This window comes from Gorilla gorilla, chromosome 20, assembly GCF_029281585.2.
Source record: "Gorilla gorilla gorilla isolate KB3781 chromosome 20, NHGRI_mGorGor1-v2.1_pri, whole genome shotgun sequence".
Taxonomy (NCBI): domain Eukaryota; kingdom Metazoa; phylum Chordata; class Mammalia; order Primates; family Hominidae; genus Gorilla; species Gorilla gorilla.
Window position 1 is genome coordinate 38672883 of NC_073244.2, and position 144179 is coordinate 38817061.

General features: G+C 40.5%; 1 protein-coding gene and 1 long non-coding RNA gene across 3 annotated transcripts; both read left to right on the forward strand.

Annotated features, from left to right (window-relative positions):
- Positions 1-4249: 4249 nt before the first annotated feature.
- Positions 4250-71409, forward strand: LOC101128828 (cyclin-Y-like protein 2). The gene is made up of 9 exons (XM_063701184.1): positions 4250-4428; positions 4507-4612; positions 5345-5423; positions 41754-41828; positions 48852-48952; positions 55979-56098; positions 60272-60438; positions 68962-69124; positions 70194-71409. The coding sequence occupies exons 6-9, from the start codon at positions 55988-55990 to the stop codon at positions 70302-70304; spliced, it is 552 nt and encodes a 183-aa protein (XP_063557254.1). The 5' UTR covers positions 4250-4428; positions 4507-4612; positions 5345-5423; positions 41754-41828; positions 48852-48952; positions 55979-55987; the 3' UTR covers positions 70305-71409.
- A 2490-nt stretch (positions 71410-73899) lies between these two features.
- On the forward strand, positions 73900-109712 carry LOC109024150 (uncharacterized). Of its 2 annotated transcripts, XR_010131940.1 has the most exons (4): positions 73900-74077; positions 91482-91533; positions 94008-94142; positions 109614-109712. It is a non-coding gene; the product is annotated as an uncharacterized lncRNA (long non-coding RNA). The 2 variants fall into 2 exon arrangements; XR_002003593.3 differs by lacking the exons at positions 73900-74077; positions 109614-109712 and adding an exon at positions 87735-87813 and having other exon boundaries at positions 94008-94365.
- The last annotated feature ends 34467 nt before the right edge of the window (positions 109713-144179 follow it).

The following is a 144179-nucleotide window of genomic DNA, read 5'->3' on the forward strand; positions in this document are numbered from 1 at the left end:
CAAAGGGATATTAAGGAATGCATTGAAGCCTATGGTGAAAAAGGAAATATCTTCAGAGAAAATCTAGAAAGAAGCTTTCTGAGAAACTGCTTTGTGAAGTGTGCATTCTTCTCACAGAGTTAAACCTTTCCTTTGATTAAGCAGTTTGGAAACACTGCATTGGTAGTATCTGCGAAGGGATATTTGGGAGCACTTTGGGGCCTATGGTGGAAAAGGAAATATCTTCAGATAAAAACTAGCAAGAACCTTTCTGAGAAACTGCTTTGTGATGTGTGCATTCATGTCACAGATTTAAACCTTTCCTTTCTTTGAGGAGTTTGGAAAAACTCTTTTGGTAGAATCTGCGAACGGATATTTAGGAGCACATTGAGGGCTATGGTTAAAAAAGAAATACCTTCAGATAAAATCTAGGAAGACAGTTTCTGAGAAACTGCTTTGTGTTGTGTGTACTCATCTCACATAATTAAACCTTTCTTTTGATTGTGCATTTTGGAACCATGGTTATGGGAGTATTGCAAAAAAGATATTTGGAGCACATTGAGGATGATGGTGAAAAACGATATATCTTCAGATAAGAACTAGAAAGCAGCTTTGTCAGAAACCACATTGGATGTGTGCATTCTTCTCACAGAATTAAATGTTTCTTTTGATTGTGCCGTTTCAAAAGTCTGTTTTGGTAGCATCTGCAAAGGAATATTTGGGAGTGCTTTGAGGCCTATGGTGAAAGACAAAATATCTTCAGATAAAAGCTAGAAAACAGATTCCTGATAAACTGCTTGGTGATGAGTGAATTCACCTCACAGAATTAAACTTTTCTTTTGATTAAGCAGGTTGGAAACACTGTTTTGGTAGAATTTGCAAAGGGATATTTGGGAGTGCATTGGGGCCTATGGTGAAAAAGTTAATATCTTCACATAGATACTATAAAGAAGCTTTCTCTGAAACTGCTTTGTGATGTGTACCTTCTTCTCACAGAGTTAAACTTTTCTTTTGATTCAGGCTTTGGAATCACTGTTTTTGTAGAAACTGTGAAAGGATATTTGGGAGTACATGAGGCCTATGGTGAAATAAGTTATAGCTTCAGATAAAAACTACAAAGAAGCTTTCTCAGAAACAGCTTTGTGTTATGCACATTCTTCTCACAGAGTTAAACCTTTTTTTGGATTGAATAGTTTGGAAACACAGATTTAGTAGAATCTGCAAATTTATATTTGGGAGCACATTGAGGCTTATGGTGAAAAAGAAAACATCTGCAGATAAATACTAGAAAGAACCTTTTTCAGAAACCAGAAACTGCTTTGTGACATGTGCATTTTTCTCAGACAGTTAAGCCCTTTTTTTGATTGAGCAATTTGGAAAGACTGTTTTTGTAGAATCTGTGAAGGGATATTTTGGAACCCATTGAGGCCTACGGTTAAAAAGGAAATAATTTCAGAGAAAAAATAGAAAAACCTTTCTGAGAACCTGTTTTGTGATGTGGGAATTCTTCTCACAGAGCTAAACCCTTCTTCTGATTCAGCAGTTTGTAAACAGTTTTGGTAGAATCTGGGAAGGGATATTTGGGAGCGTATTGAGGCCAATGGTAAAAATGGAAATATCTTCAGATAAAAACTAGAAAGAAGCTTTCTTAGAATCCACTTTGGGATGAGTGCATTCATCTCACAGAGTTAAACCTTTCTTTTGATTGAGCAGTTTGTCACACTGTTTTTGTGGAATCTTGAAAGGGATATTTGGCTGTGGTTTGAGGCCTACGGTGAAAAATGAATTACTTTCAGTTAAAAACTAGAAAGAGGCATTCTGGGTAACTGCCTTGTGGTGTGTGTATTCATCTCACAGAGTTAAACCTTTCCTTTGACTGAGCAGTTTCACAACAGTTTTTTTGTAGAACCTGAGATGGGATATTTAGGAGAAGTATGAGGCCTATGGTGAAAAATGAAATATCTCCAGATAAAACAAGAAAGAAGCTTTCTGGGAAACTACTTTGTGAAGTGTGCATTCATCTCACAGAGTTCAACCTTTCTTTTGATTGAGCAGTTTGGAACACTGTTTTGATAGAATCAGGAAAGGGAAATTTGGGAGTGCATTCAGGCCTATGGTGAAAAAGGAAATATCTTCAGATAACAACTAGAAAGAAGCTTTCTCAGAGGCCATTTTGTGATCTGTTCATTCTTCTCACAGAGTTAAACCTTTTCTTGGTTGATCACTCTGGAAAAACTCTATTGGTAGAATTTTTGAAGAGATATTTTTGAGTCCATTGAGCCCTATGGTGAAAAAGGAAATATCTTCAGATAAAAAATAGAAAGAAGCTTTCTGGGAAACTGCTTTGTGATGTTTTCATCCTTCTCACAGAGTTAAACCTTTCTTTTGATTGAGCAGGCTGGAAACACTGTTTTTGTAAAATCTGCAAAGAGATATTTGATATTTGATATTTGATATTTCATATGATCCCTTGATTCCATTCCTACCCAGTGACTTCCCCTGTGTGGGAAAGATTTCCAAAGATTAATCAAGGAATAATACATAACTTTCTTTTGAATTATTTTGCCTGGGTTTTTTGAGCTTGAATCTTCAAAAATAAATTATTTATATAATGTATATTATTTAGATACTTTGTAGCTGCAATTTGGCATGCAAAACTATTTTTAAGAGGTATAATTTTCTAAGTATGTTAAATAGAAAATATTCATTTGTAGATACAGCATTTGTGCATATTAAAAGCTGTTTACTGAAGAAAATAAAATTCATAATTCTATTTATATGGGGTACCTAGAATGGGCAAATTCATAGAGGTAAAAACAGAATAGAATTTACTGGAGGTAGAAGCAAGAGTTGTTTAGTGAGTACAGAATTTCTGTTGGGGAAGACAAAAAAGTTTGGGGTTTAGGTAGTGGTGATAGGTACATAGCATTGTAATTGCATTTAATGCCACTGGATTGTACACTTACAAATGGTTAAGATGATAAATATGGCATGTATATATACAATGAAAACCTGTAACTTCTAAGAAGATATATATATATACACACATATATTATACATACATACATGTATACATATACATGTGTACATGCATCCATAGGCTTCAGATTAAATTTGCCTCTTCTCCCTAATTTATTATAGAATGCCATGTTAGGTAGGGAAGGAAAAGTAGATTAATTTGGTCTTGGGAATTTTTTTGTTTTTGAATTTTATTTGGCTTACCACTGAGAGTAGAAACTCAATTTGAATGTGTGTGCCACTCTTCTTTATAATTCAGAAAATATTTCACTATTTTGTTTATTTGCTATAAGGGCAAGGACTCTATGATTTTTTTCATTATGGTACAAGGATATTTTTAGGACTGAATAGTTATCGGATGCAGAGGAAGGTAATCTTGAAGCTCAATTCCCAAATTAAAGTGTTTTGTATACAATTTCTTACATTTTTGCAGTGTTGACCTTAGGGAATTTTCTAAGCTCACCTATTTGATTTCACTGAACTATAATATAATGTGCAGTTTCTTTTCTTATAGGCCGAGAAGTAGCCACGTGAACAGTTGGGATTTGCTTCCATAAAATTCCTCTCTAGTCAAATAAACAGGTCAGAGAATAAACTAAAAATAAATTTGTGGAAGTCAGCATTCATTTGTGACTAACAAAGAAGAGAAAAATTCCATGAGAAATAGCAAGTGCAGAGCTGCTTCCTTAATAAAAATCTACCAATCTATTTCAAATTTAAACCCAGCTGTTAATTAAAAGGGACAGATAAAATACATTGGCATTAAAATAACCTCAGAAAAAGGAAACCTGTTATCACCTCTCTCTTTGAACATCATTCTTGAAGTGCTAGCCCATGCAGACAGGGGAGAACTGAATAAGTGTGTATATAAGAAAGAAAATGAAAAACTTGACATTTTTGGATGATATAATTGTCCACCATGGAAGCCCAGAAGAGTCAACAGCAACTTAGAACTAGTAAGAGGTTGGTTACAATTGGAATTCATTTATAAAAGTCAGGTAGATGGGCATGTCTTCTACCTGCAGGTCTGGGAATATATCAGTGAGGGAGGTGGAACACAGGTTCTAGCTGGGTCTTCGGAAAGTGAGGAGGAAGCACGTGGACAAGGCAGGGCTCCAGAGGCACCAGAGGGCTCATGGCTTCTCTTTGTTCTCGCCACCACTTTCACTGGGGCCCAGGAGCTGAGTTCCAAGACTTGGGGAATAGTGGACTTCTGGGGCAAAGTGGATGCACCAAAACATCTTTTAAAGAACAGATAAAGAACAGAAGCGTACCTGGGAGAGCTGGCTGAAACCAGGACACAGTGGGACCATTGGAAAGGACTCTAAACCACAGCAGCAGAAGGAGAGCTAGACTTTCAGGGACCCAGGCTCCACACTAGGGACCTCGACCTTGTCCTGCAGGGAGTGGAGACCCATGAATGGATGTTAGGTGGGTTTGGTTTGCACATAGCCTTGGTGTATGTTGATAGCGTTGTAACTGATGACTAACCAGGCCTCACATTTGCAGCCCACAGTCCCTTGCATACAGGAGATCATCATTCTTCTGGTCCTATGCCATGTGATTGTTACTGAGGAGGATGGAGATGACATCATCTACCACGCCTCCTCCCCAGGTGAGGGCTGTGGTGAGATGCACCCTGCCAGACCCTCCTCAGGAGACAAGGGTATTGGCAGTTATTCATGAATGATGCAATGGTGCCACCTCTGCCACAGACTCAGCTGTCTGCCCCTGCCCTCATACCATGACCAGCCTGTGACTACAGGTGTTAGAGCTGTAGAGAACTGGGACTGTGCTCTCCCGACTCTCCTAACGCTGACAGCAGAGGGAGGACCCAGGCTGTCTTGCATTTCCCAGCAGAGGCTATTGGGCGGAGTAAGTCTCTGAAGAGAGAGCAGGGCCAGCTTCTGTCATCCCCTAGCCCCCAGGAGTTTTCCAACTGCTGTGGAAGCTGTGTATGAAGCACTCTCCCCACTTTGTGTGGCTCTGACAGTCCCACAGCACACGACTAAACATGGCCTTGCTCAGAGATGACATTTGGTCAGAAAGTTGTGGGAATACTACTTAGGTTAGTTAGAGAGAACTTGCCCGTGAAAGTAGCAGGAATGTAAATCACTTTTCTGGTGAATTAGCTCTAGGTCCATGTGCTCCCATTTAACAGAAGCGCTTATTTCAGGACCATGGTGGTAGGAAGAGTGAGTGCTGCTATACCCTGAGTCCTTACTACTGTGCAGATAATGCCAGGCCTCTTTAACTAGAGTGAGTTTTGCTAATTTGAAAAATGACACTAAACAGAATTTTACCATTATGAGTGATTGTCAAAGTTTCACCAACTCTTTATTGACAGATGAAGCTGCTTTGGTGGAAGGTGCTAAAAAGCTGGGCTTTGTACAGTGAGAACACCATATTCGGTCATCATAGAAGTAGTAAGTGGCAAACTTGTGCACATTTTAGAACAGCTACTTTCTTGAGGATTGTGTATTGGACATAGCATGTCTATTGCAAGAATGATAGCTAAATGTTTATTTTTCTATCTGTGAAAAAACAGAACTGTTGAAAAGTTGTTAATGTAATTATATTATTAGTGTTATTTGCATTACAATACTTGTTTGCTCTTTAAGATGCTTCCCCACACATCTTTTTACATTGGTGTGAAAATATTAGTAGCAAAAAACTTCAAAAGTCTAGTTTTCATTCTACAGTAGTTGGAAAATTAATTTTTTGTTGCACATAAGGGCATATTCTATGCCTCTTGTAGCCTCAGCACCTAAGATTTCTTACATAGTGAAGCCTCACAGTCCTCTGGGCTTCTGTCTGGCTGGCTGAGAGAGAAGGGGTCAAAGCTTAATATCCCTAATCTATATAGGAGGGTTCTTCTTCACTAAAGTAAAGGGAGGTCATGCATTTTCTGATTTTTTTTTTTTTTGGTTTTGCTCCCTATGGTCCAGAGGAAGAAATTTAGTGATAGAAAAAAGGTTATATCAAGAATAAGATCAAATAGGGACCCTTGAGATGGGCAACAGGGTAAAATGATGATGAGGATAAGCAGGGCAGGGGAGTTTGTCATGATGACCAGTTAGAAGGGCTATAGTGCATTCAAAGTTCACTTCCAAGGGGTATATTAGCATGATATTGTTTCTGACTGTTTCGTACTGTAGTCAGTTTTTGCCTTTGCTTCTATGCAAAACCTGTGAAATATCAGACCTTGTACAAATTGCTTATTTCTTAGCATCTGCAGTTTCCTTTATGGAGTACAAAGATCAGATTATGTTTATTTTTATTTTAACCAACAGAGGGAATTTAGCTTAGGGAAGTGTGCAAAAATAGAACAAAGTACTGATTGAGTATAGTATTTCCTTTAGAGAAGCTTTTTAAAAATGAGGCTTTTCCCTCTTGCGTTTGAGGAGGCTTCTAACCTTAACTGGAGAACTTTCAATCGCATGGGTGCTTGGGTGCTGCAACATTTATCTGCATTGCAAAAATGGAGGTTGGGGGTAGTGGGCATGGACTAGTCAATCAGAAGTGGGAGAGACAGACAAGAACAGCTGCTTCTGCCTCACTCACATGCCAAAGAAAGACGAGCATCTAGAGAGCCTGTTGATACCGTCCTCTTGGTGTTAGATGCCAGATTGGTACCACTTTGTTATTTCATTGAAATTTTTTGGTCATATTTCTGGGAGTAAAAAAGAATACCCTATTCATTAGGACTTGCAAATAATCATAATAAATATAATCCTATTAAACCATTAATACTGGGGTGACGTGGAACCACAGATTGTCAAATTAGATACCAGGTATTTACCAGGTATTATGATGACCTTGCTAGTCATCGTAAGAGCTGAGTCCATGGGTGCACTTGGAGGTGGTTGATGTAACCATCGTACCGAGAGATGTGGCTCCTGGGAATGGAAGCCCTGCTGTTAGACAGTGGATATTATAGCATTCCTCAGCCTGAGGAGAAAGGGAACTGGTGGATCCAGAGAGAGCTGAATAAAGATGGGTGAAGGCTGCATGAAGGAGATTATTAGTTGTATTTTAGGATGCAGTGAGGAGTAAAGAGTTGTGGAGATGATTATTCAGTCATGTACTTGGTCATTCAGATACATTACTTCACTGATTATTTCTCTCACCCCAAGAGGTGAGTGCTATCACTATTCATCAGTAAGTCAAACACTTAGTGGAAGAAACTGAATTTAAATTCACATCTACTGGGCTCCAAAGGCTACATTCTTTCTACTGTGATGTGTTATGGAAATACCAGATTAGATTAAAAAGTTTGAAAGCAGGCCAAGTATGGTGGCTCACACCTGTAATGCCAGAAATTGGGAGGCAGGAGGATCACTTGAACCCAGGAGTTCAAGACCAGCCTGGGCAATGCAGAGAGACCCCATCTCTCAAAAAACAATTTTGAAATAGCTGGGTGTAGTGGTGCACACGTGTAGTGCCAGCTACCTGAGAGGATCGCTTGAGCCCAGGTGGTTGATGCTGCTATGAGATGTGATTGCACCACTGCACTCCAGCGTGGGCAACAGAGTGAGACCCTGTCTAAAAACAAAAACAAAAACTTTTAGAAACAGCATACACACCATCTGGGATTTTGTAGATGGAAAGAAATTGTGATTCTTGACTTCTAACTTGAAAGAACCCAAAGAAGAATAGCATTTGATTAATTGCCCTAAAACCAGGTGCAGAGTTACCATCTCTTATCTGCACCAAGATCCAAAAGCCTTTGAATTCCAAAAGTTTTGTCCTAAGTTTGGGGAATAGTCATTTGGCAGCAAAATCTAATCAGAACTGACATGAGGCTATTATAATCTTTATGAATCTCACTGCATGACTTTCATACAATTTTCTGCAGAAAGTAGATATGTTATAGCAAACAGTGTTACCCCAGACCATGCAGGGAGCATTACGATAAATGGTCTAGAATGTGCATATACCTATATAAAATTGGAAAATCCTGAATTCAGAAGCATAACTAGCCCCAAGATTTCTGATGGACCCATGCAGCTTTGTGTTCTTTATCTTCATTTCTTGGAGGTAGTTACACCAGCCAATTGTTAAGACAGCCATGTCACTGAAGAAAAACGAGAAGCTTTTACCAGAAGAGCAAGCTATGACCCCAGAAGACTTGTCAGAAAATAGTACATGTTGCAAGAGGCTAGAGGGTGGGAAGGGGAGAGAAAGCAGAAGAGATGGGGGCAGAGAGAGATAGAAAGAGAGTGGGTTTATGAGTGGGAGAAAATTGCTTTGAGATTTTAATACTTACACTTTTAATAGGTAAGAGCCTATTTATTTTTTCCTTTAGATGGCACAGGAACAGACATTAGGAATCCTTATAGTCCTGGAATTTTCTAGGCCTGTATCTCTTTTATACACTTATAATATGTTTTAGGTGTATGAAGGAGTTTATGAAAGTTAAAGTGTATGAAAGTTTTTAAATATATCTTTTTAAAAGCTTTATCTCAGTTCATTTGTATGATTGTATGGCATGACTCAATATAGTACTTAAGTATTAAATATAGTAAACATCTCTCCAAATCTTCTTCTCCTTGGAATTTGAGACTTTTATTAAAGAAAATGAAGTAAGTTATTTTCTTTGTTTTAGTCAACAGAAGTAAAGTTTCATGTGCTCCTTTTCTTTACACTTCTACAGTTTGATGTTCTTGCATCAGCAGCTGCAGAGCAGTCCGAATAGTTTATACGTGTGATGAGGGCATTATTTTCATTGGCATTTCCCACGTCCTATGAGGTCTTTCTCCTAGCTCCATCTGAGCGTGCCTCTGGAGATCTGAGAAAGTGACAAATGATGACAGATGAGATAAATTCATCTCATTAGAGGCTTGGTCCATGTAGGACAGTTCTACTGCGCATGTGTGTAAGCATTTTTCCCCAGAGCAGTTTTGAAAATTAAGACTCATAAACATTTGTTAAATTATCTTATTCCCCTAGGATATTTATACTTTGTTTTAAGAAAACGCATCTTAATTTTTTTTTGTTTTTGCCTCTTTAACATTGAATGGTCAATGCTAAAACCAGGTTCTGTTGCTATCTGAATTGCATCTTTTCCTGTTATTAAAGTTAGGGGAGTTTTTCTGTAACGTTTGTTAAATGATTCATGAATTGTTTGCTCTGTCTGCTTTATAAGCTATTGGATAAAGGTCGGCACTGCATTCGCTTGTAGGAAATACCTTCCAGATCTAGTCTTTAGGTTTGCAAGTGTGAACTTTGGCGAGACAACAACCCTTGGGGTTACATATTTAACGAGAGAGATTGGGGGTGGTTGATGACTGTGATAGCTCATGGAGTGGGTGGTGATGGTGCTCTGGGTATGGAGGTGAGGGACGTGTTAGGCAGCTCTCCAGACTTTTTTATGCCCATCTCTTGTTGGAGACTGTCCATTACTTTCTAGTTGCATTAACTAGGACCAGCAGTTAATGGACAAGCAAGAAGGGAGTTAGATAAAAATGGGTGAATATGGATTAAGATGTGAAGATTAATTTTATTATTATTATTATTATTATCATTATTATTATTTGAGATGGAGTTTTGCTCTTTTTGCCCAAGCTAGAGTGCAATGGCACGATCTCCGTTCACTGCAACCTCCACCTCCTAGGTTCAAGCAATTCTCTTGCCTCAGCCTCCCGAGTAGCTGGGATTACAGGCGCGTGCCAACACGCCCAGCTAATTTTTTGTAGAAACAGGGTTTCACCATGTTACCAGGCTGGTCTCGAATTCCTGACCTCAGGTGATCTGCCTGCCTCAGCCTCCCAAAGTGCTGGGATTACAGGCATAAGCCACCTCACCCAGCCGATTAATTTTAAATTATATGGGAGAATAAGAAAGAACAGGTCATCTGTGGTTATAGTTGTGGTCCTAGGTCTTTTTAATTAATCTTTTACCTGACATTACTTAATCTTTTTTTTTGAGATGGAGACTCACTCTGTCACCCAGGCTTGAGTGCAGTGGTGTCATCTCGGCTCACTACAACCTCCTCATCCCAAGTTCAAGTGATTCTCCTGCCTCTGCCTCATGAGTAGCTGGGATTACAGGCTCCTGCCACCATGCCCGCCTACTTTTTGTGTTTTTAGTAGACACGGGGTTTCACCATGTTGGCGAGGCTGGTCTTGAACTTCTGACCTCGTGATCCACCTGCTTTGGCCTCCCAAAGTGCTGGGATTACAGGCATGAACCACCGTGCCCAGCCTCACTTAATCTTGATAACACTCTTTTCAAGCAGTTGCTTTACATATTGAGAAACTAAGACATGAATTTGTTTTTTTGTTGTTGTTTTTTGTTTTTTGATACGGAGCTTCACTCTTGTTGCCCAGACTAGAGTGCAGTGGCATGATCTTGGCTCACTGAAACCTCTGCCTCTTGGGTTCAAGCAATTCTCTTGCCTCAGGCTCCCAAGTAGCTGGGATTACAGGTATGCGCCACCATGCCCGGCTAATTTTGTGTTTTTAGTAGAGATGGGGTTTCACCATGTTGGTCAGGTTGGTCTCAAACTCCTGGCCTCAGGTGATCCACCCACCTCAGCTTCCTAAAGTACTGGGATTATAGACATGAGCCACTACGCCTGGCCTCACTTAATTTTGATAACACTCTTTTCAAGCAGTCGCTTTACATATTGAGAACCTAAGACATGGATTTGATATCTTTGGTAAGCGCACACAACCACTAGGTAGTTGAGAGAGAATGCAGGAATTTATCCAGAGCTGAGGAGAGACTATCCTCACTCAGGCATTTAAAGTTGATTGGGAAAGACCAAACTGAAGAGCCACAGAGATGGGTGGTCTGGGCTGCTATAGTTGAGGTGTGTCTCAGAAGGATAACATGTTGACATAGGCAAGGATTGGAATGTACAGAAAAGGAGAATGGTGAGGCTTGTGTGTGCTTGAAGTCTGGAGGTTGCACATGGAAGGATGAGTGGGAGATGAAAGGAGGCTGCACAAGTGGGTGGAGAGCAGTAAGAAGAATTTATGGGTGATTGGGACTCACGAAAGCCTTGGTGGGTGAGGGTGGACCATGATGAAAGATGTGTAAGGAACTATAGATGCTTTGGTGAGGAAAGGAGAGAGGAAGAGTTTATTGGTGCTGAATTGGGAATGTTCTAGAGGTTTGTAATTTTTTTCTACTCCAGTTTAAAGATGAAACAGTGAGGAGCTTTTGAGTCAAATGGATCTATACTGAATCTCCCAGTTTGCTACCTAAAGATCAAGTTACTTGATAATTCTGAGCTAAAAAAGTAAAGAATACTTTGAGAGAGTAGATCCAGAAGTCAATCACATACACAGCCAGTGCTAGAATTCTCTTTTTCTTTTTTTCCTACTGCAAATAGCTTTGCTAGTATATTTTTGTGGCAGGGGAATAAATAGGTTTATGTCCATTAGATGTAAATGAAAAGACTAGGAGATACACAGTTACGTTCAACTTTGAGGAAAAAGGTAGGGAAAGATACAGCTTGACTGTTCTTTAGGAGTGTCAGGCCACCTTTTGTTTTTATTGGTGTTTAGCTGTAGGACACACATTCTATCAACAGAGCAATGGTGACCTTTCATTTTTTACTCTCCCAGTGACAGAAAAAGGATGTAATTGTTCAAAGTCTTTCAGTGCAACTTTAACTCTACTGTAAATGGGCTGTAAGTATCGGTGCAGTGTTCTGCATAGCAGAGAGTTCTTGGCAACCACTTTGTCAATCAGCTCCTTTTCCTAACTGTGGTCCTCATCATTTCCTTATTGTTTGCCCAAAGTTGAAAGGTTCTTTCAGGTAGGTTGTCAAGTTGACTTAGGAGTGAAAGCCCATGGATGATAATGGTGGTTCAAGGCAGAATGGCACAGATGGTCAGTTTTAGCCAATAGTTGTTTCAGAAACAGCAACTCAGTGTGTCAGGCAAAATCCTTGGAGTATGAATTCCGATTCCAGTTTTACCAGCATTGTGTTGTGACTTTGGGAAGATAAAGAATTTTGGTTGGCCTGTGATGATCTTCTTTAAATGCTCTGATATGTAGATATATGTTCTCTAGCAGCTATTCTTCTCAATTGTTGTGGTTAATTTTTTTTTCATCACCAAGAGCTGTGTTGTGGGGACAAGGGCAGTGTCCATCTGTGGCTGCATTATTGCTGCTCCTTTTGGTCAGGCTTTTCGTCCTGTCTGCTTCCTAGTACCCAAATCTAAATGTATTCTCTAAGGAATCTGTGAATCTTATTTTTTTTATTTTATGTATTCCCTAAGGAATTTGTGAATCTTATTTGTTAAATCGTGATGTTATATATTGAGGAAAATAATTATTAAGCTTATTTTATTTGACTGTCAAAAATATAAAGCTATTCTAGGATTACTGATTAGTTGAAAATCTTAGTAATCATTACCAATTGTGGGAAGAATGGTGGTTTCATATGAATACAGTATGACTAGCGGTTTTTAAAAATGAGGAATACATGGGAATTCTCAGGGCATTATATTTTACCCATGAAATAATTCTGTTTTTAGTAATAGCTACTTAAATTAATTTCATCTAGGTTTTGTTCTCACATGATCTGTTTCTTAAACTTTTTGTTTATTTAACATTATATTTTACACATGAAATAATTATGTTTTGAGTAATAGCTACTTAAATTAATTTCATCTAGGTTTTGTTCTCACGTGATCTGTTTCTTAAACTTTTTGTTGATTTGACATCAAATTCTAAGTACTACAGAAAGTACAAAAGGCATCAATGTGAGGCAGTGGAGAGAGGAAGGCTGTAAATATAGAACAGTGTCCGTATGAAAACACCACAGAGGCATATTCTATTTGTATAGGAGTATTTTATTTTTACAGGATTTTATTTTTTCCAAAATTCAAGCTAGGTTCTTCTACTTTTTTTATAAAAAAGCATCCTAAAACTATGTACTTTATAGCATATTGGATTATCTGTGGAATCCAGTACCCTAGCCCTGTCTGTCATCATGGAAATACTCACAGGGCAATGAGCTGTGTACACCCACATGTTTCTGGGCAGAAATGGATTGGCTGCCTACTGGGTTGTGTCTTACCTGATTAGGAGCTTCTTCAGTATCAGGGAGCAAAGTTGTACTTGAGCAATTTAGGATGTGCATTTTACCCTTTCCACTTCTGCACAAAAATATAAATGTTGGGATATGAGTTTTACAGAGTTGGGTGCATGTAGGCACTGATGTTTCTCTGATGACTCTCCTGGCAACTTTGGCTCTCCCCAGTGTTGTTTTTGTTTGACTTTTATGTACAGAACAGATTTTAGTCTTGTTTGGGCACATCTATACCCAATTTGTTTTCCAAAGCTCATGCCTGAGACCAACCGAAGGCTGTATTCCTATTTGACCACTCAGTATTCTCATGGACACTGGAAAAACAATAATACAAAGCCATGCGAAGCATGCTGGCTACAAAGTTTATTGAAAGGTTTTCCAGCCACAGTGTTTCCGTATTTTTATAGGATAGTGTATTTTGTGAGACACTTTTAAAAGTATCAAAATACATGGAGGAAACATTATGCCATCTGGATATTTTGCCACAGAAGGTAAGTGAAATGCGAAAATGCTATTTTTGACCATTGGAGTTGTACTTTCTGGCATGTTGGCTGGCTTCACAGGAGCATATTCTTCTACTGCCTGCCCCTTTTCCCTCCCACCTACTCCTCCTGTGCCCATGGCAGGGACTAGATGTGTGGCCAAATCCAAAGTCAATTACCTGTATAGCCCTCCATAACTCATCACCAGTAGTGCAGAAAGAGGAGGCATCCCATGTAGAATCAACTTTAGTTACTGGTCTCTTTCTTAGAAAACTCAAACATTGTCATAACTGTCATAAGAAAACAGTGTTTTCTTATCCCTCTCTTATCCTTATGACATTGGTTGATCTATGACTTGAACAAAAAATTCATGGAACCCATTGTGAGCAGGAAAGGAGTTATCTGAAAGGCTTTAAACAACCCTGATGTCAGGTTTTCCTGCCAGTAATGATAGCTGGAGATATGCTCAGATGCTGGCTGCTTTCTTACCTTAGTGTGTTCCACTGAATGCATGATGCATGCACTTGTGAATACATGCAGATACATGGGTGTAGCTGCTTGAAAGACTGGATCTTTCATGGGACAGCACATTAGGCTTTTTTTTTTTTTTTTTCCAAACAAGGTCTCATAATGTCATCCAGGCTGGAGTACAGTGGTGTGATTATGGCTTACCGTAGCCTCAAACCTCTGGGCTCAAGCAGTTGTCCCACCTTAATCTCCCAAGCAGCTAGGATCACAGGTACATGCCACCAAGGCTGGTTTTTTTTTATATTTATTTTGTAGAGAAGAAGTCTCCCTATGTTGCCCAGGCTGGTCTCAAACTCCTGAGCTCAAGGCACACTGGGCATTATGTTGCTATGTTGAAACATACTTCCTGCTTCCTCATATTGATACCTGCTTACTGTACATGTACACATGGATAATGCACAGGTCCTGTGTCTCTCTGCTGTGGGGAATTAACTCATGCAACTTACTGTGCACTCTCCATCTTGCGGTAGAAGTGGTTTAGTTAGAAAAGGGGAGAACTGTTTTTAAATATCCCTTTGGAACTGTGTAAATGTTGAATTAAAGTGTCCTTAAAAAGCAGTGGTTTCTTTAACTTTTGAGCGTGTGTGATGTCCCCTATGAGGTAAAACACTCTGCTTGCTTCCATTCACCAGTGGCTGATTTGCAGGCTTGTGCACTCTGTGGCTTACGCTGTTCTCTCTGAGGATGATTATGAGGAGTGGCTGAAAGGCTATCAAGAAGCCAGCACCACATTGAAAAATGGAGCTCAGTGGTTGGAAGAGTGTGGTCAGATCATTGAGAAGTTAACCACACATGATAGTCTTTACACGTCCAAGAAGGACTTAAGCAGCTACCGAACAAAATCTTTGAACAGGCATCCTTCTACTATATAGTGATGTTTTCTTGTTCTGTTTCTTGCTCTTTTCCTATTCTCTTGTCTTGTTCTCTGAGACATTTCTTTATTTGCTTTAAGAAGCACTTAATTTTCGTGGCTATCTGAAATATCTAGCCACCCTCAACTGAGAATGACAGCTTAAGAACTCTCAGGCCAAAAACAGCATCAGTGACTTTCTGCCTTTGCTTACGATTAGGCTTAATGAGATTAGCTCACCGTGTTGAGTTACATGAACAATCAGAACGCTGTGGGCTGATTAGACAATGTACACACTAAGCATTCTCACACTTACTTGTGGTAATAATATTTAAGTTTTGCCATTGCTACTCTGTATTGCCTACTTCATTTTGTTGTTGTTATGGTGGCTGTCTTCACTCTATCCCAAGGCATTAGGTAGCTTTCTTTTTATGGGAGTCCCTCAAGTCTGAGAGCTGGATTTCAACTTTTTCTGTTTTATGTCAGCAACCATTAGACCATCCATTTTCCAATTTCTATAACTTTGAAGCCATCACCTGTTTGCTTTTTTCATTTCTTTATTTTTTAATTCCTTTTAGTTTTTTATGCTCAGTTTTCATGTTTCTTATTCAATTGTTTATATTCAGTCATTTTGATGGAATTTGGGTAGGAATAGAACTGAATTCAAGTGTTCATTTGCCTTGATTTAGTGGAATTATCCAAAATTACTTTTAGAATCTGAAAACAGTGATTATATAGACTGGGTAATTTACAAAAAGAAAGAGGCTTATTGGACTTACAGTTCCATGTGGCTGGGGAGGCCTCACAATTGTGGCAGAAGGTGAAAGGCACATTTCACATGGCAGCAGACAAGAAAAGAGAGCTTGTGCAGGGAAATTCCCCGTTTTAAAAGCATCAGATAATGTGAGACTTATTCGCTATCACGAGAACAGCACAGGAAAGACCTGCCCCCATGATTCAATTACCTCCCACCAACTCACTCCCATGACATGTGAGAATTCAAGATGAGATTTGGATGGGGACACAATCAAACCATGTCAACATTTTACTTGCAAATTATATTTGAAATTATATTAAGTTACTATGTTGCTAGTCATTCACAAAACATTTAAACAAATTGCGATGCCAGAACTCATATATTGACATGCAGTGACCCCTGGAAATCAGTAGAGAAATGTATTAGAAAAAAAGTTCTGGCAAAGACCTGGCTGATTGTTGACCTTATCACACAACCTCAGGCATTGGTCACATTAGCTCACAGAGCTAAGAAAAACCAAGTACTAACCTTGTTACTCAATACTTTAGGTACTATTGATTTAGATAGATAAAAGATTTATTACAAAGTTATCCTGAAGAATATGTCCCTCATGCAGAGGACCCAGGAGGTTATGATGACCCCAGAAAGCCTGACCAGCAGTAACAGTAAAAGTTACATGGGGACATGAGTGCAGAAATATTATCTCTACTGAAAATAAGTTTTATACTAGGCAAGAGTTACAGGGTATATGTAGAACTTTAGCACACGGGGTCAAACCAGATGTATAAGTTCTATATGATTTATGGGTTAACAATGGTAAATCCATTATGCTTATGAGAAGTGAATTAGCACAAATGATTGGAATAGCAAATAACTCCAGGGTTCATGATGAATTAATTGCTAGAGCACAAAATAACCAAGACCTCTCTGACTTGTGATGGGGATGGGTAACAGCAGTTTGGATGAGACAATACTCAAACATCATTCCCAGGTTAATCTAAACTAAAAAATGGAAGACTTTAGAAGGAGCCATTAAAATACTCAAGAATATGGAAGATTATTATTAATGTCTGATGGGACAGTACTTTATAGAACACCTGGGAAATTTCCCATCAAAAATGACTTTTTAAAAAGTCAAGTTAATATATCCAAGATAAATCCAATTACTCACAATATGCACATAATATACCATAATGAGGTGGGAAATTGAAGAAAAATAAATTTGAAAAGAAAGAGAAATAAGCTTTCCTGTATTAGGCTGACTTGTCCCAGAGGCACAAACTGGCACATCCCAGACCCAAGTAAAGTCTTGATAATATTATCTAATGTACTCTGGAGACTCTCCCAGCACTCCCTCAACATAGGGAGAAGAAAAATTTTCCTTTGTTTTAGGGTATGAGTTTATAGATTCTTGTTCTGTGTAACCAGTAACTTCAAGTATTCTGTTTTATCTAAAAAGCACAGCAAAGGTCACGAGAAGCCTGAGCAGGCCTGAACTACAGCTGTCTAGACACCATAGTGAAGGTTATGGGATAAGCCCGTGCCTAGGCAAACCTAGATAATGGACATCTGGGTTGCATAGCAACAGTTATGTGCAATCCTGAGTTATGAACCTGTTACAATTAGATTAACTGTCTTTGTCCTGCCTCTGTATCCTGCTTTCATGCCACTGTAAGCTTGCTTCAAGCTAGCCTACCCCCTTTTGTAAAGTGTGTATAAAAGTCAAGTGCTGTCTTTGTTTCAGGCCCAGTCTTTGGATGTGAGTCTGCTGGGCCTGAGTGCACTCAATAAAAGATTCTCCTGTTTTAACCTGAGGTCTCTCTTGTCCTCCTAAATCCTGCAACAATATAAGACTGATCTTTTGACTGCCGTAAAATCTTTCTTGCCTCTAAACCAACACTTCATTCTACAGTTTAATCTTCTTTCCACTTTTTCTGTTCTCTTAGCTTAAGGAAAGATTATGACAAACTTTGTATGTTTTTCATATGTACTTGCAAAAGATTGTACAATTTTGTTTTGATTATTCTTACTTTAGGCTGAAACTTCCCTATTCTTCCCTTAGAGATTGTGGCATATCATGCTAGTTTCCTTTTCATATCCAATTGTTTCTTCTGCATTTATCACCCTAGCTATGTGATTATATTTTCTGAGCTTCCCTGCAGCTTGTTATAGCTATTTGACTAAGCCAGTGATTTGTAAGCACTGTGCTATGTGTACCTTCTATAAATCCTTCCTCCTTCTTCTATTCATCTACCGAGCAGTCTGGAATGAAAATACAATAGCTGGACATCAGTAGCCCTCCTAGGCAATGCAGGCAGGAGTGAAGGGCAACACAGTCTATTAACTTCTTTACTAGAAGATAAGTTTCAGAACAATAAGAATCTTGTTTATGTTGGTCAAAGCAATATCCCCAGCGCTCACACAAAGTGTATGGCATGTGCTAAGGGCTCAGGTATCAAATGGGTATTGAATGAATGAATAAATTAATTAGTTCACTCTGGAGTCATGAGTAAACAAGGTCTCAGCTTATTTCACATAATCAAACTCCTGATCAAATCACATTACTCTATTTTTTTATCTTTACTGCCTCAGCCTTGCCAATGTTATAGAAAGATAAGATTTTTTGAAATGTACATCAATATTCCTTTCCATTAAAGTGTTTTAAAAGCTGTTTTTATAACAGTGCTTTCCAATATTTTCCTGCTTAGCAAGTTCAAAATTCTAGGACTTCAGACAATATTATTCTTAACACAGAATGCAGCCACTGGATCCTGAGGATTTCACTAGATGTTAGTTACTGAAACTGAACTTTCTTGAATTCTTTTCCTTCCACTGTGGTCTCCCACATTTCAACATATCACCTATACTTGTCCTCAAACTTTATTTAAATTTTTCAACAGAAATAAATTAAATATTAATCATTACTCCTTCCCCATTTTTTGAAGTGATCCTTTTCTTCCTATGGTAACAATTCCTCTGGACCCTTTTCATGGCCACTTTTATGGTTATATGGTTTGTAAATACATTTTTTGCAAATGCATATAATTTTCTTAATTATTTTTTACTCTTCCTCCAAAGTTGTTGCTATTTAACTCTTCATGAGAAAAATTAAACTCATGTTTTACTTTTGTTATATACTTATTTATACTTGAGCTCCTTGATTTTTGCTCAAATTGCTTTTCAAGTTACCTGCCTTTTAGAGAAGACATTATTTGGTTTTCTTTAGGTGTATCAAGCTTTTCTTGATAGGTGTATCAACAAGTGTAGACTTCTCTATACAGAATTTTCTTTTTCCACAGTAGTTTTCTGAAAAGTCTATTACAACAGAGAAAAATACAGGTCTTCGAAAGAGCTCTTCCTAAACCTCCCCTCTACCAGAAATATTTCTATAGTCACATGGTCCTTTCTCCCTTCTTGCTTTTGTCTGAGTCCAAAACTAATCTCTCCTTGATCTGGACTGCATGCACTTGTGCCTTCTCAGGGCCCTTTTGTGTTTTTTCTTCTCTCTTGATTTCAAAAATGAGGTTTCTGTACTGGCTGTTACCCTTTAACATAGAAGTATACGCACCCTTTTTAAAAATCTCAGAATAAAAAGGCTTGCTTTACCATGTATCTCCTTTACTACCTCATCTCTCTTCTCAGTGAAATATTTGGGAAGAGAAGCCCTCAGTTTGTGTCATTGTTTTCTCACCTCCAGTTCACTTTCCCCACTGCCTGACATCCAGCTTACTCATGCACATCCCTTGTCACTAAGTTGCCATAGACAACGTTTAGCTTTCCTGCCCTCCTGGCAAAATTTGACTCTGTGCATTGGGATAATATGTATTCAGCACCTATTGACCAGGCACTGTGTTAGGTCCTGCTGTTATAGAAATGAGAAGCAGACATCCTCTCCATTCTGATAAGACTCAGTGGAGCAGCTATTCCTGATTCATATGCAGGTCACTTGACTTGGCCTAGCTTTTGCAGGCTTCACTTAATGCCATGTAAATCTCCCTATTCTCCAAGTCTTTCTTTCCAATTCCTCTTACTGTACACAACTTCTCAAGGCAATTGTCTCCATGCTCATGGCTTCAGTTGCCTTCTCTATTCTTTGAGGACAAAACAATTATAAATGTTTCCATTTAATAGCTTTATTTTATACAAGATGCCTCATTTGCTATAAACATAGATTCAAAGTTGCTCCATAAAAGTAATCGCTAAAATATGGTGACATTTTCAGCATGTAAATTTTAGGGAATTTCCCCAATTACTCTTAATGGTTTGATTTAGTATGTGTATTATTTTTGAAAATATATGTTGGGATGTCACAAATGGACTTAGTCTACAGAGATTTATAACCAACTCTTGACTAGAGAGCTCCATTTTAATGTGATGCTGAGACTAAAAACCTATCTTTTCCTTCTTACCTATTTTTCTTCCTACATTCTCTGCTAGGAGAAAGGCACCACTGTTTCCCCAGTCCCCCACACCAGAGCCTTAGCAGCTCTGTTTTCCCTGTATCTCCCCTCTTCTTAACATATAATTACCAAGCACTACCTATTCTATCTCCCAAATGATCACAAAACTTTTCCCTTTGCTTTAATCACTGCCACTGCCTTTAACATTACTCTTCTTTAAGATGAAGCCTGTTAGTTGGTCCTGTTGTTTCCTGCAATCCTTTGTTATTGTTCAGAGTGACCACACTGCACACACATCTGACAGTGATGCCTCACCTTTGTATGGTTCAAAGATTCTCATGTTTTCAGAATAAAATTAAAACCACCCCAGCACCAAATTTGGAATCAAATAGACCTGGGTTTGTATCCCAGGTTCATGCACTGTCCAGAAGTGTGGTCTCAGAAAACTGAACTTTCTAAGCCTTTGTTTGCTTATCTGCCTAAACTCTCTGAGAGTGGGGACTGTTTCATATATGCAGTGCCTGGCACGTAGAAGGGACTTAATTATTATTATGCCAAAGGATAATTTAGAGACACAAACAGGAAGACACACAAAATGGAGGATCCAATGCCAGCCTGGAAGAATGAGATGAGACAGCAAGAACTGGGCATTTAGGTAGGGAGGAAAGAAATTGACTGGACCCTGTGGGGAAAGACTAAGGGGTGGGAATGCAAGGCAGAGCCAGTCTTTGGTCCTGGTGCCCAGCCCTGGGAAAGCTGGCTACAGGCCGATGTGGAGGATACCTCCCAGGGGACCCTGGGGACAGTGTCAGCCACTGAATGAAGAATGAAGGGTAGACATTTTTAAATCGACATGAAAAAATTGTTGTTCTTTCAAAAATTATACTAACCTACAATATCACTTCCTCTAAAAGATCGACTTCCACCTTCACTTTCTGATAATCAGGCTGGGGGAATTGGGGAATATAGACTACCTGGAATCAAATCCTGGCTACCCCTGAGCAGTCATGTGACTTTGAGGAGCTTACTTACTTCTTCATCTCAATTTATTCTGTAAAATTTGTAAAATGAGATTATTTCTGAGGGTTAAATGAGCATACCACAGTTGGAACACTGTCAGGCACATGCTGTTTGCCAGTTGTTGACTATTCATCTTTATTGAATTAGGACTATGGTACTCTACTTTATGGTTCTCAAGTTTGTATGAGAAAATCATGCTTAGTGCATTGATAATCAAAGAAACAAAATCAGAAAAACCCTGCCATGGAAGGAAAAAACAGAGGGGAAAAAAGGGAGTAGGCTAGTTTCAGTATTTCAGAGCTTGTGGGGACAAGTTAGTTCCCTATTTTATAAACAAGGAAGTGGAGGCAGGATGTGTCCTGGGATCTCATGCAAGATACACAGTGATAACTCCTTACTGAGAGTAGAACTAGGGTCCCAGGAATTGCTATGGACAAAGTTCTGACAAAAATTACCCCTTGGAAAACAGGAGGAGAGTGTTTAGATACAAAAACATTCAACAATTTAGGCATATCTAAATTCAGTGAGCAAATGAAAAATGTAGTACTTGGCAAAACAAACTTGCTAATGGGACCCATTCTACTAACTGGGACTTCCTGCAGAACTTATAGAGGAGGATGGCTTCAACTAACAAATCGGCCTGTGCTTTCCTCAGGACCTAAAAGCTCAGAAAGCCTGTGATGAATGAAAGCATCAGTCCCAATAGCACTGCACAAGGGGCCAGGAAAGCAGCAGCATCATAAGTGACGGGGTGGGGTAGCCCAGTCTGGGACACTGTGAGCTGTGGGGCAGGGCAGCAGCTGGGCAGGGCATTGTGAACTGTGGGATAGGGCAGCCGGGTGGGGCATTGTGAGCCACATGCCTGGGATCCCCTGGGTCAGTGGGCTTCAGTCTGGAGGTGATTGCAGAAGGAGGAACAGCTCCCTTTGTAGTCTCTTCAGGCAGTTGTTGTGTCTCTTCAGCGTTTGTTGTTGGGTTCACAACCTATTTAAAAGCCAGCTGGTCTTCACCCTCCCAGACAAGTCAGCTCAAGGGAGGCGGTGGGGTGCGGGCCTTGGCCTGAGCCCCACCCAAGGCTGAGCTGTGGGGCAGGCAGGCAGGAGAGCAGCAGGCAAGACCATCTCTGCAGGCGCAGTGAAGCCCTGGCCTAGAGCAGCAGGTGTGAGAGGCCAAACCTGCAAGCTAAGGCACAGGTAGTGGCAGAGAGGAGTAGAGGCCCCCCATGGGGAACACACTGAACTGTTGTGTGTGCCCCAAGTGGGGCTGGCACCGGGGGTGTGTGTGGCCCTGTGAGCCTGAGATCTGTGAGGCAGTAACTGGGAACACAACGCCAGTAGCACCAGTGCCTGCTGCTGTAGAGCCTACTGAATTTGCTTTTGAAGCTGTTGAGAGCCTCCATGTACACCACATCCATGACCAAGAGATGCCAGAAGGTAAGGAGGTGATGGATGCCATCTGCTCTTGGCACACCTTTGGCTGCCACTGTCCCCAGGGTCCCCTGGGAGGTATCCTCTACATAGGTCTCCTTCATGCCTGTAGCCAGCTTTCCCAGGGCTGGGCACCAGGCACAAAGACTGGCTCTGCCTTGCATTCCCGCCCCTTAGTGTTTCCCCACAGGGTCCAGTGAATTTTTTTTCCTCTCTACCTAAATGCCTAGTTCTTGCTGTCTCATCTTATTCTTCCAGGCTGGCATTGGATCCTCCACTTTGTGCCTCTTCCTGCTTGTGTCTCTATTTATTATCCTTTGGCATAAGAAGCATTATTTGAGGCTTTTTTTTTTATTTGGTATATTCTCTCCTGCTTCTAAATAATATCTCAAATACCCAAGCATTCCAGTACCTATCCCATTCTCTCTCTTTACCTGTCCATATGGTGCCTAAGTAAAGGAACCAGGTAAGTGCCCAAGTGTTCCCTTCCTTCCATTTATTAGAGTATGGAAGAAATAATACTAATACTAATACTCAGGACAATTCATACCCAAATATTTTGGAATTTCTTATTTAAATTCAAAATAGAGGTTGCCATGGTATTCTTAATAGGTTGTTTTAAGTCACCTTGATAGAAGCTGCTAATTCCTTCTAACTATAATTTGAACACAGAAGGAAAGAAAATGGAGCGTGCTTAAAATAATTGGGAAAGATGTGAAGTGTTACTGCCAGGGCTGCAGAAAAATTAACATGTTTTCCCCCCAAAGGAATTTACCCATGAAGTTCTGTTTACTTTAAAATTCCCAGTTTACGCTGGGCAGGGTGGCTCAGGCCTGTAATCCGAGCACTTTGGGAGGCCTAGGCAGGTGGATCACCTGAGGTCCAGAGTTTGAGACCAGCCTGGCCAACATGACAAAACCACGTCTCTACTAAAAATAAATAAATAAATAAATAAATAAATAAATAAATAAATAAATAAATAAATATTAGCCAGGCATGGTGGTGGGCCCCTGTAATCCCAGCTACTTGGGAGGCTGAGGCAGGAGAATCGCTTGAACCCGGGAGGCAGAGGTTGCAGGGAGCCAAGATGTGTCATTGGACTCTAGCCTGGGAGACAGAGCGAGACTCCGTCTCGAAAAAAAAAAGAAAGAAAGAAAATTCCCAGTTTAACACAAAATGGGTCTCCACATTTATTCCGGTGACTTAACAGACTTCATTTACCTCCTTGTTCTAAAAGAGAGGTGGGGCGGTTCATGATCAAAAGCTTCAACGAGAAGAAACATAAGTTTGGACTTCAATTTGTAATGTAAAGATTGAAAGTCAAAATGCCAGACCTTAACTATGCAAGAGTGTTTGTTGCCGTGGTTCCTCTTTCCCCCTCCTGCCAGTAGCATCTTGTTCAAAGATAAGAGAGTTGGAGTTCTTCAGACTTTAAACTTCTGGGAGAGGCAGGGGGATGGGAAGAGGTAGAAAAGAGGAAACATTTAAAATTTTGCCTCTAAAATTTTGGAAAGAGATAAATCTAGGTAAAAATAATTCTGGGTAACAATATGTCTTGAATAAAAAGTAAATCTTCCAAAATAGAAAACACTGTATTGTAAAGATATTTAAATCCAGTTGGTTCATTGGTTTCATTTAAATGTCAGAGATTTCATTAATTTAGAGGGAATGTCTTGTAGCTCTTCTATATAAACTTTGGTTGGGCTCTTAAGTTTTTAAAAAGGTAGAATAGTTAAGACTCAGGATGAATGTGACTTTGTAACTGGGATGTACTATACTCACTTTTCAGGATATTTCAGAATTGTCTTAGAATAAATAAATACGTTATGTGAATTAATTGATTATACCTTTATCCACAAAGCATGTAAGTACTTGTGTAAACTTCTGCTTTGCTTGGAAGTGTAAGGTAAGACTCTGAGTGATTTTATACATGAGTTAGTAGACGAGTAGTTTTGGATGACAGCCCAAAATAGACTCTTTATTGTCATTCTTCAGGATTTACAACACTTTTTTCACTTTTTTTTTTTTTTTTTTTTTTTGAGACGGAGTCTCACTTTGTTGCCAGGCTGGAGTGCAGTGGTGCGATCTCCTCTCACTGCAACCTCCACCTCCTGGGTTCAAGCGATTCTCCTGCCTCAGCCTTCTGAGTAGCTGGGACTACAGGCACACGCCAACACACCCAGCTAATTTTTGTATTTTTAGTAGAGACAGGGTTTCACCATGTTGGCCAGGATGGTCTCAATCTCTTGACCTCGTGATCCGTCCACCTCGGCCTCCCAAAGGCCTGGGATTACAAGCGTGAGCCACCTCGCTCGGCCTACAACACATTTTATGTATGTCTCATTTGGCCCCTCCAAATACAGATAAGGCCTCTGTATGTTCTCCCTATATTGCTAATGAAGAAACAAAAAGAGATCTTAAATGACTAGTAAGACAGCTACTAAACAGAACTAAGGTTTTTAAGTCCTCAGAATGACATGGAAATGATAGATATGCTGAATTTAGTTCTTTAAAGTTTTTAAAACTCCAGAATACATCTTATATTTTACCTGTAAAGTAGATCTGTCTTTTAAAATGATTTTTAAATGATTTTTAAAATTATTTATTCCATTTAAAGTTCATTTTACACAACTCAAAGGCAACATTTACCTCTTCATTTTTTTTCTAAATAAAGGAGAGTCTGACTACGTTACCCATGCTGGCCTCAAATTGCTGGCCTGGGCTCAATAGACTTTTCCACCACAACCTCCTGAGTTGCTGGGACTACAGGCATCTGCCATCTTGCCTGGCCCTATCTCATGTCTATACATTTATTTCAATGGATAAGAATAAAAGTAGAGGTAGTGAAATAGCTCAGGTTTGTCATTCAAATAAACAAGTTGATAAATTCTAAAGAATTTCTCTTGGTTACTGTGAATTGAAGCTGAGAGTGTGTGGGACAGGAGAAGGTGGCAAGAGGCAGGTAAGGAACCAGGCATTAAGCATAGGGTGATAAGGAGTGTTACAGCAGAATAGCTTTAAAAAAAAGTTTGTGAGCACAGAATTTCTCATTTTGTGTTGATTACCATGACCATTAAATTTTTATTTCAATTTGTCTTTTTAATTGTATTTGTGTGGAATTCAATAAAACAATAAGCAAAATCTCAATTTCATCATTTGCCTATTAACTTTTCATAGGAACACAGCAGAGCACCAAATGATAAAAGTATAGACACATTGAAAGTTTGCTTTTAAAATCTTTATTTGAGACAATTTATTGGTACTCCTGGAAACTGAGACATTTCTACTTAGATGTGAAACATTTTGGTTTTTTTTCAATGAGGAATTAAATTATTTCGGTTGTTTAGAAAAAATTAGACACAAGTTATGCTTTACTTTTGTCTTCTCTCCTGAAACATTTCAGAAGAACGAGATTTATTTAAGGCATTTCAGAAAGCTGTTTCTAAGAACCTGGAATAGATTTCAGATTACTCAAAAGTGTTTTTTACTACCTTACCTTCATTTAGCAGCCTAGCTAATGTAACTCAAGGTAGTAACTGTAACACAAAATAAGGTACTGTGATCTTATTATCCAGTTTCACTGTTACTCACCAATTTTTCATGCAGCCTTTTATGTTCTGACTTTAGAAGCTTTACTAATTTGGGAGGTAAAGGTGCTCTCCAGTGACCCGTTTCTTTCCCCTACCCTAGCGGTGAGGGAAGGAAAGAATGGACAATATGAAGTGAAAAAGCCTCTGAGCAACAGACTTGTCCTCTTTTCAGTAGCTATTTTAAGCCCTCCTTTCCAATGTGTTTAATGGAAAACATACAGAAAATACAGAAAAGTAATTTGTTATACTCAGAATACTCAAAGCTAATATTCATTATGATTCTGGTATTGATTCTTTCTTAATCTTTATGCATGTGAATATAACATTTCTTCAAAAACAAGATTACTGTATATGTGCTGCTTCCTAACTTTTACCTAACACAGTGAAATAATGACATAAGTTCCTGAAACAGTGCTTGACATCTAGAGAGCACTCCAGGATGTCTTTCCATGCCTGTGCACCTGCACCCTGTTCTACCTCATGCCTTCTAATAGAATCTTGGTATACCATGGACTGGTTGGAGCATTACTTATTTACCCGTCATTTATGATTGTATATCTTTTATAGTAACATCATACACAGTTCCATTTTGTTTGATCATGGGGACACAGATAAAAAATGTACTTTGATAACTGATGCATTGTACCTCCCTATAAAATTCAGATGGTATATTTTTGTCTCAGAACATAAATCAATGGGATGAGTCATTTTGTAGTTAGGGTAGTTTAGTATTAAATGTTCCTTTGCCAAACTGAAGTTAATCATTGACTATTCACTGGACATTAGCATTTCTCATTAAAGTTTTTGTGATTCTTGGTAGCTCTTTTGTGGTTCCTGGCAGTTCTGAATAGCTGCCCCTTTAAGAGTTCTGATGCTGTCTTAGATGACCAATCAGGAGACAGCACTAGAAGAAATCTTAGAAGATGTGGGAAAACTGGGAGAACTTAACTAGTTTTAGGTATACTGAAACATATGTAATGAGCATATGTGTTCCAGACGCAGGGCAAATGGTACTACACAAGACAGACTGCCCATCCTAACTCTGAACCTTACATTCTAGAGGGAGCTAGGGATCAATAGCGCTTGAATAATCAAGAATGTGAGGTGGTGAAATGTTTAGAAGAAAGTAAAACAGAGCAATGGATTGAAGAGGAGGGCAGTTTTACAGTAGGGAAGGAGGCAGAAGTTGGCTGTTTCCTTAGGTGACATGTGAGCAGTTCTAAAAGTGAGGGGAAACTTGTGAGGATGTGGAGAGCTTCCACACAGAGGAATAGCTGCTTTTGAGTTCCTTAAATGGAAGCAAACTTGGTTTGACCAAAGGACAAAAAACACAAGGGTGGCTGCAGCAGATTGAAAGAAAGGCCAGGTGGTTAAGACCTTACAGAAAGACACAAGGATGGCTGCAGCGGAGTGAAAGGCAGACCAGGTGGGTTAAGACCTTGTATGCAATATGAGCCTTGACAAAGATTATAGACTTTGTGATGAGAAGCCATTGGAGGAATATAGCCCAGGGAATACTGATAGTTCTTTAAGAAAAAGACTAGATTAGCTGCTCTGTGAGAATATGCTGGGATGCAGGTGAGGGTGGAAGGAGGCAGACCAGCTAGGAAGCTGATGGAGTGGTTCAGATGAGAGTCAACAGTGAACAGAAAAATAAGAAGGACCTGAAATAGGCTGACTTGAAGAAATTAAGTGAATCTGGAAGTAGGTAACAAAGTGATCAATAGACAAGTCACAAAAAATGCAGATGATCTTTAAACACATCTTAACACATAAGAGAAAGGCAAATGAAAACTATGCTGCAGTTTCTCTCTTATTGGGAGAAATTTCAAAAACTTTCCAATACATTCTTTGGTATGGCTGTGAAGGAAGTTGTGTCCATATGTTGCTGGTGGAAATGCAAAGTGGCTCAGCTCCATAAAGAAAACTTTGACATAATCTTACAGCATTGTAAATGCATTTATTTATTTATTTTGTTATACTTTAAGTTCGAAGGTACATGTGCCCATATGCAGGTTTGATACGTAGGTATACATGTACCATGTTGCTTTGCTGCACCCATCAACTCGTCATTTACTTTAGGTATTTCTCCTAATGCTATCCCTCTCCCAGGCCCCCACCCCCCAACAGGCGCTGGTGTGTGATGTTCCCCATCCTGTGTCCAAGTGTTCTCATTGTTCAATTCCCACGTATGAGTGAGAACATGCGGTGTTCGGTTTTTTGTCCTTGCAATAGTTTGCTGAGAATGATGGTTTCCAGCTTCATCCATGTCCCTACAAAGGACATGAACTCATCCTTTTTTATGGCTGCATAATACTTCATGGTGTATATGTACTGTATTTTCTTAATTCAATCTATCATTGATGGACATTTGGGTTGGTTCCAAGTCCTTGCTATTGTGAATAGTGCTGCAATAAACATATGTGTGCATGTGTTTTTATAGTAGAATGATTTATAATCCTTTGGGTATATACCCAGTAATGGGATTGCTGGGCCAAATGGTATTTCTAGTTCTAGATCCTTGAGGAATCGCCACACTGTCTTCCACAATGGTTGAACTGGTTTACAGTCCCACCAACAGTATAAAAGTGTTCCTATTTCTCCGCATCCTCTCCAGCATCTGTTGTTTCCTGAATTTTTAATGATCACCATTCTAACTGGCATGAGATGGTATCTCATGGTTTTGAGTTGCATTTCTCAGATGACCAGTGATGATGAGCATTTTTTCATGTGTCTGTTGGCTGCATAAATGTCTTCTTTTGAGAAGTGTCTGTTTATATCCTTTGCCCACTTTTTGATGGGGTCGTTTGTTTTTTCTTGTAAATTTGTTTCAGTTCTTTGTAGATTCTGGATATTAGCCCTTTGCCAGATGGGTAGATTGCAAAAATTTTCTCCTATTCTGTAGGTTGCCTGTTCACTCTGATGGTAGTTTCTTTTGCTGTGCAGAAGCTCTTTAGTTTAATTATATCCCATTTGTCAATTCTGGCTTTTGTTGCCATTGCTTTTGGTGTTTTAGTCATGAAGTCCTTGCCCATGCCTACGTCCTGAATGGTATTGCCTAGGTTTTCTTCTAGGGTTTTTATGGTTTTAGGTCTAACATTTAAGTCTTTAATCCATCTTGAATTAACTTTTGTGTAAGGTGTAAGGAAGGGATCCAGTTTCAGTTTTCTGCATATGGCTAGCCAGTTTTCCCAGCACCACTTATTAAATAGGAAATCCTTTCCCCATTTCTCGTTTTTGGCAGGTTTGTCAAAAATCAGATGACTGTAGATGTGTGGTGTTATTTCTGAGGCCTCTGTTCTGTTCCATTGGTCTATATATCTGTTTTGGTACCAGTGCCATGCTGTGTTGGTTACTGTAGCCTTGTGGTATAGTTTAAAGCCAGGTAGTATGATGCCTCCAGCTTTATTCTTTTTGCTTAGGGTTGTCTTGGCAATGTGGGCTCTTTTTTGGTTCCATATGAACTTAAAAGTAGTTTTTTCCAATTCTGTAAAGAAAGTCATTGGTAGCTTGATGGGGATGGCATTGAATCTATAGATTACTTTGTGCAGTATGGCCATTTTCACTATATTGATTTTTCCTATCCATGAGCATGGATTGTTCTTCTGTTGCAGGAAGTCAGGGACCCCGAATGGAGGGACAGGCTGGAGCCATGGCAGAACAACATAAATTGTGAAGATTTCGTCTTAATATGGAAGTTTATCTGTTCCCAAATAATACTTTTATAATTTCTTATGCCTGTCTGCACTTTAATCTCTTAATCCTGTTATCTTTGTAAGTTGAGGATGTACGTCACCTCAGGACCACTGTGATAATTGTGTTAACTGTAAAAACTGATTGCAAAACGTGTATTTGCTGTAGTCCCAGCTACTTGGAAGGCTGACGCAGGAGAATGGTGTCAACCCAGGAGGTGGAGCTTGCAGTGAGCCAAGATCGCACCACTGCACTCTAGCTTGGGCAACACAGCAAGACTCCGTCTCAAAAAAAAAAAAAAAAAAAAACATGTGTGTTTGAATAATATGAAATCAGTGCACCTTGGAAAAGAACAGAATAACAGTGATTTTTATGGAACAAGGGAAGACAACCATAAGGTCTGACTGCCTGTGGGGTCGGGCAAAAAGAGCCATATTTTTCTTGTTGCAGAGAGCCTATAAACGGACGTGCAAGTAGGAAACATATTGCTAAATTCTTTCCTAGCAAGGAATATTAATATTAATACCCTGGGAAAGGAATGCATTCTGAGGGGGAGGTCTATAAATGGCCGCTCTGGGAATGTCTGTCTTGTGCAGTTGAGATAAGGACTGAGATACGCCCTGGTCTCCTGCAGAACGCTCAGGCTTACTAGGGTTGGGAAAACTCTGCCCTGGTAAATTTGTGATCAGACCAGTTCTCTGCTCTCGAACCCTGTTTTGTGTTGTTTAAGATGTTTATCAAGACAATACATGCACCACTGAACACAGACCCTTATCAGTGGTTCTCCTTTTGCCCTTTGTCCTGTTCCTTCAGAAGCATGTGATCTTTGTTGGACCCTTATCAGTGGTTCTGCTTTTTGCGTGTTGAAGCATGTGATCTTTGTACCTACTCCCTGTTCTTACACCCCGTACCCTTTTGAAACCTTTAATAAAAACTTGCTGGTCTGAGACTCAGGCGGGCATCATGGTCCTACCAATATGTGATGTCACCCCTGGCAGCCCAGCTGTAAAATTCCTCTCTTTGTACTGTCTCTCTTTATTTCTCAGCCGGTCAACACTTACAGAGAATAGAAAGGACCTACGTTAAAATATTGGGGGTAGGTTCCCCCAGTATTCTTCCATTTGTTTGTGTCCTCTTTTATTTCATTGAGCAGTGGTTTGTAGTTCTCCTTGAAGAGGTCCTTCACGTCCTTTGTAAGTTGGATTCCTAGGTATTTTATTCTCTTTGTAGCAATTGTGAATGGGAGTTCACTAATGATTTGGCTTTCTGTCTGTTATTGGTGTATAGGAATGCTTGTGATTTTTGCACATTGATTTTGTATCCTGAGACTTTGCTGAAGCTGCTTATCAGCTTAAGGAGATTTTGGGTTGAGATGATGAGGTTTTCTAAATATATAATCGTGTCATCTGCAAACAGGGACAATTTGACTTCCTCTTTTCCTAATTGAATACCCTTTATTTCTTTCTCTTGCCTGATTGCCCTGGCCAGAATTTCCAACACTGTGTTGAATAGGAATGGTGAGAGAGGGCATCCTTGTCTTGTGCTGATTTTCAAAGGGAATGCTTCCAGTTTTTGCCTATTCAGTATGATATTGGCTGTGGGTTTGTCATAAATACCTCTTATTATTTTGAGATATGTTCCATCAATATCTCATTTATTGAGAGTTCTTAGCATGAAGGGCTATTGAATTTTGTCAAAGGCCTTTTCTGGATCTATTGGGATAATCATATGGTTTTTGTCATTGGTTCTGTTTATGTGATGGATTACATTTATTGATTTGCATAAGTTGAACCAGCCTTGCATCCCAGGGATGAAGCCAGCTTGATCGTGGTGGATAAGCTTTTTGATGTGCTGCTGGATTTGGTTTGCCAGTATTTTATTGAGGATTTTCACATCCATGTTCATCAGGGATATTGGTGTGAAATTCTCTTTTTCTGTTGTGTCTCTGCCAGGCTTTGGTATCAGGATGATGCTGGCCTCATGAGTTATGGAGGACTGCCTCCTTTTCTATTGATTAGAATAGTTTCAGAAGGAATGGTACCACCTCCTCTTTGTACCTCTGGTAGAATTTGGCTGTGAATCCGTATGGTCCTGGACTATTTTTATCGGTAGACTATTAGTTATTGCCTCAATTTCAGAGCCTGTTATCGGTCTATTCAGAGATTCAATTTCTTCCTGGTTTAGTCTTGGGAGGGTGTATGTGTCAAGAAATTTATCCATTTCTTCTAGATTTTTTAGTTTGTTTGCATAGAGGTGTTTCTAGTATTCTCTGATGGCAGTTTGTATTTCTGTGGGATCAGTGGTCATATCCCCTTTATCATTTTTTATTGCATCTATTTTATTCTTCTCTCTTTTCTTCTTTACTAGTCTTGCTAGTGGTCTATTAATTTTGTTGATCTTTTCAAAAAACCAGCTCCTAGATTCATTGATTTTTTCAAGGGTTTTTCATATCTCTATCTCTTTCAGTTCTCCTCTGATCTTAGTTATTTCTTGCCTTCTGCTAGCTTATGAATTTGTTTGCTCTTGCTTCTCTAGTTCTTGATGTTAGGGTGTTGATTTTAGAGCTTTCCTGCTTTCTCTTGTGGGGATTTAGTGCTATAAATTTCCCTCTACACACTGCTTTAAACATGTCCCTGATATTCTGGTACATTGTGTCTCTGTTCTCATTGGTTTCAAAGAACATCTTTATTTCTGCCTTCATTTTGTTATTTACTCAGTAGTCATTCAGGAGCAGTTTCTTCAGTTTCCATGTAGTTGTGCAGTTTTGAGTGAGTTTCTCAATCCTGAGTTCTAATTTGATTGCACTGTGGTGTGAAAGACAGTTTGTTGTGATTTCTGTTCTTTTACATTTGCTGAGGAATGCTTTACTTCCAATTATCAGGTCAATTTTAGAATAAGTGCCATGTGGTGCTCAGGATGTATATTCTGTTGATTTGGGGTGGAAAGTTCTGTAGATGTCTGTTAGGTCTGCTTGGTGCAGAGCTGAGTTCAATTCCTGGATATCCTTGTTAACCTTCTGTCTTGTTGATCTGTCTAATATTGACAGTGGGCTTTTAAAGTCTCCCATTATAATTGTGTGGGAGTCTAAGTCTCTTTGTAGGTCTCTAAGGACTTGCTTTATGAATCTGGGTGCTCCTGTATTGGGTGCATATATAGGATAGTTAGCTCTTCTTGTTGAATTGATCCCTTTACCATTATGTGATGGCCTTCTTTGTCTCTTTTGATCTTTGTTGGTTTAAAGTCTGTTTTATCAGAGACTAGGATTGCAACCGCTGCTTTTTTTGCTTTCCATTTCCTTAGTAGATCTTCCTCCATCCCTTTATTTTGATCCTTTGTGTGTCTCTGCACATGAGATGGGTTTCCTGGATACAGCACACTGATGGGTCTTGACTCTTTATCCAATTTGCCAGTCTGTGTCTTTTAATTGGGGCATTTAGCCTATTTACATTTAAGGTTAATATTGTTATGTGTGAATTTGTTCCTGTCATTATGATGTTAGCTGGTTTATTTTGCATCATTAGTTGATGCAGTTTCTTCATAGCATCAATGGTCTTTACAATTGGCATGTTTTTGTGGTAGCTGGTACTGGTTAATTCTTTCCATGTTTAGTGCTTTCTTCAGGAGCTCTTGTAAGGCAGGCTGGATGGTGACAATCTCTCTCAGCATTTGCTTGTCTGTAAAGGATTTTATTTCTCCTTCACTTATGAAGCTTAGTTTGGCTGGATATGAAATTCTGGGTTGAAAATTCTTTTCTTTAAGAATGTTGAATATTGGCCCCCACTCTCTTCTGGCTTGTACAGTTTCTGCTGAGAGATCAGCTGTTAGTCTGATGGGCTTCCCTTTGTGGGTAACCTGACCTTTCTCTCTGGCTGCCCTTAACATTTTTTCCTTCATTTCAACTTTGGTGAATCTGGCAATTATGTGTCTTGGAGTTGCTCTTCTCGAAGATATCTTTGTGGCATTTTCTGTATTTCCTGAATTTGAATGTTGGCCTGCCTTGCTAGGTTGGGGAAGTTCTCATGGATGATATCCTGAAGAATGTTTTCCAGCTTGGTTCCTTCTCCCTGTCACTTTCAGGTACACCAATCAAACATAGATTTGGTCTCTTCACATAGTCCCATATTTCTTGAAGGCTTTGTTCATTTCTTTTTACTCTTTTTTCTCTAACCTTGTCTTCTCTCTCTATTTCATTAATTTGATCTTCAGTCACTGATACCCTCCCATCCTCTTGATCGAATTGGCTATTGGAGCTTGTGCATGCATCACTAAGTTCTCGTGCCATAGTTTTCGACCCCATCAGGTCATTTAAGGTCTTCTCTACACTTAGCCATTTGTCTAACCTTTTTTCAAGGTTTTTAGCTTCCTTGCAATGGGTTTGAACATGCTCCTTTAGCTCAGAGAAGTTTGTTATTACTGACCTTCTGAAGCCTACTTCCGTCAATTCGTCAAAGTCATTCTCTGTCCAGCTTTGTCCCATTGCTGGCAAGGAGCAGCAATCTTTTGGAAGATAAGAGGCACTCTGGTTTTTAGAATTTTCAGCTTTTCTGTTCTGGTTTCTCCCCATCTTTTTGGTTTTATCTTCCTTTGGTGTTTGATGCTGGTGACCTACAGGTAGGGGTTTGGTGTAGATGTCCTTTTTGTTTATGTTGGTGCTATTCCTTTCTCTGTGTTAGTTTTCCTTCTAATAGTCAGTTCCCTCAGCTGCAGGTCTGTTGGAGTTTGCTGGAGGTCCACTCCAGACCCTGTTTGCCTGGATATCACCAGTGGAGGCTGCAGAACAACAAATATTGCAGAGCAGCAAATATTGCTGCCTAATCGTTCCTCTGGAAGCTTTGTCTCAGAGGGGCACCTGGCTGTATGAGGTGTCAGTCAGCCCCTACTGGGAGGGGTCTCCAAGTTAGGCTACACAGGGGTCAGGGACCCACTTGAGGAGGCAGTCTGTCTGTTCTCAGAGCACAAACGTCGTGCTGGGAGAACCACTGCTCTCTTCAGAGCTGTCAGACAGAGACATTTAAGCCTGCAGAAGCTGTCTGCTGCCTTTTGTTCAGCTATGCCCTGCCCACAGAGGTGGAGTCTATAAAGGCAGTAGGCCTTACTGAGCTGAAGTGGGCTCCACCCAGTTCAAGCTTCCAGCCACTTTATTTACCTACTCAAGCCTCAGCAATGGCAGATGCCCTTCCCCAGCCATGCTGCTGCCTCACAGTTTTATCTCAGACTGCTGTGTTAGCAGTGAGCAAGGCTCCCTGGGTGTGGGACCCACCAAGCCAGGCATGGGAGAGAATCTCCTTGTCTGCCAGTTGCTAAGACCTTGGGAAAAGCACAGTATTTGGGCAGGAGTGTCCCATTTTTCCAGGTACAGTCTGTCATGGCTTCCCTTGGCTTGGAAAGGGAAATACCCTGGCCCCTTGAGCTTCCTGGATGAGGTGATGCCCCGCCCTGCTTTGGCCCACCCTCTGTGAGCTGCACCCACTGTCCAACCAGTGCCAATGAGATGAACCAGGTACCTCAGTTGGAAATGCAGAAATCACCCATCTTCTGCGTCGATCATGCTGGGAGCTGCAGCCCAGAGCTGTTCCTATTTGACCATCTTGGAACAGATCCCCTGTAAATGCATTTAATCCAGAAATTCTACTGTGAATAATTTATCCTGAAGGTGTATCCATGAATATAAAATAACATAAACACAAAATTTTTGTTCTATTATTTTCAATAGCAAAATATTGGAAATAACTCAAATGTCTAGAAAGGGACTGGTAAAATAAACTGATACAACAATGCAAAGGAGAACTATGGAGTTGTAAAAGGAATGAAATCTCTCTTTACTGCTGTGGAGTGATTTCCAGGTTATATTATGTTAAAAAAAGCAATGAGGGGCTGGGTGCAGTGGCTCACACCTGTAATCCTGCACTTTGGGAGGCCAAGGTGGGCAGATCATGAGGTTAGGAGATCGAGACCATCATGGCTAATACAGTGAAACCTCATCTCTACTAAAAATACAAAAAATTAGCCAGACCTGGTGGCAGGCACCTGTAGTCCCAGCTAATTGGGAGGCTGAGGCAGGAGAATGGCGTGAACCCGATAGGTGGAGCTTGCAGTGAGCTGAGATTGCACCACTGCACTCCAGCCTGGGCAACAGAGCAAGACTCCATCTCAAAAAAAAAAAAAAGCAAGGAGGAGAATGTACATTAATATACATAAAAGAAGGCAGGGGAAACATGTACTTGCTTACTGTAAAAAAAAACAAAAACAACACTGGAAGGGATTCTTGATGATGATGTGTGACAGTTTTTCCCTTAACTTCAGTGGGTAGACAAAGTGCATATTTGCTCAAGATGTTATTTTGGCATTGGTTTTCCAGTGAATGCTAACCATTCATTTTTTGCTTTTGAGTTAATTTGTGAAAGCTTTTCTTTGTAATTTATTGTTCATTTTTTAGCATATACATTGCTCTTGCATTTCATTTGATCCTCATAATATTTTGAATTTGTTGATATAAGAATTATACTTGTTTTACATGTGAGGACAAGGCCTCTGAGAAGTACAAATTAGGTTTTTCAAGGTTTGGATATATAAGACTTGGTAAACTGAGAGTGTAACTTCTACATAAGACTAGAATTTATAGAATGATTCATGAGATTATTTGAATACCCTTTTTATTTTACTTTCTTAAAGTTTATTAAAGTAATTAGGCTTTAGAGTTAAAACTGTAATAGTCAATGGTGAGAAATGAAAAGGAGGTACTTATAACCCAGAAGTATTCTTTTTCTTTTAAAGACAGACTATTGCTCTCACTCAGGCTGGAGTGTAGTGGCATGACTGTAGCTCACTGCAGCCTTGAACTCCTGGGCTCAAGCAATTCTCCCATCTCAGAGCATCTGAAGTAGCTATGACTATAAGCGTGTACCACTATGCCTGGCTAATTTTCAAAATATGTTTTGTAGAGATGAGGGTCTCACTGTGTTGTCCTGCCTGGTCTCAAACTCCTGGTGTCAAGTAATTCTCCCACATTAACCTCCCAAAGTGTTGGGATTAGAGGCATGAGTCACCACAGCTGGTTCAGAAATGTTCTTAAAAGCCTAAGAAGTAGAGTTAAGTGCTCTTAAGACATATATAAGCCAGGCGCAGTGGCTCACGCCTGTAATCCCAGCACTTTAGGAGGCCGAGGTGGGTGGATCACGAGGTCAGGAGATCGAGACCATCCTGGCTAACAAGGTGAAACCCCATCTCTACTAAAAATACAAAAAATTAGCCAGGCGTGGTGGAGGGCACCTGTAGTCCCAGCTACTCGGGAGGCTGAGGCAGAAGAATGGCGTGAACCTGGGAGGTGGAGCTTGCAGTGAGCTGAGATCACGCCACTGCACTCCAGCATGGGTGAAAGTGCAAGACTCTGTCAAAAAAAAAAAAGAAACATATAAAGGGGGAAGTATACTACCTAATGTGAAATGTCACAGCTCAGTCACAGTCACTAAAACAGATCGAGGAGTTAAAAAGTTATGGCAAGACTGAGAACTGACATGGAGGAACAGCAGTGGTTAGGAAGCCCAAGGTGGGGTTGTCCGACCTGGGAAAGCAAAACCAAGGCATGAGTGAGCCTGAGATGGGCACAAAGGAGCTCCACGTGTGCCCTCAGGTGATACAGGCAGGCCAGCTCAAGGCTATCAGGTAGGTAGCATCTGATGTGTGAAAAGTCTGGCCTTAGATAAAATCTCAAACTGCATCATAATTGAGAGACTTGGAATGTTTTTATGGGCCATAAAACTAATACCAGGTACAGTATAGGGATGATAGAGCAGGTCAGTAAATGCAGTAAGTCTTTACATAAACAGATGCTCAGCAGTTGGCTCAGAAAGTGTTGACGTATTTTATTTAATTGGGATATTTGAAAGTAATATGTTGAAATTAATCTCTTTCTCTGAATATGCTCCTTCTGTCAGTTAATTCCTTCATTACTGCCCTCTCCCTTTTAATATTTTGACAGGAAAAATTATTTCTTGCATAATTTTACAAGTTTTACATAAGTTTACAGTTGCATAACTTTAATACCTTTGGCCTTTAATAATGCATCTTACTTATTCTAAATTGCATACATTGTTTTGTTACGTTTTTAACATCTTTACAATTGAGATAGATCTTACCACTAATAGAATCTTAGAGAAAAACCGGTATTCAGTGTCAGCGAGTCTACAGATTCCTTCCTCTGAGGGATGTTTACATTTAGACCTGAGCATAACTGTTTTTTAAGTCATACGTTTCCCCATCATTCTATTATGCTGCCAGATCACGTTGTAACTTAAATTGATAATACAAAAACACTGGGTCTTAAAATACAGTGACAGTTATAACCCCTAATCATGAGATCAAAATTATTTTCCTAGTTTTCTAGTTTCAAACATTTTAGGAGGTTACAAAAATAATTTTGAAGGCATTCACATAAAGTTGTGTAGTTATTGTGTTTTTATCCTCTGAATGTCTCTAAATCTCTGCATGTGCCTGTTTATGGGGCCTAATATTTTATTTAATAGTTGGCAGTCTTTTGTGACAATGAAAAAAGAGTAGTGTGATTTCTCAGAGTCTCCTTAGGCTCTTGGGAAAAGAGTTAATGGAGAATGCAGAAATAACAGTGTATGTATTTAAGTTTCTGTCTAATGGCTTAAGTGTCCATTCTATAAAATAGCAATATGTGGTATTTGTCATCAGCAGAAATTACAAGTTATATAGAAAATTGTGGTAGGCTATAGACATAAAATGAATATTTTCTGAAAGCCCCATGCAAATAAACACTAGTAAATTCCTAGTGAATTCAGTACATACAGTATGTACAAATGATATGAAACTCATCAAAGTGGAAATAATATTGTTAACTATGGAAAAAAGGTCAAAGTGTATAATCTAATAAACAAATATAAGTTAGAGCCTCAATAGTGTTCCTCCTTCACATCAGTAGGAATTTTTTTAAGTATCCAAAGCTGAACTAGAAGCTAAAACTGGTGTGATCTGAAGCACTGTGCCCTAATATGCCCATATCTTCTTTAGAAAGCAACTTAGCCCTATATATTGATTCATGAAAACAATCTCACCTTTGTTCTAGTCATTCCACTTTTGAAAATCTTTCCTAGGGATCTCTAAGAAAAAGTACAAGATACTATACATGAAGGTTTTCCTCATAAGAACAAAACTTTGTAAATGCCTAAATCACTGACAATAGGGCATTGGCTAAGTAAAGTATAGGAATAACACTTGATGAGCCAATATTTTCCAAAGGGGTCAAGGTCATTTGTAAGAAAATAAAACATAAATGGTGTACTGCTTAGAGCTATTTTTTTTTTTACCATGCATAAGGAAAACAAAAAGTAATGGTTGTGAGTTTTAAACAAGGTATTATTTTGGCTCTTGCAAATTTCTGTTCTTGATAAGACATTTCTTAAAGAAGTAAGCAAGAGACTTTTACCTATTCCTGCCTTTAGTGTAATCATCAGTACTATCAGTAGTGCTGACTAACCAAGTCTCTTACAGTTGCCAGTTGAAGAAAATCTACCTCAAAATAGTTAAAAATGTTTATTGAAAAATTAACTTGCATAGCCAGGGAGTTAACAGGAGTCAGTGAGGCACTGCTTGACCAAGGAATCAAATGATATCCCCAGAACCTATCTCGGTTACGCTCTTCTCTGTTGATCTCTCCTGAAAATACCCTTCTCTTGATGGCAATGGGAGCCACTGGCAACTCCTGGTCAGCTACCAGTCCTGTGAGCCAGTTCATCCTTTCTCCTCTAGTTCTTGGGAAGTCCCAGATGAACTGCGATTGACTGGCCAACCCCTTGGTCAGATGCCTAAAACCCCAGGAATGGGAGAGTGACAGCTTGTTACTTGGGCTGATCTTGTTTTATTTCCTGTATGTTTTCATTTCTTCTTGATTTTTGTATTGAAATACACAATAGCACATCTTGGTTTTATGTGTGGGGTATATGTGTATGGGCGTAAGCCTGCTACTTTTTGAATCTTGTACATAATTTTCCTGGGCTTCCATGGAAAATTCCAAATTAAACATTATGACACAGGTACTGAAACATTATATGAGTTCTGCAAACATTACTTGTTATGTTTCACACTCAAATGATAATATATTTGCTTTTTTGATACAAAGTAGTCATGGACTTTTTCAGAAGCTTTAGGTTAGGGACGGCTATACAAGTCTCTTCCTGTCATGTTGTGCACAAACAATTTTATTTTTCCACATAGCTAACATTATATCATCAAATTTTCAAATATGTGGGAAAAAACTTGAAAATGACTTTTGTGTAAGTTTTTTACATAACAATAGTTTTCTCCCAGTGAACTTCAAATCATGGAGAAAAAGCAGATTTTTTAGCTATGTAATATTCTAGTGAGATGGCAGTATTATTAAAATGGATGATTCGGATTTCTGCTAGATCAGAAACTCCTAAATTATTTTTATACTAGATTCTAACCACTTTAGTTGGAGGGAAGAAAAGGATCCTGGGTAGATAAATTTGTGAAATGCTGAGTTGGACAGTATTCACTAACAGGCTGATTAGTTTTTACTGTACCACTGTGCACTTTGATTTTGTATAAGCAAGGGATAGAGTGGATTGTGATTTGCCCACTAAACCCCTTTTTAAAAAGTAGAACAGTTACTAATATGTGATTTGGAAAATATTGCCTTAATTATTACTCTGAGTGGATCTTCACCTAGTTTCTTACAAGATTGCTTAAGATAAGTGGGTTGAGATGGACAGTGCTGAGGAGTGTCATAGGTTTTTATTGTTTTCCCTTATTACAACTTTTATTATATGATGACAAAGTTTGTGTAATAAAAATTCAAGAATATTATTTTTGGTCTTGCTTAAATGGATTATCTCACTTTGGTGCAAGGTGGACTGTAATCAGACCTACCTGACATACATAGGGCCAACATTTTTTAGAAGAAGGTCTAAGTAAGATCTGTTTCAAAAGTCCCAAATGAACCACGTGTTGGAAAGAAGTGAGATTTTAGCTTTGGAAATGGAGGGCAAAAGTTAAAAATCATTTTCTGACATGAAAGTGTCCTTATAGATTAGAGCATTGAACTTTTTATGCAGTCCACTTAAATCTGCCATGATGAATTGCCCCCGAATAAATCACAGATAAGTAAATGAATTAGCCATGTTATTTTCTGAGGGATAGTGGCCAAAAAACAGCTCTTTATTTTAGCATGTTTGATATATTGAGCTAGTGTCTGACAGTAATTTCCCACAGCATCAGTTGCTGCTTGAGCCTATTCCTAAAATGTGCTGCGAATATCAGTAGAGAGGCAAGTGATTATATTTTTACTTGATAAGTAGAAGTGGTAGATGCAGGAGGCAGATGAGGGGGAGGGTGTCCGGAGAATCTGTGACCTGCCTGTGCACTGGGAGAATGGGGTGGGGTCACGGGAAGTTTGCATCTTGTGCAGTGGGGAGGAGCCTGGCCTCTTCAGCTTGTGTGTAGTGGCCTGGTATTCAGTCTGTGAGTTGGGAGCCCGCTGGAAGGATCCCCTCTCGCTTTTCTGGGATTTTTTGTTCCTTTTTGCCAAATAAATTCTGTTCTACTCACCCTTCAATGTGTCCTTGAGCCTAATCTTTCTTGGTTGTGTGACAAGAACCTGGTTTTAGCTGAACTAAGGAGCAGAGTTTTGCAGCAGAAGGAGCAGGGCATGTATATGACTCCTCTTTTGCATTAGATTATTTAGTTTTAGTCTCTTTGAAAGTCCTTGACATAGCCCAGTTTTATTCCATATGTATACAGAGAGGCTATAATTTTGCATTCCCAAGTAGAATTATTATATTTTTGCCTTTATTTCCTTCATATTTATTACTAGAAACTTTTTTCAGGACTATTTAAAGTGATTGAAATGAATGTGTAGCTACTTTAAAAATCATTTTTTCTATTCGCATAAATTATCACATTTTTTTTTCTCTGTAGATAGAGCTTTGGAGCCAAACCCTTCTGATGATCCAAGGGCAAGCACAATCTTCTTGCAAAAATCTCAAACAGATGGTGAGACGACACTGTTTTTTCCACCAAGAAGATGACTGAAAACTCTCTGTCATAATGAGTGTATTATAGAAAGTATTTAGAGAAACTTACATTGGTTTAAAATTTTCAACTTTTCATATATTCACTTGTCCTATTTTAATGTGTGAAATACTTCTCTTTAGTTGTTACTGTGTGAGTGAAAACATGTAAACTTTCTGTTTATACATTTTGCTACCTTTTGGCAACACCATTTGCCATGTGATTTAAGAGTAGTCATAGATTTATCTTTATTCATAATTTTTTATTCATATTTTTTGTCTTTCGCCCTTTTTCCCTGGCTCCAAAGAGTTCATTTTAATGATGAATGATAGAATGTAGGCTTCAGCTTGGTCTTTATTTAAACAAATAAAAAAATCATTTGTTCATCAATGGGGATTGAATTTGTGATTTCAGCCTCCTCTTATACAGTGCTTTAACCATATAAGCTTATCACATCCAAGTTTATGCTACTCAAAACTTTTAAGCTATTAAACTTTTCCTGTTAATGTAATATAAATTTAAACATCCAGTACTCCTCCTTATATTTTAAATGTTATGTTAATCCTAGTTTATTTGATTAAAAAGCCATATACAACCAAGTTTTTTAGTTGATTTCAACAGCAAGAATATAAATGAGGGTTCTATAATAATATTTGAAGTAATGCAGCACAATAAAATTTGGGTTTCTAATTGTGCTTTTATGGTTTGTGTGGATTTTGCCTGCCTTAAGTCAGTCATCTCTGGTCAGGACTTGTGTTTGTTCATTTTTGCATTGCTATAAAGAAATACCTGAGTCTGGGTAATTTATTTTTTAAAAAAGTTTAATTGGCTCCTAGTTCCGCAGGCTTTATGAACATAGCTTCAACACCTGCTTCTGCTGAGGGCCTCAGCAAGCTTACAATCATAATGGAAGGCAAAGGGAGAGTAGGTGGTTTCACATGAGAGAGGGAGCAAGAGAGAGGGGAAGGGGGAAGGTGCCACACTCTTAACTAGCTCTTATGTAAATTACCAGAAGGAGAATTTGCTCATTATTGTAAGGATGGCACCAAGCCATTCATAAGGAATCCACCACCATTACCCAAACACCTCCCAGGAGGCCCTGTCTCCAACATTGAGGGTCACATTCTCATATGACATCTGGAGGGGGCGAAATATCTAAACCATATCAGAATTGTATTTATCAGTTCCTTCACAGAGTGTGTGGAAGCAGTGAAGGCTATTTCCTGTCCATCAGGTCTTCAGTGGTAGGAATGTTTGCCTTCAAGGCCTTCCAGCATCAAAGGAGGAGGCAATGTAGGAAACAAAGCATGGCCCAAGTCCCTCTTGGAGCTTTTATTGTCTGGCCTTTGTTAGAAAAAAAAATGATTTTGTTTGCTGCAGATACTATGTCCAATTAAGTTTGCATACTCATTTTAAAATTTAAATGTAAGATAGGTTACTTTCCCGTTGTGCAAAGACACATTTTTTTGTTAGTGACATATTAGTAGATGACCAATAAGTGGTTTGAGATGCTTACAGGGATTCTGGTGCATCTACAGATTTGTACCTTGCCAGGAACTAGTTCTTAGAGCTGCTAGCTCTTAGATTCTAGTAATTAAAGTAAGCCATGTGTAAACGCAGAGTGAGAAAATACCAATGAATCATGGCTCATATATGCAACAGTTAAACTTATTTATTAGCTAAATTTCTCATCTGGCTTAATTTGTTATGCCCCTTTTTTTGTACATGAGGATTCTTTCATTTGACTGTAATAGAATAGATGATAGATGATAGATAGATGATAGATAGATAGATGATAGATAGATAGATAGATAGATAGATAGATAGATAGATAGGTAGATAGATGATAGATAGACAGATAGATAGATAGAAATTTTTTTTACCCCGAGATGGAGTCTTGCTCTGTCGCCCACAGCTGGAGTGCAATGGTGCGATCTTGGCTCACTGCAACCTCCGCCTCCTGGTTCAAGCAATTCTCCTGCCTCAGCCTCTCAAGTAGCTGGGATAACAGGTGCATGCCACCATGCCTGGTTATGAATGTAATAGAATATCTGTTAGGACAAAAAGTAAAGCCAAGTTTTTAGATTTTACTTTATAAGATTTATTAGGCCCTATAATTTAAGTTATAAATAGTTGGAAATTATTTTTAAATGGAATTTTGTCTCATTTACATAGAGATAATCAATCAGATGTTAGCAACTATTTTATTTTATATTTGTATCAGAACTGATTTTTTTATTCTTAGTTCAAGAAAAGAGAAAGAGCAACCACATGAACCATGTAAGTAAATAGTCACAAAGTTAAGAAATTCATAGTTTGAAGTAAAATATGTCTATCTTGATTCCTTAAAAATAAAATGAGGACCCAGTGCTATTAGCATGGAACTCTCTTTGTGGACTTTGTAAATCTCTTCTATCTTTCCAAGTATCAGATTTATGCAGAAAATTCTTTAGCTTAGTGTGTCCACCTTTTAAAGGATCTGACATGCAAGTTAAATTTTAAGAATGTGGTTGGTATAAAGATCTTTATTTAATCTTAAAATAAATCAAACAACAAAATTAGAACAGCTAAGTTAATTTTCCACACTGTCTATTGACTTTCTGGTATAGCAGGTAAAAGCACAGCTTTCTAGGTATACCATGACATTATTTTTTTCCCACTGTTTTGTCCAATTGTAGCACATTTTTATTAAATCAGTAATATTTACATGATTCTGCTTATGCCAGTATTATTTACTGCTGAGTCATACGGTGTTTCAGCTGTGCATCTTCATTATGTATCCTTCATTCTTTTAAACAGTTCTGGCATCTGAGCACTTCTTCACTTCTCCCAGATAATCCTTTTCCTGGCCTATGTTAGTTTACCCAGCCAAATGCAGTACGTAGCCATTGGCTGGTCTCTCTGCTTTCACATCCTATAATTTTTAGCATAGAATTAATTGTCTGACTATATTCATTTGCCTGTTCTCTAACAGTTATTCTTACCCCAAGTGTTGTAACATTTGTCACATGCATATCAAAAATATTCATCAGCTCAAATACATCTGTTTTATATTTCTCTTGGGGCAATTTTCCTTGGCCTTTTGTCATCCTAGTTCAGTGTAGAGTGGCTTTCCTAGATGTGCTACATGGTTGCTTTTCTAAGCTATCTGTTGAAAGTCTTCTGAGATCTCATTTAACTGCCCTCTTCTGTGAGATTCCCTGAGTCCTAGTTTCTGTGTTTCCTTCTGCCTTGTTATCTTCTCTAGTTGTACTAGAGCACATTTTCCTGGGAAAGGGCACATGGGAACATGTTTAGAGACCCAGCCAGTCTTAAAACCCTTCTTCTTTGATACAGTATAAAATTTTAGGTTGAAAACAACTAAAATGCATACTAATAGAAATAACTCAATTTATAACAATATAGTTAGAATTAATACCAAGTTAATTTCAGTAGTATATAAAATCTTGCTTCTAAATAGCTCTGTTCTCTACCCTCTTCTTTGTGTTATTGTTATACAAATTACTTCTGAATACACTATTAGCCAAAACAAAAAAATTTAGGTTGAAACTAAATGTTACGGTTCTAAAGGTATTTTGTAATTGTGTTCTCATTATACTATTGTTTTTTAATCTGTTGCCATTGTGTGATACATTATTTGTAACCGGGTTCTACATATCTCTAGAAGCTTTTTAGGACCTTCTTTCTCTCTGGGATTCTGAAATTTTATAATGCAGCTTGGTGTGGGGATCTTTTTCCTTTATTGGGGCTACTAAGTCTTCAGATTATCTCTTCTAGAGAATTTCTTTTCTTCTCTATTTTCTCTGTTAATTTTTTCTGATATTCTTGTTATTCAGATGCTGGGCTGCTTAGACTCCTGTATCTGCATTGGATTTCAATCCCCCCACCCCCTCCTATTTTCCAGTTTGTCTTTTCATTCTACTTCTTGGATATTTTTTATTTTATAGTTTAATATTTCTCATGTTTCTCTTGTTGAGGGTATTTTTTTAAAGTTTTGCTCCAAAATTTTTACTGGTCCCATGAATTATTTTTTCCTGTTGTTTTGATCTCTCTTGAATGGTGGTCCTTGGCTTTCACTGGAAGCAGGACTTCTGTTCACTAAGGAGACTCACTGTGAGGTTTTGAAAATGAAGCCAGCATTTCATCTGGGGACTTCAGTGTATTATCTGGGGATCTTTACTCTGGGACCATTCCATTCCTTCTGAGAAGGCTCTCCCAATTTTCTGCCTGGGATGTAAAAGCATGGCCACTTGCTTTCCAGAAGCAGAGGTGGAGTTCTGCTTCTTGCTGTACAGTTTTTTTTCCATCTCTCAGGTTTCAGCTATGGTATCTCTGAGCCCAGAAATTTCAGGTTTTATATATCCAGAGAACACACATTTAAATTCCTTGTAAGATGGAAGGACAGGTAGACTTGGGGATCTAACCACAGATTTTCAACTGACCTTGCTGGCTTTTATTTTATGTCTCACCCTACTTTCAGAGATGCCATTTCCCTCTAAGTTGAAGTCTGCCTTGGGTTCTGGAAGACAAACTGGCCTGCTTGTTTCTGTTCCAGTCACTTCTTATAGGCACCAAAGTTGTGCTACCATGCCAGTTACCACTCCATTATCTACTTTTTATAATTCAGCATTTATTAAAAATCATCAGTGTCAATCTTCCCTATTGGTCCTGCATATAACTTGAGTTATATGAGTAATTCTAATGAAATTTCAGGAGAGAGGGAATAAATTTATGGTCAATCTATTATATTTAACCCAAATTTATGACCTATATTTAAAGTGTAAATTATAATTTAATTTCAATATAATTAATATTAATCCAGAGAATTTTACTTATATATTTATAATAAACTTATTATACTTTTCTACCAGGGCCTTTTTAAATTTTCTTTTTATTTCTGAGACAAGGTCTCACTCTATCATTCAGGCTGGAGTGCAGTGGTACAATCTCACCTCACTGCAATCTCCATGTCCCAGGTTCAAGCGATTCTCCCACCTCAGCCTCCTGAGTAACTGGGATTACAGGCGCCCACCACTGTACCTGGCTAAATTTTAGTAGAGACAGGGTTTCACCATGTTGGCCAGGCAGGTCTCAAACTCCTGACCTCAAGTGATCTGCCTGCCTTGGTCTCTCAAAGTGCTGGGATTATAGGTGTGAGCCACTGTGGCCAGCCCTTGTTTAGTATTCCTATTCAAATTTTATACCCTACCATATTGTTCCATTACTTCACACTATAAATGGAGCTGTTTTCATTAATGCCCAAAGTGTTAGAAGTATTAAATTAAAATGTGTTCATTTTTAGCATGGTCAACATAGCAAGACTGCATCTCTACAAAAACATTAAAAAACAAATTAGCCAGGCATGGTGGCATGTCCCTGTTGTCTCACCTACTCAGCAGGCTAAGGCAGCAGATTACTTGAGCCCAGGAGTTTGAGGCTGCTGTTAGCTCTGATTGTGCCATTGCACTCCAGCCTAGGCAGCAAAGTGAGACTCTGTCTCAAAAAAAAAGTTAATTCTTTGAAAAATACCTAAAATTTGTCCTCCCAAAAAGGAGAGAGACAGAAGTAAACTTTAGAATTTTCAATGGGCTAAAACAAAAGGCAGCAGGTACAATGAAAAAAAGTCAGTATAGGAGTTCAACAGATACTGGACCTTTGATGGTAATGTTTTGGTTTTGGCTTACTAAACTATGAGGTATGATGATTTTCTAGTCTTCATTATTCAACCTTAAGAATACTAAGTAACACCTTCCATTTCATGTTAAAGTTTGTAAAATTTTATATTCTTGGTATTTATGCTGACTGAATGAAGATAATTTGTTCCTTTCTAGTTTTGACTACCTGAAATAATACCTATAAATGGTAAATTGTTACTGCATTTGATATAATTAAATATAGTAAGATTTATCTTCCAAATTGGAACTGATTTAATTAATTTGTCAAGCATTTATTGAACTTTTAAACTTGTCCAAAATTCTGTGCTCAGCATCTCCAGGTAGAGAAGAAAGGACTCTCCCTTCCTTGGAAAGACCTACTTTCTTATGAGGGGAATACTCTGTAAGAATTGGTATCATGTGACAAGTTGTGAATTAGACTGACTAGTTTACAAAAATGGAAATATTTTGTGGTGTGGTTGCTGGCAAAGGAATCCCAGAGGGTAAATGGGTCAAGTTTGCTGGGACAAAGAAAAAGAATCCTAAGCAGAGAGCAGCAGGAAACTGTGTGGCAGGAAAATGCCTATGCGCAGGTCAAATGACTTGTAGAATAAAATGAATCAACTTTGGAAATGAATGGAAAGTATTCTCCGAGAGTCTCATTTGAGTGATGTCCTGGCAGTCTTATTGAAACATGAAGTGAAAGTTAAATTCGTAGAGTTGTCTTTGTTATCTGTTTTCAGGATGTAAGAGAATATTAAAGTGATAGTCTTTTTATCTTCTATGTAAGAAAACAGGACTAGAGAATGCTATGGCTTTCTCTGTTGTTGGTTATGGAGCAGCCCTGGCGCACAGAGCCTCTGAATCTAAAACACTTGTTTTGTCCCACTGTCTCCTGGAATATTACATTTAGGATTAGTAACTTAGTAATGTAGCATTAGTCTTCATTCATTGCAATAAAATGCTCTTGTGCCAATATTATTTAATGCATTACAGCTTATTGCGGTAAGTAAATAATAGAAAATCTCAGCTGCTTTATATTGCTTTAAAAACACTGACATCTTAAACATTTCTCATTTATAAAGGGGAATTCACAATAGACGCTTGCCAGGTCTGATGATAGGTACCATATTAAGAGCAGCCTTTTATAACCCATTTCTCAAACATCCTCTATTGAATTTAAGAGCCTCCAATGGGTTTCCCATGGAGTGCACATGAGTCCACACTCAGTTCACGAAGTGTAAGAAGTACCTTAGTACTTTGTCATTTGACATTTTAACCAATGGGAAAAAATACACTTTTACAGGTTTAACTTACTGTGATGTTTTCTTCTATTTCCCTTCCCCTTCAGGTATCTACTAAGCATTTTACTAAAAAGTACAGCTCGTGTTCAACCATATACCTAGATGACAGCACAGCCAACCAGCCTCATCTTACAATCATAGTAAAATTGTGAGTACACCTATGATGTCAAGGGACACAGCCCCTTATTCTAAGATCATCCTAGCCATCCTCAGTTATTTCAGCCGTTTGATTGTCCTTTTGGGCAATCAGTTTAAGAAACTGGTGTCAACTATATATTGATTTCTGATTCTATATATTAGTTTTCAAAAAAATACTAATTTTCAGTTTCTCCTTTAACTTTAGACTTCACATTGGAAGGGGAAATTAGTTAGCAAATAATCAATCCCTGGAAAAGTATAGTTATTTATTTGATGCTTTTATGCCTTATGACAATGTTGAATACAATGAATAAGATAGGTGTCCTTTACAGGATGTTTTCCCCCCAAAAAAAGGTTTCTTATGAGTTACAGGCCTAAATCAATCAATGTGTACTAGTTTTGACATTAATCTTGGAAGAAGGAACAACTTTTTCTCTACTGGCACCGCAGTGTATCTGCATTTGACTTCCCTTCATTTTGCATGAACACCTCATAGGGCACAAGTGAAGATGCACTTTTAGAACAACCTAAGACAAGCCTTTCAAGTTTATTTTAAAAGCAACAACAACACCACCAGCTGTGTTGGGGTTGTCTAGAGAACATCATTATCATCTGCTTGGATTATGAGCGTTTAATTTTTGGAACACAGTTTTAGAACACAGTTTGGAAAGTGCTAATTTAGAATATTAATATCTTTATCTTTCATTGTACTTCTTTTTCTTCACAAGAGGATGGTTGTCAGTTTTACTTTTCATTCTATAAACATAGCTAGCTTATAAACAATTTTGTTTCTAATGCACTAGCTTTCCTAGCCAAACCAATTGTCAGTAACTTCTATTTTAATTAAAAGTAGGAAGTTTACACTCATGATAATGTCACTTTTCTACCTCACTTCTAACAGTGGTTGAGATAAAATTGTGTTTCAGCAAAAACTTGACTCAAACTCTGTCTAAAGTCTTAAGCTTTGTGACCTATTAAGTAATCCCTAAACTTCTGTATTCAACCCTTGGGAAAAAAAATTATTGTACTTTGGCTAGAGTCCCTGGCTTCTATTCAAAAGATTGTAATATGTTAGTATACAATTCAAAAGTAGTTTTAAAGATTAATCTTGCTCAAACAAGTATTCATAAAGTTTATGTTTTTTCCTCCATCATTCTAAATTTTTAGAATTCTACTTTTGGAAGTGTAGTAAGTTTTAATTTTCTGTCAGCAAGTTTGAGAAATGATCACTTGGTATATTCACTATTGGTAACATAAAGGCTTATTGAGCAAATTAATAGGGCAAAATGGGTTTATGAACAGATTTTGGAAAATGTTTTATATAGGTGAGTAGAGCATTGTTCTCAATGGAATGCATGGACCACATTTGATTACTTACACAAGTTTTCTTAAAATATATGTCTGCAATCACATGCCTCTTCCTACCTCCACCTCTCCTTCAACTCTAGGCACTCAGAAGACTTTTAAGAAAATAGGGATGGATGTGAGGCATTCTTATATGGATAAAAGCATCTCAGAAGATTCTGCTTTGAACCCCAACTCAATCATTCGGAAACCCTGCTGTACATTGGAATCACTTGGGAAATTTTAACAGCCACCCTGATGTTCAAAGTTATACACAATGCTAATTAAATCAAAATGTCTCATGTTAAAAAGAAGGCAGTTTTTAAAGCTCTTCAGGTGATTCCAACGTGCAGCAAAGTTTGAGAGCTACTGCCTGATTTGAATTTAGGACAACAAGCTGCTCCTATTTGGTGGGACCTTGGGCAAGTCAATTTTAAACATTCTTTTTCTTATCTGTAAAATGGTGTTGGATTCAATGTCATTTAGATCATTGGTCCTTTTCAGCAGGTAACTTCACATTCTGTGATTTTAAAATTATTTTAGAGATTAAAAACTTCTTGAAGCACTATAGACATAGCCATCTTAGATACTAATGTTACAGGCTTTTAAAAACATGCTAATATTATATAGACCTATTGTTAAATTCAGATTTGCCTTCCCTCAATTATTTGAGCCTCATTTTAGATGCTGTGGGCACATGGAAAAACATAACTTATGTTTCCTAATACACAGTGTCTGTAGACAACTTAAGAATACAGTAACATATATCTGAAGAGTTTTACTTGTTCATAAATATTTCATTTAAACTAATTGAAAGTACCTGCCCTTAATATTATACTGTGTAGTGTTATGCTGCATTATCGTTAGCACTGCTTATTTTCAGAAAGCTGTCACTGATTTTGTGTGTACCTAGGTTTACTAACATGAATTATGCAAAAGTTATTGTAAATGATTTAATTTGGTATAAAACACTTTTATCATTAATTTTTAGGAAATAATAAAACACGGATGGGTAGGAGATAGTTAATTAAATCAACTAAAGTGCAGGGCCTAACAACTTAAAAAAAACACTACTGTATGTCTTAAATTTAAGCATATGTACACATAGGTATAAACTGCATGGGATGAAAGGTTTTGTGGGTAGAAGAGCATCTAACAGGGAAACATGTTATTTTTATATATTATAATCATCAACAGAAACATGTCTTCTAACAGTGTATTGCCTAGCATTTTGATCCTCGTATTTTTGTTAAAAGACAAAAAACTAAAACAAGAATATAGTGCCCTAATGGTACTGTTCTGAAGTAGAAGATTTAAATTTCAGGGCCACTGGGATAATTTCTTCCTCCCCCCTTTTAAAAAAAGTTTTTAGACCCAACAAATGATAAAATCCATTGTTATGATTTTTTCTCTTTCCGTAGTATGGCCTTAGCAATATATTATCACATGAAGAAAAGGTGAGCTCTTTTAAAACCTTTCCTGTTATTCCAACTCATTCCTTTTTATAATATCAATCTCAGTGTTAGTTCATAGCTATAGACACCATAAGCTGTATTGTGCCTACTAAAATATTGAAGCATATTATTTGTGTTTTCTTTCACCCTTGAGACTCTTTAAGTCCTAACTTATTGAGAATCCTAAAGAATCTGTGTTTATATACTGTGTAAGAAATTAAAATTGAGATTTTTTAAAAATCTGCTTCTGGCTTGGATTTTGCTACCTCAGCACTATTGATACTTTGAGCTAGATAATGCTTTGTTGTGAGGAAATAAATGCTTTGTTGGTGCATTACAGGAAGTTTAGCAGCATTGATGGCCTTTACCCACTAGATGTCAGTAGTAAGCAATAACCCAGGTTGTGACAACAAAAATATTTTCTGAAAGCTATATCGTTAACATAAATAGCATTTTTTAAAGAAAAATAACTTCTCTACAATAAAAAGTTGAGTAAAAAGTGTGTCATGCATTAATATTATTGTAAACCTCTAAAGTTTGGCATAATAGAAGACAGATGGATTCCCTTCACAATATTTTTAGAGAAGCAATAAGATGATCAAGCTTTTTGCAAATATGTACTTATTAAAAGGTGTATCTTTAATGCTTTTAGATAATTGTGAGTGTTCTTTAATACTACCTCAAAATTCCCCTGTAACTAGTTTCTTAGTTACAGGGGAATTTTGCATATCAATACATTTATTCCATCAATACTCACTGATTTTTCTTGTGTAGTAAATGGGTCTTTCCCCCATGCTTCCTTGTGTAATAGTATTCATTGGTTATTTGGGAAATAATGGTTTATGTTTTGTTGTGTCAAAAACTCACTTTTGTTAGTATCACCATGTCTTATTAAGAGCTCTTTAAGTATTGAGAAGCTGTCGAGTTTACAGTAGGAGTGCGTTTTCCAAAGTTCTGGGTTTTAGCCTGAAAGCTTGACTATTATCATTGAGAAGAGTTATTCTCTTTTTTTGTTTAACTTTTATATTAAGTTCATGGGTATATGTGCAGGTTTGTTACATAGGTGAACTTGTGTCATGGGGATTTGTTGTACATATTATTTCTTTGCCCGGGTATTAAGCCTAGTACCCATTAGTTATTTTTTCTGATCCTCTTCCTCTTCTCACCATCTACCCTCCAAAAGATTTCAGTGTGGGTTGTTCCCTTCCATGTGTTAATGTGTTCCCATCATTTAGCTCTCACTTACCAATGAGAACATGTGATATTTGGTTTTCTATTCTTGTGTTAGTTTGCTAAGGATGATGGCCTCCAGTTCCATTCATATTCCTGCAAAGGACATGATCTTGTTCTTTTTATGACTGCGTAGTATTCCATGGTATATATGTACCACATTTTCTTTATACAGTCTAACATTGATGGGCATTTATGTTGATTTCATATCTTTGCTTTTGTGAATAGTGCTACAGTAAGCCTATGTGTGCATGTGACTTTATGATAGAATGATTTATATTCTTTTAGGTATATAGACAGTAATGGGATTGATCGGTTGAATGGTAATTCTGTCTGTAGGTCTTTGGGGAATCTCCAGACTGTCTTCCACAATGGTTGAACTAATTTACACTTTCACCAATAGGGGAACACTTATTTTTCATTGATGTAAAAGGCTTACTTTATTCACTTTTGAGAATGATAGTCAGTTGTACTTTTAAATAAAAACAATATTTTATTTAAAAAAGTGATTATTCAGTTTACATTTAAATCATTGTTTCTTTTTCTTAACACAACCATACTGCAGTAAGAAGAAGTGCTTCTTGTTAACTTTCCACTTATTCAGAGTATTAAATAGGAAGGCAAAGATTTAATAATACCATTAATTTTTACTGCTTCATCAAAGACATTCTTAACTAAATCAGGCTCTCTTGTTTAACTGTAAGGGGCTGTGGAGAATAGAATGACTTCTAGTGTAATTTGATCACCTTGATTTATGCTGAGAAACCTTGATTTATGCTGAAAAACCAGCTATTTCACCCACTTTTGCTTTTATAAAATCATGGCAAGTGTCACAGTGAGAAAGCAGGCAATGCCTTCATATCCTTTTAAAAATTATCTTAATTTATTTTTTATTTTTAATCAGTTTTCTCAGGCTGAAACAGTATTTTTATCAGAACAGTTTTGACTGCTTGGGCCTCATGAAAAATGGCCTGCATAGTATTCCATGGTATATATGTACCACATTTTTTATACAGTCTAATATTGATGGGCATTTATGTTGATTCCATATCTCAGGCTGAAATAGTATTTTTATCAGAACAGTTTTGACTGCTTGGGCCTCATGAAAAATGGTCTAGGGGATCTCCAGAGGTCCACAAAGCACATTGCAAGAACCATTGGTTTATTAAACAGGCAAAATGTATTAGTTGTATTAACGTCTTAAGTTCATCAAAGACTGGCCTGTTTGAAAATAAACAGACAGATTAAGTTTTTAATTCAAACTACTTAAAATACATAAATATATCATGAGAATCTAATACAGAGAAAATGATGATAAAGAGAATAATTATACTATTATCAGTAATTGATAGTAATTATTATATTATTATTAATACTTTTTAATTAGTAATTATTAAGAGAAAAAGACTAGGAAATCTGAATCTCATTCACATTTATTTATTTATTTATTTATTTTATTTTATTTTATTTATTTTTTTTTTTTGAGACGGAGTCTGTCTTTGTCACCCAGGCGGGAGTGCAGTGGCACTATCTTGGCTCACTGCAACCTCCGCCTCCTGGGTTCAAGCGATTCTCCTGTCTCAGCCTCCTGAGTAGCTGGGACTACAGGCACGTGCCATCATGCCCAGCCAGTTTTTTTTTTTTTTTTTTTGTATTTGTTGTAGAGACGGTGTTTCACTATGTTGGCTAGGATGGTCTCGATCTCCTGACCTCGTGATCTGCCTGCCTTGGCCTCCCAAAGTGCTGGAATTACAGGCATGAGCCGCCGCGCCCGGCCATATTCACGTTTATTAAAGTTCTAAAGACTTTACTGCCCATTACTACTGCTTTCTAAAACATTCTTGTGTTCCAATGTCAGGTTAGAGGAGTGAAAATACAACAGGTTCATTACCATGGCCTGTTAGGGAGGGTCAGTACTTACTGGCAATTCTGACTGGTTACTGTAATAAAAGACTTCACAGGACTTGATGTGCTGAGTAAGAAGAGTCCAGGAGACCCTCTGAAGGTCAGGCTCCAGGAGAAGGATTTGTAAAACAGTTTGCCTTGGTGAAGCAAAACAGCAAAACACACAGGAGGCATTATTTTACTAAACAGACATGTTTAGTAAATATATTAATCATTTCTGAATTAATTTCTTAAATGCACATTTTTACTTTATAGAGATGCAGATAAATCCCTCGATATGTTTGACGAGCAATTACATCCACTCACTGTATCACTTTTATTGAGGCCGTATTTTTCTCATAGACTTGTGTTTGTTTCACACTGAAGTCAAAGACATTTTTAAGTCTTCTTCCCCATGCCATGTTGCATCTAATCGTCTTATTTAAGAAGTGTTATAAAAAGGATGTGCTGGAATAAGAAATGACCTGCAGCTCTGGTTAATTAGTGAGCTAATGAGAGTAAATATATAATCCAAATAACAGAAAATGTATCTTTTAAAAAGATAATTGTCAGTAGCATCAAACAATATACATTTTTGTAAATGCCTTTAACACATATACATGATTTCTGTGAATAGAAATAAAAAAACAATGTAAATTTAAATAAATGGTGTACAAATTAAAAGTGTACTTCCTCAGGTACATAATAGCCACATGTGGCTAGTGACCGTTGTATTGAATAGTGCAACCTTAGAGCCTTATGATTACAGAAAACTAAATGTGTTTTTTCAAAGTTTGTTGCAGAGGAGAATGAATTATTGTCAGTAAGTAAGACTTTAAAGCCTAAAAGTAGTTTACATTTTTATAGAATTCTATGGGAAAAAGACTAGAAAGGAACATAAAAATTTTCTGAGCTTGAGCCCATTTTTTTCACTGAATGTTGATGAGTATTGAATCATTATAGTATCTTAAGATTCCACTGTTCGTATTTTAGAAACTAAAAGACATCTCCCCAATCCAAATTGTTCTAAGTGACACACAGGCACAAGTATGAATATTGCTGTCTTAAGAATACTTCATTTTTTTTTCCAACGGATACTTACATCACATCCTTTCTTCTTTCAGCAAGAAAAGATGCCAAAGGAATACTTTGAGTATGTTCCTGAACACAAGTTTATTTACAGATTTGTCCATGTTCTTTTTAAAGCCACAAACCTAACAGCTGAATTTGCAATAGTAACTTTGGTAAGATATTTCTTATTTATAAAGCATTTTTAGAAGTTGGTACTTGTACACAGGGTATGGTGCTGTTTTTAAATAAAAGTTGGCTTCTGGGCTGGGCGTGGTGGCTCACACCTGTAATTTCAACACTTTGCGGGGAGGCTGAGGCGGGTAGATTACCTGAGGTCAGGAGTTTGAAACCAGCCTGGCCAACATGGCGAAAACCCAACTCTACTAAAAATTACAAAAATTAGCCAGGTGTGGTGGGGGATGCCTGTAATCCCAGCTAATCAGGAGGCTGAGGCAGGAGAATTGCTTGAATCTGGGAGGCAGAGGTTGCAATGAACCAAGATCTCCCCATTGCACTCCAGCCTGGGTGACACAGCAAAACTCTGCCTAAAAAAAATAATAATAAAAAAAAAGTTGGCTTCTGAAATTATTATACAAACTTTAAGAGAAACTTATGAAAGCAAAGTAAATACACACATTCGAGTTGAATCATCATTACAGCTTAAAATGTTGCCATTGCGTTTTTCATAATAGAACCATTGCTATTAAAAGCAGCGGGAAAGATTTCTGATTTCCCCCCCACACATCAGTGCATATGCAGTGTGCACACATGCAAGGCAGGCGGAGGTGTTGGGATGGGGAGCAGTAAGGAGACGGATTCCAGTGGAGCTCTGAGTTGAGTCCCAGGCTGCATTCCTCAGGCAGTTCTCATGCAGGCTGTGATTGACAGCTGCTGCCGTGTCGTCTCTGTTCCTTGGGCCATGAGTCTTAATCTACCCCTGCTGATCACTTGTGCCTGCTTATGAAATTGCCCAGGAATGTGGTTCCAGTAGGCCTGGGGCACAAGCTTTGCTCGTTAGTCTTCCAAGCCATAGCTGTTTCCTTACATTTACATCATCCCTACAGAATTCCTATTGTAAAAATGTTAATAATAAATTCTATTCAAATTGTTGAAATTGTTTTACCCCTCTTCACAGTCAACCTATAGAGGAAAGTGAACTGCATGGCTGGGAAGGAAAGAATACTTAGGTCAATACTTACTTATTTACCATTCAATTAGAGTTTAGGAGAGAAGGCTTCTGATGTGCACTTGAGTCAAAGCCCTCAATGGGTGCTGGACCAGACACAGGCCTTTTCGAGGAGCTGCAAGTCATTTGGAACTCTTAGCACATGCTGGAGGGAAGCAAGCAGGAGCGGTGCTTCCGGATTTAGACAGATAGATGATGCTGGGGGGAAAGCTGGATTGGAAAAGGGAGAGTTTTGTACTCAGGCTAAGCTAGATGTGCCTTTTAGATAGCAGAGTAGCAGTGTCTAGTCATCATTTGGATATACAGGACTAGAGCATGAATTTGTGGTAGAGATGCAGAGTGAAGAGTAATAGCAGCTGTTCAAATGCAGAGTAAGTGTGTAGAATAAAATTGGACAAGCCAGGCATGGTGGGTTCATACTTTTAGTCCCAGCTACTTGGGAGGCTGAGCTGGGGGGGATTACTTGAGCCCAGTAGTTTGAGTCCAGCCTAGGCCACATGGTGAGAACCCATATCTTAAGAAAAGAAAAAATAAAGCCAGGTGTGGTGGTTCACCCTTGTAATCCCAGCACTGTGGGAGGCCACGACAAGAGGATTGCTTGAGCTTAGGAGTTCTAGAATAGCCTTGACAATAAGGTGAGGCCCCATCTCTACAAAAAAAGAAAGAGATTAGCCAGCCATTATGGCACATGCCTGTGGCCCCAGGTACATGGTAGACTGAGGCAGGGAGATTACTTGAGCCAGGAGGTGGAGACTGCAGCGAATCATGATCATCCCACTGCACTGCAGCTCGGGCAACAAAGTTAGACCCTGTCTTAAAAAAGATAAAGAAAACTGAGAGACGATAGGTCTGTAAGGACTTATAGTGAGTAAAGGACAGGCCCCCAGAGGAGTAGCTACTAGAATGGGAGGAGGAAAAGCAGGAAAGGGTAATAAAAGAGTTAAAAGAGGCTGTGGTCACAGTGCCGAATGCTGCCGAGAAGTGACTCATTCCATAAACACTCACTGGATACTGACTCTGTGTCACTCTTCTAAGTGCTGGGGTAGAAGGGAGGACAGGTTGAACACAGTTCTTGCCTTTATGAGCTTATGTTCTAGTGAGACACAAGTAGTTTTTCAGGTAGTGTCAAATAGCAGGAAGAGGAAGCAGGATAAAGGGATTCAGAGTGTTGGGGTGCTCAGTACTTTAGATAGAATGATAAGGAAGAGTATCTCTAGAGAGCCAACATTTGAACAGTGACCTGACCAAAGCAGTGAAGGGAAGGAGTGCTGGCATTACAGGCAGCAGAGACAGGAATGTGTTTCACATGTGTTCACAGAACAAACAGCAAGGTGACCAGTGTGGTCAGAGTGAGGAATAAGGGAAGCAGTGGACATAAGGCCACACAGGCAGGGCCACAGCTCACAGGGCCTTTTGGCTTCAGGCCATAGGAAGATGTTAAGGTTTTATTCCAGTTTTATAGGGGACTCATGTAGATCTTGAGCAGGGAAGTGAGTGCTGTTAATAAAGAGGTTATGGTGACTGCTTTGGGGAAAGTAGGCCATGGTTGGGAGGCAGATTGGAGGCAGAGAAGAGGGCTAAAAAGCAATTAGAGTGATACAGGTGAGCAATGAGAGACTCTGGCTCATAATCAACCCAGGCAGACTACCAGTGAAGGCAGACATAACAGGCATTGGAGACATTGCAGAAGGGTAACTCAAATGCAGGTATTTGGCCCCAGCAGCTAGGCAGATGGCAATGTCCTGTACAAGATTAGAAAAGGCTTGGGGAGTTGACTGTTGGGCTGGAGACTTCCAGTTTGTAAGTGTGAAGGCACCAGAAACCTAGGCAAGAGAAGTGTTGGAAGAGTAATGTCAGTGGGGCAGGCAGCGTACATTAAGGAGAGATGGAAGATGAGGAGCTGGCATGAGGGCATGGTGCTGTAAGCACCAATGAGATGACACAGCTGGAGGAGTAGTGGGGAGTGAGATGGGAACAAAGGAAACACAGTTAGATTGGGGAAAATCACTAGTAGAGAGGCACAAAATCTTCAAAAAGAGGTGATTGTAGGAACAGTGTTCTGCAAAAGTGGAATGGGATCAACTGCACTGAGAAAAGTTGGCATCAGTGGGGAAAACACTTCTACATCTGAGCTGATGATCATAACCTTCAGACAAGAAATAAACTCATATAAAATAAACTTTTTCCCTTTGTTTTGACATAAAGAGTTCAGGTAGCTCACAGACGTACTCTTCCGCAGAGCACCCTCTGAGGTAACACCTCCTCACAGCTCACCTTTAATCTTTACTCAGCTGTTCACTCTGCCCAATTCTTTGTAAAGCAGATGTTTGATAAATGTAAACTATCAAACGTGCTAATTCATGAGATTGTCTCACAAACTACTCGGCAGGCTTAGAGGAATCCCAGGGATGCAGAAACTGGCAGCTGTTTCCACCTTTAAACCAACAGAATTGACTAAGTTGCAGGACGTAAGAGAGAATAAATTTTCATGAAGTGATCATGAAGATGGGAAAATAGGGGCTGAGAGGAGGACCATTCTTTTTTACACATGTGTTTTTTATCAAGCAACTGACTATTGAGAATGTTTTACAACCCCGGAGACCTGCACCTGCCATGCTGTTCTGCACAGCGGCCACTGGGAGGCTCTCTTGACCAGCAGTTTTTTAAGCTGGCACCACAAAAAGGGTTTTTGTGAAAAGGAGATTAACATTTGCTCACTATCACATGGGTTTTACATATTCAAGCTTGACATACCTGTAGAATTTCTATCTATCTCCCAGCTAGGTATGAGACATTACATTTGGTAGGCACTTGAGTATTTCCTGAACAACTTCAATCCACACTGGTCCTTAGTGTGAGCTGCCTTTTATGAGGGTGAAGATGATGACACTGCCTCTCTTCATGGTGGCCTTGGCTGACATATGCAGGCATTCTTGTCACCAAAATTCGGCTGGAAATTCCCATAGGCAGAGTAGGCAGCAGAAGTATCTGACCTATGATTGTAATGTGGTCTCTTGCTTTGCCTGACCAAGCAAAGTATGTAGAGCATAAGAATAAAAGACACTTTCTGGTCAAAACCAGAAGAAATCTGTCATTCAAAAGAGTTCTTATCACAGCATTTAAAGTGAACTAAATCAAAGGCCAGTGCTCTATTTTGCAGATTTACATAGAAAGACTCTTAAGTTATGCGGAGATAGACCTTTGCCCGACCAACTGGAAGAGGATTGTCATGGGAGCCATTCTTCTCACCTCCAAAGTTTGGAAAGATGTGACTATATGGAATAGGGAATACTGCAGGCTCTTTGTGAACACTAGCATTGAAGACATGTGAGTTTCTAAGGTTTTTGTGAACTTTCTAACCATTTTCATTACCTTATTTGCTCCCATAAACGTAACACTTTAAGACATATTTTTAAAGGCTACAGTGTGCAGATAAGGAAAACACATAAAACCACATACTTCTTTCTATCCAGCTTTAGTATAAAAGTTCATATCTTTTCACTGTTAATGGGTAGGTCTTGGTGAGTTACTGTTGTAATAATCTGCTCTGCTCATACATGGCAAAGTATTTTTCTGGTGGTTTTTGGCAAATACTTCACAAGTGCACTACCAGAACAGCATGGTACAGTAAATATCTTTATGGCTTTTTAGAAGCTGTCTGTAAGTTCCAGTCTCTTTTTAAGGGACACATGACTGGCTGTTGAAATAATTGGCCACTCTTAAGGTCTAGGGCCTCTGGACTATGGAGAAGTTATAGCCTCAGCCTCAGTCACACATTGTGTATTTGCTTTTGCTGATGTTTTCTCCCTTTTATTTAAATGTCTGTTTTTTTATAGAAACCTTGAGATGCAGAATAGCCACAGATCCCTGTGCCCTCCCCATTAGGAGTGTTGCATGTGTTTAGAAATTGGGTTGATGAGTTTGCAGCTCCAGTATTTCCTTGAGGCAGTATGCAAAAAATTGCCCAGGCATCACACAATGCCCACCACACTCAAGAGGCTCCTGGGGCACTCATACTACCACAGCAGCAATCTGTGGGACTTGAGTTACCAAGGAGAGTGCGAGAAATCTTGCTGAGTCATGGGGTTGCTCATAGACGGTGCCAACATGATACTGAAACATGGGCTTCATGGGGGCTTTCTTCCAGTCTGGCCTTACGACTGTTGTAAAGGGAAGAGCCCTGGAGCTTGTAAGCAGGGTGAGTGAGGGAGGCATTTCCACCAAACACTCTAGCAATGTCCACAGGACAGTGAGAATAGCTATGTGGGTGACACTTAAGAAAATATAAAGGAACACCTGTTGCTGTCATTGAGCAGCATATGAAGATCAATATCATGACAGGCAGTGGCAAGAGTTTGTTTTTTTACATTTGCCCATTACTCCAGATAAGACTGCCATCCAGAATGTATGTGATCACAAAGGTGGAGCTTGACGGCTGATTAGAAGTCTCTGCCAATTGTTCTCCTCATAATAAATTGAGTAACTATCTAAATAAAAAAAACCTTTATTAGAACTAAAAATAGCTAAATAATTATAGTACCTGGTTTAAACTTTGTATCACTGAAAAAGGCAGTGAACACGGGAGGAAAGACAGTCTTGAGTTGCTGATGCCAGCCCTCCCTTATGTCCTAGCATTGGCCATGTGACAAGAAGAGAATCTGCATGCTTGGGGAAGGGAGAGCACAGCAGTGTGAGACTTTGCATTGAACTCAGTGCTGCGTTGTCATAGCAGAAAGCAAAACTGGGCGGAACTCAGCCAGTGCCCACCCACGGATGGAACATTTCTAGCCCTAGCCTAAAGGGAATCACCCATCCCAGTGGCTGAAAACTGAGTTGTGGAAAGCCTCACTGCTGTGGGATAAAGTATTCTGGGGTCCTTAATAAACTTGAAAGACTGTCTAGGCCACAAGGACCGCAACTCTTAGGCAAGTCTGAGTGTTGTGCTGGGCTTGGAGCCAGTGTATTTGGGGGGCATGTGACCTAGAGAGACAGCAGATGGGGCAGCCCAGGGAGTGCTGTACCACCCCTCCTTCAATCCTAGGCAGTGTAGCTCACAGCTCTGACAGAGACCTCTTTCTTCTGCTTGAGAAGAGTAAAGAGTAAAGAGGACTTTGTCTTGCAACTTGGATACTAGCTCAGCCACAGTAGGAGAGGGCACTGGTCAGAGTCATGAGGCTCCCATTTTGGGTCCTAGCTTTTGGATAATACCTCTAGACAAACCCTGGGCCAGAAGGGAACCTGCTGCCTTGAAGGGAAGGAGTCAGTAAGGGCAGGATTCATCACTTTCTGACTAAAGAGCTCTTGGACCCTGAATAATCAGCAGTCGTAAGCAGGTAGTACATGTCATGGGCCTTTATTGAGCCTCAGAGATCTGCTGGCTTCATGTGTGACCCAGCACATTCCAAACTGTGGTGGTTATGAAGAGAGACAACTTCTGCTTGAGAAAATCTGAGGGAAGAGTACAGAGGACTTTGTCTTGAGCTTAGACACCAGAGCAGCCGCAGTGGAGAAAAGCACCAAGTGGGCTGTTGGGGTCCCTGATTCAGGCCTTGGCTCTTGGATGGCATCTCTGGGCTTACCCTGGGCCAGAGGGGAGCCCACTGCCCTGAAGAGTGAGTTCCAGGCCAGGCAGCATTCACCACAAGCTGACTGAGAGCCCTTGGGCCTTAGTGAACATCAGTGGTGACCTGGCAGTACACCCCAGGGGATTGTGATGCTGGTGAACATGGGGACAGACTACTCTGCCTGGGTAATGGGGAGGGAAGAGTGGAAAGGTATTTGATGGTTTTAGTGCCAGCTCAGTCACAGTAAAATAGAGCACCAGGTAGATATCTAAGGTTTATAACCCCAGCTCTAGCCCCCAGACAGCACCTCTGAACCCATGCAGGGGCCAGGGGAACTTACTACACTTAAGCTCTCTGGCTTCTCTGGCTTCACTACCTGCTAATTGTAGAGCCTTGGGGCTTAGAGCAAAGTAGCTGGCAGCCAGGGAGTTGTTACAGTAGGAGCCTTGGGCAGTCACAGTGCTGTGTGGGCTTCAGATCAGACCCAGTGCTGTCCCAGGTGTAGTGGCCACAGGGGTGCTTGTATCACTCATCTTCGAACTCCAGAAAGCTCAGCACAGAAAGACTCTTTTTGTTTGGGGGAAAGTAAGGGAAGAAATGAGTCTCTGGCTGCTAATGCAGAGAATTCTTCCAGACCGAATCCAAGATCACTAATGTGCTACCTCTACATATCTGCAAGAACCAATGACATTCTTCATAGACATAGAAATAGAAAAGACAATCCTAAAATTTATATGGAACCACAAAAGACACAGAATATTCAAAGCTATTCTCAGGAAAAAATGAAAAAAACAAAACAGAAGGAGTCACATTGTTTGACTTCAAATGATACTCTACAACTATAGTAACCAGAACAGCATGGCACTGGCATGAGAACAGACACATAGACCAAAGAGACAGAAGAGAGAACTCAGAAACAAATCCATATGTCCACAGCGAACTCGCTTTCAACAAAGACGCCAATAATACACAATGGGGAAAGGATGGTCTCTTCAATAAATGGTGCTGGGAAAACTGGATATCCATATGCAGAAGAATGAAACTAGTTTTTCTCACCTTATACAAAAATCAAATCAAAATGCATTGAAGATTTAAATTTAAGACCTCAAACTATGAAACTAAAATAAGAGATTAGGAATATTCTTGAAGACATTGGACTGGAAAAAGATTTTTTAATGCTCCATAAGCACAGGCAACCAAAACAAAAATGGGCAAATGAAGTCACATCAAGTTAAAAAGCTTATGCATAGCAAAGGAAACAACAAAGTGAAGAGACAACCCACAGACTGGGAAAAGATATTTGCAAACTATCTGTCCAGGGATTAATTACCAGAATATATGAGAAGTGCAAACAACTCTGTAGGAAAAAAACTAATAATCTGATTTAAAAATGGGCAAAAGATCTGAATAAACATTTCTCAAAAGAAGACACATTAGCTGCTGATGGAAAATGCTTCTGGTTCCTGCTACAAGGGAGGCCTAGATGGGAAAATTACCGGCGCTCAGGAGGTCAAGGCTGTGGTGAGCTGTGATTGTGCCACTCTCCAACCTGGGTAATAGGGTGAGGATCTGTTTCAAAACTTTAAAATATACATACAAATGGCAAACAGATACATGAAAATATACTCAACATTATTAATCATCAGAGAAATTCAAACCAACACTACAGTGAGAGATCCATCTCACCTCACTTAGAATTACTTTTATCCAAAAGGCACGCAATAACAAACACTGGATAGGATATGGGGAAAAGGGAACCCTCGTACACTGTTAGTGGGAATGTAAATTAGTACAACCCCTATGGAGAACAGTTTGGAGGGTCCTCAAAACTGAAAATAGAGCTACAATATGATCCAGCAATCCCACTGCTGGATATATACACAAAAGAAAGGAAATCAGTATATCAGAGATAAGAGATACCTGCACTCTCATGTATGTTGCAGCACTATTTACAATAGCTAAGATTTAGAAGCATCCCGAGTGTCCATCAACAGATGACTGGATAAAGAAAAGGTACATGTACACAATGGAATACTATTCAGCCTTAAAAAATAATGAGATTCTGTTATTTGCAATAACAACATGGATGGAAATGGAGTATAATGAAATGGAGTATTAACTCATTATGTTAAGTGAAATAACCCAGGCACAGAAAGACAAACTTCCCATGTTATCACTTTTTATGGGAGCTAAATGTTGAAACAATTTTACTTGTGCAGGTAGAGAGTAGAAGAATTGTTACCAGAGGCTGGTAAAGGTAGTATGGAGGATGGGGAGTAAGAAGTAATTGTTAATGGGTACAAAAATGTATTTAGAATAAGATCTAGTATTTGATAGCACAACAGGGTGACTATAGTCAGTAATTATTTAATTGTACATTTAACAATAATGAAAAGATTATAATTAGATTATTTGTAACACAAAGGATAAATGTGTGATGGATACTTCATTTACCTTGGTAGGATTAGTACACATCGTTGGCCTGTATCAAAATATCCTATATACCCTATGAATATATAAAGCTATAATGTATGCACAATTTTTTAAAAAAAGACTATCATTTGGCCAGGCTCGGTGGCTTATTATGCCTGTAATCCCAGCACTTTGGGAGGCCAAGGCAGGCGGATCATGGGGTCAGGAGATCGAGACCATCCTGGCTAACACAGTCAAATCCCATCTCTACTAAAAATACAAAAAATTAGCCGGGCATGGTGGTGGGCACCTGTAGTCCCAGCTACTTGGGAGGCTGAGGAAAGAGAATGCCGTGAACCCAGGAGGCGGAGCTTGCAGTGAGCCAAGATCTCACCACTGCGCTCCAGCCTGGGTGACAGAGCGAGACTTCATCCCCCGCCCTCCCCCCACAAAAGCTATCATTCAGAATTACTACACTGTGTATATACAGCTGAAGTGAGGATGTTGTGACTAACAAAAGACTAGTGACTGTTGGTTGCTGTTGAAATGGCTGTTGGTGAAAATGACCACTTTGCTGATAGTGTAAACGAGTGATGATGGTGATGTTGCTAGTAGCCATTTTAGCAAAAGATGTGGCAGAAAATTAATTTGAAACAGAAGTACTTTGAAAGTTGCAGACACTAAACTGACTTTGATCACTACTGTCATCAGTCTGCAGACTGATTTCTCAAAGGAAACAAAATTTGTAATTATGAACACTTAGCTTTGATATAATTGCAGCTAAATTATTCTCAAAACTTGCAACTAAGCTGGCTGAGCTCTAGTTGTAGTTACAAGGTCAGGGAATGTGCAAGTTCTCACAGATGTGAGTTCCAGGAGCAGTGGTGTCAGAGGCCTGCTGTAAGAAAACCAGTTCTACACAATGCTGTTTGTGAATGTGGAAGCATCAGAAGCTATGCTCTGAAAAGGCTGCTTTTGTTTATGATCTTTGGAAACTGGAGCATTAAAACAAAGTTTTGAATATACATTTACCTTGTCTCCCTCCTGTTGATTATGCATAATAATCTTGTTTTGACTGTAAATTGGACCATTTAAAATGAGTGTCTATTGGGTTTTTCTTAAAACTCTTCAACATCTTCATGTCTTGTTGGAATATATTTTCCTTCAAAATATCAGTTAAACTGAGCAGCTGCTCTTAAGAAAATTTGCTGTGCCTGTAAAGGGTATGCTGTTCAGTCATTTAAAAAAAATAAACAAAAAAAACTAAGAAGATCCATATCCTGTAGGCATATGCTTATCTTCAGTAACTAAACCTCTATTAATAGGTGTAATAATTTAATAAAATATTGTATTTCTACACAGTCAAAGTGTGTTCATGGAAAAATGTGAGATAATATAAAAGAAATAAATACAAAAGTCCTGATTAGCTGATTATTAAAACATTGTCTGATTTACATTTCTATAGCCTTATGGTCATATGAACAGGAAATTGATGTTGGAAATAGTTTCAGATGGGTTTTCAGTCAAACAAATGAGAAAACTACATCTCTGCTCATATTTTAACTGCTCTTCCAGAGAACATCAAACATTTGTTGACTTAGCCAGTGGATAAGATATTAAAACTTTAAAACCGAGAAACTAAATATGTTGTTCAGGTATTGATTGTTTTTATACAATTAAGTCTTTATAGGGATTACAGTGAAAGTGGTTCTATATTATTTTATATTCATTTGTTTAAACATTTAACAAGAAGCCAGGTACACTGGCTCACACCTGTAATTCCAGCACTTTTGGAGGCCAAGGTAAGAGGATTACTTGAGCACAGAAGTTTGAGACCAGCTTGGGCAACAAAGACCCTGTCTTTAATTGAATTTTTCCTTTAAATTAGCCCAGCTCAGTGGCATGAGCCTGTAGTCCCAGTGACTTGAAAGGCTTAGGTAAATGGATTGCTTGAGCCCGGGAGTTTGAGGCTGGTGTTAGCTAGGATCATGTCACTGCACTTTAGCCTAAGTGACAGACTGAGACCCTGTTTCTTAAAAAAAAAAAAAAATAGGCGAGGGCAGCTCTATGATCATGTGACAGAAGGCTGCTCTCAGCCTTTATCTGTCCCACTGCCTTCAACTCATCCCCCACATTCTGTTCTGTCTGTGGGTGACAGAAGCTGAGCACCTTGGGGTTTTATTTCCAGCTCAGGAGAAACACTGAGTGTGTAAGTCCAGTGCCCTGCCAGAAGTCATATCATAAAGTGAGTTTAGTCTAGCCAAGATGTCTCTCTTTAATCTCTCTGCCTTCCAGTGTTTAAAGAGTATTCCTGTCCTGTCTAGTGACAGTTTCTCACCTTCATAATTTCAAGGTGAGTAGAAACTGGTGTTATGTCCTTTGACATAACCTCATGCACTGAGGCAGAGGGAGGGGATTCCCTTTCCCATCAAATGTAGCTTATGTATGTATTTGAGACTAATCCTTGTTGTTTTGGAGTTTTTCCTCCTCAGAAATAACAGTGGCTCTCCATGGATCCATTTGTTGCCATGGTGATGGCTTTTGTTGGTGTTTTTTGACTTCAGTAAGCCTCTTTTTGTTATCCTTGTGAAAAAGTCTGCAAGTTCTTCAGAGCTAATAAATGGCATTCATCATTCCTGTCATCTGATCACTATTGTGGGGCCTTGTGAGTGAGCATGGAGTCTGAGCTGTGCACCTGCACTAAGGGAACTCTCAAGAATGAGCCCCGAGTCAGCAGCACATATGCATAAGAGGTGGTCACCTTTCTCCTCATCCCAGAGTCAGGGTGCTGGATGCAGAAGGGACTGCAAGCAACTGTGCCTTGTTTGGACATTAGCATAGGAATCCTACTGGGTAGCCTTTATTTGTTTCAAAACAGAATTTAGAGACATCGTAGTAGCTCAGAATTATATTTTTAAATGAATTTTATTAAATGACAACAGAAAAAAACCACTACATGTTTAGTACATGAACTAAACTTATGTAGTATTGTTTGAAGGGTATCTACAAAATTCTCACCCTAATGTTTTCTTGCAATAGAAGTGAAAATATAAAGTGCAGAGACATTCTGTAACAAGGAACCACTGAGAAACACAAAATATTTAAAAGTTGTATAAAATTTATGTGCATTTTTGAGGATTATAAAATAATCAGTTGGCATCAGACTTTTCATTTTAGCAACATTTATAGAATTATTTTCTAGTGGGAGTTTTCACACAGCTTTTGAAAAATATGTTAAAACTGAAAACTTTCTTGTATTTTGTAAACTACTGGGGTTTCAATTCGGGGTGCTTTTTTATATTTATAAGGTCCATCTACAGCATGTAATATCATGGGTCTTTGAGTGAATATCAACTGAAGGCATTCTGACATTCTGTACATTCATAGGTTTTACCTCAGAAATGAGTTTTTTCTTGTCTTCAGGTGGAACTGGAATGAGTAAAACACTACCATATGTTTGTATTTATAAGGTTTTTCTTCATTGAACCCTTTTATGTTTTCAAAGAGAAATGACAAAAACCGAAGGCTTTACCATGTTTCTTAAAATTTTGTGGTTTTTCTCCATTTTAAATCCTAAAATGTCTTTAAAAGCAAGTGGGAAAATCAAGTTTATTATCACATGTTTTACATTTATGCTTTTTCCCCAGTATGAGTTTTTCTAAGTTTTCAAAGAGAACTGAGAAAATTCCAGGCTTTCCCATATTTATTACATATATAGGGTTTCTCTCCAATGTGTGCTTTTTCATGTGTTCTTAAAGAACTAGAACTTATAATTGCTTTATCACATTTCTTAACATCAGAATAATGTTTTTGAAGATAGCCCAGCGGACTAACATTGTCCCATGTTGGTTTTCTTGTGTTTCTCCTCCCACAGGAATGAGCTTGAAAGACAGTTTTTGCAGCTAATTGACTATAACGTCGAAGTTTCTGGAAGTGTTTATGCCAAGTACTATTTTGATCTTCGATCCTTGGCAAAGGACAATAGCTTGCATTTGCCAGTTTATCTTCTCAACAAAGAAAGGGCACAGAACCTGGAAGTAAGGCGATAAAGTCACTAAGGGGGGTTTTCTGTCAACCACCAAAGCCAACATCTGTGACTAGATTAGATTAAGTAGTGATGAGAAAAATGAAAAGCTCCAAAATTAACTTACATACTGAAGAGCTTATTTCCTGTATCATTTATGGTTTATACAAGAATCCACATTATTTAAATATTATAGATCTCTTCTGTGACCATAATTCAGAATATTTTTAACCAAATTTAATTCAGTCTTAGTGGTATTCTTTTTGAATCTTTGCCCTTTCAAGTAAGCATACATGAATAATTTCTTGCAATTCTATTTTAAATGATATCTGCATATGTAATGCACTTACCACTTTTGCCTGTTTTTTATTACTTAGTTTGCAAATTTATGTCATTTTATATTGTATGTATTACAGTGCAGCCAGTTCCATAAGTTTGTTAGGCAAAGCTTCAGTGCTTAAGCCAAGAGACCTACACTTAGTCTGTATAAGGTATGAGCGTCTCAGGTACTGGATGCAAGAAGTACATGGGTTTTACTGGAAATGGTAACTTTTGGGGGGCAAAGCAATATTTATGGTTTGTGACTTCTGGTTTCAGTTGTGAGCAAAGTTACAACTGAAATGGATGCATATTTATAATTAGTACTTTCTGTGGTACCTTAGAAGTACTTTAGAATAACATACCTTCTACCATAATTAATGTGCCAGGTTCTGCCTTTTGCTGCTTTAGTCGTTCGACCTCTTTGATGTTCCAGTGCACTCCAGCACACATCTGCTTCATTCAAATTTGCTTTGAGGATATAATAACTACTGCAGATTGGGTAGACTCTGAATAGAGTAATAAACTATAAATTTTCCTTTGCTCCAGCAATCTAATCACAGCCCTTAAAGGAGATTACCTTAGTGAGGTGGCAGGGAGTAGCATCCCCGGAACCTGGCAGTGCGAACCTCAGCCAAAGTAGCTGTAACTGTGAACTACCTAAAGGAGCGTCTGCATGTGTGGCTTATCATCAATGGTGCTTGTTAAAAGGTTGGAGCCCTTTTTAAAATTGTACCTCTTTTCTGTTTCATTTACTTTCTTAGGCTATTTCAAGGATGGAAGACACCAAAATCTTTTATAGTGCTACCATGAGAAGGTCCTTCAGCACTGATAATTTCATTAATCTTCAGCGCTCTAAAGCCATTATCTCTTGAAGGAAGAAATGAGGGGCTATATCATCTGAACCCCTCATCAAAAAAGACCGGAAAATATTACCTCTCCTGCTCAACAACTAGAAAAGTTAGTATTTTCAAAAGAAGAAAGATCTCAAAGTTGAGAGGCTTGTGGACAACTAGGATTGCACTCCACAGGAAAAAAATGGGATCTTTGCAGTGCAACAACTCTCGTACACTCTTCTGTCTTTTTAAACGTAAACAGGTATAAAAACTACTCCAAAGTGAAGACTTCTTGCCCACACATAGATATCTTTTTTTGTGTGTGGACTAATAGCTGTGAACTATGTAAGGGTTTTAAAACAATAGTTTAAATTTTTAGATTTTAGACATAATTTTCTGTTTCTTTTCTATTTTTGTTTTCCCCCAATATTGCTGCAGACGCATTTAAAATAAATGCAGTATTACTATTAAAACATGGGACTGTAACAACTCATGAAGCCACTAGAAGCAGACCGCTCATTTTCAGGTGTTGAAGGGTTCTACCTGCCTACTTTTACTATCGGAGCTGCTCGTCACTGGCAATCATTTTAAACAAAAGCTGATGGAGGACATTTGCCATTCATATCTTTTGTAAGGATTACTTCTTAGCATTTTAGCATGTTTGGGGTCACAAAAGAAAAACTATTAGTTATTGGTTACCTACTTGTATTAGGGTCCATGGTATGTTTCTTATAAACTATAATGATCCTTTTGTGTGTGTGTGAATTTTATTTATTTATTTACTTATTTTTTATTTGCTGATAAATTTTCTTATTTGTTCAATAAATGTATTGAGAGATATTTTCATAATGCCAAACCACATGACGATCCAGTGGTGATATAAAAATAATAATATGTGATGTGATCTGAAACTTTCAGGGCAGATTCTAGCTTTAATGTAGTGTTCTTAGACCCTCCAGTGCACTGCAGCTTATGTATATATGCTATAAACCTTTATAAAATACCATTCAAAAGTTTCATAGTATTTATTTTTTCTTTTTTATAAAAGATGGGTCTTACTATGTTGCCCAGGCTAGAGTGCAATGGCTATTCAGAGGCACAATCACGACTCCACAGCCTGGAAATTCTGGCCTCAAGCAGTCCTCCCATGTCAGCCTATCAAGTAGCTAGGACTACAGGTGTAGTACCACCGCCTCTGGTTTTATTTTGCAAAAATTAAATATTAAGCTTTTAACTTTTTGTTCCAGTCAATATCTGCTGTCTCCAAGAAATACTGAAACAAAAAATTAAAAGCTTAATATTTAGGAGTTGGGCATGCCTGTAGTTCCAGCTACTCATGAGTCTTAAGTCGGAGAATCACTTGAGGTCTAGCATTGGAGGCAGCAGTGCTCTATGATTGTGCCTGTAAATAGCCATTGCACTCCAGCCTTGGCAACATAGTGAGACCCTATGCCTTTAAAGAATTGCAAAACTAGATACATGTATAAGCAATATAATAAACTTTCCAATGATGTTTTGTAAATGTTTGTATCATTGATACTTTTACAAGTATCAAAGCTTAAAATTACACTAAGACTTTTGGAATTCTTTTATTTTTATAAAGTGCCCTCTTCTCTTTTAAAGTAGTTCTTAGCAGGGCTCTTATCTACGTTGATCACCTAAAATTATTTTCCCTACATGTGGTAAAGGAAGAATATGATCAGTGTTAATTTACGTGTAACAGATTAGAAGGAATTGGACCCTAATAGTAGCAGGTGATTAAACATTTTATTATCCCACCTGTTAGCCTGGCTACAGGTATTACATTTCATGTCCTGCTGTTTACAAAAAAGAACTTCCATAAACCTTAGAAATCTTACTTCATCAAAAATTATTGTTTATGGAGTTTAGAGCTTGGAGATTTAAGTATTTATTGCAGTTTTATTTTCAAATGATAAATGGTATCTATAATTTATGTGGTTTTTATTTCTCATGTTTACATTAAAATAAAACCTGATAAACTGTTTTAATTAAAATGTGACCAATGTGTTCATAACACTTGTATTTACATTATGTTACATATCTGCCTGACTTACATGGTTTAAGTCAGTCTTGATATGTCCGAAGACATTTTGATAACTTGCTTTCACCGTTCATAAGTTGGTTTGATTCATGCCTCTGTTTAAGATGTAATACTTGTTTTCTCTCTCTTAAGCTCTTTTCAAAGTGAAGATAATTTCTTACACTTAAAATCACTGTCCAGCCACAGTACTTAGTGGCACAGTGCATTAGATGGCATCTTTGAATAAATGGTTATTGTGCCTGTGAGAAAAAAGCATAATGTGTTATTAGGATATAAAATTATGTAAATATAAAAAGAGAAAGGATTTCCAGAAATAATACAGAATTAGAACAAGAGGTGTTTGAGGTATTCAGTTACACAGAAAAAAAATTGGAAGTACAAAAAGTAGAATTAGCGTTGCTGTACAGAGGGTGACAAACCACATAATTTGACTTTCGCACACTGTTTTCAAGCTTACATTTTAGTTAAAAATATATCAAATCAGTTAGGTTGCTTTTTAGAACTAAGAGTCTAGCCACTCAGCTTCAGTGATTCTCACTAAATCTTTAATTCTTTAGTACCTAAGGTAAAATCTTTAAATAACTTATCACCTTATCTTGATAAAGTGCTGACTAAAATCAATGATCTCATTTAACTTAAAAGAAAATATTTATAAATTACTGTTTATAAGAAAGTTTGCAGCATATAATATGACAATAAGCAGAAATCCTGACATATATGAGTGGTCAAAGGTTCAAAAAACAGTTTGGGAGAGAAGCACTGGACATGAATTTGTGACTTCAGGAGTAAGTCAGTAGAATAAAAATCAGTAACATTGCTCTCCCCTTTGGCTTGAATTCTAGAAGGCAACACAGTCATTTTGATAATTGGGAAATTGGGTCAACTTAGGATAAGAATATAAATGTCACTGAAAGTGGGTAGGTTTTCTGACAAATGTTATGTGAGAATGTGAGGTGGCAGGGAGTAGCATCCCCAGAACCTGGCAGTGTGAACCTCAGCCAAAGTAGCTGTAACTGTGAACTATCTAAAAGAGTCTGCATGTGTGGCTTATCATCCATGCTGAGCATGGAAACCAAGCTGCTGGTACAACGGCAACTATGGCAGTTTTCTTAGAGTTTGATACCTAGGAAATATTTCAACTGTTGTAATATAGCCACCAGTGAAATTTTAACTCCAGTATATTGTGAACTGAACTTTTACATCATTACAAGGAAAAGACAAAGATTTGAAATATACATTTGAACCAAGTGAAATTGCCATTCTTATAAGTCAAAAATGGTTGTCTAATGGCAATTTCATGTGGTTCACCCTAAGGTGACTGCTTAGAGCTCAGTGTTTCTGGAGAAATCTTATCCTGGCCCTTTCCTTCACATTTCCTCTTTATGTAACCTATATGCCCACATGTTATTAAAATCCAACAACACTAAATCCCAATTTTATCACAATTCAAGGTTCATTTTTGACCTAGTTTTTTTACATTTCTAAATACTCTGTTTCTTGATTTTAAAAAAAAATGCCAAAGCCAATTTTAACCAAAAATCAAATCATTCTTTGTTCTGTATTCAGCTCATGCGGTGTTTCTGGAAACTAGTTTAGCTGCAGTATGCAAGTTAGCTTGAATTTTTCATCAGCAAAGGCTTCTCCCTAAGCACATTTAAGATGACTGTGGCCTGACTCTTCCTTCACACAGCATTGTTGAGTATGAAACTACTTGGAAAATCATTTCAGAGATGGCAGAGAAATCTCCCAGGTAAGTGCTAGTTTCTACGCAGGATCTGTAGAGTACGCCCAGAATCTATCAAGTTAAGGATTAAACTTAAATCTACTCAACAGCCACTTCCAGACCTGATTGGGCCTGACATTGTGCCAGCAGGCAAGGCAAAAGATGTAGGAGCCCTTCAGTGAAGTCTGCACCCCTATAACACAAGTTTCTAAGGCAATTTCCATTCAACTATTTTAAATGTGTTCAGCAAGTGTCAGAACATGCACTTAATGTGAAATAAATTTTAAGAATATCAGCTTGTGGTTTAGGATCTCCAGGGTACAAGAAGAAAAACTAACTGGGAAAGTGAAATAGAATAAAAATTACGAGAATCTTGAGTCCAATGAAATAACGTTAATATTCTTTAAAGAGGAACAGGTTAGGTGATTCTTACAACTGCTGTAAGGGAGCTAAGCAATTTCAATGTGATTAGGAAAATTCAGTGATAGTACCAGAATTTAAGGTCTTTAATAAAATACCAGTAGTATCTTCTTCAAAAGACCTCCACTGATTCTCAAATTAGGCTGCTACCTTCTTGTAAGAAAAATCGCTTTGTCTTCTCCACCTTGTCTATTCTACAGACTCTTACCTGTCAGCCCGAGCTGGTGGCTCCTGTGTCTCCTCAGTGTGATAACTGACTCTTCCACAGGTAGAGCTTCAAGTGTTTTTCCACCTTCTCTTTCACCAGCTGTTTCACCCAAGACCCTTAGGACCCTCTTTAAACAACATTCTTCCAGCGTTATCCTTGCTTTTTCTGCAATGTTTGATGTTGGTCATTATGACCCACTGCCAAAGCATTATTAGCACCAGGTTCCAGAGCATGGAGGCTGTATGTGGCTTACAGACTAACTGACCCCTTGTAACTCCCTTTCATCACTTATGTGAATCCTGTGTTCTCCAAAGCAGCTCTTCCCAACTTGCTGCACTTACCTATTCTCCCGACCTACTCACAACCCTCGTCACGTATTCTCAATCTAGACTGAGGTTGAGGTTGCACCCCCACCTTCCAAAACCTACTATTTCCTCTGGCATTAAATTCCTTGTTCTGAAGGTAACCCCCTCCCATCTAATGGAAAGCATTCCACTTCTAACTCTAAAATTAACCTTTTATTTACACCTGCTCCATCAATTATCTTCCTTAAAATTGCACTTACCTCCCCAACTTGGGGAGGTAGCAATTTTGGTTTGGTTCTCTGAATGTCTGAGTGTTTTCTCAAAATGTGGTCCTCAACTCCCCTGCCTCTCTTCCACTGAAAGAGCCTATGAAAAATGAAGATTTTCTAAGTCCAGTGTGGTATCCTGGATTTGATCCTGGAACAGATAAAGAACTTGAGTGGGAAATCTGATGACGTCTGGAGTTAATAGTAATGTGTCAACACTGACTTTAACAAATGTGCCATGTTAATAAGATGTTCGCATTAGGGGAAAACTGGCAATGGTATTCAGAAACTCTGAGTTATTTTGGCCACTTTTTGTAAATTTACTTTTATAAAATGGCCTCTTGGGCCCCAGAACTACTGAGTCTCAATGCCTGGGGCTGAGGCCTGGGAATCTAAATTTTTAAGAGGCAACCTAAATGATTCTTATACAGCCTCGAATTTTAAATCCTCCTCTTGTCAATTACCTTTAATTCCATGTCTGAACAGTTGCTTCTCCCTTGTTTCACCTACCTAACTTAACCTGAGTTAATCTGTTAAACCTTCTGAATTCTATGATGTAAGTACTATTATTATCTGTTTTTTCCCTGATGAAAAAGCTGAAATAGTAGGAGCTGAGGCGTCCAGGATCACACTGCTCAGAAAAGGTGGAGCTGGGACTTGAATTCCCAATCAGCCTGGCTCCCAAGTCTATGTTCGTAACCACTCTCCATCAACCCTATTTCTATCCACGGTGAGCTAAAAAGCTCTGTAGGTAAAGTGCTAAAAGCAGCATTATTGCCAATAATATTATCCTAGGCCTACCTATTTCTTTAACTTTCTAAGTCCAACAAACAGTCTTTCTGCTTCAGCATATGGACTTTGCCTCCCCTGCTTTTCCACTGGGGATGAATGAGCAATGAGAAAGCATGGGGAAGATGTGCTGACTCTAAAGTCCCGAACACGGAAGGGACAGTTGCTCTTCTCTTAGGATTCAGCTCAACTATTATATTTTCTAATCTGCCTCTCCCAACTGCCTTATGTACCAACTGAATGAAGTTGACAGCACCCACCCATGTCACCCACCTTGACATAGAATTCCATGCTCCCATATTGCTAATTCACCTCTTCCTGGATTTATGTTGCCTCCCCCAAACATTTTAATCTCCTAATTACTCACAAAGTTGTGTCTCCCACACACTTATGTCTGGGATCATTGATGGAGAATGTGGATATACCAGGCATTAAAATGAGGTGGCATTTGGTAGATTGGTGGCTAATCTTTATTTTGCCAAAGCAAATCAGCAGAAGGTGGTCTGACAGTACTCTCAGGCTCACTAAGCATCCTTCTAGATTTTAAGGGAGAAACCAACTTTCAATCAGTTTCTACGTTCTCATCTGGGCTCCCTGACTTTAGAGGTTGACAGCAAATTATGGATACAACTGCTGAATTAAAAAGTTGTAGAAGTTTCTGTCCTCCAGCCAGACACACAAAAGAGCACCATGTCTATTCAGATGATTTCAGTGTAAATGAAGGGCTCATAAAATAGAAGGCAATCTCAGGAAATAACTTTTTTTCATGTCTCTCTTTATTTCTTCAAGTGAATAATTAAGATTGGCAGGAGAAACCTAGGAAGTATTTTCGATTAAAACATGTCTTAATTAGTTCTGCTTCTGGTGATTAGAATTTGCTTAATTTTACTTGTTTATAAAATTTTTCTGCTTATATTTAAGTACATCTGAAAAATATGATTACAAAGTTAAAATCTACATCTCTCCCCAGATATTCTTAAAAAGCAGTGTATTTCTTCATAGAAACATGAAGAGAAAAAGACTTCCATGGCATCTTTTTATTTTCTTCACTATTGCTTTAATGCATTTTAAAATTAATCTATATTAATTGAGAATAAAGGAACAAAAACACTTTTTGTCATAACTAGTCTTTCTATTTGATTTTTAAAAAAGCTCAAACTGTTATTTTTTCCTTGCTACAAACAGAATACATACAAAAATTTTTGCAATAACAGTATCAACTAATTAAACATTTTGAGACTAACATAACCACATAGTCATTCTACTAACTCCGAGGAACAAAACAAAAAATTCCTAATCAAGATGCTCTGGGTTTTGTTGTTGTTGTTATTGTTAGTATTCAGATTTATAATTATCATCTGCCAGTAAAAATTTAAGTGTTCAAAGTTGATTATCTACAAATACATCACTGGCTCTGACATGTAAGTTCTGGAGTTAGCATGACAGTGACTACACTGCATGGGATGGGTACGATACATGTATAGAAATCATAAAGAGCATTGAATGCCTGGACTTGAACCGTTGACTTGGTATGTGCTTCATTTGGCTCACTAATAAATCCACCTGTACCAACCTCATATCAAAAGTCACTAAATAGTTCATCTATATCATATATACTCTGTAGATACACACCCATCTACGAAGCATATATACTATACATTCAGTTTTTACAAACATGAAGTCATATTGTTTTATGGTTTTGTTTTATTTTGTTTTGTTTTTGAGACAGGGTCTTGCTCTGTCTCCCAGGCTGGAGTGCAGTGGCATGATCATGGCTCACTGCAGCCTTGACCTCCCAGGGTCAAACAATCCTCTTATCTCAGCCTCCCAAGTAGTTTTGACTACAGGTGCACACCACCATGCCCAGCTAATTTTTTTTATTTTTAGTAGAGACAGGGTTTCGCTATGTTGCTTAGGCTATGAAGTCACATTGTTGTAAAATGATATACCACAGATGAACATTAATCTGGCTAAAATAAATATTGTAATTGTCATCAAGCTACTAGAAACTTTTGGGAGTTTTGAGTCAGGTGAGTTACTTCCCACCTGCCTACCCTCATGCTTCTGTAATGTCTTGGTAGTCTGTTCATACAAAACCATTTCCCCTTAATGCAGTTAAGATTTCTTTTCCAGGATGACTTGATTGGGTTTTGGAGAAAAAAGGGGTCATGCAGAAGAGGCAGGCATCTCTCAGCCACTTTCCCTCACACCTGCTAAGATGAGTGCTGTTTTCTGTCTCATTGGACACATTTGGGTTAGAAAGCAGTTATTCAAAGTTCTGTGTCTGCTACTCCCTTTGGTCTTTCTGTAGAGCACAAAAGTGAAAGAAGCTCCTTTGGCAAGAATAACCGTTTTATTAAAATGCAACTGCATGTCCTATCTCTAAGGTTTCCATTCTCTACTGGAAAGTGCAGGTCATGGATGCTGTTATTGAGGTTTGGTGTGTGACAAAACAAGACAAAACAGCCTAAAGAATGCTAACTTTGAAATAGTGCCGTGGGCATGTTATTTAAAGCTTGTACATGCATCAGTTACACCACACACCCAGGACCAGTTCACTGGCAATGATCACGTGAAAATATGACAAAAGTTTGCAAACACATACCAATAAGGCACCAAGAAAAAATATTTCCAGTTAATTTCAGTTAATTCCCAGTTAACTTCAAAATATGAGGTTGTGCCAGACTCAGGTTCAGCTGTTTACCACTTAAAAGCCAGACATGAGAAGTGAGGGTTGGTGGAAGGAAAAGCAGGTTTAATCAGAGCCAGCAAACCCCAAGGATGGCAAACTAGCTTTCTAAAATACCATCACAGATTTTTAAATATTACCATAGGGTTTTTAAAGAAAAACTTGCTATGGGAGACATGTGGGAGCCGTGTGGAGTGCAGCATCTGTGTCTTTGTTGCGATGGCTGTCGGGTAATCACCCAACTGGAGGCCTGGGTGGTGTTATCTTGACTTTGGCCTTAATGTGGTGGACTAATTGTGACTCCCCCTAAGCAGGAGAATTTCACAGGGACTCCATGCCTTACTTGTTCTAAGATTACCTTCTGACATTTCTTAAGCAAGAACATAATTAGATAAGCTTGGAGGGTACTCTAGAGAGGGAAGGAATAGAGGGGTGAGAGGGAGAAAAGGAAGAAAAATAAGAGGATGATTAAAAAGTATTTTTAGAACAGGTTCCCGATTACAATGGGTGAAATTAAAAAAAAAAAAAAGACTCCTGAAAATCTGGTCAACTGATTCACTGAGAGTTCCCATTACTTTCTTTAGATAACCTATTTGAATTCTCATCTCCTTGTCTACGAAGTGAGACATTGCTGAAAATCACGCTGTGAAAGTGACAGCCCTCAAGCTGTCCATATGAAACTCCACTATGTCTAAGTCTGTCCCCACTTTACAAAGCTAGCTGTAAAGCTGTTGCTGTACCACCCCATAACCTTTTATTTTACTATATATATATATATATATACACACATACACTATATATATACAATATATATATACACTATATATATAATATATACACTATATATATAATATATACACTATATATATTATATATATACACACTATATATATTATATATATACACACTATATATATTATATATATACACACTATATATATTATATATATACACTATATATAATATATATACACTATATATAATATATATACACTATATATAATATATATACACTATATATATAATATATATACACTATATATAATATATATACACTATATATATAATATATATACACTATATATAATATACACATACACTATATATATACACTATATATACACAATATATATACACAATATATATACTATATATACTATATATACATATATATACTATATATACACAATATATATACTATATATATACACAATATATATACTATATATATACACAATATATATACACTATATATACACAATATATATATACTATATATACACAATATATATACTATATATACACAATATATATACTATATATATATACACAATATATATACTATATATATACACAATATATATATACTATATATATACACAATATATATATAGTATATATATACACTATATATATAGTATATATATACACTATATATATAGTATATATATACACTATATATATATACTATATATATACACTATATATATACTATATATATACACTATATATATACTATATATATACACTATATATATACTATATATATACACTATATATATACTATATATATACACTATATATATACTATATATATACACTATATATATATACTATATATATACACTATATATATACTATATATATACACTATATATATACTATATATATACACTATATATATATACTATATATATACACTATATATATACTATATATATACACTATATATATATACTATATATATACACACTATATATATATACTATATATATACACACTATATATATATACTATATATATATACACTATATATATATACTATATATATATATAAATGTTAAGAGCTTTTGAGAGTCCTTATAACTATAGTACTAACTTTCTCCCTCAACCCCCACTGTTCCCCATAACAAATGTTCAAATTGCCTGTGGAAAGTATAGATTTATCTACTCAATATCCATGAAGTAAAAATTGACCTAGGCTTAAACATTACTTTTCCAATTTTGGTGTAAATTAAATCCAAATGCCTAGACTCCAGGTGCTTTTCCAGGTAGGTTTTCTCAAATGTTAATTGCAGTAGCAATTTTATCTTTCTAAATTTAGCACTCACTCAATCTTGGTCATTGGTATTTTGCTTGCTGATGCACTGCCACTCTTTTGTCCAGTAATGACCTCAAATCCTTCATGAATGAATGCTTAAACAAATTTTTTAAAAAATTCTAATAGCAAAGAAACCTCTGTTTGTGTCTATGTGTGTGTGTGTGTGTATCATTATACAGGCTTTCAAATATGAATGAAGGAATGGTTGAACAGTTTAGTAAAGCAAACCAAATTATCTAATAGCAAAGAAGTTCTCTCTGTGTGTGTGTGTGTGTATGTGTGTGTTCATCAAAACACAGGCTTTCTCAGAAGGAAAGAAACAGTGTAGTGCTAGAGGTAGCACTACACTACCTTTGAAGCATTAACATAAACACAGACCTTAAGTCTGATAAGAAACATTTACAATGTATTCTCTCTGAGGCCTGCTTATTGAGGCTTCCTCTGCCTAATAAAACCTTGGTCTCTGCAATCCCTTATTAGAACTCAGACATTCCTTACTACTAATAATACCTCTTTCAACAAATTGCCAATCAGAAAATTTTTAAATCTACCTAGGACCTAAAAGCACCCCCTCCCCCACCACTTTGACTCATCCCATTCTTCCAGATTGAATCAATGTTAATCTTACATGTATTGATGGATGTATTATGCCTCCCTTGAATGTATAAAAGCAAGCTATGGCCCGGCACAGTGGCTCACGCCTGTAATCCCAGCACTTTGGGAGGCCGAGGCAGGCGGATTATGAGGTCAGGAAATCGAGACCATCCTGGCTAACACGGTGAAACCCCCGTCTCTACTAAAAATACAAAAAATAGCCAGGTGTGGTGGCAGGCGCCTGTAGCCAGCTACTCAGGAGGATGAAGCAGGAGAATGGCGTGAACCCGGGAGGCGGAGCTTGCAGTGAACCGAGATGGCACAACTACACTCAAGCCTGGGTGACAGAGCGAGACTGTTTATCAGGCCTTCCTGAAGTTGTTTCATGGATGCATCCTTTAAGTCTGCAGAGGTTTCTGCTGCCTTTTGTTCGGCTATGCCCTGCCCCCATAGGTGGAGTCTACAGAGGCAGGCAGGCCTCCTTGAGCTGTGGTGGGCTACATGCAGTTCAAGCTCCCGGGCAGCTTTGTTTACCTACTCAAGCCTCAGCAATGGCAGGTGCCCCTCCCCCAGGCTCGCTGCCGCCTTGCAGTTGGATCTCAGACTGCTGTGCTAGCAATGAGAGAGGCTCTGTGGTGTGCATCCTTAACTTTGGCAAAATAAAGTTTCTTAATTGATTGAGACCTGTCTCAGATACTTTTTGGTTTACAAGTTGGTAACCATAGAGGATTCTGAGTGGAGGTGTCACTGACCTTTGACAAATCTATCAATGCTTGGTACCAGTTTGAGCTATCTTTATGGCGTAAACCAATAGGACAATTTCTGAGGCCTGGGAACTCCCCACTCCAGAGAATTTTTGATTTCCCAAAATTTGGTCAAGATCTGAAGTTTATTTTGCTGTACAGCTTCTTTCCTGGAGTTTTACTTGCTTCCAAAAAAGGAAGACAAGTTTTCTGCTTCTGTGACAAAAAAGTGGAGGCAACTCCTTCCTGGAATTTCAGCTCGCTTTCAACAAAGAAGGTGGGTTGTTTCTTCCTGCTTCTAGGAAAAGATTAACAACCAGCTGGCCTTAATTTCTCCTTACCATTAGAGTGCTCAGTAATCATATTGTTGGGTTTGTTTGTTGTCGTGGTCTTTCTCCCATCACATTTGACCAACTCTACCCAGTTTACTCAAATCATTCTTATTCTATGAAGCCAGCATCATTTTGGTAATAAAAATCTGCCAAAGACATACACACACACACACACATAAAATTCAATGTTCTGATTAACATAGATGCAAAAATCCTCAACAAAATACTAGCAAACAAAATCCAGCACCAAATTCAAAAGTTAATTCACCATGATTATGTAGGCTTTATATCTTGGATACAGGACTGGCTCAACATATGCAAATAAATAAACAGAATTTGCCACATAAACAGAATTAAAAACAAAAAAAATGATCGTTTTGATAGATGCAGCAAGAACTTTTGATAAATTTCAACATCCCTTATGATAAAAACCCTCAACAAACTAGGCGTCAAAGAAATATGACTCAAACTAATAAGAACTTTCTATGGCAAACCCACAACTAACATCGTACTGATGGGCAAAAGCTCAAATTATTTCTTTTGATAACTGGAACAAGAATTCATACTCTCACAACTTCTTTTTAACATAGTGCTAGAAGTCTAAGCTAGAGCAGTCATCAAGAGAAATAAATAAAAGGCATCCAAACTGAAAAAGGGGAAGTCAAATTATTTCTGTTTGCAGATGACTCTGTATTCTGGGTTCTCTATTCTGTTCCATTGGTCTTTGTGTCTTTTTAAAATTCCAGTGGCATACCGTTTTGTTAACTATAACCTTATAGTAAAGCTTGAAATCACGAAGTGTGCTGCCTTCTGCTTTCTTCTCTTCCTCAAGTTTGCCCTATTTGGAGTCTTTTGTGACCTCATACAAAGATTGTTTTTCTATATTTGTGAAAAATTCCATTGGAATTTTGGTAAAGATTAGATTCAATCTGTAGATCACTTTGGGTGGTATAGACATTTTAACACTAACAAGTTTTCAAATTTGTAAACATAAGATACACACCACTTATTTATGTTTTTCTTAAGATTTTTATCTATGTTTTATAGTTTTCAATGTACAAATCTTTCACCTCCTTGGATAAATTTATTCATATGTATTCTTTCTGATGCTGTTGTCTTTGGATTGTTTTCTTAATTTATTTTGGATAGTTTGTTATTTGTGTATAGAAAAACAAGTTATGTTTGTTAATCATGTTTACATTAATGTTTTATGTGATTATACTGTAAGTTTATTGAACTTATTTATTAGTCTTGTTTTTGGTGGAGTTGTAACATTTTTCTATGTTTATTATTATGACATCTGCAAACAGAGAAAATTTTACTTCTTCCTTTCCAGTTTTTTGCTGTTTAATTCTTTTTATTGCCTAATTGCTCTGGTCAGGAATTGACATACTAAGTTAAATAGAACGGTTGAGAGTGTGCATTCTTGACCAGTTCCAGCTCTTCACAGAAATTCTTTCACCTTATTCCCATTCAGTATGATGTTGGCTATGGTTTGCTATATGTGTCTTTTATTATTTGGAGATGTATTTCTTCTATGCTAATTTGTTAAGATTATTTTTAATCATGAAGGGGTATTAGATTTTATCAAATACTTTTTCTGCAGCTATTGGGATAATCATATGATTTTGTTTTTAATTTTGTTTATGTGGTGAATCACATTTATTGATTTGGATATGGTAAGCCATCTTGAATCCCTGAGATAAAACCCATTTGATTATAATATATCATATTTTTGCTGTGCTGTTGAATTTGGTTTGCTAATTTTGTTGAGGATCTTTGGATTTTTGTTCATCAAAGATACTGGTCTGTAGTTTTTGTTGTTGTGTTCTTGCCTGATGTTGACATTACAGCAATACTGGTTGCATAGAATGAGTTGAGGAAGAATCTCTCTTCCTCAATTTTCTGGAATAGTTCTGCAAAATAGTTTCAGCTCTTCTCTGTATATCTGGCAAAATTTATGAATCTGCCTGGTCTTGTTTTTTGTTGTTGGGAGATTTTTTTTCTACTGATTAAATTTCATTAAATGTTATTGGTCTGTTTAGGATTTGTTTCTTCCTGGTTTATTTTTGAGGTTGTATGCTTCCAGAATTTATTCACTGCCTTTAGGTTTCCTAGTTTGTGTGCTTAGAGATGCTCACAGTAGTCTTTAGTGATCTTGTGTATTTCTGTGGTATCAGGTGTATTGTCACCTTTATCTTTCCTGGTTGTGTTTATTTGAATTTTCTCTTTCTTGTTTAGTGTAGCTAGCAATCTATCAATTTTGTTTATCTTTTCAAGAAACAAACTTGTCATTTTGTTGATCCTTTTATCTTTTTTTGTTCTCAATCCCATTGGTTTTGCTCTGATCTTTGTTCTTTCTTTTTATCCGCTAGGTTTAGGCTTAGTTTTTTTTGTTTTTTAAATTTGTAGCAGTGCAACATTATCTTGTTAATTTGAGATATTTTTCTATTTTTTATGTAGGCATTTGACACTATAAACTTTTCTCCACTGTTTTTGCTGTATCCCAAAGGTTTTGGTATGTTGTGTCTCCATTTTCTTTGTTTGAAAATTGTTTTCAAAATTTATGCCTTGGTTTTGTCAGGTAACTAGAGGTTCTTTAGGAGCAGATTGTTCAGTTTCCATGTATTTGCATATGTTTGAAAGTTTCTCTTGGTATTGATTTTTAATATTATTCCACGGTGGTCCAAGAAACTTGATTTTTAAAAATTAATTTATTCAGATTTGCTTTATGTCCAAACATATGGTTTATTTTGGAGAATTTTTAACATGCAGATGAGGAAAGTGTGTATTCTACCATTGTGTAAAATGTTCTCTAAATGTCTGTTGGGTTCATTTGGTCTGAAGTCTAATTTAACTCTAATGTTTCTGTATTGATTTTTTTGCCTGTTTTTTGTTCTCAATCCCATTGGTTTTGCTCTGATCTTTGTTCTTTCTTTTCATCCGCTAGGTTTAGGCTTTGTTTGTTTTTGTTTTTTAAACTCATTGCAGTGCAACATTATGTTGTTAATTTGAGATATTCTGTTGTCAGTGTTGTCAGAAGGGCGTTAGTCTCTTATTGTATTACTGTCTATCTCTTTTCTATCAGCATTTGTTTAATAAATATGAATGTTTCAGTATTGGGTTCATATTTAGATAGTTATATCTTATTGTTGAATTGAGCCCTTTATCATTATATAATAATCTCCTTTGTCTTTTTTTACTGCTGTTGATTTAAAGTCTGTTTTATGTCATATAAGTATGGCTATTTCTGCTCATTTTGGTTTTCCATTTGTATGGTATATCTTTTCCCATCAGTTTTCTTTGAGGCTTGGTTGTCTTTACCCCTAAGATGCATCTCTTGTATGCAGCAAATGTTTGAATCTTACTTTTTCTATACAATTTGCCACTCTGTATATTTTAATTGGAACACTTAGGCCATTTACATTAAAAGGTAATATTGATATGTGAGATTCTATTGTTGTTGTAATGTTACCTGGTTGTTTTGTAGCAACAGTTGTAGAATTGCTTTATAGGATCTGTGAACTTTTTACTTACGTGTGCTTTTATGATGGCAAATTTTGTTCTTTCATATTTATCTTTAGAACTCTTTTTAGTATTTCTTGTAAGTCCAGTCTAATGGTGACAAATTCCCTTAGCATTTGCTTTTCTTAGCATTTCTCCTTCATTTATGAAGCTTAGTTTAGCAAAATGCAAAGGTTTTGGCTGGTAGCAGTTGTCATGCCATCAGCACATCACCCATCCCATGTGAAGGAAAATAAGACATGTTGCCTAACATGGCAATTTGGAAGTTAGTCATCATCTCAACGCAAGTAGATATGAGTAACTAAGATGCCTTGCACTTGTTCCTAACAGCAGATTTTTTTTTATACTTTAAGTTCTAGGGTACCATTTCACACCAGTTAGAATGGCGATCATTAAAAAGTCAGGAAACAACAGGTGCTAGAGAGGATGTGGAGAAATAGGAACACTTTTACGCTGTTGGTGGGACTGTAAACTAGTTCAACCATTGTGGAAGACAGTGTGGGGATTCCTCAAGGATCTAGAACTAGAAATACTATTTGACCTAGCCATCCCATTACTGGGTATATACCCAAAGGATTATGAATCATGCTCCTATAAAGACACATGCACACATATGTTTATTGCAGCACCTACCAGCAGATTTAATGTCATTGCAATGGAAGGTGCTGGCTCTCACCTGAATTGTCTGCTTCTACACTTGATGGTAGTCTGCTGAGAAGCCTGTTTCTTGCCAAGTGCTCTGTGGCTCTAAGAGCTGGAGATTCTTTGGTTTCAAACTTTCCTAAGTCCAGTGCTTCTGGTTGAGGGTGGCTGCTTTCAGTAGCGTGTAGGAACTACATTGCGTAGACAATCACCATTGTTTGTCCAATCACCATTTAGCCATCCAGTCAGCCTCCAGCCACTTATCTAACAAATACTAACTGAATATGGAATATGGAACTCTTTCTAAGACCTCAAAAAACTGCTGTTGACAAGGAAAGACAAAATCTCTATTTTTGCATAGCTGACTTTCAATTATTTAGAGCCACTATGGTTACATTTTTGAATGTCACAAAACAATTTATCAGAGTTACCCAGGTTAAAAACTAATTGAGATGGAGAAGAACTCTTTGAGGAGGTGGCATTTTAGCTGGGACAGAAGGTTGAGAATTCAGCTATGAGGAAAGTATGAGAGAGTATATTCCAGGTGACAGGGACCACAAGAACAAAGCCATAGGGTCAGAAGGAGCTTGATGTGTTTGAAAAACAAAATAAAGGCCATCGTGGCTGGGTTTCAGTCACATGAGATGAGGTAGAGGAGGAGATTGGGAACAAGTCTTTTAGGGCCAAACAGGCCTTGGTAAGGAATTTGGATTTTAGTCTCATTTGAATGAGAAGTCATCAGAGGATTTTAAGCAGGAAAGTGACTTAACGGAATGTGTATTTTAAAAAGATGATTCTGGATGCACTGTGGAGAATGGAAGACAGGAGGATGTGGATGAAAACTGAGGACGGTTTTAGTCTTTCAGGGCAAGGCAACAGTGGACTAAACGCTTGTAGTGGTGATAGAGATGGAGAGAGGTGGAATAATTTGAGACACACTACACTGTTTTTGTTTTCTTTTTTTTTTTTTTTCTATCATTTTTGCCCAAATCTGCCACTGCTGCAACTTTGGGATGGAAGTCTCTCAGTGTAGTTCTTCCTTCAGTAAATCCCCCACTGATATTTCCCAGGGCCACTCTGGAAGGAAGTTTTGGTCAGCCATGCTTTTGGTAACCAGACAGCATGCTTGGCGCTACAGCTTAGCCAGAGGTCTCTTTCTTATTACCTAAAACTATCCTTATTCTTTAGAAACTGCCACATCAGGAGAGCCACCTAAAGCCTTTCCCCAACTCTAATCAGACCCTGGCCATCTCCATCTCCTGGTTCTATTTTTGCTGCTTGGCCAAACTGTTGGGGAGTCCACCCCAGAGGCCTTACTGGCTGCAATTCCTAAGACAAGATAATGTCCCGTTTCCCAGTTCTAGAAAAATGTGTGGGATTGGTCCATAGTAGACTGATCTATTTAATATGCATGCTCCTGAAGCAGCCTCGAGGGTCACGGGATGGCAAAGTTGTCATCTTGACAACTGCTCAGCTGGTGTGTACAGGAAGGAGCTGGGCACCAGACCCATATTGTCTGAGACCAACAGGAGGACGATTCATCAAGGCAAATCGAGGTGCTGGCACCAGCAGAAGGGAGAATAGATGGCTGGAAGACAAACACAACATCTCTGAAGTAGCTTTCAAGCTGCGGCTCCTAAGCTCTCTCTTCCAGGAACCATTCTGAATCTAGACTGGTTGGAGAGCCTGGCTTGGTCACACAGTTGACTTTCTTGTCAAGGGGAAACGCAGACAAATGTTGTCAGTGACCAGGTCTAATCTTTCAGGGAAGTTTTGCAAGAGCCTAACCCATGGTCCACAGGTTTCTGTGCATGCACTGTGAACAAGCACCCGCTGGTAACGATTGCACCCAGAGTTGTTTCAAAAATTTCCAAGAGGAATCTCAGCCCTGGAAAACAAGAATGGGTTTGACCCAGAGTTGCCTGTGTTGGAGATAAACTTTGAAGAACTCCCCTTGTTAGCATACTAAAATCCCCACCCAGGGAGGGAGGAGCTCATTCACTTTTTTTTTTTTTTTTTTTTTTCCGAGATGGAGTCTCGCTCTGTAACACAGGCTGGAGTGCAATGGTGTGGTCTCGGCTCACTGCAACCTACGCCTCCCCGGTTCAAGCAATTCTCCTGCCTCAGCCTCCCAAGTAGCCAGGACTACAGGCACATGCCACCACACCCAGCTAATTTTTGTATTTTTAGTAAATACGGGGTTGCACTATGTTGGCCAGGCTGGTCTCTGTAATTCCTGCTCATGATCTGCCTGCCTCAGCCTCCCAAAGTGTTGAGATTACAGGCGTGAGCCACCACACCCAGCCCATTTACCATTTTTCATACATGCGAGGTATGTGGAACACGACCAGTGACGCCCTTTACTCCATCTCTACAATTAATGACTCAGCTCGCCAGCCCAGTAAAAGCCCAACTTTCACCTTTGTTCTGGGAGGCACTGCTTGAGAACTATCCATGTCCTCTTTACTTGCTGCATAAAATCCCCTTGTTGAACCCGCCTTGGCTGTGGTCATTGCATGTCACCCGCCAAGCCATTGAACCCACCTGCCATGTGGGTAACAAGATGAGGAAGAGAACTTTAAGTGATGTGTCTGATTGTGTGACTGATGATCTGAAGACCTGATATGAAGATATTTTTTCAACACATAATTGTAGGCGTCTACTCTGGGCCAGGAGCTGAGCAAGGTGCGTGAGGCCCAAAGGTCATTCACACCCACATGACCTTGGAAAGAGCCCGTGCTCGCCTCATGGACAGAGCACAGCACAGGCACAGCCGGGTGCTCAGTGGAAGTTGTGAGTAAATAAATGACAGCTTAGCACACGCGTTGGTCTGGAAGAGGCGGTGAAGTTAAGTGATGAATTGAAAAAGTGATTAATAGAAAGTGCTGCTCTCAGAGCCCTCGCAAATGCTCTTCTCACAGCCATGCCTCTGATCAGTCACTGTAGGCTCTTCCTGCCTACAGAAATGAAGCTTGGTTGCTTCACCTGGGAACACACCCCAGACGGAGGTCCCTCGTCATCGCTGGCATCATTCCCCCTGCCTGGCATAGCCTCCTGGCCTGTGGAAATCCTACTCACTTCTCAAGACTCAGCTGCAGGAAGGCTTGTTCCCTGGACCAAGTTCCACTGTGTTGCCTCCTGCCTGTGCACTTCTGTGTTCCTGCTGACACCCCCTGTCATTCTCCCTGCCACCTGCATTACGGAGGACCCAGTGCTCACCTGCCTCTCACCCAGGATCTCAAGCACTTGAGAGCAGAGGCTGGCCTCCTGCAGCCCTGGCCAAGACCCTCCCACCCAAGACACAGACGATGCTCTTACCAGGTCCCCGCTGGTCTTGATTGCTTTATTTTACTCTTGGAAACAGCTTCTTAATGTGTTGGACATAAGTAGCCAAGACACCAAGGGAGATCATGGTCTCTTGGCAGAAAGGCTTCCTTGTGCCATAGCTCTCTTAGGCATAGAAAGCTGTCTCATCAAACTCAGTGGCAAATCTTTTTGCAACTACCTGTTGCCAGCCTATTAATTCAGCAGCAACTCGCAATGGCCTGTAGGGTACTCGCTGGCTCTGTCTTGTTGCCACTCATGCTGAGAGCCCACCATGGGCACCAACATGACAGTTGTGGGCAAGACAGGACGGGAGACCAGAGTTGCCACTCTCCACAGACTCTGTTGGTCACTGTGTGGGATAGGGAGAGTGGAGAGGGAGGGTAAAGAGTGTGTATGGCTCTTCTTTCCCACTGCAGTGCTAGTATCTCTGTAATTTCTGCAGAGTTATTAGTTGATGTGACATTGCTACTTTGTGTTTCCTTTAAAATGCCCAAATTAGGGTCTGTTGATGCAATCTTTCAAATGAGATTATGCTGGATATATGGTAGCAGCAAATACTCAGGCTCTAATTTGAAAAGGCATCATTATGGGAAATATTGATGAGTGCTTGTTCTTAATCAGTATGGGCTGGGCTGAATGGCTCTGCAGAAAGCTTCCTGGATTTTAGAGTTAAGCTCCTGGTCTGTTGGGGAGAGAATAGGGCCAAGGAGAGGCTAAAGAAGAGTACAGCTATGCTTCAGTGATTCACTTCACTGTTATTTGGTTCATTAAGGTTTTACTGGGGAAATGCTTATCATTGAGGCTTCTGGGGAAAAAAAACATTCAGGTGATTGATGAAATTTCAAAAAGTAAAAGAAGAATAAGATGAAGACAATGACACCAGGTTTTGCATCCTTGCTTGCAGGAGGTCTAAGGTTTCAACTCACACACTGGATCTTACTGATTGAAAGCAGCAAATATGCCATGATTGACTAGTGATGTCTGCCATGGGTGTGGAATAGACAAATGAAGACAAAAATTCAAATACCTCACTGAGCAGCAAACAGTCTTAATCCATCAGGAAAGCCTATGAAAAAAGAAAAACAATCTTCATTTACACATTTTTTCTCTGTAACAAAGTATGTTTTATGTTGAAGAGCGGTACATAATTTCTACTGGGGTTGATCAGATGAAAAGAGAGAGAAATCTGAAGCTGGTGGTAGCCGTCTTGCACCAAGAGAAGAGAAGCTATCTGAAAATGAAGACCAAGCTATTCTTTTAGTCAAGGAGAGCTACCCTATGGCTTTGGTTACATGAGCCCATTTTTCCCTCTGTTTACTTATGCCAATATGAATTGGGTTTATGTTATTTGCTACCCAAAGCACCCTAATAGATTTATTAAAAGAGCCAAGAGGGGAATATCTTATAGGAATATCACTTAATTTCTTTTGGCTTTCAGTGGTCTTACCTGTCAGTGGAAAATAATAAACTTATCTGTATTTGTTTAATAGGATTGCAGTAGAAACCAGCCAAGACAAAAGATGCCAGAGTTCTTGGAAAAATGTATGTGAAATTTCAAAAATTAAATTCTAGGGGGATGTGTGTGTGTGTGTAATGGTTTGTGTGTATTATAAGGAAGAGGACAACGTGATGTGTATTTCAGATAATGAGGGAGATAATCCACTACATTCTGTTTTTGATTCTGGAAACACTAATCCATAAAAACATGCTGTTCTCTATGTTATTCCTGCCACATCCACCAAAGCCAGCAAATTCTTTCCTTTGTAGAATCTGCTTTTCCAATGAGGTTTCCTGTATGATTGAACACTTTGATTATATATGTATTTTTGATTATGTATTTTCTTACAGCATCCTGAAACTTTATCTGCACTTAGTAATTTATTCATGTTGCCTGCAATGCCCCCCTATGTAGCACTTTGAGATGATTCTCTGTGGACCTGGCCTTCCCATTGATTTTGAGTCGCTTATTGAGGACCTAAGTAGCTCTCTGTGACTCCAGAATATTCTAAGAGAGCTGCTGGAACAGCAGTGCTGGAAGTCTTCATCTGCACTCTTCAGGGTTATGAATGCCAGGTTCTTCTCACCATCCCTGCTGTGGTCCAGCATTCAGCTCCTGTGAGGTGTTTGTCTTCCACGGTTCAGGCATCCTTCAAAGCCACTCACACAACCGAGATTGTGTCCCATGGGCAGGGAGGAGCATCCTCTGTTTCTGTCCCAACACTCAAGGTCTTTTCTGGTTTGAGACTCAAAGATCAAGTCTACAGGTTCCAAATACAAAAGGACATCTAATCACTTAGGAAGCCAACAACCATGGTGATTTTTTTTTCTGGTTTTCACTTGAATCTTATTTTTGAGATATGGATCCTTTGAAAGACTTTGAAAGATCTTCCAAGAAGACAATCCAAATATCTATTAAAGTCAATCCGTTCTTCTGTCATCCAAACAGAGGGTGGTATACCCCTTCCCAGGTGCATGGAAATTCCAGTATCTCCACGGACTCCAGGAGGAATTTCAGTTCTCATAGTTACTGAGAACTGGCTGGCTCTTTTGGCCTATATCATTTTCTTTTGCATCATGCTATTGTTAGTAGTTTCATTTTTCCACACCAAATTGCCTTGCTTAACATCAGCCTGATTCTTTTGGGTAGTGGTAGCTGCCCAGAACATGACTGCCTCACAGCTGTGCATGGTAGACTTTCCTGGAAGTTCAGCATAATCCAAGTGTGAGGTTTGGCATTTCTGCCCTTAAGGTTTTCCCGGCCATCTCTTCTCTCTCCCTCCTCCCAAGTCCACCTTCTTTTATTTTTTAAATTTTGTTCACATAGTAGCCTCGCTAATCACATTCTGTGCTCAAAGTGCTTTGCCTTTGAGCATCCTTCATATGCTTATCAGGTGGTGCTTCTAAATCAAAAAGAGTTCTCTAGAATTCTCTCCCCAAGGGGCATTGTATATCAGCTTTATCAGCTCTTGGAATAAATTGTTTCATTTTCACCATTATTCTTAGCATGAATTTGCAAAAATTTAATGGATAACAAATGAGAAAGCATCAGGGAAATGTCCTGACCCTTATTATGTCTGGCAAATGTTAGCTACTATTACTGGCATTATCATTATACAGAGTAGATGTTTTGTATACATTGAATCATTGAATAAGTAAACGACTGAATGAATGAATGAACTGACCATGGTCCTGGGGGTAACCTAAAGTCTAGGAGTGTTTTAGGTAGATCACCATAGCCTCTCTCATTTCTCCTTAGTTGCTCTGGCTTTTCTCACTGAGGTTGCAAAGAGACTTTCATTACCTTAGTGACATAGGGGACATATGTTTCATTAGTATCATTTTGAAGATGAGAATCAAGGCCTAGAAATACGACTTTTACAAAGGCACGTAGCTGGTAAGATTCTAGGCAAGCTGAGAAATACACACAATGTGGGCTTTGGCGTAAACTTGCCTGGGTTCAAATGCCAAGTGTACCACTTAATCACTTCTGGCCTTCAGCAAATTCTCAGACTCCCCTTAGCCTCAACAACCTTGCTGGCAAAGTGATGGTTATAACAGTACTTACCTCTTACAGGTGCTGGACAATTAAACAAGAGTGTCCATGTGCAGTACATGGCATGCCCTCTGCCCAGATACCAAGCACACCAAGATGGGGCCAGCTCCTAGTCAAGGACTTTTTTCCCACATTTTCCCTTCACTTCCCTTCACCTGTTACTACAAAGAGTGGATCCATCCTGTATCATCACAGGGAATGTTCCCCCTCTCTTTAGGGACTAGCCCAGATGTTCTATACATCTTAGGTCTGTCTGACATTGCCGTCACTTACAATTATCCTGCAAATCCAGCTTTCAAGCTCTGGCAGTGTTATGGGATATCCCCCCAAAATTCATACGTTGAAATCCTAACCCTCAGGACCTCAGAATGTGACTGTATTGGGAGACAGGGTCTTTAAAGAGGTAAACTGAAATGAGGTTACTAGGATGGACCCTAATCCATTATGACTGCTGTCTTTACAGGAAGAGAAGATTTGGACATGACACACACAGGGGGAAGCCCACAAGGAGAAGATGGCTGTCTGCAATTCAGAAGAGCAGCCTCAGAAGAAACAAACCTGCCAACATCTTTATCTGCGACTTCCAGCCTCCAAAACTGTGAGAAAATTAATGTGTTGTTTAAGCATCCAGAATGTGAGACTTTGTTATAGCAGTCCTAGCAAATTAATACAAGCAGCAAACAACCAGATGTCCCGCTTGAAAACCTCATCCAAGAAATAGAAAAATAAATGTTGTGGGAATGATGTTTGATGGCGGGGTTTTATTCTGCAGTTGCCTACAGGAATGACAACAGAAAACTGTAAGACGGTGTATTTCAAAATGAGCTCTGCAGAAAATCAGTATGAAAGGCTCTGAAAAAATTGAAATAATAAATTTTCAAGAACACCGAGTTTGGGAAAATTTATGTACTCTAATGCCCTCCTACCCACCCTTTAAAAACTGTAATGCTTATTTAGAGATTTGAGAAGTGCCAGAGAAAAGCCAGCATTCTGTTATTACAAAGGGAGATGAGCAGTCTTTAGCCTCCACAGTCTTTAGCCTGCAGCTGAACTGGGGTTCAATGAAGCCCACGTTCTGACATCTTTACTTGGCAGTCCCTCGTTTCTGACATTGGTTCCTCCCGGTGGGTTATTGGTCTTGCTGACTTCAAGAATGAAGCTGCAGACCCTTGCAGTGAGTGTTACAGTTCTTAAAGATGGTGTGTCCAGAGTTTGTTCCTTCAGATGTTCAGATGTATCTGGAGTTTCTTTCTTCTGGTGGGTCCGTGGTCTCGCTGACTTCAGGAGTGAAGCTGCAGACGTTCGCAGTGAGTGTTACAGCTCTTAAACGTTGCAGTCTGGAGTTGTTTGTTCCTCCCGGTGGGTTTGTGGTCTCACTGACTTCAGGAATGAAGCCGCGTACCCTCGCAGTGAGTGTTATAGCTCATAAAGCTAGTGCGAACCCAAAGAGTGAGCAGCAGCAAGATTTATTGTGAAGACTAAAAGAACAAAGCTTCCACAGCGTGGAAGGGGACCCCAGCACGTTGCCTCTGCAGCCTTGGGTGCCCAGTGTTTATTCCCTTACTTGGCCCCACCCACATCCTGCTGATTGGTCCATTTTACAGAGTGCTGATTGGTCCATTTTACAGAGTGCTGATTGGTGTGTTTTTACAGATTGCTGATTGGTGTGTTTATAATCCTTTAGCTAGACACAGCACTGATTGGTGCATTTACAATCCTTTAGCTAGACACAAAAGTTCTCCAAGTCCTCACCCACCCAGAAGATCAGCTGGCTTTACCTCTCACCTCCAGTATGCAAAGAGCCAGCAGGGAAGAGATTGAGTTTAGATGAGAAAAGAAGCAGGTTGTGCTTGGGCAGCCAGCAGGGCCCTATAAATCTGCATGAAAATGCTGCTCAGAACAGAGAGGGCACATTTCAGTAATTAGCACATACTTTAACACCAGCTCATATCTGTCACAGAGAGGAAATTGTAACTTCTCTGTACTGGGCCGTTGTTCAAAGCTGTTGTCAGGGTTAACGAAGTACCTGCTTGATTATTGGTAGCTGGAAATTGAGGTTGTGCTCACATGTCCATAGGTCTTGCATTCCTCAGAGCTCAGAGACCCCCGTGCTCACATGAGAAAGGGCACAGCATGTTAGGAGAGGGGAGCAAAGAGGGAGGCTGGGAGAGGAGGCTGAGGCCAGATGCTGCAAAGACATGGATTAAATCTCAGGAGGCTGGACTTGCTCTGGCAGGGAGTGGGGAGATGATGAAGGACACTGAGGTGTGAGGGTGGCCTTTGGTTTTAATCAAAAAGAAGCCCATGCTGGCATCTAACTGAGATAATAGCACCAAGGGAAGGAATGGGAAGCCGGGGAGCTAGAAAGCAGGTATAGTAGGAGAAAGTTCTGACCCAAAGGCTTTGGGCAGATTTGAGGAATGTGAAGAAATTTGGGGATGAACAGGTTCTTTGTGGTTTGATGGGACAGACGGGAGGATGCATTGTCTGTCACTTAATCAGGGAGTCAAAGGGGATCAGGGTTTGGACCAAGAGAGGTTCTGTATTAAATATCAAGTGTTTATAAATCAGGGTGAGAGTCCCTCTTGCTGAATCTGCCTCTTTTATCTTGGCTGTTCCACAACATAGATTCCATTGTGCAAATGATCATACAGACATTGTGTGATATTCTAAGCCAAAAAGTGAGTCTGGCAGTTCCAGCCCATGAGTATCTTTTGGCAAAGTTCTAGTGTGAGAAGGAGTTCCTGTGCAGCACTGTCTGTCTGACTCAGCTCTGCAGGAAAGGCTGGAACCGCAGAGCCCATGAGGGTACACTGCTCACAGGCAGGGCTCACACACGCTCTGCCCCCAGCTCCCACGCCTGAGCAGGTCACACCAACTTTGAGGCACTACCCTGACCCTAACATGTTTTAAAATGTGAATCATGCTTCAAGTGACTCTTTTGAGATTGGCAGAGATGGAAAGAGTCTAAGTTTTAAACTTAGTTTAAAATAGTTTTAATTGTAGAGATGACAATTGACACAGATATGTCAGAAAAACATGTTGGAATGTCTCGACTGGCAGTGGTAATTCTGTGAGCTCAGTTCACATTGCTCTGGCCTCTGACTTGTAGCATTTAGGAACCTGTGAAACATACAAATCTATGCACATGAAAAATCCAGGCACTAAGAACTCAGCCTTGATTAGCCGTTAAGTGTGCTCTCTGTAGAAGGGGAAAATAACATTGTAAGGAATATGTTTAATCTTTGTAACCAAATCCATGGTTTTTAACATGGAATATGGAAATTGGTGCCACTAATTATAGTCATTTTTATCAGTTCATTGAAGTTGGCTCAGCAGGCTCTGTTTCTCCCACTCTTCTCTGGCACCACATTTAATTGTTCTGTGTAGTGTAAGGTCTGTAGAATGAAACAGCACTCCTTTTCAAATAGTGTCTAATGTGAGCCTCAGTGATCCAGACCGGACTCTGCAATGCCCAGCAGCCTGGGTGAGAAGTTTGAAGAGTTTGTGAGAACAACGATGTCTTGAATGGGCCATGAGGAACACCGCAACTCTGCTTTTAGATGGATTTCCACTTTTCTTTTCTGCAAGCGTTTTGGAGAGGTAGCATGATGCACTTCTCTGAACAAAATGTTTTCATAAGTTATGTTAATGGAGAAATTTCTTTTGGGGCTTAAGTTTCTACTTACCTTTGTAACATATTTTTTTCAAAAAACAACAACAAAAAAACCTCATTATCTTCCTCTCTCACAATCGTAGCAGTAGAAAGGAGATAAGGCAAGTCCCACATGGACCAGTGGCTGGGTGTGCTGCCAGGATAGCTAAGGCGCCCCTTTTACAAATAGTCTTTAACATGCAGTCCCACCCACAATCTCGGTGCTGGGTAATAAGAATAATTGTATTCATTACACAGTTGAATACAGGAACCTATTTCTGAAATGATTATTCTTGTCTAGAATTACACAGAATTCCACCGAGTGGCATATTCAAGAGAATTTTTATTAGGGGAATTCCAAGGAGCTGCTTAGTGGCAGAAAGAATTTATATTTAATTTGATTTCTCAGAACCAAGGTATTGTGGAGAAAGGCATCAGATGACCACGGAGTGCTGGTTAAGGGAGGGAAGCCTCACTAAGCAGGGTTCATGCGTTCAAGCCCCGCAGCCAACAAGCATTCATTGAGACTGTCATTCGGGAGTGGGCACCAAGATGCCTCGGGATCCCAGTGAATTCATACTTCCTGCCTCTTATATCCTTGCATTTGGTTACAGAGGTGGCACATGCTTTATTACTGAGCCTGGTTGAAAATCACCTCTGGTCAGACCTTCACAGTTCACCTACGTGGGCCCAGGACTTGGGTGCAGAGAAGAATGAAGGGTTTTGTAAAAGCTTTTACCAGTGTGGAGAATTCTCCTTTTCTCGTTTTGCTCTTGCATAAACAAAGATCTTTAAAACAGTTTACATCAATAAAAAGTTCTATGAGACTACCGTGAGCACCTTTGCAGAAAAACAACTTAGCAGTAAATTCTGATGCTTGTCTGTAGTGTGTTAATGGTGGTCCCTGAAACATGTCCACGTCCTAGTCTGTGGGTGTGATCTTATTTGGAAAAAAAAGTCTTTGCAGATGTAACTGAGTTAAGGGTCTCAGGAGAAGCAGATAATCTTGGATTAACTTATAGGCCCTAAATCCAGTGATAAGAGACACACAGAGAAGAGACACAGAGAGAAGAGGTGAGGGCCATTGAAGGTGGAGGCAGAGACTAGAGAGAGGCTGCCCCAAGCCAAGGAGCACCTGGAGCCACCAGAATCTGAAAGAAGAAGGAAGAGTTATTTTCTAGAGCCTTGGGAGGGAGCATGGCCCTGCCAACTTCTCAATTTCAGCTTCTGGTGTCCAGAGCTGTGACAGAATGCATTTCTGTTATTGAAGCCACCAAGTGTGTAAGAATCTGTTACTGCAGCCTCAGGACACTATCGCATGATCTCATCTTTAGGCATGGGGTAAGCTTCTCTTCTTCGTTCTCTTGGGCTTTAGTACACCACAGATGTGAACACCACATCTTATACTTTCTCATTATCCAACAACAGTCTCCAAGGCTGGGATGGTTGAGTCTGCAAATCACATTTGAGAGTGAGAGGATGTCAGAGCTGGAAGGGGTCTCAGTCTCCTCTTAAAGAGAAGATGTTGGGCAAGATACTCCCTTGGACCTGAATTCTAGACCTGTCCTTTCATTCATGGGCTAAGTGCTTTTTCAAGAAGGTGGTAGATGTTTTTTTCCAGGTTGTGCTAGCTTGGTCTAGAAAGCTCCCAGGATCTGGTTCTAGTTGTGTCCCTCTGTAACTTCACCTTCCACCCCCACCTCCTGGCTCTCCAGCCACAGGAACTTTTCTGAACATGTTCTGATCCTGCCATTCATATGCTTTTCTCCGCACCAGGCTGAGAGAGGGACAAAGCATCCTTTAAACCCAGATCCCTGTCCACAGGCCTTTCCCTGATCCTCCAGGTGGGGTCGCACTTCCCCCTGCTCCCTCTGTGCATTGTATGCAGTGTGTGGATTCTGACCACACTGCAGGGCTACTCACAAGGCCCAGCAGACCTGCAAGGGTCTGTCCCCAACCTTCCTCCTAGAGTGACCTCTCATCACTCCCACTGCAGCCCCTCAGATGCACCAGGACCCCTCCTGCCATGGGGCCTTTGCAGACGCTGTGCTTTCCCTAAAGTCCTCTACTCCTCTTTGCAATGGCCTTGGATTGTAGTTAAAATGTTCCACATCTTTGTTGGGATTAATTGTTCAATGTCTGTGTCTTCACTGGGCAGCAAGCTCCATGGGGGCATAGATTATGATGGATTTTCTCCTAGTATAGAGCCCCAACATGTAGCAGATCTAACAAAAAAGACTTGGTGACTATATGTTAAATCTATGAGGATGATCCTCCACAACTTTATGAGCTCCTCAAGGGTAGGGTCTTCTTAATTTTATATCTCTAGCATTTAGTACAGAGCCTGAGCTCAGGTACTATTTTGGTTAGCATTCATTGGCTAGGTGAACAAAATTCTCCTTTTCTAGAGTTTAGTTTTCTCAACTAGAAAACTTGGGAGGTAGACAAGATCAGTATTCCTTACACTCTTTTTTAAAATGGTCATAGCTTCTTAGATGGGGCAAAGGTCCCCTTTTTTTCTAAGCTAACTTGTCCCACTTACCAGTAAAAAAGTAACAAACCAAATAACAACAAAGAATTAGATAGAAATATAATAATTTAAAATATTCACTCATGCTTTTTTTTGGCTGCCAACCCTCTTGTTCTTTTTGCCTTCTTTTTTTTCTTCCATTCTCTCTATTAATTGTCAGATTCAAACTAGACCAGAGTTTTCCATCACCTTAAGGAAAAAATTGTTGCTGCAGAAAGGCAAAGAGAAAAAAAGTCAGTTCTCACCTCTCAACTTCAAATCAGACTATTGAAACCAATGGCTTGGTGTCACCAGGGGCCCTTCTGGAAGCAGACACACAGAGCTGAAATTGAGAGTTTAATGAGTTAAGGAGCTATTTACAGAGATTTGGGCCACGTTCAGGGTAACACATAGCCACTGGCATCAGGACGCCTTTATCACCTTAAGCTAGAGGAGTGAAAGGGAAGAGAAAGTGTGTTAGGCTGTCCTTGCATTGCTATAAAGAAATACCTGAGGATGGGTAATTTGTAAGAAAAGAGGTTTCATGGGCTCATGGTTCTGCAGGCTGTACAAGAAGTAGAGTGGTATCTACTTCTGGGGAGGCCCCAGGGAGCTTTTACTCATGGTGGAAGGTGAAGCAGGAGCAAGAGAGAGAGGGAGCAGGTGCCACATACTTTTAAACAGCCAGATCTTCTGAGAAGTCACTCACTATCACCAGGACAGTTCCAAGGGGATGGCACTAAGCCACTAAGCCATTTATTAAAAAAAAAAAAATCACCCCCATGATCCAATCACCTCCCAGCGGGCCCCCTTCTGACATTGGGAATCACATTTCAACGTGGGGTTCAGATGGAGACACAGTTCCAAACCATACCAGAAAGCCTAGCAGAAAGGACTGCTTGGCAGGAGCTGTGGCATTCAGCTGGGGACCCAGCAGGGATGGAGCTGGAGGATGGCATGCCCCTCTTTGTGCTTGTCTTCCTTTAGACTCTGCTAGGGCCACCCTTGCCTAAACTCAGCCAGGAACCAGGAGGCAAGGGAGCCATGGATAAAGCCCTTGCAGGGGAGCCACCCAGAGCAGAGTGAGGGGCAAAGCGAAGGCCTGCAGAATGGACCAACGCTGGCTTCAGAGAAGGAAGCTTAGAAGGACCTCAGCAATGCATTTATGCCACAGCAATAAATGTGGGAAAAACATAATAAGAAGTTCTCAGAGCCAGTTTTCCCTCCCTCTCCCATCTTCATCCCTCAAAACAGATAAAGACCCTTGAAACTGGGGCAAAGGACAGGCATTCGGGGTGGAAGGTAGTGGGTGGCGGGGTTGAAGAAGCCCACTGAGGGCTCTGTCACACTGAAGTAAAAGTGAGACTCCACTCTAGAGGTGAGGCTCAGACACTGGACCAAATTAAGGACTGGCTAAAATAGGGCCTGGGCGGAAGCAGCTTTCCATAAGACATGCCCACCAGTGTGCCACATCAGCTTACCATTACCATGGCAACACCTGGCAGTTACTGCCCCTTTCTATGGCAATGACCCAATAACCTCAAAGTTACCACACTTTTTCTAAAAGTTCCTGCATAAACTACCCCTTAACCTACATGTGATTAAAAGTGGGTGTAAACATGCATGCAGAACTGCTTGGAGGTGATGCTACTCTCAGTGCACTGCTCATGGGGTAGCCCTGCTCTGCAAGAGCAGTCATGGAGCTGCCACACTGCTGCTTCAGTAAAGCCATTTTCTGCTGGGCGCAGCCAAGAACCCTCAAAGGCTGAGCCCCACTTAAGGGCTCACCTGCCCTGCATCAATATCCCCTGGGCTGAGTTCCTTAACAATAAAGAACTGAAGCCCTAGATTAACGCCAGAAGCTGAGTGCCTGGGGAGCCTGAACCATACTTCCAGTGGAGCCTAGGGAACCAACAAGTCTCCTGAGAGCCTCCAGCACCAGCAGGGTGTGTCAGCATCGGAGCTGTGGTGGAGTCTAATCAAGGCACCAGAGCCCCCCAGCCCATGTTTCCTGCAGGCCCATGCAGGGCAGGAGAGATCCCTTTAAGTTCCATGTGTTTCACCTGTGTACACCCCAAGAAGGTATAGAGGTTGCTGAGACCAGAGGTCAGGGGGACCATGGAGGTCACTCAGCAGATGTCAACATTCACAGACAATGATGCTTAAAAGCCAGACCGCACACGTGAGCTTCTTGAAGTTCTTCTGCAACTTCCCTGAGGAGGAGAGGGGAAAACTCATGCAAAGACTGAATTTACTCAGTTACTAACATGAAGTTTCAGCTCTGGTGGGGAAGGGAGGTTGAGAGAGAAACTAAGTTCAGCTATAGAAACATCAAGCTGTGTTTCTTTCATGCACAACTGAGTTGTGGCCCTGTTCAATAGACGTCTCCTCGATTGGATCAGGTGAGCCTTTGTGTGGCCCAGCAAGGCTTCAGAACTCACTTGTAAAAGTATAGAAAGGACAGATATCACAAGAGAGGGGACACTTGCCTGGCCTCCCCATCCTTTCCTCTGTCATTTAGCTTTTGTTTCGAATATAGGGTAAGTAAAAAGATTAAAAGCCCCACATGACCTTGGAACTTCATCACTTAGATGGTAGAGAGACTCATAATACACAACATGCCTTTGAAACCATTTTACCCTCTGGCCTGTGTCACTGGGAAAAAATCTCTCTCATTGCTCTGCTGGTCCCTGGCCATAGGCCCACACCTTGGAATCCTAGTTTCCGGTCCACTGAAGCTGGTTGATAATAAAAAATGAATCCATTAAGTTTGTACCTGAATTTTTTCCTGCAAGCATCTAAGGAACTGATACCATCTTCTTACCAAAAAATATCTCACTTCTACTGCATTTCATCAGAGTTGCAAGGGATTACAGCTAAGTCTGTAAGGGAATAATAAAATGCAAGAAACGGAAGATCATTTAGGGCTGAGAGATGAGTTAATTCAGATAAGAAAATGAAGACCCAAGGAGAAAAAAATTATTTCCCAAAGACCACCTTCTAAGTTAAAGACTTAAATCAGGCCTCTTGATTGAAAGACCAAAGTCTTTTCTTTCTGCCATTTTGACTCCCCACACCACCACAATCCCCATCTACGTCAGGAAGTTATGGCTGGCACCTTCCACAGATGGACCTGAGTACTCTGTCTACCCCAGGCCCCATACTCAGCACTGGGGGATTACATGAGGAGGAAGACAGACCTGGTCGCTGCCTTTGAAGTGTATATACCTGCCTGCATTGAACTGGATCAAGAGTCCTGATTTAGCTTATTTGGAGTGGCTGGTGCATTCCAAAAGCCATCTTTCTTAGCAAGCTGAGACCAATCAAAGGGTTGATGTCCAAATCTCATCTGTGCAAGCATGAGAAGACACCATCAGCTTTGGACTTTCCATGTCCTGGTTAAAACCAGTAGACAATTTGTGCCTCCCTAAATGAAGCACTTAGTGAGTGGTTGGAAAGATGGCCGAAGCCATCATTGGTGTAAGCATTGTCAAGGGCATGCCTGTATGGTTGCTTGCACTCAGGCTGATGTTTAGTGTAACATTTTAAAGATCTGCTGGGAGGGAGGCTTCGGGGCTAAATGATACTAAGAGTCCACCTCAGGAAAAATGCTTTGGTAGCCGATGAGGACTGTGTTCTGAAAACTCAACCACTGCATTCCCCACGCCCTATGCACAGGTTTCTATGGGACCCATGAGTCCTCCACACCTGCCAGTGCAGGCAGCCAGGGCTTTCCAACCCCACAGCCCAGGAAAGGGGTTCCTAGATACCAGAGCAAAGAAAGGCAGTGTGGGATTTATAGCTTCAAAATAGTCTTTGGATATAAAGAGTCTTGATTTGTAGAGACAATTTTTTGATGCACTAAAGTCTCAAGAGGCCTGGCATGGTGGCTCACAATTGTTATTCCAGCACTTTGGGAGGCCAAGGTGGGAGGATGACTTGAGGCCAGGGGTTGGAGACCAGCCCGGCCAACCTAGTGAGACTCCGTCTCTACATTTTCTTAAAAAAAAATTAGCCAGGTATGGTAGCATATGCCTGTAGTCCCAGCTACTCAAGAAGCTGATGCGGGACGATTGCTTGAACCCAGGAGTTCAAGGCTGCAGTGAGCCCTGATTATACAATTGCACTCCAGCCTGGGCAACAGAACTTCGTTTCTTAAAAAAAAAAAAAAAAAAAGGAAATCGTTATCCTTTAAGAGCTTCTCCTTGCCCTTTAGATGAAACACTAACTTCTACTGCATCTATAAATCCCCACATCTCCTCTCCTCAGTTTCCAACCTCATCTCCTGCACTTTCCCTCCTGCCAGCCCTGCTTGGCAAGGCCTTCAGCTCGTCACACACAAGCCTCTGCCCTGCATGGGGCCTTGTGCAGTCTCTTCCCTCCCTTGGAACTCTTCCACCTGCTTCCCCTGTCTGTATTTGTCCTCTTTGATTCCTGTTTCAGCCTTTTAATGTCACTTCCTCAGAGAGAGCTTTGCTGATCTTCCAGTCTAGCTCCTAGTTGCTAGTGACTTCCCCTCTAGTTTTCCTGCATGGCAGTTCACGAAACTCTTAGCATGCTTCAACGCGTGTCCCTTCTGTTAAATGCCTGCCTTCCATAAGCTCGCGAAGCCGGGCAGAACTTGACGGTGGCTCTCTGGTTTCAAAGATCTCCACCCTTGTCACTACGCAATGCTCCTGAAGAAATGAATCTGAAAGAAACAAAGAAGCAGAAAGTATACATCAAGCCTATTGGAAGAGGGCCACTGTAATGATGTCTGAAGCTCCTGTGGGCCTCTCCCTACCTGGCAGGAGAAGTTCACTGTGCCTCAGGGACCTCAGGGAGGAGGCAGGGTGCTGAGCATGGCTTTGGTGTGACACTGGGATGTCACCCAACCTTGTTCCTGGCCCATCTACAGCCTCTGCTTGCCATAGAGCCAAGTAGCTTCCTTATGCAGTAGGAACTCTTATTCCCGTTTATCAGAGAAGCAAGCCAAGGTGAGCAATGGACAGACCTGGAGCTGCCAGCATGATCATGTGATTGCAAACCCTGAGCTCCTTTCAATAACCATGTGTCTTATAAATAATGGTGATGGTGTGAGCTGTGCCCAGCACCACTGAAAAACAAAATGCCCTAGAGACAGTAATGTCAAATGGAGAGACAGACAGGTAGACAGACAGACAGGTAATCTCCCCTTTGCTACCACTGAGGATGTTGCTTCCTCTCAGTCTATTTCCCAAATCCTCCTTTCCCCACACCCCATAATCTTGTCAGGGCTTACCTCCTCCCTGTACTCTGCGCTTTCATTAATTTTTTTATCACCTATCCCTCAGCTGTAATCTAGGACTTTGTAGGGACAATTAATTAAAGTGAGGAGGTTCTTAAAAGGAGGTATCGACCTGCAAGTCAGCCCTTTCTGTCTGCAGAATTAATCTTCAGATTACGGGTCAAGAGGAGACATCTTTAAAAAAGTGCCCAGCCAATCGATTTTTCAGATGTGTTCATGAAGTCGCAACAGCTGTGTATGAACCCGATTGCATATGCTGCTTACTGCCTAAGAAAAGCATACCCGACTGAGTACACATGAGAGTGCAGCTTGTTTGAAGAATCTGTTGCTGTAGAAGGATTAAAGGGAAGAAAAAGATAAAATGTGTATTTTAAAAAGCATCTATTGATCTATCTATCTAGCTATCTATAATATATATATATTTCCGGTCCTCAATCCTGGGCAGGGTGTGTGCTGTCAGAGATAGGCAAGGATGGGTGCCAGCCATTGGAGAGCTGTTCCAGGGAGGGAGCCCAACCACTCTCTGGCCTTAGCCAGCCCAGGCAGCACCAGAGAAAGACTCATCCAACACTGAAATAGACGGCCCCAGTGTGTGTGTTACAATAGCAGGTGAGTAAAACTGTCTATTGTACACATGCGGATGTAGGAGCTTTGCAATTATCTAGCCTAATGTGCAGATAAGGAAATCAGGGCCCTGGTAGGTACATGACTTTCTCAGTCTTGCTGTGTATGGTCCATTCCCCAAACTGAAATTCAGGACCTCTGACACCCAGGCTGGGCTCTAAGACATGCTGCCATTTCTCAGGGGAGCAATTGAGAGAAGCAGCCAGGCATTTTCCTGTCTGACCCCAACACCGGGGTTCTAATCTCCCTTAAGCTCACACAGCACCTCCCCAACCACTTTTGTGGAGAGAACAAAAAGAAAGATGTCGATTTACCTGGAGAGCATCTGTCACTAATAGTAACATGCGGCTTTCACTGAGGGTTAACTGTATCCAGGTGTCGTTCTTATCTTCTTACAAGTATTAGCCCATTTGCAAATAAAGTGTGGGAGGCTTAGAAAGGTCAAGTGGCTTGTCTAAGCTCACAGAGCAAGTCAAAGCTGGAACCAGAATTCTGGGATTAGTCCTGTGTTGCAACAATTCTTTATTACCTCAACGGACAAGGTGCACATCAATTTGAATTACTTGAGCTAAGCTGAGTGACTTGATTCCCGTTCCTTACATTGATGAGGATGCCAGGCCTGTGCCTAACCCTTACCAGGAGCTGGAGAGCACAAATGAAGGGACAAAGAGAAGTACACGGTAGCCGAGTATAATGAACAAAATCTCCCGCTTAGGTCAAACAGGGGCACGGTTGTGTTCTGCCTCATCTCAAGAAAAGTTAGGACCTAAGCTCCATGATCATCAGTTTTCTCATCTCTAAAATCGGCATAATAGCATTCACCTTTTAGGGTTCCCAGGGATCTTGGATTAGTCTGCACACATTTCCAGGAACATTCCAGGCACCTGGGGAGCAGTACAGCTCCTTCAGGAGGTCCTCGATCATCATGAACAGATGTTAGTAATCATGACTGACACAGATGCTGCCTACGGGATGATGACGGTGGTGATGGTGATGATAAAGTTGTGGTTACGCTGCTGCTGTGACGATGGGATAACAGTGATGACACAAGAAAGAACATGGCTCTGCCATGTCAGGACCATTTAGGTCAGTGGTTCCGAACTAGGAGTGATTTCACCCACAGGGGATGTTTGGCAATGCCTGGAGACACTTTTAGTTGTTCACACTGTTGAGGGAGGTGCTACTGGAATCCAGTCGTGGGGGCCAGGGACCTTGTTAACCACCCTATAATGCATAGGAAAGCCCCCACAAGAAAGAATGATCCAGCCAAAATGTCTGTGGGGCCCAGGTTAAAAAACCTGGTCTAGGAGGACAGAAAACCTGAACACTGGAAGTGAGAGATTGAAGCTTCCAGGAGCCTTGTTGACTACTTAACACACCCCTTTCAGCTGCTGCTTTGAACCATACAGGAATCTGCACCTAAAAGGAAGAGGGCAGAGTTGTTGAGAGTCGGGAAGACTATAGTGAAGCCGTTCCATGGGACCTCCTCCCTCTACTTGCAGGGCGGCCTGGTGCAGCTGCGTCTCCGGCCCCTCCAAGTCCACGTGGAAACTGTCCCCTGGTTGTCTAGATGTGCAAAAGGGTGTCTGCAGGAGCAGTCTTGCTCTCCCAAGCCTGTGACACTGTGACAGGTAGAAAGAAGCAGGAGCAGGAGGAGGAGGGGAGAGGAGGAGGAGAGCCACCCATAAATGAAAGAACAGTGGAGCATCGATCAGCACTTTTTCACAGCCGGGGAGCCGCTTTGCTGAGCCCCAGCACTGTCAGACAGACACTTAATTAAACCTGTGCAACTGCCGGCATGGATGGCTGTGCTTAGCTCCCATCAGCAACTCTGCCAGAAAGGAAGAGGTGCCACAGAAGTTATGAAGGGGCCCAGGGCTGGCGGCTGGGTATCTGGAGCGCTGGTACCCTCTTCCCTCCACCAGAGCTGGCTCCAAATTTCAGACTCAAAGCAGAAAGTTTATTCTGTATTTTTCCAGGAGATGGGGCTGGTTGGAGGTGAGAGCACGGGGAAGGCTAGATTCCCTGGGAATCCCCTGTTGTTTTCCTCTCTGGGAGACCTTGGTGTGCAGGTTCCAGACACTGCCCTGGTTCTCACCATAGGGCAGGGACACGGGGAGTCCTCACCAAATTCCAAATGCCTCCACAGAGAGGGAGGCTCCGTGTGGTGATGAAACCTGCTCTGTTCATTTCGTCATTTGGAATTCTCTTGGATGGCCTGTGAGTTTTCTGTTATAGAATCAAAACCACATTTTCTTAAAAGTTGAGAGACTGTGGTCTATTCTGCCTGAGACCCCCATGTGATGCCAGAGGAGCCACAACTCGCAGGCCCTGCATCACCTGCTACTGTGTGCAGATGAGGAAGTCTGTCTTCCTGGAGGGGGTTCTTATGAGCACAAACGGTGATGAATGACGTTAAATGCATGATGAAAAACTAAGCCACCACAGAAAGCCGGCTGCTCACCCCACAGAGGCACAGAAAGCTGGCTGCTCACCCCACAGAGGCACAGAAAGCTGGCTGCTCACCCCACAGAGGCACAGAAAGCTGGCTGCTCACCCCACAGAGGCACAGAAAGCTGGCTGCTCACCGCACAGAGGGAGAGCACTTTGCGGATGAGGCCTGATTTTTTTTCTTTCTTTTCTTTCTTTCCTTTTCTTTCTTTTCTTTTTCTTTTCTTTCTTTCTTTTCTTTCTTTCTTCCTTCCTTCCTTCCTTCCTTCCTTCCTTCCTTCCTTCCTTCCTTCCTTCCTTCCCTCCCTTCCCTCCCTTCCTCCCTTCCTTCCTCCCTTTCTTCCTTTCTTTTTTTGACAAAATTTCACTCTGTTACTCAGGCCAGAGTGCAGTGATGGGATCACAGCTCACTGTAACCTCGACCTCCTAGGTTCAAGCAATTCTCCTATCTCAGCCTTCTGAGTAGCTGGGACTACAGGTGCACAACACCACACCCAGTTTATTTTTTTGATTTTTGGTAGAGGGTGTTGCTGTACTGTCCAGGCTGGTCTTGATCTCCTGGCCTCAAGTGATTATCCCACCATGGCCTCCCAAAGTGTTGGGATTACAAGTGTGACCGCCATGCCTGGCCAAGACCTGCTTCTTAATCATTGTTGGATTCACAGAGCTTCACACTGTGCCATCCATGGTACCATACAGAGAAAGGAAAGCACTTGTAAATGTGTATGTTACTGCCCCCGCTGCCTCCCAGGGAGGTGAATCCCTCATCATGGGCCTCTGCTGAGTGGATGATGGGTATGGAGATGGGAGGGAGGGGAATCCCTCATCAGGGCCTCTGCTGAGGGGGTGATGGGTGTGGAGATGCAGGAGAAGAGGAGTTGGTACAGAGCTGAATTGTCCAACACACGACAGAGAAATAAGTGAAAAGTAAGGCAGTGGCTAACATGGGGTTTGGGTGGGGCCAGGGGAAATTGAGTGGCTGGCAGGCGGGTAGCAGGAAAGGGGAACGACGGGGGCTGCAATGTTACAGGGTAGGTTCTGAAGTTGTCTGACAGGTGGTGAGTGATAGAGACCTTTTTCTTGATCTCCCAGTGAAAACTTCAGTAATCACATGACTGCCACTTTTGTAAAAGGGGCTTGCATTTGGGGGCTGCAAGGTTGGCGCAAGGTTAGATCCGGGATTGCCCGTGGGAGACCTGCCACAGCCAGGCTGCGTGGCAACAGAGCACTCGCTTCTTCTCATGGCTATACTGGTGCATGGCAGCCCCTGACTCAGGTCCACAGTCTGACACTGCCAGGTTCAAGGTCGGACTTTAAGCCTGGCCCAGATCTCCCACAGGCTACTTATTCCTATCTCCTTCCAAATTCAGCAACGCATTACACCACCTTGAAGAAGATGGGGCAGAGCGGAGGGGAGGCTAGAGGGACAATCCCAAAAAGAGCCCTAAATCTATATCAGATTTTCCTTTTAACCAAAATCTATTTGGTATTCAGCAGAAATTTTGAGTCTAGTGTTTGACATAATTTAATAGTGTGCATTAATGACTATAATTTTCCCCTGTAGTCGAGATACTAAGAAAATGAGACGTGCTTCATCTACACCACACACAACAGTAACCAGGACAGACTTGGAAATGACAGTAAAGAACAAAGTCCGTGAGGGCCAACAGCTTGTGGGGAACTTCAGAGACATGCAGCACTCCACACAGAAAGCACATTCCACTCCAGTTGTAAGAAGGTTTGAGCCTCCCTGGTATTTGTTACGTTCTTTTACGCTGACTACATTGCTGTGTGGTGGGTAATACCATTCTCATTGTGCAGGTGCCAAAGCTGAGGCCAGAGGGGTTAGGAGATGGTATATGTCCAAGGATAACATTAAGATATTTTAAGTTCAGTTTATTTTATTTTATTTTATTTTTTATAGACAGAGTCTTGCTCTGTTGCCCAGGCTGGAGTGTAGTTTCACAATCGCAGCTTACTGCAACCTGGAACTCCTGAACTCAGGCAAACCTTCCTGCTCAGCCTCCTGAGTAGCTAAGGCTACAGGCATGCACCAACACACCTGGCTATTTTGTTGTTATTATTATTATTATTATTATTATTATTATTATTATTATTATTATTCGTAGAGACAGGGTCTTGCTATGTTGACCAGGCTGATCTTGAACTCCTGACCTCAAGCAATTCTTCCTCCTCGGCCACCCTAAGTGCTGGGATTGCAGGCCTGAGCCACCATTCCAGTCCATAAAGTTTTATTTTAAGTCCTTAGATGTGGGATTTCTTTTTTTGAGCAGCAAGTACTACCTGAACTAAAACAGGTGGTCTTGCAACTTGCAATGGATTATGGAAATAGATGGCATCTATATTGGTGAGGTTCTCACCAAAACTCAAACAGAATAAATGCCATTTGAAGAACAAATCTCAACTTTAACCTTCTTTCATTCATGGGTAAGTGCTACATTTTTGAAAAAATATGAATTTAAATAAAAGTACTTTATTATGGTAAGAATATATATTACCTATCACGAAACATGTCCTTCTGTATGTTAACTTACCCAGGCAAATGAAAACTTTAGTAAAAACATTTATGTCTATGTCTGTCTTCTAAACTACACCTGTGTGTATGTGCATGTGTGTGTGTGTGTGTGTGTGTGTGTGTGTGTTTTTGAGGGGTTCCTGCTTTCTGATGTACAGGACTCTGAGGCCTGAATAGTTCATTGCCATAAACTGAGTTACTTCTTTTGGGAAAACATAAATTTTGTTATTTTAGTCTTCTTTAACTTTCATGTGTTTGACTTGCCTTAATTATATATTGGTAGAATTAAATGTTTCATGATCAGAATTTGGACTTTTGCACATGAGTCCACAAGTGTTGGAAGCTTTCTCAGGTGCAGCAATGCCAATCTCCAAAAGGTCCAACTCGGTAAGCCAGTGTTTGTGCCACTATTTATGTGTTTGTTATTTTACGCTTCAAAAAATAAATTAGAACAGAACAGAAAAATGATACTAGTAACAAAGATGTTGGTCCCATCACTGTAATATAATTAAGGCCGAGATGGAATTGATCAATGAGCTGCATGCGTAAGTCTCCATCTCAAATAGACTTTCAAATGGTTGCATTATAAAGGAAAAAAAACTAGATTCAATGAAATGTGTTCAATATTATGCATAAAAGGCACAATGTATTCAGATATTTTATACTAGTTTTTGGCTTCTGGCAACAGAGCACATCCACCCAGCTACCACCACAGCTAAAACTATAATACTATTTGTTTTATGATGTCTTTTATGCATGCTTTCAAGAACACATTATATACAAAATAGGTGTTTCTGATGTGCTTCACTCTTCCTGTGGCCTCCAGAGGCTAAAAGCCACATTTGTAGCCCAGTTTTCATGACTGTAGAGACCCTGAAGGCCTGAATGTCATCTCTTCCCCACTGTTCACTCCTTTTACTGGTGTTATACCCCAACTCTATGGAACACTATCAAACATTTTCTTTGGCTCCAATGTTTTAAAACTCAATTGTCTTTGTTCAGTATGAATTTGTGATCTGTGTCAAATCCTTGTGTTGTGTAGTGAGGTGGGGAACAGGTGAATGCATAGGGGTTGAGTAAAATGCTGAGCACGCATCAGGTGCTGGGCAAGTGACCGTGAATGCTGGGAGGACCCTTCTGCCCATTCTTCCATAATGGCAGAAGTGGACAAGCAGACATTAGTGTACAGTGAGACCACATCTATAGCATAGGTGTGCACAACGTGACTGAAGACCTGGGAAAAGGATGTGTAAACCAGCAACTAGCGAAGGGCTCTTCAATAGCAAGACTCAAAGCATCCCTTCAGCATAGAATATCATCTATCTAAGGATTAAAAATTTTAAGTTGACTTTTGGGTCTGCTTCAGCTGACAGAGTGAGCATGTATTTATTTCCTGTAGTGGACTGAATGTTTGTGCCATTCCAAAATTCATATGTTTAAATTCTAAACCCCAATATGATGGCATTAGAAGATGGGGCCTTTGGAATTTAATGAGCTCATGAAGGCTTGAGGTGGATATTCCACTCTCCCTTTGATTTTCCTAAATATTGCCCACATCTTTTAATATCTGTCTCCTTATCCAAATTTGCCCAATTACATAGTTAAGGGAACCATCTGAGACAGATAAACTCTGATAGAGAGTGCAGAATTTCAAATCTAGAAATTCGTACTCTTCTAAACTATTAAGAGAATAAGAAATAAGATGCATGTATATTATCTATGGTTATAAAAGTAACTGAAAGCATAACTAAAAATAAAGTTATACTGTTAAGAGAATGTGTGAGGAAGAGATGAGAGGGTCTAGAAAAGTGCAAAGAGATAAGCTATTTGTCTTCCACATTAAAGTTAGGGGGAAAAAAACTTTTATCTGAGAAATGTGAGCCCTTTCAAATTATCAGGCCTGGAGAGACATAAAAATGAGACAGCAATCATATCCTACTCCTGCTTTTGAGCTATGTATTTACCTATTGAAATGGCTTGCTATTGTCACATGCAGCTATGAATTAACCTAATAATGCCTCACCAGACACTATATTCCACACCCCACAGTATAACAATGTATAGCTGATCAGTGATCAGTTTTATTTCTGTAAACCAATGAGAATTCCTGACAGGATTTTGCACACTCCCTTTCCCCCTTTCTTTTCTTTTCCTTTAAAAACATGCCTGTAACAAAGGCCGAACAAAGCTCATATCCAAGGTTACTTGGGTCTGAGCCTCCTGGGCAGCTTGTCCTTATTTTAGCATGCGAGCTGAAGACTCACAAGGCTTACAACTTTGGAAAGGACACCTTTATTTCTCGTAAAGGGCTGCACCCTGCAGGCTGGCCATTCCACAGGCTGAGAAGCATGGCCTCTAGCAGAAACCCAAAGCTTGAGGGAGGTGTGAAGGGAACAGGAATTTATGCTGAACAGGTTGGCTAAATATACATATTTAATAAGCTATAGAAGATGTCATGAATATCTGTGAAAGGAGAAACAGGCACATGTGCAGTTGAGCTTCATGCCTCTTCATGGGTCACATATTCAAAAAATGGTGATCTTGGCATGATCTAAGGGTGGAGTCTTTGGCCCTCTGATGTCAAAAAGTGACAAAGAGGGGAACACAAAAACTCTCACTGAGCATCCTCCACAAGTTGGCCAAAACTAGTCCAGAGTTGGTGGTCAGTTTTTAGGAAGGAAAGCATTGTGAAACTGCTGAGCTGCTGTGCCAAACGTGCAGAGAGGAAAGGAGAGTCCAGTTGTGGCCTCAGATGACTAGCTAAAGGTGATAGAAAAATGAGTTGTCCATTTCTTGCTTTCTAGAGCTGGTTTCTGCCTACTCCTTAGGAAGGAATTCTGGTTAAAGGTTAATGAGAAAGGGACTTACTGAGGCGTGTCTGACCTCCCATATCATCACAGCCAGGAAAACTCAGTTTTTAAGGTTTATCTGGGATCCTCCTGGCCAACAGGGGGATCTGTTTAGTCCACTGGGGGACTTAGGATTTTATTTTTATTTCTCAGTCTCAAGTAAACTGTTTAAATCTCACTTTGTGTTTCATTCTCTTCTTTTTAAGTGGACAAAAGAGAAAAAAACAGAAGAATTCCTAGAATTTACATTTATTCAGTAAGCAGCAGTGTCAATGCTTAAACAATTATACAGTAATACTAAAAAGTTCCTTTCTGCAAAGCTGTGGTTGAGTGGGTAATGAATGCCTAAACGCTGGAAATGACAAGATGTGTAAAACTACCCTCTGTTTTTTAAATATTTGGCTAGTCCTCTTCTCCCACAAGCTTCCTTTGTCCCACGATTAATTATTCTAAAATGGTTGGGCCATTTTCTCCAGAATATAGAATATGTTAGCTGTCATTACCGCACACTTGGGAAATGGTAGCATTTGAGTCTCTTGCCTGAGCATGGCTGTGAGAGGTATTCAGAGGATGCTGTGGGGAGATAATGTTTTGGTTTCACGATCAGGAACTAAAATCCAGAAGGATCTCACACTTCAGTGCATTCCAAGGCACCCCTGTTGACTATTGTATAGAGGATCCCAAAAGATAACAGCCACCTGGAGAAGGAAAGCAGCTCATAACAGACTGAGCTGTGTATCTTTGAAAAAAAAAAAAAAAAAAACCTCACTTGTAACTGCTACTAATGAGAGTGTGTATTCAGGGCAACTTGAATCTATGCTCCCAGGTGGCCATCTTCAAGCTCAAATAAACTCTATACTTAATCATAATTTCTGAATCTCGTTGTTTAAGGTTGGTACACCACAATGGCCTAGCATCCTCCTGTTCCATGAGCAATAGACACCATTCAAAGGGCTCTTCCTCCAATATCTAGACTCTCTTTGTACCAGCAATGTTAACTGTGGAGCAATTCTTTGGTAATTAAACAACCACAGCAGTGTTATTAGCTCCACACTCTGAATGACATCTTTAAGCCTCTCTAATGTGTTAAGCATGTCTAATGTGTTTTTCCACTTTTGGATAACTTAAGAGACCAGAATATGCCATCTCAAAATATACGCCTTTGGCATAAGCATTATTTTGAGCCAATTATTTTCGAGAAACAGCAGACACCAGAGAAACCGAGTAGAAGTTACTCTTTTGCAAGGAAGACTTACTTCTATAATGAAAATTTTCTTTCATAAGGGTGCCTTCCTTTCAGCACTAGGATGAGAAGGATGGCTTAATTACAAGAGACTCTCATCATTAGAGAAAGCTCTGACTTAAATCTGCATAACAAACTTTACCCTTTGTCTGCCATGCTTTTCCTGGTCACCTTTCCAGAACTGGCCTCCCCCACAGCCTCCTTTCTTTATTTCAGATGAAGATGGTAGTAAAGCCTGAATTCTAAACCTTTTTTTTTTTTTTTTTTCAGATTTTCCCGCTTTTCCTGAGTATCTCCTATGTATACAAAAGGAATACATGTTGATAAACTTCTGGTTTGTTTTGTTCTAGTAATGTCTTTTTTTTTAACAAGGGATCCTAGCTAAGACCTTAGAAGAATAAACAAAAAATTACTTTTTCAACCCCTGCAATAATCAACTTTATTGGGATAAAGATTCATATTTATTGCAATATGTCTTATCTTTATGGAAATTCAAAAAGAATTCAGTCACAGAATCAAAATTCCAGAACTGTACCCAAATATTAGTGAAAATTTAGTATACAATAAAAGCAACATCTCAAATTAGTGGAGAAAAAATAGAATTATTAAAAAGTAGTGTTGGAAAAACCATATAACCATATAGAACAAGGTAAAATTGAATCCATTCATTATACCCTATACCAAAAAGTTCTAAATATATCAGATATTTAACTGTAAAAAAATGCAACAAAATAATTTTTTTAACTTGATAAATTTTTCTATCATCTGGGAGTGAAGAAATGTTTTCCTAACATAAAATTTTGAAACATAAGAAAATGCTTCATAAATTTGCATAAAATGTTTAAAATCTTAGTATAATAATGTCAGAGGCATCTGAACCAGAGTGACTCCATCTTGAGTAAGCTCTGGATAAAATAAGGCTGAGACCTACTGGGCTGAATTCCCATTCTTAGTCACAGGATGAGCTAGGAGGTTGGCACAAGATACAGGTCATAAAGACCTTGCTGATAAAATAGGCTGTAGTAAAGAAGCCAGCCAAATTCTACCAAAACCAAGATGGCAATGAAAGTGAGCCCTGGTCGTCCTCACTGTTTGTTATACACTAACCATAATGCATTAGCATGCTAAATGACACTCCCACCAACACCATGACAGTTTACAGATGCCATGGCAACGTTAGGAAATTATCCTAGATGGTCTAAAAAGGGGAGGAACCCTCAGTTCCAGGAATTGGCCACCCTTTTCCAGAAAAACTCGTGCATAACTCTCCCCTTGTTTAGCATATAATCTAGAAATAACTATAAGTATCCTTAGTCCAGCAGCCCAAGCTGCTGCTCTGCCTATGGAGTAGCCATTCTTTATTCCTTTACTTCCTTAATAAACTTGCTTTCACTTTACTCTGTGGACTCCCCTCAAATTATTTCCTGCTGAGATCCAAGAACCCTTTCTTGGGGTCTGGATTGGGACTCCTTTCTGGGAACAATAGAAAAAATAATCTAAGTAAATGGTTAAATGGCAAAACAGAATAAATTATTTGCAAAGTATATTTAAGGCAAGGGTTAATACACCTAATATACAAAGAACTTTTTTAAATGTTGGTGCAGGGAACCAATTGCTTTACAATAGGCTAAGATTATGAACACACATTTCACAGAAACATAAGCACAAATATCTCTTAAAATATTTTGAAAGGTTAAACCTAACTTATAACTTAAAATGCAGATTAAAGGTGTACTGAGTTGTGTGTAACCAGACACAAAAAATCTAAAAGCTTGATGACATATTTGGTTGGTGATTCTATGAGAAATAGGCCCTCTGATAAATTGGCAGTGTAAGTGCAACATGGTACAGTGAAGGAAAATTCAGAAATATCCATCAAAACCATGTATGCATTTATCCTTTCAGCCAGCCATCCCACTTCTAAAGATCTAGCCCAAAGATGCACCGAGAAAGAAAAGAAAAGAAAAAAAAAAAAAAAACAGGAAAAGAGGCTATTCACTGCAGCACTATTAGAAATAGCAAAAGCTCAAATGCCTACCAGTAGAAAGTTGGTTAAATAGAGTAGAGTGCAGAACACGACTGAGTACCATGCAGCTGTGAAGAAAAAAAAATAAGAGATATCTTCATACACTATATGGAGTAACCTCCAGGCTATAGTAAAAAGATTCTTCAAAAGGAAAATAATGTGCTAGTACACTATCATTTACTAAAACATAAAATTACAAAAATTCAAAAGGGGTGAAGAATATATATATATATACACAAAAACACACATACACACAGATACATATGAATGTGTGTGTATATATATACACACGCGTATATAATGTATGTACGATTTCCTTATATTAAAAAAGGAAAGATAAAAATGGTTACTGTATCTGCCAACTGTAACTGCAATAATGGCATGTGACTTTATTAGTCTCTTTTCATGCTGCTGATAAAGACATACCCAAGACTGGGCACTTTATGCAGGAAAAAGGGCTTAATGGACTTACAGTTCCACATGGCTGGGGAGGCCTCACGTTCATGGTGGAAGGCAAGGAGGAGCAAGTCACATCTTACATAGCTGTCAGCAGACAAAGAGAGAGCTTGTGCAGGGACACTCCTCCTTATAAAACCATCAGAACTCATGAGACTTATTCACTATCATGAGAACAGCACAAGAAAAACTTGCCCCCATGATTCAATGACCTCCCATTGGGTCCCTCCCACAACACGTGGGAATTCAAGATGAGATTTGGGTGGTGACACAGCCAAACCATATCATTCCACCCCTGGCCCCTCCCAAATCTCATGTCCTCACATTTCAAAACCCATCATGCCTTCCCAATAGTCCCCAAAAGTTTGAACTCATGTCAACATTAACTTAAAAGTCCACAGTCCAAAGTGTCATGCAAGACAAGGCAAGTCCCTTCCAACTATGAGCCTTTAAAATCAAACACAAGTTAATTACTTCCAAGATACAATGGGGGTACAGGCATTGTGTAAATACAGCCATTCTAATTGGGAGAAATTGGCTGAAACAAAGGAGCTACAGGCCCCATGCAAGTCAGAAATCCAGCAGGGCAGTCAAATCTTAAAGCTCCAAAATTATCTCCTTTGGCTTCATGTCTCATGTCCAGGTCACACTGATGCAAGAGGTGGGCTTCCATGGTCTTGGGCAGCTCTGCCCCTGTGGCTTTGCAGGGCATAGTTCCTCTCCTGGCTGCTTTCACGTGCTGGAGTTGAGTGTCTGTGGTTTTTCCAGGTGCACAATGCAGGCTGTCAGTGGATCTACCATTATGGGCTCTGGTGGCCCCCTTCTCACAGCTCTACTAGGTGGTTCCCAAGTAGGGACTCTTTGTGGGGGCTCTGACCCCACATTTCCCTTCTGCACTTCCCTATCAGAGGTTCTCCATGAGGGCCTTTCCCTGTAGCAAAGTTCTGGCTGGACATCCAGGCATTTCCATACAATCTCTGAAATCTAGGTGGAGTTTCCCAAACCTCAATTCTTGACTTCTGTGCACCCACAGGCTCAACACCACATGGATGCTGCCAAGGCTTGGGGCTTCTACTCTCTGAAGCAACAGTCTGAGCTGTACCTTGGCCTCTTTTAGTCATGGCTGGAGCAGCTGGGATGCAGGGCACCAAGTCCCTATACTGTACACAGCATGGGGACCCTGAGCTTGGCCCATGAAACCATTTTTTCTTCCTAAACCTCCCTGCCTGTGATGGGAGGGGCTGCCACAACAGTCTCTGACATGCACTGGAGACATTTTCCTCATTGTCTTTGGGATTAACATTAAGCTGCCCCTTACTTATGCAAATATCTGCAGCCAGCTTGAATTTCTCCTCAGAAAATAAGATTTTCTTTTCTATTGCATTGTCAGGCTGCTAATTTTCCAAACTCTTATGTTCTGTTTCCCTTTCAAAACTGAATGCTTTTAACAGCACCCAAGTCACTTCTTGAATGCTTTGCTGCTTAGAAATTTCTTCCCACAGATACTCTAAATCATCTCTCTTAACTTCAAAGTTCCACAAATCTCTAGGGCAGGGGCAAAATGCTGCCAGTCTCTTTGCTAAAACATAACAAGAGTCACCTGTGCTCCAGTTCCCAACAAGTTCCTCATCTCCATCTGAGACCACCTCAGCCTGATAATGATTGTCCATATAATTATCAGCATTTTGGTCAAAGCCATTCAACAAGTCTCTAGGGGGTTCCAAACTTTTCCACATTTTTCTGTCTTCTCCTGAGCCCTCCAAACTGTTCCAACCTCTGCCCGTTACACAGTTCCAATGTCACTTTAACAATATTGGGTAACTTTTCAACAATGCCCCATTTTACTGGTACCAATTTACTCTATTACTCCATTTTCATGCTGCTGATAAAGACATTCCTGAGACTGGAGCAATTTATACAGGAAAAATAGTTTAATGAACTTACAGTTCCATGTGGCTGGGGAGGCCTCACAATCATGGCAGAAGGGAAAAAAGAGCAAGTCACGTCTTACGTGGATGGCAGCAGGCAAAAAGAGAGCTTGTGCAGCAACACTCCCCTTTTTAGAACTATCAGATTTCATGAGACTTATTCACTATCACGAGAACAACACCAGAAAGACCTGCCCCCGTGATTCAATTACCTCCCATTGGGTGCCTTCCACAACAAGTGGGAATTCAAGATGAGATTTTGGTGGAGTACAGCCAAACCATGTCTTGACAAACTACCTTAAATTCAGTGGCTTAAAAGAATAGCCACTGATTCCCATGTTCCCAGGCCTGTGGGTCACACCAGGTTTGTCTTCTTTCTTTGAGATGTGAGTCTGGGGTCAGGAGGGGCAGCTCTGCTTTAGGCTGTGGATCTTCAAGGCAGCTGGTGTAACTGCTCATGTGTCTCACTTGGCGACCCAGCTGAAAGACTGGGCTGCCAGAAATGAAACTGCCTTTACAAAGATGATGACAGTGAAAGAAGTCTAGCATGGCTGACTCCATCTTGCTTCCAGCCTCAGAGACTGGTTGTCTTTGCTTATGCCTGGGCAGAGGTCAAGCTAACAACAGGAGGAATTTAGTTTATAGTTAAACTTTGAAGGAAGGATGAAAATAGTCTTTCCCTAAAACTGATCCCTCCTTGTTTAGGGGCTGAAACCACCTTTGTAAAACTAACAAAAGGCCACAGGATTATAGGAGAACCCTGAATTCTCCTACTACGTAATTGTAGTTTCTATAATTCCTTATTGCCCAGGAGTCATGTGGCCAGAGGTCACTAGATTTGTAACTTCCCCAGTTGCTCCTACAATGCTATTATAGAACCTAAGATTGGTCTCTTGACACATTTTTTAGACTTTTGCATTCTGGCAACAGACTAACCCCACCTGGACTTGTGACTCATCACTCAACCGGTCCTATGGCCCCTACCCGGAGGCAGACATAGCACATGAGGACTGTTTTCCACACCCCTATGATTTCACCCCCAACCAGGCAGCAGCACCCATTTTCTAGCCCCTGCCCAATAAACTATCTTTGAAAAACCCTAACCTCTGAGCCTTCAGAGAGACTGTGTAAAGAAATATAAATAAATCAATGGAACAGAATAAAGAATCCAGAAATAGATCCACATATGAATGATCCGATGATGTTCAGCCAAGATGCTAAGGTTATTCAATGGAGAAAAGATAGTCTAATGGGGAAAAGATAGTCTTAACAACAATTGGTGCCATATCCATATAGAAAACAGGAATCCTTAATCTTTACCTCACATCATATAAAAGATAACTCAGTGCATCATAGACATTAATTTAAAAACTAAAACTATAAACTTCTGGAAGAAAATATAGGGAAAAAATATTTGCAACCTCGGAGTCAGAAAGTTTTTTTGATAGAAAACAAAATGTATATTTTAAAAATCTGCTTTTTGAAAGACACGTGTGATATTGGTTTCCTGACATACAACTCCTTTTGAAGATTAGAATCTTCAAAATGATGTTTTTTGTTTCCTATTGAATTGAGTCGTGGCCAGGGAACCGTAGGCAGCTTCAGGATGGGGGCAGTTACCAGAAAGACCAAGGCAAGATTCCGGGGTCAGGACTTTCAACCGCACCCCTCAACCACTGAGAAGAGAAGAGGAGCTGAGGGTTGAGTTCATCACCAATAGCCAATGATTTAAATTATCATGTCTATGTAATGAGGCTTCCATAAAATCCCAAAAGAACAAGGTTTTGTGGCCAGGCGTGGTAGAGGCCAGGTGTGATGGAGGCCAGGCATGGTGGCTTATGCCTGTAATCCCAGCACTTTGGGAGGCCGAGGCAGGCAGATCACCTGAGGTCAGGAATTCAAGACCAGCCTGGCCAACATGGTGAAACCCTGTCCCTACTAAAAAATACAAAATTTAGCCAGGCGTGTTGGCACCTGTTGGCGCCTGTAATCCCAGCTACTCGGGAGGCTGAGGCAGGAGAATCGCTTGATCCTGGGATGCGGAGGTTGCAATGAGCCGAGATCGCACCACTGCACTCAAGCCTTGGTGACAGAGGGAGACTCCGTCTCAGAAAACAACAACAACAACAACAACAACAAAGAACAAGGTTTGGAGAGCTTCTGGACAGCAGAACACATGGAGGTTGCTGGAGGACGGTGCACCCAGGGAGAATGTGGAAGCTCCACACCTCTTCCCCACTGCCTCACCCTATGCATCTCTTTCTCTTTATTCTTTGTAATATCCTTTATAATAAACTGATGAACATAAGTGTTTCCTTGATTTCCGTGAGCCACTCTAGCAAATTAATTGAACCTAAAAAGGGGATTCTGGAAGCCCTGATTTATATAGCTAGTCGTTCAGAAGTTCTGAAGGCCCGAACTTGTGACTGGTGACTGAAGGGTGCAGTGGTCCCCCTCACAGGCTCAGTGACTGAGCTCTTAACCCGTGAGATCTAAACGGTCTCTAGGTAAACAGCGTTGAATGGGAGGAGGCCCAGCTCGTGTCCACTGCAGGCTTGATTGCTTCCTCATTGGTGGGGAGAACTTCCCACACATTTGGTCACAGAAGTCTTTGTTGATTATTGTGTGGGATGGCAGCAGAAGAGAAACAGCTTGAGTTTTTCCACCTTCAACACCATTAAGAAAATTTAAAGGAAAGGTGCGGTTTTGGAGAAAATATTCTCTAAACGTTCATTTGATAAAGAACTTCTGTTAAGAATATATGAAGAACTCCTAAAACTCAATTTAAAAAAAGACAAACTTGGAATTTTGTTTGTTTGTTTGTTTTTTTGAGACAGGGTCTCACTCTGTCACCCAGACTGGAATGCAAAGGCGCTATCTCAGCTCACTGAAACCTCTGCCTCCCAAGTTCATTTGAATCTCCTGTCTCAGCCTCCCAAGTATCTGGGACTACAGGCATGTGCCACTGTGCCTGGTTAATTTTTGTGATTTTAGTAGAGACAGGGTTTCACCATGTTGCCTAGGCTGGTCTCAAACTCCTGTGCTCAAGCGATCCGCCCGCCTCAGCTTCCCAAAGTGCTGGGATTACAGGCATGAACCACCGTGCCCAGCCAAACTCTGATTTTTTTAATGGGCAATGGATTTGAATAGATAATTTACTAAGTAATGTAATAAATGGCAAGTAAGCACATTAAAAAACCTACAATCAGATGATCTTCAATGGGTGAACACATTATTGGCACATCATGGCACATCCATACCATGAAATTCTCCTCACAATAACAAGAAATGAATTATTGACAAATGCAGTAACTTGGATGAATCTCCAGGTAATTCTGCTAAGTGAGAAAAGCCAATCCCTAAAGGCCATAGACTATATAATTCCTTTTGTTCCACATTCATGAAATGACAAAATTATAGAAATGAAGAATGGATTGGTGGTTTCCAGGGGTCAGGGACTGGCGGGCAGGAGTCAGGGAAGCGTGGCTATGAAAGGCCAGCAGGAGGGAGCCTTATGGTGATGAACATGTTCAGGATCTTGGCTGTACTAATGTCAGCTTCCTGGCTGTGTATCATACTATGGCTTTGTAATATGGTACCATAGGTAGTAAGCTGGGTAAAGGATGCACAGAGTCTTTCTGTATTTATTTTTTGAAACTCCATGTGAATCTACAATTATCTTAAAATGGAAAGTTTAATTTAAAAAATAACCTTGCAAATAAAAGGGGAAAACCAAAGCGTGTGTAACGCCTTCCCTGTATGCATGCTTTCTCAGTGGAACCACAAAACTGATAAGGGAAATTTTCTTTTTATGGACATATTCCAGCTGACAAATTTGATGGGACTGGAATATCCCCATGTGTCACCTTCTGTGAGGTGACAGATCTTTACATGATCATTGACAGCTGCTGACATCACATAATAAGGCCTTATGAACCTCAGGCAGCACCACCTCTAAAGCAGTCTTGCCACAAAATATCAAACCTGGACCTGATCAAGCATCTGGATTGATTATGGATATAGATGGATATAGAGAAAATATGGATATGGATATAGAGAAAATGCAGGAGACAGACAAGCAAGGGAAATGTCTCTGTGGGACAAAATCCACAAAATCCAGATTGTTGGAAACTCTCCAGGACAAAAGATCTAGATTCTTCAAAAACAACAACATTGAAAAAAGAACTGCCAGAAAGAAAAAATACAGAGGGAGAAGATAAATTAAAAGAAACATGAGTTATGCCAGCCAAGTACAATGAATGGGTCTGTTTTGGATCCAGGTACAAACAAACTGTGTAAAAATTTTAGAAGCATCCATATGACAGCTGAGAAAATTTGAACACTGACTTAGTGTTTGATGTTATTAAGAAATTTTTAATATTTTAGAGGTGAAAAATTGTATTGTGGGTATAATTTTTTAAAATTTTGATATTTGAAATTTTTTTCTAGATATATACTGAAATATTTGTAGATCAAATTGTAAAAATCTGAGGTGGCCATTCATTCGTAATTGTTGAAGCTGGGTGATTAGTACATGGGGGGTTACAATATTAGGCTTTCTACTTTTGTATACATTTGAAATCTATTGTAAAACTATTTTAGAAAATATAAACAAAGTAATCTAATATTCCCCATGTTGGCCTCTGCAAAAATAATATCTCATGTAACTTGGGAAGCTTGGATATTTTTGTTCATGGCATAAAAATGACAATGTACATCCCTCTCCCCTCAGGACACAGAACACATTTGTGAGTCTTTTCACCCTCATCTCGTTGGAGATTTTATTGGGCAAAGAACCTTCAGTAGGCACGAAATTCATTCTCACAAGCAGATGCATACATTATGCTCCATTTATTGCTCATCCTAAATTACAAACATTTCCAGTGAATGGAAAGGAAGATATGATTGAAAAGGACTCTGTAAAGACAGGATGTTTCTGTACAGTCCTCGTATCTGCTCACCTATTCCAAACTTTCCAGACATTTTACCAGAGGTTTAAGACATTCTCCTGAGGGTTTGTTGTAGAGGGATTTTTCTTAAATAAGGAGTGCAAGTAGCAAGCAATAGCCCACCCAATTGGAGATAAAAAAAAAAAAGAGTGTCAGTTTTCCCCAGTGTTAAAAAAACAAAAAAGGCATCACCCTGCACATCCCTGGCAATTATACAAGGGGATGTACACAGCCCCCAACTTTCCTGAGTTCAAAAGGAAGGTGGGTTCTGAAAGAAGAAAAGGAAGAGTAGATCTCTTTGGATCTCTTGACACTCACAGCAAAGGGATTAAGGTATCTGAGTCAACTCTTGAGGCTTCTTTGAATTCAGGGATGAGGAGAGAATATGGCAAGCTTGACATCAGGTCCCAGAAGTTTTGAGAGAAAAGAACAGATTGCTCTTTGCAAAACAAACCAAGTGGGGTGCATGGAGCCCCAGTGAATGGGAAACAGAGAAGTCATCATACCATGAAATGGTCTGAAATGTCAGGTGCACCATCCCTTGTGGGTACCAAATCTGTGCTCCGCATAAACTTCTTCACCCAGAGTCAACTGGCAGGGGCAACTGGCTCACCAAGAGACCTAGCTATCCTCTTCTCCAGGCCCTAATTACACCTCCCTGCAACAGGGACTCTGCCATCTAACAGACAAGGAGGTGATTTGGTTCCCACATGTGGCTTTTTCTGCTGGGTCCCTCGAGGTCCATGGTAACCTTTTCCCCATTCTCCGTAGGCCACACTTTATCATAAGATTGGAGGCAGAGAACTTCAACAACCACCCCCTTGCCCTCTGGCCCTGGGGTCAGGGTTACTCAAACAATACCTGCTGCCCAAACCTGGAGAAGTGTAGATTTTGCCACTGATGGAAGGATAATAGCTATTGTTGATACTTAATCTTAGGGGCCTAGAATTCCCACTGTTTTCACAACTCGGAGCTTATTTCTACCAGCCCTGTCAGTGAGGATAAACGGGCATGAATAATGAGCAGACCAGTTTCCCAAAAGCTCAGACAGGCTGCAGGGAACATGTAATGAGCAGACAGTGCAGTTCATGCCGGGGAGCCCAGGTTTATCCAGGCCTCATCCTCACTACCTTTCTCTACTGATAATTGGACCCAACAGGACCATTCTGAGTCATTTTTCCCTCTTCATTTATTCTTCAGTTCCACTCAAAAGGTCAGCTTAGGGCATAAGGTCAATTACCTTCGGCAAGGCAATCAGGACAACAGTTACAGAAAATGATAGCAGCCTTACTCTTCCTGTAGGAATTACCAGCTTGTCAGCCTCCAAGCTCATGGAGACAAAGGATCGAAAAGTTAGATCCAGATGCTCACCTATGTGTTCACTTATTCTGTGTGTGTGTGTGTGTGTGTGACATTTGTTGTAAACCAGAGGGCAGGAGTCAGTGACACAGTGGTGCAGAGAATAATCATATTCCCTGCCTTCATGGGGCACAAGGCTTGGTGGAGGACAAAGATGTGAATTTAGTAAGTGCCCCAATAAATATTCTCCTACAGTTGAAGAAAGGTGATATGATGTAATGTGCAACAGAGACTTTTACATGGTGGGGCCCTGGCAGGTCTCTCTGAAGCTGAGACTGGCAGGATGAGCAGGAGTTCACAAGACAGAGAGGGGTGAATGTGTTTTCCAACCAGGTCTTAGCACAAACTGTTCTCTTTGCTGAGAGCTGAAAAAAGACAGTGTGACCAGAGACCATCAGGTAAGGAGCTGAACATGAGTTATGACCTGAACAGGTGGAAGAAGGTGGTGAGAGACAAAGAAAGGAGTATGGTGCAGTAGAGAGGGCACAGAAGCTGATGTCAGGGTGTCTCAGTTTGGAACCACTGGCAGCCCTGCTCCTCTCCCATGTGGTTCCACCATGGGTCTCTAGGGTCTGGGATAAGAGGTTAATGTGTACCTCATACCCTAAGTAGGGGTGGTTCCTGCACTTTGGCAAAAAGTTAAGGAACTAAAGAGATGGAAATGAAAAAAAAGATAGGATGAAGACTTAGAAGACCAAAGCCCTTGGATGTTTTCTTTTTTAATTTTTATTTTTTAATTTTTTATCAAGACAAGATCTCACTATGTTGCCCAGGCTGGACTCAACCTTCCAGCCTAAAGCACTCCCCCTACCTTGGCCTCCCAATGTGCTGGGATTACAACATGAGTCACCATGCCCAGCCTCCTGGGATGTTTCTCAACAAAACACTGGACGCCAAGATTGGTTTTTGTGCCACGTGCCAACTTCACGGAGGCCAGTCTATGAGCTACCAGCTGCACTCACCAATTCCAGCTCCCCAAGCTTTGGCTCAATTCCTGTAGATGCACCACTGCTTGTGGCCTGACTCTTTGCCACCCAAGTGCACTCAGCCTCCCCTGGGGAGTCTGCCAGGCTTGCATGGCTCCTACTACACTTGCTGTGCTGGGACCTAAAACAGTTATTGTGCCCCTAGCTTGACTCCACTGTATTTATGGAGGCTTTGACTTCCTCAGTGGCTGCCCTGGGACAGGGAGGCTGGTTAGCACAATTAACACAACCTGGTCATGCAAGGCATTGGTAGTCCATAAGGTGAACTTTGACCAGTGAGAGACAGGAAATGGAAAGAAGCCAACAGAAAAATCACCTGGCCTTCCTCCCCTATGACAGAGTGTTCTGAGCCACAGTGTTTTACATGTCCTCCCTGGAGATGTCCCACATGACTTGAGCAACCAGCTGGAGCTCTGGAGAAACTGCGGCCATCCTGGTAACATATGACCTTGTATTTGCTTTCTCTCCTTCCTGCTTTATTTCCCTATGTCCCTTACTTTGGTTGTTGGGATTGCACCTCCCAATAAAGCATTAGCATGTCCGCTCTGCTTGGGGCTCTGTTTCCTGGGTTAAGACTCTGACTCTTGAATGCTGAGGCAGTGTATTGAGAAGGAGTCCATGCTGGACTCACACCTGGTGAACAAGAGTGCTGTGGTGCATGAGTGAGTTCTTCCAAAGGTGTGAGAAAAGATACTCAGTACCTGCCACCCCTGAACTATTCTTCTGCGACAAATATGTGTTTAAAGTCAGCAGCCCTTAAGCATACTTGAGATCACAGATGAAGCAACATCAGACTAGCTCCCAACATAGAAAAGCACAATAGGAAAGAAATATTTGGTGCTGAAAAGATTATAGCTATGAGCAAATTAGGCAATCCCTCTGTGAGAACCAGCATGCACTATGGTAAAGGTTGAAAACAAAAGCGTGGATACAATTGCTTAATAGATATAATAATATGCATAACTGTGTGACAGGCAGTGTACTAACACCCTCATCTTTCATCCCATTTGCTCATCAAAATAGTAATAAAAAGGCATGCACTTTTTTTTTTTTTTTTTTGACAAAGTCTTGCTCTGTCACCCAGGCTGGAGTGCAGTGGTGCAAACTCAGCTCACTGCAACCTCTACCTCCTGGGTTCAAGCGATTCTCATACCTCAGCCTCCCAAGTAGCTGGAATTACAGCTATGCCACCACACCTGCCTAATTTTTTGTATTTTTTTTTTTTTTTTTTTTTTAGTAGAGGTGGGGTTTCGCCATGTCGGCCAGCCTGGTCTCTAACTCCTGTCTTCAAATGATTCACTCACCTCGGCATCTCAAAGTGCTGGGATTACACACATGAGCCACTGCACCCGACCAGGCATGCACTCTTACAAACCCTTATTTTACAGGCAAGAAAACAGAGCCAGAGAAGTTGGGTAACTAGTCCAAGGCCACAATAAGAGTAGCAGAGTCAGGCTTGGAACCCAGAAAATATTTCTTCAAGTTTCGTGCTTCTAACCTGAGTGCTGTACTGCCTGGTGGAGCTCTCTGCTAATCCTAACTTTCAGGCAGTGGTAAGCATTGCTGATATTATATGCCTGTTCCTGAGGGCTAATACCAGGAGGGAGATTAGACTTTTCTCTCTGATCTGTTGCTTGTCCCTTCCATGAGTCTTGGGATCAGAATCCTGAATTAGAGAGAGATGGACTCTGGCCAAGGTAGGTATGATGGTTTTTATGTGTCCCCCAGAAAGCACGTGTTGGAAACTGAATCCCCAACACAACAGTGTCAGGAGGTGGCGCCTAATGAGAGGTGTCTAGGTCATGGGGGCACCACAGTCATGAATGGATTAATGTCCATTATAAAGAACTTGAGGCTGTGAGTTCCATCTGTCGCTCTTTCTGTCTTTTGCCCTCTTGCCTTCTGCCATTGGATCATTTAGTGAGAAAGCTGCCACCAGATGCAGCCCCTTGATCTTGGACTGCCCAGCCTCTAGAACCACAAGCCAATTAAATTTTTTCTTTATAAATTACCTGGTCTCTTGTATTCTGTTATAGCAGCACAAACAGGCTAAGACAGTAAGACAGTAGGGAAACGAGCTCCAGATGTACTTGAAGCCTCTTGTTCTTATTTTAGGAATCAAAGAGCAATCTCCACCAGTTTCCATTAGAAATGCTTCTTCTTCCATATCAAATATTGTGGGATAGCATGAAACACCTCTCAACACTTCATGACCCTTCTCCAAAATTCAACAGATATGATTTCCACAGACTTTACTCACAGGGGCTCCAGTAGAAGAGGAAGAGGCCTGGGTTTAATTGAAGGTGGCCTCAGGCGTCAGTGAGGAGCAGCCCCTTTGGAGACATATCCCCTACAAATGAAGCATCAGAATTATTATCCTAATACATGGACATCCATGGTTCCTTCAGCACCATCGAAATGCAGAGACCATGGGGAGATGCAGGGAGAGGGCTCTGCACAGCACAGCCAACTTGTCAGGTTGAAGACAGACAACCTCCACGGAGCACGGACTTCAGTTAGTTAATTCCCCACCCCCATTGTCACTTACTAACATGGGATTCTGACTAAAAATTAGATTCTCAGATTGTCTGTGAGAAGTTTCACTTATAATTTAAGAACTTTTGCTGTACAACCATTGCAAAACAATTACATAAAGATTAATTAGCAAATTCCCAAAGCAGTAGTAAACAGCAAAGTAGTTTAATTAAGACCGTTATCTCCAAAATCTGAACGTTAATAATAGTTGTAGCCCAGACAGAAATAAGAGGCACACTGGCACAGAGTGGGGTAAAGTGAGGGTGTCCTTCGACACCAACAGTCGGCCCAAGTCTCCACGGCTGCTGTCCTGCTAATTAAACTCCAGAACTCTGTGGCCACTGCATCTTGAGAGGACCTGGGCTCCTCCTGTGAGCCTCTGCAGCTATAGCCTTGACAAACATGTCATTGTCGGCCTGCCTCCAAGAAGAGGCCTTTACCCCTCGGGAGAGAGGGAGGAAGCAGGGGGAGTGAACAAGACTTTCTAGTGGGGAATTCATAAAATTTGGAATCGTCAGAAAACATCTGTAACCATGACTCCTGTCCTTCAGAAGACACTGATAAATGTAACCCAACCCCTTAACACAAACTCTGAAGTAAAAGTTTGGCAAAGGAAGCCAGTGGGAATGAAATGTAACAATAGCAACTATGCAGTCAGCACACACACCGTACGATCTCACACAGTCACCAGATCCTCTCGAAGCCACACTGCCTTCATTCTATTACTATTTATTCATTTATGAGACAGGGTGTCACTCTGTTGCCCCAGTTAGAGTCAGTGACACAAGGTAGTGTGCGGTGCTCAGTGTAGCCTCCAACTCCTGGCTCCAGTGATCCTCCTACCCCAGAGTCCCAAGGGACTGGGACTACAAGCACGAGCCACTAAGATCAGCTAATGGTTTTTAATTTGTGTGTGCGTGTGTGTGGAGACAGGGTCTGACTACATTGCCCAGGCTGGTCTCAAAGTCCTAGCCTCAAATGATCCTCCTGCCGCAGCCTCTCAAAGTGCTGGGATTACAGGCATGAGCCACTGCGTGCTGCCATATTACCTTTATTCTTAAGCCAAAGTCACTCACTTAGCCTCGCACATGGAGAGCCTTCTCTTTTCAACTCTAAAGCCCATTTGTTTACCTCGATACCACACAGATGCCCTTTGGTGGTGCAACATTTAGCCCATTGAAGGTGGAGACTCACCATTGTGTGAGTCTGGTGTGAGGTATAGCCTAGACTTGACAATGATTGATTTCTCCAAAGAACCCCTTCGGCAGGGAGATCCCAAATCAGAGAGCCCTTACCCTCACCCGGGACAGCCAATGTCTGTGTAGCTCCACATGGAGCAACAGCTACTGTGGAGAGGTTGACCTGGACCAATCTACGACAGGCTGAGGACTGCCCCTCCCCAGGCCCTTCCATGTGTCAGTTCCTGTCACAGGGGAGGGTGTGGAAGCCACCTCTCATCAGAGATCCACATCAGCTCATGAACCTGGCTCTGGTGCTGTCCCACCTCAGGATCATTCCACTTTCTGCTGCAGGGCCTTGTCTGATTTCACAAAGACCTCTAGGTCCACACTAAGAGACAGCCCAGAGGTATGGGGTAGGTGTTTACAATGGAGGTGTTGACAGTCATCCTTATCATGGAAGCCACCTTCTGACTCACTGCACCCATCCCAGCCATACCCCCTCGTCCAGTGGCTATATGTCGATTTGTCTCTCCCCTAATACAAGGCCCTGCCCTCCACAAGCAGAGCCAGACTGTCTGCCTGCAAGCCTGGCTTTTTATTCTGCTGCACTCAGAAATTACGCAAATCACAACTATTAGTATAACAGCTTCTGCAGAATTCAGAAAGAAAAGGGAAAAAAAAAACACTGTCACAAAATCCCTGTGCTTGGTTAAAAGACCATTAATTTCCCCATTGTCCTCACTCACTCTCTTGTTAATATGAGATGTGTGCATCTGAAGCCTGCTTTTCGGTCATATGAACATCTATAAAAGAGACATCAGTCAGCAGAAACCTCTGGAACTGCAACATGAAAGAGAATGAGGGAAAAGCCCAACTCCAGCCAGGGTGGAGAAGAGAGGAAAGGCGAGATGTGGGAGGTGGCCCTGGAAGGCCTGGGTGGGGGTCTCTAGAGGAACCTGGGAAGACTCTGGTGCGGGACAAAGCTCCAGATGGACTCTGAGCACTCTCGCTGTCCTTCTGGAGGGCCTCATTCCCCTTCTCATTCATCTCACTCACCATGCTAGAAGCCTCCCAAGGGCAAGAGCTGCACACCTGCACACCTGCGCCCCATCCCCTCCACAGCCCTGAGCAATGAGCAGGCACAGAGCCAGGGCCCGGGGAGGCCATGGAGAAACTGAGCTCCTTTGCTTGCCATCATTTCAGGGAGACCACAGTAGTCTTAGTCCCTGTGAATGGATTGAGTGTCTTCTATCAATCAGGGTCCCCAAAGGAACAGGTGGCACATGGACATCAGAGGATTCAATAACCTGACAATTTGCAAAGATTTCGGCGGAACAGTGACAGCAGAGATGAAGGAGCACATGATCCCAGGTGCTCAGAAGGAGGAAGCTGCCTCGAGAGCAGGGACTCAGTCAGCCCGAGCAACCCAGCAGGGAGGACGCAGGAGGAATCAAGGCCCTGTCTCCCTCCTCACTCCCTCTGCCTTCCTCCCAAGGGCCCCCTGGGAGCTGAGGGAGTAGAGGCAAGGAAGCCACCTGGGCCATGCCTCCAGGTCCCCTCCTGAGGCACAGAGCAAGGCAGAAAAGCTTCTGGGCCAGGCTCTGGCAGCACCAGTTGGATTTCCTCTGTAAGATGAAGACAATGGTCCTGGGAGAGCACAGCCGACCACCTAGCACCCTGGGCCATGTCACCTTCCAGCTCACCTCTCATCTGAGGTCCACACCAGCTTATGCACCTGGCTCTGGTGCTGTCCCACCTCAGGATCATTCCACTTTCTGCTGTGAGGCCCTGTCTGATTTCACAAGAGAACTCTAGGTCCACAATAAGACAGCCCAGAGGTATGGGGTAGGTGTTTACAATGGAGGTGTTGACAATCATTCTCATCGTGCAAGCCTGGGCATTCAGAGGCATTCATATTAGGCCTAGCCCAGGTGTTCACAGCCATTCTCATCAGGGCCAGCCCAGGTGTTACTGCTATCCTCACTAGGCCCACCTCAGATGTTCACAACTGACCTCATTGGGCCCATGCAGGTGTTCATAGCCATCCTCATCAGGACGAGCCCAGGGTTCATAGCTGCCCTCACCGAGGTTTGTTTATATTTTCATATAACATTGTGAAAAACTGGCTTGGGGCCACTGAGTATAGCTGTGATCACCTGAGTTTGGCCCAATGAGGACAGCTGTGAACACCTGGGCTAGGCCCAATGAGGACAGCTATGAACATCTGGGCTGGGCCCCAAGACTACAGCTGTGCTTATTGGACCCTGATCTGGTGCTCTTGGCCATCTTCATTGAGACCAGCCTAGGTGCTCACAGCTTTTCTCATTGGGTCCAGCCCAGTTGTTCATAGCTATTCTCATCAGGGTCAGCCCAGGTATTCACAGCTGGCCATGGAGCTCAGCCAAGTTGTTCACAGCTGTCCTCATGAGACCCAGCCTGGTGTTTACCACCCCCTCCCTGGGTTCAGCCCAGTTTTTTACATCCATCTTCACTGGGGCCAGCCCAGGTATTCACAGCTGTCCTCATTGTGCCAAGCCAAGGTATTCACAGCTGTCCTCATGGGGTCCAGGTGAGGTACTCACAGCTGTTCCTTTCAAGGCCAACCCAGGTGTCTACTGCTGTCCTCATTGTGTCCAGCCCAGGTGTTCATAGCTGTCCTCACGGGGTCCAGGTGAGGTGTTCACAGTGATGCTCTTCGGAGCCAGTCAAGGTGTTCACAGCCATCCACATTGGCTTCATCCAAGATGTTCATAGCCATCCTTATTGGAGCCAGTGAGGTTGTTCACACCCATGCTAATATGTGTCAACCAAGGTATTATAGATACACTCATCTGGGTGAGCCGAGGTGTTCACTGCTATCCTCACTGGGGCCCAGCCCAGGTGTTAATAGTTGTCCTTATGGGCCCAGCCCAGGAGTTTATAGTGGTTCTCATCAGGGCAAGTCCGAGTGTTCAGTGCCATCCTATTGGGCCCTGACCTGGTATTCAGAGCCATCCTCACTACTCCAGCCCAGGTATTCACAGTCGTTCTTATCAGGGCCTTGTACATGTGCTCATAGTTGTCATCATTAGGTGTTTATGGGTAAGTCCAGGTGTTCAGAGCCATCCTATTAGGCCCAGTTTAGGTGTTCAGAATCATCCTTGTGGTGCCCAGCCTAGAAGTTCCCAGCTGTAATTATCATAGTCAGCCAGGGTTTCCACAGTCATCCTCATCAGGAACAGCCGTGGTGTTCACATCCATGCTCACTGGGCCTAGTTAAGGTATTAGAACCATCTTAATCATCAGGGCCAGATCAGGTGGTAATGGCAGTTCTCTTTAGTGCCAGCCCAGTTATTCATAGCCACTCTCATTGGAACCAGATAATCTGTTCACAAACATTCTCATTGGGGCCAGCCAAATTATGATAGCCATCCTCATCAGGGCCAGCTCATCTGTTCACAGCTGTCCTCACTGGGGGCAGCATAGGTGTTCACAGACATCCTCAATGGGTCCAGCCAAGGTTTTCACAGCTGTCCTGATTGGGCCCACCCCAGAGGTTCACAGCTGTCATCATAGGACCCAGCAAAGAAGTACACAGCTGTTCTCATTGAGCTCAGCCCAGGTGGGCCAGTGCCAATTAGTGTGACTATAATACCTTGCCTGGACCCAACTAGCATGGGCAGGAGCAAATTGGCTGACCCCAGTGAGGATGGCTATGAACATCTGGGTTGGTGGCAGTGTGGAAAAATATGAATATCTTGGCTGGCCCCAAAGAGAACCACCGTAAACATCTAGACAGGCCAAAATGAGGAAGTTCTGAAGACAGCCATGAACTCCTGGGCTGGCTACGATGAGGACAGTTGTGAACAACTGAGCTGGGCCAAATTAGGACAGCTGTAAACACTCATGCTAGGCTCAGTGAGGACAGCAGTGAACACCTATGGTGGCCAATGAGGTCAGATGTGAACAACTGGGCTGGCCCAATAAGGACAACAGCGAACACTTGGCTTATCCACATGAGGACAGCTTGGAACACCCGAGCTGATCTTGATAAGGACTAATGTGAATACATAGACTGAACCCAATAACAACAGCTATTAACACCTTGACTAGTTCCCTATGAGAACCACTGTGGACACCTGGGCTTGCCCCCAATGAAGATAGCTATGAACACTTGGGCTGACCTCAATGATGACAGCTGTGAACACCTTTGCTGGCACTGATGAGGACCATTGTGAACATGTTGGCTTGCAGTAATGAGGACAGATATGAACGCCTAGGCTGGACCCAGTGGAAAGAGAAGTGAACACCTAAGCTGACCCAACAATGAAAATTGTGAAAAACTGGCTTGGAGCCACTGAGGATAGCTGTGATCACCTGAGCTCGGCCCAATGAGGACAGCTGTGAACACCTGGTCTAGGCCCAGTGAGGACAGCTATGAACATCTGGGCTGGGCCCCAAGACTACAGCTTTGAACAAATGGGCTGACCTTGATGAAGATGGCTGTGTACACCTGGGGTAGGCCCAGTGAGGACAGCAATTAACACTTGGGCTTTGCCTGTATGAAGTAAACTATGAACACTTGTGCTGACTCCAATGATCCTGGCTGGGAAGACCTGAACTGGCCCCAATGAGGATGGCTATAATACCTTGGCTGGGCCCAGTGAACATAGATGTGAACACTTAGGCAGGCCCTGATGAGGGGCACTGTGAACACCTAGTCTGGTCCTAATTAGGAAAACTGGGAACACTTGGGCAGGGCCCAGTGAGAATGGGCTATACTCAGTGATGAAAACTGTGAAGAACTGGCCTGGATCCCGTGAGGACAAATATGAACACTTGAGCTTGGACCAGTGAGAAAGGCTTTGAACACCTGGGATGGCCACAATGATGATGGCTGTGAACACCTTGGCTGGCCTCAGTGAGTGTTGCTATAATAGCTTGGCTGGCCCCAATTAACATGGGTGTGAACGAATAGGCTGGACCTAATGAGGATGGCTGTTAACACCTCAGGCGTCTCAATTGAGGATCACTGTGAACACCTGAGCAGGCTCAGATGAAAATAGCTATGAACACCTAGGCTGGTCCTGATGAAGACAGCTAGGAACACCTGGGTGAGGCCCAGTGATGATAGCTATTAACACCTGGCTGGCTTTCATGAGGATGGCTGTGAGCACCTGGTCTGGCCACTATTAAACAGTCTCTGAACACCTAAGCTGGGCCCAATGAGGACAGCTATTAACACCTGGGCTGGCCCAATAATGACAGTTGTGAACACTAACCCAGATAAGGATGGCTATGAACATTTGGGCTGGCATCTAGGTAGATGGCTGTGACCTCCCAGGCTGGCCCCAGTGAGGATGGTTCTAATTCTTTAGCTGGCCTAAAAGAGCATGGATGTGAACACCTGGGCTGGTCCTAATGAAGACAACTATGAATACCTAGGATAACTCCCAATAAAAACAGCTGGGAACACCTGGGATGGCCTTCATTGGGATGTCTCCAACACCTGGACTGGGCCTAATAGGATGGCTCTGAACAACTGGACTTGCCCTGGTGAGGACCTCTGTAATCACAGTGCTGGGCCCAATGAGGACAACTATTAACACCTGGTCTGAAAACTAGTGAGGAGTGCTCTGAACACTTAGGCTGAACCTGATGAAGATGGCTGTAAACACCTGACCTGACCTCAATGAGGACAGCTGTGTAAAACTGGGATTGACCTAGTGAGGACAGCTATGAACACCTAGACTGATCCTACTGGGGACAATGGTGAACATCTAGGCTAAGCCCAATGAAGATAGCTCTGAATACCTGGACATGGCTCCTATGAGATAAAGTGTAAATGCCTGGGCTTGCCCAATGTGGACAGCTATGAATACCTAGGCTGAGCTCAATTATGAAAGCTGTGAACACATGGGCTTTGTCCAGTGAGGACAGTGGTGAACACTCAGGCTGGCCCTCATGAGGACAGCTGTGAACACTTTGTCTGGGCCCCATGAGAACAGCAGTGAATACCTGGGCTGGCCAAAATAAGGTAAAACAACTGAGCTAAACCCAATGAGAATGGCTGTGAACACCTAGGCTAGACACCAAGAAAATAGCTTTGAACACATGAGCTGAGCTCCATTAGGACACCTGTGAATACTTGGCCTGGCATCAGTGAAAACAGCTATGAACAATTGGGCTAGGCTCAATGAGGATGGCTATAAACACCTATGCTGAACTCCATGAGATCAGCTGTGAACACCTGGCTATAATACCTTGGCTGGCCCCAATTAGCATGAGGGTGAACACATTGGCTGGCCCCAAGAAGAATGACTATGAACACCTGAACTGGCACCATGTGAATGGCTGTGACCACCTGGGCTGGCCCCAATGAAAACAGCTGTGAACAACTGAGCTAGGCCCAATATGAATGGCTCTGAACACCAGGCTTGCACAATAAGGATGACTATCAACACCTCCATTAGCCCCAATGAGGATGGCTGTTAACACCTGGGCTGGCTCTGATAAGGACAACTGTGAACACCCAGCATGAGCCCAATAAGAACAGTGGTGAACACTTAGGCTAGGCCAAATAAGGTCAGCCGTTAAAACCTGGGCTGGCCACAGCAACGATGGCTGTGAAAACCTGAGCTGGACCCAAAGGAAACACCTATGAAAAACTGGGTTGTGGGGTAGCTGGCAAGATGGCCAAAGAGGAACAATTCCAGTCTGCAGCTCCCAGTGAGATCAACACAGATGACAGATGATTCCTTCATTTCCAACTGAGGTACCCGGTTCATCTCATTGGTACTCATTGGACAGTGGGTACAGCCCATGGAGGGCAAGCCAAAGCAGGGTGGGGTGTTGCTTCATCTGGGAAGTGCAAGGGGTCAGGGGATTTCCCTTTCCTAGCCATGGGAAGCCTTGAGAGACTGACTGTACCAGGAGGAATGGTGCATTCCGGCCTGGATACTGCACTTTTCCCGCAGTCCTCAAAACCAGCAGACCAGGAGATTCTCTCCTGGCTGTTTTCATTAGGGGTTATCCTAGGTATTCATAGTTGTCTTCACTGGGACCAGCCCAGGTGTTCACATCCATGCTCTTTTAGGCCAGCTAAAGAATTAGAACCATCCTCACTGGGGCCAGCCTGGGAGGTCACAGCCATCTACCTAGATGCCAGCCCAAATGTTCATAGCCATCCTTATCTGGGTTAGTGTTCACAACTGTCATTATTGGGCCAGCCCAGGTGTTAATAGCTGTCCTCATTGGGCCCAGCTTAGGTGTTCAGAGACTGTTTAATAGTGGCCAGACCAGGTGCTCACAGCCATCCTCATGAAAGCCAGCCAGGTGTTAATAGCTATCATCACTGGGCCTCACCCAGGTGTTCCTAGCTGTCTTCATCAGGACCAGCCTAGGTGTTCATAGCTATTTTCATCTGAGCCTGCTCAGGTGTTCACAGTGATCCTCAACTGAGACACCTGAGGTGTTAACAACCATCCTCATTAGGTCCAGCCTGGTTCAGTGGGTTCTACCCCAACAGAGCTCAACAAGCTAAGATCCACTGGCTTGAAATTCTCACTGCTCCACAGCAGTTTGAGGTCAACCTGGGATGCTTGAGCTTAGTGGGGGGAGGGGTATCCATCACTGCTGAGGCTTGAGTAGGCGGTTTTACCCTCACAGTGTAAACAAAGCCGCTGGGAAGTTCAAACTGGGCGGAGCCCACTGCAGCTCCCTGGGACAAAACACCTGTGGGAAGACTGTGGGCACAGCTTCAGCAGACTTAAACGTCCCTGCCTGACAGCTCTGAAGAAAGCAGCAGTTCTCCCAGCACAGCGTTCAAGCTCTGATAAGGGACAGACTGCCTCCTCAAGTGGGTCCCTGACCCCCCATGTGTCCAGACTGGGAGATACCTCCCAGTAGGGGCTGACAGACACCTCATACAGGAGCGCTCTAACTGACATCTAGGGGGTGCCCCTCTGGGATGAATCTTCCAGAGGTAGGAACAGGCAGCAATCTTTGTTCTGCAGCCTCCACTGGTGATACCCAGGAAAACAGAGTCTGGAGTGGACCTCCGGCAAACTCCAGCAGATCTGCAGCAGAGGGGCCTGACTGTTAGAAGGAAAACTAACAAACAGAAAGGAATAATATCAACATCACCAACATCAAAGACGAAAAGTAGATAAATCCACGAAGATGACGAGAAACCAACACAAAAAGGATGAAAATTCCAAAAACCAGAACGCCTCTTCTCCTCCAAAGGATCATAACTCCTCGCCAGCAAGGGAACAAAACTCGACAAATAATAAGTTTGACGAATTGACAGAAGTAGGCTTCAGAAGGTGGTTAATAATAAACTCCTTTGAGCTAAAGAAGCATGTTCTAACCCAATGCAAAGAAGCTAAGAACCTGGATAAAAGTTTGGATGAATTGCTAACTAGAATAACCAGCTTAGAGAAGAACATAAATGACCTGATGGAACTGAAAAACACAGCACGAAAACTTCCTGAAGTATACACAAGTATCAGTAGCTGAACTGATCAAGTGGAAGAAAGGATATCAGAGATTAAAGATCAACTCAATGAAATAAAGTTAGAAGACAAGATTAGAGAAAAAAGAGTGAAAAGAAATGAACAAAGCCTTCAAGAAATATGGACAATGTGAAAAGACCAAATCTACATTTGATTGGTGCACCTGAAAGTGACGAGGAGAATGGAACCAAGTTGGAAAACACTCTTCAGGATATTATCCAGGAGAACTTCCTTAACCTAGCAAGGCAGACCAACATTCAAATTCAGGAAATACGGAGAACACCACAAAGATATTCCTCGAAAAGAGCAGCCCCAAGACACATAACTGTCAGGTTCACCAAGGTTGAAATGAAGAAAAAAATGTTAAAGGCAACCTGAGAGAAAGGTCGACTTACCCACAAAGGGATGCCAATCAGACTAACAGCTGATCTGTTGGCAGAAACTCTACAAGCCAGAAGACAGTGAGGGGAAAATTTTCAACATTCTTAAATAAAAGAATTTTCAACTGAGAATTTCATATCCAGCCAAACTAAGCTCCATAAGTGAAGGAGAAATAAAATCCTTTCAGACAAGCAAATGCTGAGAAATTTTGTCACCACCAGGCCTGCCTTACAAGAGCTCCTGAAGGAAGCACTAAACATGAAAAAGAACAACCGGTACCAGCCACTGCAAAAACATACCAAATTGTAAAAAGCATCAACACTATGAAGAAACTGCATCAACTAGTGGGCAAAATAACCAGCTAGCATCATAATGACAGGACCAAATTCACACATAACAATATTAACCTTAAATGTAAATGGGCTAAATGCCCAAAGACACAGACTGGGAAATTGAATAAAGAGGCAAGACCAATTGGTGTGCCCATCTCACATGCAAAGACACAAATAGGCTCAAAATAAAGGAATGGAGGAAGATTTACCAAGAAAATGGAAAGAAAAAAATTAAGGGTTGCAATCCTAGTCTCTGATAAAACAGACTTTAAACCAACAAAGATCAAAAAATACAAAGAAGGGCATTACATAATGGTAAAGAGATCAATGCAGCAAGAAGAGCTAACTATCCTAAATATATATGCACCCAATACAGGAGCACCCAGATTCATAAAGCAAGTTCTTAAAGACCTACAAAGAGCTGGAGAGGATGTGGAGAAATAGGAATACTTTTACACTGTTGGTGGGACTGTAAACTAGTTCAACCATTGTGGAAGTCAGTGTGGCGATTCCTCAGGGATCTAGAACTAGAAATACCATTTGACCCAGCCATCCCATTACTGGGTATATACCCAAAGGACTATAAATCATGCTGCTGTAAAGACACATGCACACGTATGTTTATTGCGGCATTATTCACAATAGCAAAGACTTGGAACCAAGCCAAATGTCCAACAATGATAGACTGGATTAAGAAAATGTGGCACATATACACCATGGAATACTATGCAGCCATAAAAAATGATGAGTTCATGTCCTTTGTAGGGACATGGATGAAATTGGAAACCATCATTCTCAGTAAACTATCGCAAGAACAAAAAACCAAACACCACATATTCTCACTCATAGGTGGGAATTGAACAATGAGATCACATGGACACAGGAAGGGGAACATCACACTCTGGGGACTGTTGTGGGGTGGGGGGAGGGGGGAGGGGGGAGGGGTAGCATTGGGAGATATACCTAATGCTAGATGACGAGTTAGTGGGTGCAGCACACCAGCATGGCACATGTATACATATGCAACTAACCTGCACAATGTGCACATGTACCCTAAAACTTAAAGTATAATAATAAAAAATAAATAAATAAATAAATAAGACCTACAAAGAGACTTAGACGTCTGCAAAATAATAGTGGGAGACTTTTACACCCCACTGTCAATATTGGACATATTAACGAGACAGAAAATTCGCAAGGATATTCAGGACTTGAACTCAGCTCTGGACCAAGTGGACCTAATAGACATCTGCAGAACTCTCCACTCGCAATCAAGAGAATATACATTTTTTTCAGCACCAAATCACACTTATTCTAAAATTGACCAAGTAATTGGAAGTAAAACACTCCTCAGCAAATGCAAAAGAATGGAAATCATAACAGTCTCTCAGACCACAGTGCAATCAAATTAAAACTCAGGATTAAGAAACTCACTCAAAACCACACAACTACATGGAAACTGAACAACCTGCTCCTGAATGACTACTGGGTAAATAATGAAATGAAGGCAGAAATAAAGATGTTCTTTGAAACCAATGAGAACAAGACACAACATACCAGAATCTCTGGGACACGTTTAAAGCAGTGTGTGAGGGAAATTTATAGCACTAAATGCCCACAAGAGAAAGCAGGAAAGATCTGAAATTGTCACCCTAACGTCAAAATTAAAAGAAGTAGACAAGCAAGAGCAAACAATTTCAAAAGCTAGTAGAGGACAAGAAATAACTAAGATCAGAGCAGAACTGAAGGAGATAGATACACGAAAAACCCTTCAAAAAATCAACGAATCCAGGAGCTGGTTTTTTGAAAAGATCAACAAAATACAGAGACTGCTAACCAAACTAATAAAGAAGAAAAGAGAGAAGAATCAAATAGATGCAATAAAAAATGATAAATGAGATATCACCACCAATCTGACAAAAATACAAACTACCATCAGAGAATACTATAAACACCTCTATGCGAAAAACTAGAAAATCTAGAAGAAATGGATAAATTCCTGGACACATACACCCTCCCAAGACTAAACCAGGAAGAAGTCGAATCCCTGAATAGAGCAATAACAAGTTCTGAAATTGAGGCAGTAATTAATAGCCTACCAACCAAAAAAAAGCCCAGGACCAGATGGATTCACAGCCGAATTCTACCAGGGGTACAAAGAGGAGCTAGTACCATTGCTTCTGAAACTATTCCACACAATAGAAAAAGAAGGAATCCTCCCTAAACTCTCATTTTATGAGGCCAGCATCATCCTGATACCAAAACCTGGCAGAGATACAACACAAATAAAGGAAAATTTCAGGCCCATATCCTTGATGAACATCGATGCGAAAATCCTCAATCAAATATTGGCAAACCCAATTCAGCAGCACATCAAAAAGGTTATCCACCATGATCAAGTGGGCTTCATCCCTGGGATACAAGGCTGGTTCAACATATGCAAATCAATAAACGTAATCCATCACATAAACAGAACTAATTACAAAAACCACATAATTATCTCAATAGATGCAGAAAAGGCCTTTGACAAAATTCAACAGCCCTTCATGCTAAAAACTCTCAATAAACTAGGTATTGATGGAAAGTATCTCAAAATAATAAGAGCTATTTATGACAAACCCACAGCTAATATCATACTGAATAGGCAAAAACTGGAAGTATTCCCTTTGAAAACTGACAGAAGACAAGGACGCCCTCTCTCACTACTCCTATTCAACATAGTATTGGAATTTCTGGCCAGGGCAGTCAGGCAAGAGAAAGAAATAAAGGGTATTCAAACAGGAAGAGAGGAAGCATATTGTCTCTGTTTGCAGATGACATGATTGTATATTTAGAAAACCCCATTGTCTCAGCCCAAATCTCCTTAAGCTGATAAGCAACTTCAGCAAAGTCTCAGGATACAAAATCAATGTGCAAAAATCACAAACATTCCTATACACAAATAACAGACAAACAGAGAGCCAAATCATGAGTGAATTCCAGTTCACAATTGCTACAAAGAGAATAAAAAACCTAGGAATACAACTTACAAGGGATGTGAAGGACCTCTTCAAGGAGAACTACAAACCACTGCTCAAGGAAATAAAAGAGGACACAGACAAATGGAAAATCATTCCATGCTCATGGATAAGAAGAAACAATATCGTGAAAATGTCCATCCTGCCCAAAATAATTTATAGATTTAATGCTATCTCCATCAAACTACCATTGACTTTCTTCACAGAATTGGAAAAAAACTACTTTAAACTTCATATGGAACCAAAACAGAGCCCACATAGCTAAGACAATTCTAAGCAAAAAAAACAAAGCTGGAGGCATCATCCTACCTGACTTTATACTACAAGGCTACAGTAACCAAAAGAGCATGGTACTGGTACCAAAACAGATATATAGACCAATGGAACAAAACAGAGGCCTCAAAAATAACACCACACATCTACAACCATCTGATCTTTGAAAAATCTGACAAAAACAAGCAATGGGGAAAGAATTCCCTATTTAATAGATGGTGTTGGGAAAACTGGTATGCAGAAAGCTGAAAATGGATCCCTTCCTTACACCTTATACAAAAATTTATTCAAGATGGATTAAAGACTTAAACATAAAACCTAAAACCATAAAAACCCTCGAAGAAAACCTGGCCAGTACCTTTCAGGACACAGGCATTGGCAAAGCCTTCATGACTAAAACACCAAGGGCAATGGCAACTAAAGCCAAAATTGACGAATAGAATCTAATTAAACTAAAGAGCTTCTGCACAGCAAACGAAACTATCATCAGAGTGAACAGGAAACCTACAGAATGGGAGAAAATTTTTGAAATCTATCCATCTGACAAAGGACTCATATCCAGAATTTACAAAGAACTTAAATTTACAAGAAAAAAAACAAACATCCTCATCAAAAAGTGGGCAAAGGATATGAACAGGCATTTCTCAAAAGAAGACATTTATGCAGCCAACAAACATGAAAAAATGCTCATCATCAATGGTCATTAGAGAAATGCAAATCAAAACCACAATGGGATATCATCTTGTGCCAGTTAGAATGGCGATCGTTAAAAAGTCAGGAAACAATAGATGCTGGAGAGGATGTGGAGAAATAGGAATGCTTTTACACTGTTAGTGGGAGTGTAAATTAGTTCAACCATTGTGGAAGACAATCTTTGTTGTTCTGCAGCCTCCACTGGTGGCCACTCCTCAAGGATCTAGAACTAGAAATACCATTTGACCCAGCCATCCCGTTACTGGGTATATACCCAAAGGATTATAACTCATTCTACTGTAAAGACACATGCACGTGTATGTTTATTGCAGCACTGTTCACAATAGCAAAGACTTGAAACCAACCCAAATGCCCATCAATGATAGACTGGATAAAGAAAATGTGGCACATATATACACTGTGGAATACTATACAGCCATAAAAAGGGTGAGTTCATGTCCTTTGCAGGGACATGGATAAAGCTGGAAACCATCATTCTCAGCAAACTAACACAAGAACAAAAAACCAAACACTGCAAGTGGGAATTGAACAACAAGAACACATGGACACAGGGAGGGGAACATTATGCACTGAGGCCTGTGGGGGGGTAGGGGGTGAGGGGAGGGATAGCATTAGGTGAAATACCTAATGTAGATGACAGGTTGATGGGTACAGCCAAGCACCATGGCACAGGTATACCTATGTAACAAACCTGCACATTCTGCACATGTACCCCAGAACTTAAAACAAACAAACAAATGAATAAACAAACAAAAAAAAAAACTGGGTTGGACACAAGGAGGATGGCTGAGAACACCTGAGCTGGCCCTGATGAGAATGGATGTGATCACCTGGGCTGCCCTGATGAGGGTGGCCTTACGATATTGGCTG

Excerpts from the sequence above, each read along its gene's own strand:
- LOC101128828 (XM_063701184.1), top strand. The coding sequence starts at position 55,988 with ATGCCAAAGGAATACTTTGAGTATGTTCCTGAACACAAGTTTATTTAC. Across the intron at positions 60,439-68,961 it reads AACACTAGCATTGAAGACAT|GAATGAGCTTGAAAGACAGT; the intron begins GTGAGTTTCTAA and ends CTCCTCCCACAG. Across the intron at positions 69,125-70,193 it reads AAAGGGCACAGAACCTGGAA|GCTATTTCAAGGATGGAAGA; the intron begins GTAAGGCGATAA and ends TTACTTTCTTAG.